Source organism: Microtus oregoni, unplaced genomic scaffold (assembly GCF_018167655.1).
Source record: "Microtus oregoni isolate MIOR12 unplaced genomic scaffold, Mior012 000006F_ref0000085, whole genome shotgun sequence".
Classification (NCBI taxonomy): Eukaryota; Metazoa; Chordata; class Mammalia; order Rodentia; family Cricetidae; genus Microtus; species Microtus oregoni.
The window spans coordinates 12,982,393-13,126,571 of record NW_024543065.1 but is presented as its reverse complement, the minus strand read 5'-3'; the positions used below and the strand labels follow the sequence as shown (position 1 = coordinate 13,126,571).

The 144,179-nt window shown below is 41.0% G+C and overlaps 2 protein-coding genes across 6 annotated transcripts; one reads left to right on the top strand and one right to left on the bottom strand.

Moving 5' to 3' along the window:
• Positions 1–30,251: 30,251 nt before the first annotated feature.
• On the top strand, positions 30,252–143,935 carry Rnf217 (ring finger protein 217). The gene is made up of 6 exons (XM_041653376.1): positions 30,252–31,215; positions 106,402–106,635; positions 122,657–122,821; positions 136,873–137,074; positions 142,111–142,182; positions 143,209–143,935. Exons 1-6 carry the CDS (start codon positions 30,394–30,396, stop codon positions 143,280–143,282), a joined length of 1,569 nt encoding a protein of 522 aa, XP_041509310.1. The 5' UTR covers positions 30,252–30,393; the 3' UTR covers positions 143,283–143,935.
• LOC121449145 (heterogeneous nuclear ribonucleoprotein A3-like) lies at positions 100,739–102,413 on the bottom strand. Of its 5 annotated transcripts, none has more exons than XM_041653381.1 (3): positions 101,783–102,413; positions 101,513–101,599; positions 100,739–101,356 (listed from the first exon to the last, which is right to left on the bottom strand). In XM_041653381.1, the coding sequence occupies exons 1-3, from the start codon at positions 102,408–102,410 to the stop codon at positions 101,115–101,117; spliced, it is 957 nt and encodes a 318-aa protein (XP_041509315.1). In that variant the 5' UTR covers positions 102,411–102,413; the 3' UTR covers positions 100,739–101,114. The 5 variants fall into 5 exon arrangements, with proteins under 5 accessions (XP_041509315.1, XP_041509316.1, XP_041509311.1 ...); XM_041653382.1 differs by having other exon boundaries at positions 100,739–101,305; positions 101,561–101,739; positions 101,854–102,413; XM_041653377.1 differs by having other exon boundaries at positions 100,739–101,392; positions 101,585–102,413.
• Positions 143,936–144,179: the final 244 nt, after the last annotated feature.

Sequence of the window (144,179 nt, the reverse complement as noted above, 5' to 3'; positions counted from 1 at the left end):
TCAAGGTGGCGGTCAAGAGATTGGCATTTGACGTGAGAAAGATAAAGGTTTTTATAGCTCAGGAGTAGGGGCTTTCCAAATGGGGGATTCGGCAGGCAATTAGGAAAAGGTATAGAAGCAGAGTATAAGCATAGCAAGCTAATCATAACAATCTCCTTAAACAAAGTCATGGTTACAAGGTGGTCATAACAACAGGTAGTCATAACAACCTTTAGAAGCAAGGGCATGGTTGCTGTATCATGGCAGAGGGAGTACAGTTCCATTTGTCGTTAAAGATAAAGGTGGGTGCACAGTCCAATTCTTGAGAAGCAGAGATTTAATCATAAATAGAAATGAAACTAGTTTGTTTTTACTCTAAGACGACTTTTAAGCCCAAGATGGAAGGCAAGCTGGTTTATCAAACTTGACAGTCTTTCAACACATCATAGAATTATTTAAGTAAGTTATGTACTATACGTTCTAGGGATTATGCCATTAAGAAGAAATAGAAATGAATAAACAAAACCAAAAAAAAAGGATTCGGGGTATGTATTTGTCTTACATTGATAATCAAATTAGCATTTATTGAAATTTAACTAAACTATGGCTTGAAGATCAGTCCTCTAATAAGCAAAGGAGCTGTGTGGAATAAAGTGAATTTCTTCAGGGTGAAAATGGATGATGTGGAGTCGGGTAATAAAGGTCATTTTATTACAATGAACTTGAAATAAGCATAAGGGATATTCTGAGGGATAATTTTATCTGAAGGTGAAGAAAAAGGTTAATAAACTGGCGATTTAAGCTGTCTGAGTATTTGTATAGATTGATTATCATTAATTGTTCTCTTTAATTATATTCTATTTTACATTATCATGAACATATATATTCTGGTTCATGAAAAGGGTGTTACAATGCTGCTTCTCTAAATGAACTTTTTATAAATGTTCAGTGCTTAATAAAGATACAAGGAAAAAGAAAGAAATCTATGATAACAAGAAAGGCTGTTCTGTTGAGAATTATACATGATCTAATTTAGGTTGTGCAGTGACTTAGTCTTAATTTGTTCCAACATTCACTTGCATATTAGAATGAACAGCTGGCTAATTTAATCCTTTCTGCTGTAATTCACTTGCTTCTTGGTTATAATTTCATCTGCTTGTTTTTATCACATAATACAATGGATATATTCAATTCCTATTTTGAATATAACAAAAAATTTTCAAAATATTTCCTTAGGAAACTGCATCTTCTTCAAATGTGGATTCCTATAAGACTTCTACTCTCAATAAATTAGATCAGTATTTTAGACTTCTTTAAGATCTTCACCAAGTAATATAAATTTGGCAAAGTTGTTCCGTTTTGATTCTGCAGCTCTAGCTCTAAAGTGATGCTCTCACTTTATGTGCCATCTTTGCAGTGGCCTGATCTGTACAAAGCTCAGCAAGTTGCCTAACGAAGTTCACTAGTAACTATTGTCTTTATTCTCTTTTGCTCTTTGTAGATACCTGTTAGAATTGGCAAACTTTAAACTTGAGTTCTTGAAGGCTAAAGTCCTGCATGCTAGGACACACACACACACACACACACACACACACAATACAAAGCATAATAAGACATACATAATCATGTGGAAAGAAGACAGACAATGTGGAAAGAAATCAGGAATCATTTGGTTCATAGACCAGTTTAATGAAGGCATTATGCTTTTGTTTTGTTTTGTTTTGTTTTATGAGACAGGGTTTCTCTGTTAAAGTCCTACCTGTCCTGGAACTTGCTTTGTAGATCAGGCTAACCTTCAACTCACAGACATCTGCCTGCCTCTACCTCCTGTGTACTGTAATTAAAGATGTATGCTACCATACCCAGCTAGTATTATATGTGACTGGAAGTTTCTCTCCCACCCACCAGTTCCCAAATAAATATTTAGAGGCTTGTACTAATTATAAAAATTGGCTAATGGCTCAGGTTTATTATTAAATAGCTCTTACAACTTAAATCAACCCATTTCTTTCTTTTTATATTTTACCACAGGGCTCATGGCTTGTTATCACACATCTTGCTTTCCCAGTGGCTGTTGGCATCTGTAGGCAGAAGCTGCTCATTCATTTCCCAACAGCCCAGACCTAAAATTATCACACAGAAACTATATAATTGCAACACTATTTGGCCAATAGCTTAAGGCATATTTCTAGCTAGCTCTTACATCTTAAATTAGCCCATTTCTATTATTTTATATTTTACCATGAGGCTCATGGTTTACTGGTAGGGTCCTGACTGGTGGCTCATGTTTTTCTCCTTTAGCTGCTGCATGGCATATGTCTGACTCCACCTACTCTCTCTATATATCAGATTTCCCGACTGGTTATATTCTGTTCTGTTATATGTCCAAAACAGCTTCTTTATTAACCAATGCTATTCACAGCATACAAAGGGGAATTCCACATCACCTCCCCTTTTCTGGCTGTTTAACTTGGTTGGTAAAGCATGAGACTCTTAATCTCAGGGTTGTAGGTTTGTGCCCCACGTTGGGTACAATTCTGCAGCCAGAGGCTGTTTGTTCATTTCCCAGCTTCCCAGACCCAAAATAATCACACAAAACACTATTAATTACAATACTGTTTGGCCAATAGCTTAAGCATATTTCTAGCTAGCACTTACATCTTGAATTAACCCATTTTATTTTATTTTATTTTATATTTTATCAAGAGGTTTGTGATTTACCAGTAAAGTTCCTGGGCATACCTGTCTCTACTGATAGCTACATGGCATTCCTTTCCACTCTACCTCTCCTATCTATCTGCTTGGAATTCCTGCCTTATCCTATTCTGCACTGCAAATAGCCCCAAAGCAGATTCTTTATTAACCAATGGTATGCACAGCATTCGGAGGAGAATATCAAATCAGGCATCTCCCTTTTTCTCTCTATATCTCTGCTTAGATTTTCTGCCAGGCTCTATTCTGTCTAGCTATTGACCAAATCAGCTTCTTTATTAACCAATGGTAATAAAACATATTCACAGAATACAGAGGGACATTCTTCTTCAATTATGCTTTACTCTACCTGCCCTATGTTATTGCAGGGAAACTTTGAAAATGATAGCTTATTAGAAATACCAATGATACCATGGACATATTTCCTATGGCTGCTGACATATAGGCTTAGATCTAATTTGCTGCACCAATAAAATCATGGGTGTTCATAAGGAAAAAGTCTAAGTAACAGAAAAATGACAGCTACCCAAACATTTCTTGTTTACAAGTCAAATTGATGTGTCAATAACAGACACTAGGTTAGTGTCTTTATTATACATACTATGATAAGTAGGAAAAGGGCCAAAGTTTATGCTTAGGCAATTAAAGCAGAACTAAAAATAGCGAATAAGCATGTGCTAAAATATTCAATACTGCAAGCAACCAAAAATTGAAGTCTCTTTATAAGAAGAGGACAAAATTAGTACACAGAGAAGCAATTGGCTCTTGTGGGCCCAAACAGAGCAAACGAGCAGTTGTCTGCTGTCATGGCATCCGTGGACATTCTTGCTCCTATTGTCACAGTGTTCACAGTTATTGCTTCAACTATTCTTTCAGGTAAACGGTGAAATTTGGATCTTTAACAATTTAACACGATTAAGAAACAAACTAACTTGAGAATTTTTTATTTGGCACTTACTTAAAAGGTTCTATTAAATATGCCATGAATTTTTATTGTTGGGTAATTAAGAGAAAATATACCTCATATTATCACAACTTTGTATAGAAATTAGCAAAAAATTAAAGAACCTGATATTGTGGAAACTTTTTAAAAATAAAGATTGTTGCTGGAGAGATGGCTCAGAGGTTAAGAGAACTGACTGCTGTTCCGGAGGTCCTGAGTTCAATTCCTAGCAACCACATGATGACTCACACCCATCTACAATGAGACCTGGTGCCCAGAACACTATATACATAATAAATAAATTTAAAAAATAAATAAATAGTATTTAGTTTGCTATATATTTCAAGAGGAAACATAACAGTTTGATTTTTATTAGCATTGTCATTAATTTTATTATAGTTAAACTTTCTTCTTCAAGATATCAAAATATGTTAGGTCTCAATATGATCACAGAGTCCTAGCACCCACAGGATGACCCCCCAACCATCTGTAACTCCAGTTCCAGGGCATCATGTGCCCTCTTGTAGCTCCAGGGACACCAGTCATACACATACACAGTTCACTTACATACATGAGGATAAACACTCATACACATAAAGTAAAAAATACAAATTTTTGTTTGTTTGCTTTTTGAGACACAGCTTCTCTGTGTAACCCTGGTTGTCCTGGAACTCATTGTGCAAACCATGCTGCCCTCCAATTCAGAGATCCACCTACCTACCTCGGCCTCCCAAGTGCTGTGATTAAAGGAGTGTACCACTACTTCCTGGCTAATAAATTTAAAAAAAAAATTTGAAATGAGTAAGAATATTTATATTGTAAATATTTCTTCTATTATAGCTATATGACTGATCCTATCATGCATACATTAGTGGTTTCTTTGCCTTAAAAGAAATTATGCTTTGATGAAGAAGGATGAGCAAATAAATAGTTTCGAGCTGGTGAAATACCTGCAGTGTTAACAGGAAGAGTAGACAGTGCGGGAATATTGGTATAATAACCCCAGGATAGCTTCAAATCACATCAAAGAACACAGGAAACAGAGAAAAGTTTTCATTTGACTAAAGACAATTATTACAATTCACTCAGTTTTTCCTAAAATTAAAAAACATAGTGCAATTGATAAGCACTGATAAACTCTGTAGTGCAATTACAGAAGTTCATTAGAAAATTGGGGGCTGGAGAGATGGCTCAGTGGTTAAGAGCATTGCCTGTTCTTCCAAAGGTTCTGAGTTCAATTCCCAGCAACCACATGGTGGCTCACAACCATCTGTAATGAGGTCTGGTGCCCTCTACTGGCCTGCAGACATACACACAGACAGAATATTGTATACATAATAAATAAATAATAAAAAAAAAAAGAAAATAGGTATTTGGAGAATATATACCCTAAGTCAGACTACCATAGTGAATGTTAGAATTTCCAGTTTAAAACATTTTTTTTTGAAAATACACCATAAGAAAGACCATCTGTCTTACATGTTATGGCTGCTGACACAAAGGATATGTGTCATAAACTTGTTTCATCTGTTTAGTAGATTACTTATTGTTTTGTAGATCAAGGCTAAATATATGATAGTTTGGGGATAGAGATGGAAAATACATTTTCAAAATTGCCATAAAGTTTACACAGGAGGACTGAGAGATGTAGCCGTGGGTAAAGCACAGGCTGTGTGTGTATGAAGATCCTAGTATGGGTCCCCATCACTCACATAAAAAAATGGGACCTGAAGACCAGTGTCTGAATTCCCATTGCTGGTAAGGCAGATTGGAAGCTTCAAAGCTCCCTTGTCAACCAGTCTAACTGAATTGGTAAGCCACAGGTTCAAATAGACCCTGACTCCAAAAACAGGAAGAAGAGTACTTGAGGAAGACATCTGATGCCTCTTTCTAACCTCCATGTGAACCTGCACACATACACACACACACACACACACACACACACACACACACACACAGTGGTGCAATAATTTCCATTTTACGTTTGTATTTTCAGAAGCACAATGCAGGCACTTCTTCATGTTCAGATAGAGCAAAATGTCAACAGACAATTCCTTCAGGGACCCTGCAGTTTCTCTTCACTTGAGAAGCTAACTGGCTGCCTTTCTTCCAGGGCTATATTTAAAAGTTTTCACATCAGGTTAAGTTAGAATTTGTAAACAGAACAATTAGGCCTAGTTTGTACTTCTATTTTGCTTTTATCTGTAAATTACTGATGATTTAAAACTTTTATTTGAATTACCTTTAAGATTCTATAGAATAAGTCAGGCAGTGGTGATGTACGCCTTTAATCCCAGTACTTGGGAGGCAAATTCAAGTGGATCTCTGCATTGGAGGTCAGTCTGGGCTGTGGATTGAGTTCCAGGACAGTCAAGGATACACAGATAAACCTCGTACTGAAAAAACAAACAAACAGATAACCAACAAAACAAAACAGAACAAAAGATTCAATAGAATAAGGTCAAATTGGTATTTTTCCTCAATCTGTGTAAATGCATAGGATAAAATAAAAGACTTTCTAAAAATACTTTTGAGTAAATTCTGTAAGAATTTCAAATACAATCAACAGTTTTAATCACCTCCAAAACATACCTTCCAGTATGGAACTTCCCTGTGCCCCCAAAAAATTATTAAAAATTTGAAACAGAAATTTTAAAAAGAATATAGTAAGCACTGATTTATCTACCACCTGAATTTCTCTATTAGCATATAACAGTGTTTATACCTATCTCCTAATCTATTCATACATCTACTGACATAATATTACATTGTATAAATAAACCATACATTTAAAAATATACTCTGTTCCACTTCTGGTTGGAGCTACTAGGACCAAAATTCTTATAACCACAGTGGTAGTCTTTCTAGTTCATTTGTTTTTGTGGTTAGTTCATTTTGTTTTGTTAGTTACATGGGTAACTAACTAGGATTAAAATTATGAGGTCATAAATATGACCAACAACTCTTAATGCTTAATGTTGTAGCTCTTAGACTTCTTTTTAAAAAGTTATTTATTTTATTTTTAGTTGTGTGTATGTGCGTGCATGCGCATCTGTAAAATCCAGAAGAAGGTGTCCCATCTCCTGGAGCTGTAGCTACAGGATAATGAGAGCTGCCAAATGTGGGTGCTGGGAACAGAGTTCTGATCTTCTTTGAGAGGACTATGGGATTACGATTGAAACTTTGTTGAACTCATAGATCTATTGGAGAAAAATGGTATCTTAATAGCTCTTCACATTTACAAACTTGGTATATCTCTGCATTCACTTTAATTTCTCTACAATGTTTTCTTTTTTTTTTAATAATTTTTTTTATTAAGAAAAGAAGAAAAAAAACATAAACAAAAAACAAGTTTCCACCTCCTCCCATCCTCCCATTTCCCTCCCCCTCCTCCCACCCTTCTCCCCCTCCTCCCACCCTTCTACCCCTCCCCCCACTCCTCTCCCCCTCCCTCTCCAGTCCACAGAGCAGTCCAGGTTCCCTGCCCTGTGGTAAGTCCTAGGTCCTCCCCCCTCCGTCCATATCTAGGAAGGTGAACATCCAAACTGGCTAGGCTTCCACAAAGCCAGCACATTAAGTAGGATCAAAACCCCGTGCCATTGTCCTTGGCCTCTCATCAGCCCTCATTGTTCGCCATGTTCAGAGAGTCCGGTTTTATCCCATGCTTTTTCGGTCACAGTCCAGCTGGCCTTGGTGAGCTCCCAGTAGATCAGCTCCACTGTCTCAGTGGGTGGGTGCAAGCCTCGTGGTCCCGACTTCTTTGCTCATGTTCTCCCTCCTTCTGCTCCTCATTGGGACCTTGGGAGCTCAGTCTCTACAATGTTTTCTAACAACACACATGGAAGTCACTGACATCTTTTGTTAAATGGACTGCTATATGTGTATCATTTACAATCTATTGGAAAGATTTTAATTTCATTTCTTAATGTTGCTAATGTATAAAAATTCAATAAACACACCTAATACGTCTAAAGTATAGATTAGATGTAGATTTTGTAGAATTTTACTTTTAGTAAATGGTTACAGCTTCTGTGAATGAAAAGCAGATGATTTCCTTCCTTTCCTCTTGCATCACACTTTTCTTTCTGTACGAGCCAGGACCTCCATCCAATACATTGCTAAATAGGGATGGTGGAGGTGGATACTCCTGCTTTGTGAGTTAGGACATTTTAAAAGTATGAAAAGAGGCCATTGGTGGCCTTTAATCCCAGCTCTTGGGAGGCAGAAACAGGCAGATCTCTGTGAGTTCAAGGTCAGCCTGGTCTACAGAGGGATTTTCGGACAGCCAGAACTGTTGTTACAGAGAGAAACCCTGTCTTGAAAAGGAAAGAAAAAAAGTTTAAAAAGAACAAAAAAAAAAATGTTACCCAAAAATTAATGTGACAGATGTTTCATTAAATATGCAGTTTAAGGAAATTGAAAAGGAAAAGTGTAGTGAGCCGGACAGGATCGCCATTACAAGATGGCGCCGACATCCTGTCTTGTTGGAAATAAACAACTCCAACAACTCCATATTTGGCTATGCCCTTGAGAGCTGCATGTGTCCCCCCCCCCCACCCCCCCCCCACCCCCCGCTTCCCGCATGCGCGGTGGATGAGGATCCTTGAGCCTATCCCGATGTGGTCTGGTGTCAGCTGTTGGTGGCAGCCAATCACAGGGCGACCCGTGTGCCATTTCCCTATTTAAGCAGCTGCCTAAGAGCCCTTCATCCCTTCGCTTCATGCTGTCTCTCCCCTTAGATCCTTGCCCCTTTGCTCCCTGCCCCTTCCCTTCATGCTCTCCCTGCCCTTCCCTTCCTGCCCCTTGTTTTCCTGCCCCTCTCGTTTCCTGCTCCCCATCAATCAAGGGTACTCCAGTAAAGCGTGATCTGAATGGAATCCTGGTGTGGTGGTTGTTCTTTCTCGCCGATCGAGAGGTCCGCCACAGAAAAGTATTTTAGACTGAAAGCATCCATATTTAATTGGTGTGTGCCCATGCGTATGTGTATGTGGTATGCTCCATTTGTGTATGTTTGTGTGATTGTGCACATATATGAACACGAGAGGTCGGTTCCTGGCTATTCCTCTAATGCTCTCCACATTATTTTTAAAAAACAGAGTCTTCCACTGAAACCAGGGTTCACAACAAGACTAGGTTGCCAGCAGCAGGGACCCTCCAGTCTCCATGTCCCCAGCGCTAAGATTTATAGGAGTATGTTACTATACCAAGCTTCTTATGGGATGCTGGGAATCTAAGTCCTTATGTTTGCACTGCAAGCCTTCGGTGGCTAAGCCATCTCCATATTCCAGATCATACTTTTAATCTTCTTTATTCCCTCACTAGCTAGGATAAGACTGATACTATATTGCTCCATCCCCAAGTTCTGTCTTCACATTGCTTTCCTACTTTCCCCTGAAATGTCTTTATTTCTCCTCTATTCTACAGGGATATTTTTATTTGTCAAGAAACTCTGAATTGATTTTATTTCCTGTCTTGACAGATTGAAGATGTTGTCACAGTATCTTTTTGGCCTCAGAGTTTAACGTGTCAGCAAACAATTGAAGCAGTATTTTCCTACACAATGTTATTTTCCTCTGCCTCACAAACACTACCTTATATTGATTTTTCAGGAACTTGAACACAACCAGCAGAGGCCTTTCCCTGTGTTGACTGTACGTGTAGCTTGCTGAAACATTCGGTCATTAAATTAGGGAAGTTTTATTTCCTTAAAGTATGCTTTTTCTTTTCTTCTTCTTTTTTGTTTGTTTGTTTGTTTGTTGAGACAGGGTTGTACTATAGCTTTGGAACCTGTCCTAGAACTAGCTCTTGCAGACCAGGCTGGCATTGAACTCACAGAGATCCGCCTGCCTCTGCCTCTTGAGTGCTGGGATTCAAGTCATACCCCACCACTGTCCAGCTAAAGTACTTTAAAAAGGCACAATCACTCACTTTCCATTCAGAGATTCCAGTTGTAAACTGATTTCTGTGCTGTGATAAGACATTCTGAACAAAAACAACTTGGGGGGAAAAAGGAGGTTATTTTAGATTATAGGTTACAGCGGGCTATCCAGGGAAGCCAGAGCAGGAGGAACTGAAGCAGAGGTCAAGAAGGAATGCTATTTATTGGCTTGTTCTTCCCTATGCATGCTCAGTAAGGTTTCTTAAGTAGCCCAGGACCACCTTCCAGGGGTGGCAGTGCACACAGTAGGATGGGCAGTCCCACATCTATCTGCAGTCAAGAAAACGACTCACAGGTATGCCACTGGTCAATGCAAGCAAGGCAACCCCTCAACTTTGGTTCCTATTCACAAGTCTAGGCTGCGCCCAGCTGACAGTTAAAGCTAACTGGGCAATGTGCAAGTCAGATATTTTGCTGTTCTTTTAGCAAATGAGGAGTATGCATTTGATGTTTTGCTCTCTTTCAGGTTAAATGATCAGTATTTACCCACCTTCAAGATTTATTGACTCTCTGTCATCTCTCTTTTGCTGTTACACCCACGTAGTGACTTTTAAAGTATGGCATCCTATATTTTTTCCATTAGAATTCTCCTTCAGTTTTCTTTTATGGTGTCTACATTTTTGCTGAAAATTCAAAAGCCCATCAAGAACATTCTATTGCTGGTCCTGAGTAATGTCTTCTGCAAAGGCATAGGCTATAACATCTATGCATTATTTTGTCTTCTAAAAATGGGTTGCCTTTTCCTTTTTGATTATATCAAGTACATTTGGATTAAATCCTGTGAATTGAAAAAAACAGTGTGTTGTAGAAACTCTCAATTCTTTGTATTTCTCAAAAAAAAAAGGTCTTTGTTTTCAACCAATTTACTTTTGACATGATTCAAGCTTCAGAAGCTGTGTCTCTGCAGCAGGGTGCAGCTCAGTTTCACTGTGTTATTACTTGAGATACTCACAACCTGTTAATACACATGTGTTTTAGGGCCAGCCAGAAATTTTGGTAGAATTAACAAATAGGATGTATAGTTTGACTTTTTAGTGTTTCTCTGGATTCCCTCTTCACTTTCTAGTAGTCAAGACTATCTGAACCTCTGTCTTCTGGTTATTCAAGCTTCTGGAATGCTAACTAGGCTTCAGAATGAGATGATGTTCCCTATTGTTCCTTGTCTAGAGGTTTGGGTCTGTACAACAGTAGTTCGGAACCTGTGGGTCGTGACCCATTTGTGGGTCACATATCAGGTATTTATTCACATTACAATGCATAATAGTTGCAAAATGACAGTTATGTAGTAGCAATGAAATAATTTTATGGTCAGGGTGTCACCACAACATGATGAATTTTATTAAAAGGTCGTAACATCAGGAAGGTTGAGAACCACTGTTCTACTACATCACGACCTGTTACTTATTCTACATTTCTATTGAATTCAGTGATATTTTATAATTTTATGAACTATTGAAAATCAAGAAAGGTTATGTGTAATATTTTAGAAGGGCAATCTCAATCATGACACAGATTGAGAAACACAAAATTTTTCATTATCTGTATAGAAAAGCACATTGCAGAGTGTGACTTGGCATAACAGGCATACCTAGCATCAGCAAGATGGCTCAGTAGGTAAGAGCATTTGATCCTAAGCTCAAAGGCCTGAGTTCTATCTGTGGGACCCATACAGTGGAAGGGGAGAACCGACTCCCTTGAGATGTCCTCTCCTCTCCATACACATGCTATGGAATGTACCCCCATATACAATGTATAATAAATTAATTAAACAATACTTTTTAAAACCAATAACTAAAGTACATATCTCACAAATACTGTCATTTTTCCACTTATAATCCTTACTACTAATTGTTCATAATGTCAGAATTAAGGAACACCAAAAGAAAGAATTTCTAGTCTTTTGGGGGGTATCTTCTACTTTATACTTATTATTTTAAGACAGGTTTAAAACCAATGACTTCTACTTCTTCCTTCATCTGTAGCTTTTAATAAGTTTTCCTACATTTTATTTCTTTTCCTTTCTCTCTCTCTCTCTCTCTCTCTCTTTCTTTCTTTTTTGATTTTTCAAGACAGGTTTTCTCTGTATAACAGTTCTGGCTGTCATGAACTCGCTTTGTAGACCAATTGTGCCTCAAACTCATGAAGACCCGCCTGCCTCTGCCTCCAGTGCTGGGATTAAAGGTGTGAACCACCTTGCCTTAACATTTTATTTCAATATTATTTGTGTCAGAGAACAATTTGAGGGAGTCAGTTTTCCCTTTCCACCGTGGGAAGGGGGAGTTCAAATTCAAGTCGTCAAGATTGGCAGAACATGCCTTAACCTGCTGTGCCAACTCACTGTGTCCCATGTGTAGTTACATACTGTTTGCTTATCTGTTGTGGGAGCTCTGTTTGTTTAGCCAATGACTTTTGGGGTGACTTGCCATAGACATGGTTGACTCTGGAAATAAGACCCCCCAAAATGGAGAAGGGTTTCGCAGGCTCTTTTGGGTGGTCGGAGCCAGAGCAAGCCTTGAAGTTGGTCCTCGTCGCCCTTGGATCAGCGGAGGCATCTACTTTGTCCTGTATTTGTGAGTTTGTTTATCCATTTCATCCCTTAATAAATTGTTTAATAGACTTTTGTGGATTCTCCTGTCACTTATCTTCTAACAAAGAGGATATTCTCAATGCAAACTAAGGGCAACTTTGTGAAGTAAATGATAGTAAATATTTCAGATTTGGAAGGCATTTTGTTTTTCATTCTTTTTTGTTGTTGTTCCCTTTTAAAATAATTCTTTAGAGTATATAAAACCATTCTTAATGTGAAAGGCTGTATGAAAACAGGGAGTTCTAGTTTACTCTTTCTGCATTCAACATTCTTACTGCATAGTGTGGCTGAAAAACAGACAACATGATGCATGTGAAAACAGGCTGGAAGTCACTGGAGAAGGGTGAGCTATTATAATAATAGAGAAAATGACCCATTTGTCATTCAGAGGGCTGCACAAAGGTCTGGGGAATTGAGCATAGCCAAATCAAGATTTGGTGGGAGAATGATGTAGGCAAACTCTAGGTCTTATCAGATGAATATGATAAGAAAGTCTATTTTCTGTATAATATGTATAAGCCCCTGTCCTAATTCCATGAGCAAGATTGGGATAAGAAAGTTCAGTATACAGAGCATTTTGAAATTTATTTTTCTAATTTTTATTTTATTTTTTTAAATTTTCAAGACAGGGTTTCTCTGTGTAGCCCTGGCTCTCCTGGAACTCACTCTGTAGACCACCAGGCTGGCCTCAAACCCACAGAGATCTGTTTGCCTCTACCTCTGATTGTTGGGACTAAGGTATGTTTTGCCACCATCTGGCTCATTTTCCAATGTTTCTAAAACCAGGCTTTAGCAAACAAATCTGGTTAGTCTCAGGTTGGAGGGGATATGTTGAGACCGTACCGTACATCTTAATCATCGTCAGCCAGGAACAAGCTATGTTGACTTACCATGACTAGATTCAGACATCCAGGTTGTCAGTGAATGAACTTCTCTCAGAGTTCCTAGCTTTCACTTTTATGTCATAGTTTTTCAACTGATTTTGGTTGGTTAGTTTAACAGTGAATGACCACACCCTGGGAGTCTTCATTGGTGCTTTTCAGTGGAAAAAAAAAAAACCTAAAAGAAGAATCAAGGGCTAGAACAACAACTCAGTAGTTAAGAGTATATGTGACTCTTACAGAGGACCCAAGTTTGGTTTCCAGTACCCATATCAGAGAACTCAAAAAAGCCCATAACTGTAGTACTGTAGTTCCAGGGAATTTGACCTCTCTCTCTCTCTCTCTTCTCTCTCTCTCTCTCTCTCTCTCTCTCTCTCTCTCTCTCTCTCATACACTTAAACATAAAAATAAAATCCTAAAAAGATTAAACCTAAATTTTCAGATGTTTTATTGATTATGATATTTTTAGGAGACATACACAAGCCACCTTTCTCAAAAATCAAGTTCTGTTTAATTCAGATTCACTGACATTGCTGACATCAGAATTTATCCTAATTTAATCCATTAACCCTTTAAATGGAAAGAAAGTATTTTTAAAATAGCACAGCATGGCTTGTGAAGAAGGGACTAAGAGTCTTGTGTATTCATGACTACTTCCAACAATCGGGAGTTTGCCACATCTCTGTATGCTGGCGCAGGTCACACACAGTCAGTACAGCGATGGTGGCACCACCATACTGGCCCAGTACTTAGGTGTAGAAAGCACTGTGACTTTGTAGTTTCATAGTATCTCTTAGTCATGTCTAGAATTGGAAGCAGATGGTTAGATAACGATGTGCATCACAGAGCGTGCTATTTAATCACATTACATGCATTGGCCAAGACTGTAACTTAACCATTGAGCACTGAGTCAACTGAGGAAGTACAGGAAGATTAAGATGAGCGCAAATAAGTATTAGGAGAAGGAAGAAACTGGACACTCTGTAGCCACAGCCCCTGTCATTCAGACATTAATGCAATCTGTCAGTAGAAGATTCAAATTTACTAATCAGAAGGACAATCTTAGGAGTGTGTTTCTCCATCACACAACCTACAGGCAATCTCACAGGAATTGCTAATGCCTATGACTTACATCCATCGGGATTTAAAAAAAAATAATATTTGGAAACTACCATTCAAAATGTAAAATTCAAAAACAAACTAAACCCTTTTAGCAAGTCTTCTTGACAGTCTTATAAGAAAGGCATAAAAAATTACTTGTATGAAATCAGGATTTCCTAAGTGGGCGTGGAACAAGACTGAGGCTCGTTAATTAATTTTTCCTATTCTTTTTCTGTTACTCATAACAATATTATACTATTACCATTTGTTATAGATTCTACTTTGAGTGGTGACTATCAGTTAATAAATATTTATTGTGCTGGGTGAATTTTCATCAACTGCAGACAGAAGAGTACTTTTCTCATGGAATTATAAATACATTATAAAATACATAACTAACAGAAGAATAATAATGTATTAACTCAGGTGGGTGGATCCTTGGGGAATCAAATAAAAGAAGAGAGGCCTGGGATGAAGCGGAGAGAGTGGTGATGGGGGATTGTAGTAATAAGGGCGGCAGGGCTGCGTCCCCAGCACCCTGGCTGCCTGCTCGGCTAGCTTATGCCCCGAAATAACAACACACAAACTGTATTCATTTAAACACTGCTTGGCCCATTCTCTTCTAGGCTAATTCTCACATATTAATTTAGCCCATTTCTAATCATCTGTGTGTAGCACCCCAAGGTGCGCTTACCGGGAAGATTCTAGCCTATGTCCATCCTGGGTCGGAGCTTCATCCCGGGAGCGGGGCATGGCGTCTCTCTCAGGCATCTGCTCCCGAGAGAGCAGAGCTGTGGAGTCTCTGCGCTCACTTCCTCTTCCTACCAGCATTTTGTTCTGTTTACTCCTCCCACCTATCCTCTAACCAATAAAATGGGCCAGGGCAGTTCCTTTATTAGCCAATGACCTTCCTCCATCATTTCCCCTTTTTCGGTTTAAACAAAAAAAAAAGGCTTTAACTTTAACATAGCAAAATTACATATAACAAAACAGTTATCAAGTAAAAGTTACAATAATCTTTATCATAACTAAGGAAAACTATAACTATAACTAACTATTCTTAACTCCATCAAAGACTCCAGAAAGATACAATACTACCTAAGCAAACAAGAAAAAAGCAACTTTTAAAACTCTAGAAATGACAGAGACATCTCGCTGCCTGGACAGTCACCCAAAGTTCCTCTGTATCGTTGGGGCATCCATCTTCAGCCTTCAGGCCCATGGTATCCAGCAGACATTTCCATAAGGCAGGAAAATTCAAAGGCAGTTCAGTCACTATCTACTGTGTCCTGCAGAATGTCTCGCAGACTCTTTCATGAATCAGGAACCCCGAAAGATCATCTCACCTTAGGCAAGTTCAGTAGTCCCCTCTCTGCGGGTTCTCTGTGTCCAGTTTATGCAATAGTCCAGGCAAGAGCAGTTTCTTGCCCAAATGGCTATCAAACTCCATAAGGTGCCTCTTCGATGCCCATCTTCCTCTTGAAGTACATTGGTGCTGCCAGGAGCAGAGTGTCTCATTGTCATGAAAAGTCCTCAGTTATTAAAATATTAAATGTCCTATTCTGTAATCTTTGAAAGACATGAAAAATGTCTATCTAAAATATATCTCTATATATCTAGAAAATCTAACTAACATGACTACAAGCTTTACTATTATCGATGATTATCCATTAACAACCTATATTTCTTAATTATACAGTACATATTTAAATGAACTACACAATCACAATACCTTAATCAAAATCAGAAACACTTATACATATAACAAAATTGACCTTAAATCTCTATCAATAAAGCAAAATCTATACTAATGCGAATTATTCATACCTATATCATATCCCCCTTTAAATGTAAAAGGACGCTTATAAACCATATTTGGGAACATGGGCGCAGTTTTTTTCTCTCCAAACTGCTTCCTGCTGTATGGGGGCGTCGTTAATTAGGTCTTTCATGGTATAACCTGTGTGCTAGTTTCATCTCAGTTGGCAGTTGAGCGAAGCAGTTTTTTGAAGGCGTGCACAGGAACCATTCAGGAGGACGTGGTCCATCATACCAAATCGGAATAGAAGAAATGAACAGCGTCTCATCCTCTGTGAAAACAAAATAAGAAACTCCTTTCCAAAGCATCATGTCCTTAGATCCAAATTTCAAATTCAAGGCATTTTCAAAATATCTATGTTGGATTAGTTCAGCAGCATTTATAAATAAATATCTTTTAGCATCTGTTGCTCCTTCCTCAGCGTTTAAATAATTTAAAGAGAGCATAATAGCATACAGTATCAAGATTCTCTGTGTATTTTCCATCTTTGTACAGCTTTGTTTTAACCTCTATTTCGTTTATTTTTACTTTTAACTCTTTGCTTTTTGAGATAGGTTCTCTGTATCTTTGACCTGAAGTAACTCTGTAGACCAGGCTGTCTTTGAACTCTCAGAGATCCGCCTGTCTCTGCCTCCCAGGCATTCGGGATTAAAGGTGTACACTGCTACACCTTGAACTCACAGAGATCTGTTTGTCTCTGCCTTCTAGGCACTGGGATTAAAGGCGTGTGCTACCACACACAACTCTCTTCCTTTTTTTTGTTTTTTTTTTTACTTTAAGAACTTCAACTTTTAGTCTGCATATATTTTTAACACACTTTAAACCATTCAGAAATTTTCTCTGTCTTTGAATCTCTCTTTACTGTATATCTCTCTTTTTCTGACCACACGAGTCTTTAATTTACCAAGCAATATCAGTAGGATTAAAGGTGTGGCTTTGCCGGCTGGATCCAGCCCATTCCTTAGCTTTCCAGCCTCATGGCTGAGGTACTGGCTGTAGCCAGCAAGCGAGCTTCAGCAGCCTGTGCTTGCAAACCGCACAAACCGCCTGCGTAAGAGTCAGAGTTTGTCCTGGCAGGACAGCCCAGAAAGCCGGCATTTTTAAAGGGCGCAGCTTTCTTCCTGCTATGGCTGAAAACCGAAAAGCATGCGTTCAGCTTTTCGTCAACACCGTTTAAGTGTTTCGTGGCAGGACCTCTTAATGAGCTGCAGGCTTTGCAGCTAAAGCTGAGTCAGGAAGCTTCTCTTAGAAGAAAGCGCATGCTTGCCTCTAACAAGCAGAGCAGACCCGAGAACACAGCGAGTCTAGTTGCCATCAAACAAATCGTAGCACTTTACTCCAAATGCTCTATTCAAAAGCTCTGTCTCCCGCAGGAGCCAGACAGAGATCTCAATGGCGACACAGCCCCAGGAAGTCGTGCTTTAAAATGACACAGCGTTTTTTCTGCTACTGTTGCCGAATCAGGGAATCTCTCTACAGCACGCCACCAACAAAGAGCAAAAATCTGTGTTAAACTCTCTCTCCCTTATTTTTAAGCCTTCTCAGGTTTTTTAAGTGGGTTTAGTCCATCACGTGGGGCGCCATTCTGTAGTAATGAGGGCGGCAGGGCTGCGTCCCCAGCACCCTGGCTGCCTGCTCGGCTAGCTTATGCCCCGAAATAACAACATACAAACTGTATTCATTTAAACACTGCTTGGCCCATTCTCTTCTAGGCTAATTCTCACATATTAATTTAGCCCATTTCTAATCATCTGTGTGTAGCACCCCAAGGTGCGCTTACCGGGAAGATTCTAGCCTATGTCCATCCTGGGTCGGAGCTTCATCCCGGGAGCGGGGCATGGCGTCTCTCTCAGGCATTTGCTCCCGAGAGAGCAGAGCTGTGGAGTCTCTGCGCTCACTTCCTCTTCCTACCAGCATTTTGTTCTGTTTACTCCTCCCACCTATCCTCTAACCAATAAAATGGGCCAGGGCAGTTCCTTTATTAGCCAATGACCTTCCTCCATCAGGGGATGATCTGGAATGGCTTAGGAAGGTGTTTCTAACAAACAGTCTTTTGCACAGAAACCTGAAGAAAGTTGGTCTTTGGGTTTTTTAGTTATGTTTCCCACTTCTGGGAAATGTTGTAGTAGGAGCGGTGGGCTGCGTCCCCGGCACCGGCTGCCTGCACGGCTAGCTTTACCCAAAATAATTACACGGAAACTGTAATTCTTTTAAACACTGCCTGGCCCATTAGTTCCAGTTTCTTATTGGCTAGCTCTTACATATCGATCTAACCCATTTCTAATAATCTGTGTAGCTCCACAAGCTGGTTTACCAGGAAAGATCTTAACCTGCGTCTGTCTGGAGTGGGAGAATCAAATAAAAGAAGAGAGGCCTGGGATGAAGCGGAGAGAGTGGTGATGGGGGATGATCTGGAATGGCTTAGGACTCCCTGACTCGGCTTCTTTCTCCCAGCATTCTGTTCTGTTTACTCCGCCTACCTAATTTTATGTCCTATTAAAGGGCCAAGGCAGTCTCTTTATTTAACCAATGAAATTAACACAAAACAGAAGACTCTCCCCCATCAGAGAAAAATACCTGACCAACGGAATGTCAGGAAGGGAGGGCTTACTTTCATTCATAGTTTGAGACTATAGTTCACCAATACAGCATGAAGGGCAGAGAAAGAGGTTCTTTTCTGTATTCCAGCTCTGAATTTCAGAGTATGGGACAGTGCCACCCACATTTAGGGTAGGTCTTCCTTCCTTAGAAACAGCTCCATCAGAGTCCAAATCCTGCCATGCCTATAGTGAAGATGAAACATCACGAGGTGAGGAGCTAGTGTCAACACACAGGACACAGATTAAAGAACTGAAGATAGAGCAGGATGGGATGCTTGAGGAAGAGGAAGAAGCCGATTAAGGTATGTGCAGTATTACGGAAGAGTAGGACAAAGGTGGTGGGGAAAATGTCTACCACACAAAAGGCAAGAAGACTTTGGATCACACCCTGGGATACAGGAAGCCTTTGACCATTGGTATCCTTTCCCATTTCCTATTCCATCACGACTTAACATAGTCGCAAGAAGTCTTTTCTTCATGGCCCTCTGAGACTCCATTCCCTAACACATATTTGAAGTTGCCAACATATGTAGTTTTCTTAAACCCAGACTGGATCATGATTCTCTGGTTAAAAGCATTCTACAACAAAAGACCTTCGAAATTAAACCCAAATCACTCCAAAGGTAATCAAGCCTACATCATCATAGTCTCTGAAGAATACAGAAGATATAAAGAATGCATTTCAGAGAACTTACAAAGACTGGACAGAGGCAGGTCCTGAGTAAGAGATAATTTGGTACTGTGGGATTAGAAATCATAGAGAGTGGTTTTCTCTTGATGTAAAGTAAGCTGTGTTACTCTAGAAGATCTGTACAGTCCAAGCACTTCAGAAGGTTCTCTTATTGAGGTAGGACGGATGCACATGGAATTATGCAGTAAGGTAGGATCTTAATCCAAACTAACTACCATCCTTATGAGACGAGGGAAAGAGACACTGATAGACAGATGGCCATATGATGCCAAAGACAGAGATGGGAGTAAACCATCCACAAGGCAAGTGCTTAGTCAGTGTTCTGTAAAGAGACAACATGACCACTGAGACTCTTACAAAGAAAAGGATTTAGTTGGGGTTGGCTTACACTTTCCAAGGTTTAGTCCATTATCATGATGAGAAGCATGGCGTCACACAGGCAGACATGGTGCTGGAAAAGAAGCCAAGAGTTCTTCATCTGGATTCGCAAGCAGCAGGAAGAAGATACTGGACCTGGCTTAGACTCTTGAAACTTCAAAGCCTGCCCCTAATGACATACTTTCTCCAAGAAGGCTACAGCTCTTAATCCCTCCCAAGTAGTGCCACTCTCTGGTGACCAAGCATTCAAATGTATGAGCCTATAAGGGACATTCTAATTCAAATGGTCACAATAAAGAATGTCAAGGATCATTAGCACCACCAAAGGCTAGAGGAGGGAAGGGAATATAACCTCCAGTACTTGGGTTTCAGCCAACATTGTGATTCTAGACTTGTAATCTCAGAACCACAGATTTCTAGAACTTTGAGGCCTTTTGTTTACTGCAGCACTTACCTTGGTTACTACTGTGAGAGCCTTGGGAAGGTGTTTTAGATAAAGAGGCAGTAGCTTGGTCTTTGCCAAAAGACATAGCACATACTGACCTGTCAGGTTAGGAACTAGAAACGTAAATACCCCCAGCACTTTCATCACTTGTCAGTCATTTCCCTTGGATAAACTGAAAGAGAGGGGGCTAGGGAAGTTTCTGACCTGTGATGTTGTAGGCCAATATCCAGAAAAACACAGGGTAGACATTAGAAGAAATGGGATCTAGAACAGTCAACACAACTATCCTGCCCAAAGTCTCTAGTGCCATGATATTTTGTTTGTTTTTTAACAAATAGAGCTTGCTTGAAGATCAGAGTGCAGAGCTAAGCCACTAGAGGCCAGGTGATGGTGTGTAGTAAGGAGCGCAGCCCCTTGTTCCATCCTTCCCCGCTAGCTTATACCCAAAATAATCACACAGAAATTGTATTAATTAAATTACTGCCTGGCCCATTGTATCTAGCCTCTTCTTGGCTAACTCTCTCATATTGATTTAACCCATTTCCATTAATGTGTATCGCCACTTGACTGTGGCTTTCCGGTATGAGTCTAACCAGCATCCGTCTGTCTCAGGCAAGAGAATCATGGCATCTACCACACTGCCTTCTTTCTCCCAGAATTCAGTTCTGTCTTTCCTGGCTACCTGAGTTCCACCCTATCAATTAGGCCAAGGCAGTTTCTTTAATAACCCAATGAAAGCAACACAAATACAGAAGGACCTCCTACACCATTTTCCCTTTTCTGTTTAAACAAAAAGAAAGGCTTTAACTTTAGCATAGTAAAATTACATATAACAGAACAGTTATCAAGCAAGAATTACAGTTATAATATTTATATATATTTTATCTTTTATCATAACTAAGAAAAACTATAACTATCTATCTATTCTTCAACTCCATCAAAGACTCCAGAAGGATATAATATTACTGAAGTAAACAGGAAGTACATTGTGAGCAGCTTCTAAAACTCTAGAAATGACAGAGACATCTTGTTGCCTGGACAGTCACCCAAAGTTCTTCTGTACCGTTGGGGCATCCATCTTCAGCCTACAGGCCCATAGTTTACAGCAGACTTTTCCATGAAGCAGGAACTTTCAAAGACAGTTCAGTCACTTTCTTTTGTATCCTGTAGAATGTCCCACAGACTCTTTCATGAATCAGGAACCCCGAAGGATCATCTCACCTTTAGGCAAGTTTAGCAGTCCTCTCTCTGTGGGTTCTTTGTGCCCAGTTTATGCAACAGTCCAGGCAAGAGCAGTTTCCTGCCAAAATGGCTATCAAACTCCATAAGGAGCCTCTTTGATGTCTATCTTCCTCTTGAAGTAGCTGGTGCTGCCAGAAGCAGACATGTCTCATTGTCATAAAAAGCCCTAAGTTATTAAAGTATTTTAAATGCCATATTCTATAGTCTTTGAAAGATATGAAGAATGCCTATCTGAAATATATCTATGCACATCTAGAAAATCTAACATGACTACAAACTTGACTATTATAGATGATTATCTATTAACCTATATTTCTTAATTATACATTAATTAATTATACATTATTAATTATATTTCTTAATTAAATGAGCTACACAATCACAACACTTTAATCAAAATTAGAAGTACATATACATATAACAAGATTGACCTTAAATTTATATTAATAAATCAAGATTTATACCAATGTAAATTATTCATATCTATATCAATAGTGTTCACACTTTTAATGACATTACTTGGGAGTCCTACGCCTTTAATCCCAGCACTAGAGAGGTGGAGACAGGAAAGGATATGGCTGGGAAGAGAGAGGAATATAAGGCAGGAGAAGACAAGAACTCAGTGCAGTCTGAGTTTTGGTGGAGACAATTGGAGTCTGAGGACACAATCTGAGGAGGCAGTCTTAGGACAGGATCACCCCATTTGGTCTGAGAATTTGGTAGAAGTGAAAGGTTTCTCTAGTGGCTGGTTGCATCTGACTCCGGGCTTTATTTAGAACAACTAGATTTTGTGTTATGCTGTAGATACTTTTACGTCATCTGCATGCTTTGCAAACAAACATGATCAGTACCTAGAGCTACTGCTAGCTGCCACTGGAGTCATCTTACTTGCTGTCACTGTGGGCTCATTCATGCAGTCTTATTTTTTAATGATTTGCTGCCTTTCCACCTTCTCCAACATCATACAATTTGCCATGATAGAAGTCACTAAGAACTGATATTCCCACGGGACTGAGTATATAGTTTAATGTTCACACCCACAGAACCTGATGTCTTCATTGCCTTTGTAGCTTTCTCTTCTTAATTGTAAGATTCTTCAGGACTCTGATTGAGTTATCATCACCAAATATGAGCCCTATCTATGCATTAAGACATTATGTACAAAAGACATATGAGCAAGTTGATTGAATAGGAAGTTATGATTCTAGTAATGAGATGAACTCTAGAGCAATTCAGTTAGATTTGCCCATTTTGCAGAAGTGAAAACTGAGGCCTGCAGAGTGCAAGCAAATGGCTAGCTAATAGAAAACAGGACTGGGTTGGAGACAAACCTACTTACCTTGGCAGTTATACCACAGGATAACAGAACCTAAGTGATTCCCCTAAAGTTCACTGGAGCTGCATCAGAGTCATATAAATACCAGAAAATGTAAATGAGTCATGAATGTGTGAATAAAAAGCTGTTTTTGATACTTACATATTGAGAAATTTAAATAAAAGTATTTGAGAAAATATTTTGAGCTATATTGATGCCACAGTATTTGAGAAACAGCTTGTGGCATTTAACATCCCCCAAAGGCAGCTGGGTTTTTCCCATTCCAACTTGGTAGCAGCGTGTTAAAAGATAAATAGATAAAAATTATTTGGCATAAATTTAAAATAAATTTAGCTCGATGGCTTAAGCTGTTGGCTTAAAAACTTCCAGAACCATTTAATTCTCTTGCTAGATTTTTGTCAAGCAAAGGATCATAACTAATTTCAAGTAGCCATTAAACCAGAAATGAAGGAGCTTCTTTCCTAGACCACCTGAGAAAATGACCTTTCCATTGTGACAAGAACCATGTCCCTTCATATTTTACTGTCTTTATCTTGAATTGGCAGGTACCCTATCTTCCCAGGGACCCCTTTCTACTTGGGACAAAAAAAAAGGTAAATGAAAACCTAAAAGGACCAATGAATTTCTGCTTTTCAAAGAATTGTAATTCAGGAGGTTTCCAAGAGAATTTTTGAGATAAAGAATTCTCTAGATGGACACAGAACTTAGCAATGCAGCCTGCTGTCAGCCATGATTTATCACAATGAGGAGAAAATATGGATAAAAAGCATCTGTAATAAAGACAAATAGAGCAGTTGGATTCAGGCAGAGTCACCTACTGTCCTCTGCTGGAGGGATTGGCAGAGACCATGCTCCGATCTTTCAGAATTGATATATAACAATGTGGATAGAACATGGCGAGCCATATGGCCAACTACTCAAGACTTATGAGGCTTGATTAGAATGTGTTTGCACTTAAGTTATTTTCCAAGGTATCCTTGAAGACAAAAGATATTTCTAATAATAATACTCATGACCAAGCAACAGTAGTAGCCTATATGGTGCCCAAAAGATTATATAGCAATTTCTTTAAGAATTTTCAATGCTACATCATGCTCCTGCAAGTTTATTATAGTTCTTCAGGTCCTCTTGTTATACAATTTGGAGACTGCAATTCCACATGATGCTTAAGTCACTATAGACTTTTTGCCATGGCTTCTTTCTAAACGTATGCAGCAGGTTGGGTGCCAGGGTTCCGTATTTAGATAAAACACAATTCAGACAGTTTGGTATTTTCATATTGAACAAAGTCAATAATGAAGGAAAAATTAAAAAGAGGATTATTTTCTTCATTGAACAAATTAGTAAATTTAGTTTCCCAGAGTTGTATAACGAGATGTAGCAGTCGTATCTGCTGAATCATAGTCAAAAAAGCAAAGAAGCAGGCCTGTTTGCCTTCATATGACATGCATGTAAACAGCTATCTTTAATGCCTAGCCCATTTTTTTTTTTTGCTGTTCGTATGGATGAAACTGTTTCACTCTTCCTTAAGAAAAAAAAGTTTCCCCATTGTATACATTATAAATGCAGAAACAGAACTTGTCAGCATGAACTGAAAAATCTTAACTGACTTGAGTTTAGCTGATCAGAATACTATTATGAATAGTTAGGTAAAGAGAAAACTCAGGAAAGTTGAGGAAGGGATACAGTCTTTGATGGTTTGAGTAAGAGTCACTCAGCAATTAAGAGTACTGGCTGCTTTTCTAGAGGTCCTGAGTTCAATTCCCAGCAACTACATGGTAGCTGACACCCATCTATAGTGGGATTGATGCCCTCTTCCTGCATAAAGTTATACATGCAGACAGCACTCACACACACAAAAATAAATCAATAAATAATCTTAACTTGAATGCTCAGTCATCAGGGAGTGGCACTAACTGAGAAAGATTAGGAGGATTAGGGGGCTGGGGGTGAGGCCTTCTTAGAGGAAGTGTGACACTCACCAGGGGAAGGGGTATTAAGTGGGGTTGAGCATTGAGGTTTCAAAAGCCCATGCCAGCCCCCTTCTTCCTTCCTCCCTCCCTCCCTCCTTCCCATTCCCCTCTTTCTCAGCTACTTCTCCAGCACCATAACTGCCTCCCTGCCACCATATTCTCTGACACGACAGTGATGTGGGAGTGTCATATATCAATCTGTTGATTTCATTGGTTAAGTAATAAACAAACTGCTTGGGCTCATAGCTTAGAACATAGGTGGGTGGAGTAAACAGAACAGAATGCTGGGAGGAAGAGGAAGTGAGGTAAGACCCCTCAGACAAGAGACGGACAGCTCTGCTCTCTGGAGCAGAGACACCATGCTCCCGGCTCCTGGGCAGACACATGTGATGAAGCTCCGACCCAGGATGGACGTAGGCTAGAATCTTCCCAGTAAGGGCACCTAGCCGTGCTACATAGAATATTAGAAATGGGCTAGTCCAGGTGCGAGAGTTAGCCTAGAAGAGGCTAGATAGAAATGGGCCAAGCAGTGATTAAAAGAATACAGTGTCCGTGTAATTATTTCGGGGCATAAGCTAGCCAAGCAGCCGGGGTGCTGGGAACGCATCCCCGCTGCTCCTATTACTACACGATGATGATGGACTAAGCCTCTGAAATTGTACACAAGCTCCCAATTAAATGCTTCCTTTCATATGAGCTGCTGTGGTCGTGGTGTCTCTTCAAGGCAATAGAACAGTGACTAAGACACTGTCACGACCCTAACCTCAGGGACAGAAAACCACATCATGAAGATTTAATGATTTATCGCTGGACGGGGCTTGACAGTGAAGGATTTCTTTCTCTTTTCTAATTTAAAAAGCATGCCCCTGAATTTAATTTGTGATGGAAAATAGTAAACAATCTTTAGACCATTTGGAGAAGGAGATTATCTTATACCCACCAGGTCACTCAGAGTATAAGTCCGTGACAAATATTTTTGATAATGTGTGCTAAAAGCCTTCAAAATATATCTACTGTTTTCAGTAGCAATTTTATTCTTAGGAGTTTATGGCATAATTAGAGTAAAAATGCAAATAAAAGCTACACTAAATGTTAGTAAGATATTAATATTACGAACATGATATATTTACTGAGATTATAAATTAGCTATTTTGATACAGTGTAATACATATGACACAGAGTATACACAGAATGATATTAAATGGTCACAGATCATAACAACTTACAAGTACAGAAATGCAAATGTGTACAGGACACATTATTACATAATAAAGGCACAGAAACCAAACAAAAAATAAACAAAACCACACTCTACAAGTTCATATGTATATTATTTTTAATTAAAATATTTATTTATTTAATTATTTTTATATGAATGGATGTTTTGCCTGTATGTATAAATGTGCATCAAATGTATATCCGGTACGAGTCCAGAAGAGGGTGTTGACACCCTGAAATTGAAGTTACAGCAGTCAGGTATGAGCTATCAGGTGGCTGCTGGAAATCGAACCCAGGTCCTCAGCAAGAGTAGCCAGTGCTCTTAACTATCAAGGCATCTCTGTAACCCTGCCCATTTATAGTTTATAAACAAAGACACAAATAAAAGAACAATGCATTCCAGTGTGTTAAAGTTACTGTAGTGGTTATTTGGGGTTGTGATAATTGGTAACCAGCTTCTTCTTCCTCCTACCCTATCCTTCCTCTCTCCTCTTTTCCTCCCCCCTCTCTCCCTTGTCTGCTCTCTTTCTCCCTCTTCTTACCTTCTTCTGTTTTCTAAGAGTGTGGGCATGCATTGTGCTATTTCACATTTTTGTAGAGATGGCAATGTTTGCTTTTCTTGCTAACTTTTTCATAAATTTTCCTCTTTGGAATGTTCGTTTCTCTCTTTTTCTTTTCCTTCTTCTTTGCCTCCTCCTCTTCGTCTTTTTCTTCTTCGTTTTTCCAGACAGGGTTTCTCTATGTAGCCCTGGTTGTCCTGGAACTCCCTTTGTAGACCAGGCTGACCTTGAACTCTGTCAGAGCAAACTAGCTCTGTTTCCTGAATGCTGGGAATAAAGGCAAGTGCCACCACTGCCCGGCTGGATTTTTCTTAAGGTGTTTAGGTGGGAAAAGAAGACAGAGCCCTTTGTATTTCTCTTAAGCATTCAATGTCCCTTTTCTTCATAATTCCAAAGTCTCTTCTGAAGACACTGAGGAAAAGCAGAAAAACAGGCGAGGAGGACCCGGGTCCACCGTGTGGCTGAGAAGTGGATAGAAAGACATTCCCACTCCTTCGGCTGTTTCAGGAACCAAAGTCTAGTTAAATAACTGGTTTCCTCGTGGCTCTTTCAATAGTTAAGGGACTGTTCTGTGGACAGAAAAATCCACTATTTGACATACAATGGTTACAATATCTTTCCACAACAGTTCCGAAGAATCTTATTTTAGCTTTTATATACACAACTAAAGTGATTTAGTTTTTAATTAAGTTATCACGTCTTTTTTTCCAATTAGCTAATTTTGTTTTTACATAGTCTAATATATGACTAAAAGTTTTCAGGAGAGCTCCAAACAAGCCATATTTAAAGGCCAGGAGAAGAAAGGTGCAACAGAAAACATTTAGTAATGACAAAAAATCTCACTGACAACAGCAGTCATAAGGCTCTGGATCAGACCTTGAATTCTGAGCCAGAGTTCAGATCTTAAAGGCAGAGGCTAGTGGGAGCTGCTCAGCTCAGGTTAGGGCATGCTGAAAGTTGAAAGTGGTACAGGGAGACACTAATGACACTTTTGTTGCAATTAACAGCCACATACAATTTGTCTGCTGATGGACTGAGCTGGGACAATATTAACTTCATGGTATGTCTATGGAATTCCCTCCATATAGTAACTATATTTTCTATCGAGATAGTTCCAGGACAGGAACCAAAAAGCTACGGAGAAATCCTGTCTCGAAAAATCAAAAAAAAAAAAAAAAAAAAAAAGAAGAAGAAATTTTATCTCTACAATTATCACTGGCACTTTATGAATTTAGAAGAAACTGAGGGGGATAAAAAAAAACAACAACCCACTTTTATAGCCTCTGTATGTAGCAAGCACTGAGACAGAGTCCAAAACCTAGACCATCAGGAAGCCACATATGACTCCACATTCAGAACTTTTTCTTCCTTCAGTTTTCTCAGGCCCTATGTGTATATTTACAAGCCAATACTGGGCACAATGTCAAACTTTCTTGTAAGACTATGTTTTGGGCAGGTCGGTGGTGGTGGTGTACGCCTTTAAACCCAGTACTCGGGAGGCAGAGGCTGGCGGATCTCTGTGAGTTCAAGGCCAGCCTGGTCTACAAGAGCTAGTTCCAGGACAGGCTCCAAAGCTACAGAGAAACTCTGTCTCGAAAAACAAAACAAAAGACTATGTTTGGATCTCTAGCCCCCAAATGAAACAGAGAGTTATTATTAATTATGAAATCTTGGCCATTAGCTTAGGCTTGTCCCACTAGCTCTTATAACATAAATTAACCCATTTGTATTAATCTATGTTCTGCCACACGGCATTACTTCATCTCTGGACTGTCCATTCTGCTTCCTCCAAGTCTGGCTAGTGACTCTACCTTTCTTCTTCCCAGAGAGAGTTCTCTGTCCCCAGGACTCCTGCCTAACCCTCTTCCTGCCTAGCTATTGGCCAGTCAGCTCTTTATTATTCTGATCACAGCAACACATCTTTATACAGTGTACAACATTGCAGGGTGTCTTGTTTTTATACTGTTGGGGCCCTCTGGGTCTCAGACCAACTCAAGGGGTTCCAGGCCCAGGAGTCAAGCCAGTATGGATTTTCTGATACATGGGTATCAGAAATGCCAGAAGCAGCCAGCAGGAAGAAGACTTGGTGTGCCAATGACGATGGTCAATCTTCAAGAGTTCCAGTAGTATTGGCCTGTCTGGGCTTCACCACTGGCTTTTTACTTTTGAGGTGGGTACTGAGAACTAACGTGAGGTCTCTTTGCTTTACTGAGCTATCTCTCCCCAGGTCACTTGAGTACCACTTCATCTTCAAAAGAAGAATTCTTCAGCCTGTCGGTGATGGCACATGTCTTGAATCCCAGCACTTGGGAGACAGAGGCAGGGGGATCTCTGGGAGTTCGAGGCCAGCCTCGTGTACAGAGCGAGTCCCAGGACATCCAGGGCTATACCAAGACACCCTATCTTGGAAAACCAACTTAACAAACAAACAAACAAACCAAACACCAAAAAACAAAAAGAATTCTTCATTCTTGAAGAGAAGCAACTCAACCTGCCCAGGTATACCTGAGGTGGACTGCACCTGATAGAAATGTATGGGCTTTGGTCCACTGCTTGGCCAGCACTGAATTCTTCATTTGCGTCCGCCTTGGAAAATATTTTAGAGCAACTCAATAACAACTTCAAAATGAAAAAAAAAATCCACACACTTCACAGTTTCTTTCTTTGACAAGAATGTGTAAATTGAATTTCCTCCCAAGTTAAAAAAAAGGGGGGGGGGTTGGCTTCCCAAAAATGTTTTCATTGGCTTTAAAAAATCAAAACGCACCAGTGTTTGGGTGACTAATACTTCCTGTGAAATAAAGATAGGGCAACACATAATTAAGTTCTGGCTCAAATAAAATTGTTGTCTTGGAAACAGTTTTGGGTATGAATATGGTTATGTTAATCTCCCTAATTCCTAACAATGATCCAGTTGATTAATTAGGTCAGGCTACCCCACTTAAAAGGGTTAAGGAACAAACAAACAACTCCCCCTCACTCCACCCGCCCCCGCCCCCCACACCCCGCAAAAACAATCTCCGGAGAGAACACTGAGGGGAGGAAAAGGGATAAATCTCGGATTAGTTATTTGGAAGAGTAGGCGACAAGTGCTTTTTGGATTATTTGTAGTTTTTAAAGATCCGGTCGCACTAGGCAGAAAACAGGGAACTAGGCAGAAAACACAACAGCGTGAGGAATCCCTGCTCTGCTTCTGGGGTGCAACATCCCTGGGTTTTCTCCGTCCGGGGCCCAGTTCCCAGCAGTTTTGAAGGAACTTCTACTTAGAGCACAGCCCTAAGGGGCGCCTGCGGGCGCTTAAGGGGTTTGGCTGGGGCCAAGTGTGAACTCTCGGCGTGCGAGCGCATCTCAGCTCGGCTCACACTCACTCGGCTGTGCGTGCGAGTGTGTGCGCGGGTGCCCGCGCGCGAGTGTACGTGTGGGGAGGGTGCGCCAAAGGGGTGGGGTGAGGGGGAGGGAGCAGGGCCCTAGGTGAAGCACGAGGGGAGGGAGGTCGCCAGCTCCCGCCTCTCCCCCGGGGGCACCAGCCGCTGCCTACGGCTCGGCCACCTCTCGGTGACGCCACAGGCCTCGCGACCCTCGGCTCGCCCGCCGCGCGCCCCACCGCGGGGGCAGGGATGGCGCGGGACTGACGGTCGCCTCTCCCCCCAGGACTCCTCCGCCCCTCCCGGGGCTCGCGGGACCGCGGCACCGCCCCGACCTGCATGCGGGCCGGGCCCTTACAGCCTGAGGCCCTCGGCGTCCCCGAGGCGGTGCCCTGCCGCGCAAGAGGACGACGACGAAGAGGAGGAGGAGGAGCCGGCTGCCCGCGCGCTGCGGCCCGGGAGCACGGGCTCCCCGGAGGGAGCTTGGGGCGTCCCGGCCCCGGAGGAGGGACCCGGAAGCAGAAGCGCAGCCGCGAGTGGAGGCGAGCCGCTGCCCGCGCTGCCCGGCGCCGGCTGGGGGTCCCGGCGGCTGGATGGGCGGCGGCGGCGCGGGCCGCGGGCGGCGATGGGCGAGGAGCAGAGCACGGTGAGCGGCGGCGGTGGGCCCTGGGAGGCGCGGGTCCCTGCCGGGGGCTCAGCGGGTCAGCCCCAGTCCCCCAGGCCGCGAGGGGACCGCGCGGGGGCTCCCGGGCCGCGCGCCGCCGCCGCCACCTCCTCCTTCTCCTCGGAGGCGAGCAGCGGCGGCTGCGGAAGAGACCTGGACTGCGTGGACGCCAGCGCCCGGGATCCTGCGAGCAATCCAGCCACGGCGGGGCAGCCCTCGGGACTGCCACCCACCGGACCCCTGGACCCTCAGAGTTTGGAACTGCAGCTGGAGCGCGAGGCGGAGGGAGCGGGGCCACGGGAGGCGACCTCCGGTCAGCAGCCCCCCGACGGGCTGCTCCTGGACGTGCTTGCCCAGCGACACCCGCCCCCCGCCAAGCCGCAAGTCTTCTGCTCCGTGTACTGCGTGGAGAGCGACCTGCCCGAGGCCCCCACCGCCGAGTCATTGTCGCCGCCAGAGTCCCCACCTCGAGCACCGCCGGGGCCGATTCCCGCCAGCCCGCCGCCCTCCTTCCCCAGTTCTCCGTTGTCACTCCCGGCTGACCCCCTCTCCCCCGACGGCGGCAGCATCGAGCTGGAGTTCTACCTGGCTCCGGAACCCTTCTCCGTGCCTGGCCTATTAGGAGCTCCACCCTACTCGGGCCTGGGCGGGGTAGGGGACCCCTATGCGCCCCTCATGGTGCTGATGTGCCGGGTGTGCCTGGAAGACAAGCCCATCAAGCCCCTGCCCTGCTGCAAGAAGGCGGTGTGCGAGGAGTGCCTCAAAATCTATCTGAGCGCCCAGGTAAAACTCCCATTGCTCTCTGCCCACTTTCAGCCCATTCACCATGCCAGAGGTATGGTGAAGAGGTTCTCTAACCTCCCTCCAAGGGAAGAGGTTACCGGGGCCCGCTTACCCAGGGCCTCTAGCAATTACTACCGTCTTAGCTTGTTATTAAGTGTGTTTTTACCCACACTGGTTTACTGGCTGGTTAATTCTGCCCTGAGCTTCAGGTTTGGGTTGGCATCTGCGGGAGGAATGAGGCGGATTGCCCTCTGATTATTTCTTCTGTAGACTGCGTGCAAGAGCTTGCTCCGAGGAGAGCAGAAAGACTGCCTCACTGGCCTGGCATCCCAGAAACTAACAGACAGTGAGCATAAAATAAATATTGGTGGAGCTGATGAAGAGAAGGGTTGGAATTAGTAAGGCAGGGCTGCGTGATACCTGCGTTCCCTTTGCCTATCGAAAGGTAAATTGAAAATATCAGCTCTTGTCCACTTGTCAGTTTCCACGCTAACGTTAAAGTACGTTTCTCTACAGAAAATTTAAGCCACCACCACAGTACTTTTATTTCCTCAAGAGAGGAACAAAACAGAAAGAGCCAAACAAAGCAAAGAGAGAGCAAGAAGAGAATTTCTCCCAACAGGCAGCCAGCCGGGCAACTTTCCCTCCACCCCCCTCCGGAGAGCTTGTTGGTTTTTTTTTTTTTTTTTTTCTTGGAAAGCTTGAGAAACATAGCAGCCCTCCTTCATGGTTTTCAGTCTGCGGCGGCGTTTCTGCCAGTGTTTTGCACAATCCCTAATGCCCTTTGATCCCATATCTGATTGTACTAGGCCTCTTCATCTTTCAAAACCCTGTCAGTTCAGGCGCCAACGCTGGTGTGACGCTTTCTCTCATCCTCCAGGCCGCTGCGCAGATATTTTTAAAATTCGTCTAGAAATCTCCCCTGCCCTGAAATTGTTTCCCTCCTGCCTGCTTGTCTTTCCAGACTAGATGTCGATTTGTAGTCTGGATGGGGTAGTTTCCCGATGGTAGTGTTGCACGTACCGGCTGAAGTGGATTGAGCAGTGCTCCACACAGTGTGGTTCCTGTGTATTTTGTGGCCACTCTGAGAGTGTGTACTGTGCCCCACTGAAAATGCAAAGAACGACTTAGACAGACTGGAATGTTACACAAACAGGAGTTTGGCCCAAACGGCTGAGATTATCCAAAAGCCCCGGGAGAGATCGTGGTGTCTGTTTTTAGGATTTTTTCCGCCAGTGGAGATTGAGAGCCGAAGGAATGAGGTTGCTTGTTTGTGGTCGTTTCTATGACATCACCCTTGTAGCGATAGTGCTGCCATCCCTGTGCGGAGCCTCCGGGTGGGACTCGGACTCGGACATTCCCAAAATATGGGCCTTGCTCCAGAGAACTCATGGTGAGAGCAAATGTCGCCAAAAAATAGTACACAGTAACATCTAGCGAGATGTAAACAATAATATCAAGTCACATTCGTTCATTCATTCATTCATTATTTGTTTTTATTTATTTATAGGCAGGGTCTTTCTGTGTAGCTCAGTCTGGCCTTGAACTTTGAGTCCGCGGCCTCCACCTCCTTAGTTCTGAGATTAACTTTGTGGTCCTACTGTGCCCAGCTCTAACCGTTACCTACTAAGTGCAAAACCACCAGCTGGTTGTGAAGTTCAAGGATTGGTTCTCCTGGTAGGTTATGCTGCCTAGCAGGTTGATTTTCTTACCCTGGGTCCTTCCGCCAAAGCAGTTTTCTTTTCTTTTTGTCAGCAGAAGTTACTTTTAGGAAGTTGGTGTCTTGAGATGCAATGAGAAGAGAGGAGAAGGGAGTAGTTCTTTCAGCACGTACCAGCCAAAGCCCTGAAGTGACAGCAGGATCTGAACTGGGTCTGCCATCTTTGTGACATCCGTGTCCCTCACCCCCCAAAGCCTTTGGCAGGGCTTTCTACAGCAGGACATTGGTATTATTTCAAATAATCACAGCACAAATTAAGTCCAGACTGCCGGGCATGCTTCCATCTCAGGCCTGTGTACTTGATCCCCACGTCTCGCAGGTTCCCCTCCCGGTTCCTTTCCTTGCTCTCTCTACCACCTGCTCCTTCGGGTCCGTGTTCACACACCATCCTTTGTGGTCTTTGCTGAGCGTCTTTGTATGTGTATGCATGGTTTGTACGTGTATGCATGGTTTTGCACATGTGTGCACTTGCACAGAGGCCAAAGGAGGACGCTGGGTGTCCCGCTCCATCACTGTCTTCCTTTGAAGACTGTATTTTACTGAACCTGAAGCTTGCTGTTTTTCATAGGCCATCTGGCTGAGCTCCTGGAGTCCACCTGTCTCTGCTCTCTGGTATTGGGGTTACAGGCATGCATATCCAAGCCTCACTTGTTTATGTGGATGCTAGGCATTCGAACTCAGGTCCTCAGACTTGTGCAGCAAGCTGTTTTCTACTGAGCCATCTCCCCAGACTTTGACTACCTTTTAAAAGTGAGCTGTATCCCACATTCCCTTTGTCTCTTCCTGGGTTTTAGTTTTTCTACAATAGCATTAATACACTTTCTTGTATCTAAATAGTGAACTTCTGTAAAGACAGGAGTTTCCATATGACTTTGTTAATGTCTGCCTATTTAGCATATAACTGATATTTGCTCAGTAGTTACTGAATTTGTAAAGAACCTGAGGTCACCCTAGAAAGCCTGGGTACCTAATTTCACTCAGAGCATTTTTGGGGGGGGGGGATAGGGCGTGGTTAAAGACAGGGTTTCTCTGTGACTTCTCTGGCCGGCCTGGAACTCCCTTTGTAGATAAGGCTGGCCTTGAACTCAAGAGACCCTCCAGCCTCTGCCTCCAGAGCACTGCGATTTAAGGCTTTGAGCATTTTTTACATTAAAGAGAAAGACTTAAAGCAGATAATAAAATTGGCTATGTTGGCTTTTAGATCGAAAAGAGTTTAAGCAAACTTTCACTTATGCAAATTTAAGTTTTTTTCCATTGAGTAAAATGCAGGATTGTGGTTGTAATATTGCTGAGGTGATCCTGAATTTTAAGATGCGGCTATCTTTATATTCAGAGGTCTTCATTTCACGGTCTTCTGTGCCTGAGTCTTTCTTCCCATTGGTAACATTCAACCGTAGACAGTGATCTGTGGTGAATTCACCAGTGCCTGAGTGACACCAAGTCTAACTGTGGTTGCTGGGGCAAAATGGCATTGCAGCCAGATCTGATAGTACAAATCTGTAATCCCAGCTGCTTGGGAGATTGAGGCAAACAGCACAAGATCTAGACTTGCCAGGACAACTTCGTGAGTTCAAAGCCAGCATGGGCAACTTAGACCCTGTCTCCAGATTTTTAAAAAGATGTTTATTTGTGTGTGTGTGTGTGTGTGTGTTGGGATGTGCTGGAATTGTAACTCACTGGTGGAGTGCTTACTTAGCTTCTGTGTGGCTTTAGGTTTGATCCCCAATACAAAAAACAAAACAACAACAGGAAAGCTAGGCAGAGGAGATGTTGCATGCTTTCTCTTTCTCCTCTGATAAGATTTCTTTTTATTTTATTTTATTCTGTTTTTTTTTTTTTTTGAGACAGGGTTTCTTTGTATAGTGTATGGCTACCCTGGAATTTGCTCTGTAGAATATTCTGGACTCACAGAAATCCACCTGCCTCTGCCTTCCAAGTGCTGGGATCAAAGGCGTGTGCCACCACCGCCCAGCATGATAAGATTCGATCTAAGCAAACACAGCAAGCCTTGACTTCCAGGCTGCTTAGAACCTTTTGATGGGTCGGGGAACGACACGTGTTTAAAGACCTGTTAGTAACGTTTTCACATTTGAGTTTGTGCCATCTGCTTGGTGCATTATTTAACATCATTTAAGAATGTAAGGCAATCAGTATTAAACATTTGATACAAGCATTAAAAATGCATATTAATTGTGAGCTGGACTCCTGCCTGGTTGAGTGAACTCTTCTGAAAGGAGTGGCTGCATTCTTTCACTGAAGACAGGAATTTGGGAGATGGACACGCTTTTAGGCTTGGAGCAGGGAAGAGTCTTTCAGGGATTGAAGATGTGGCCGAGGGGGCGGTGGGGCATGAGTCTGTATCAGCAGTGTTTCAGTACAGGCCTCAGCAGTTAGATAGTGACAGTATCTCTGTGTCGTGATTGGGTAGGAAGTTTTCTTGGGGGGGTGACTTTATGGTGCAGTGGTTACCACACACTTTCTGATTACCATGATGAAGAGGAGACCTGTAAATCCGAACACCAGTCACCGCACAGGGCACTGAGGTTATGGTTCTCTGAGACAAAGAGAGTGGACCTGGCTTACACTGCCTAGGTGTATGTGTGTTTTGTACATACAGTTTCAGAAGTGCGATTCCCAGTGACAAACTTGACTGGCACATAGTTTGTTCCCAGGATGCCTGCGATGTTTCCCAGATTCCCAGGTTCTCCTAAGTGTCTCAGCTTGTTCGGCCTTTGCAGCATTCTCCTTGGAAGAAAGAAGAGCCTGCAGAAACCATTTACAAATATAAAAATGTCTTGTAAATATGAAATAGTAACATTTAGTTAGTGCTTTGGATCACACAAAGGGAGAACTGAGCCTCCTAACAGACTAGCTAAAGGCAGCAGCTGTTGTGGCCTTTAGCACACTGCTCAGAAGTGCAGGAGATTGGCAGATGCACATGACTTGGAGTGTGTACACCTGTCCCATGGGTATTAATAGCAGCAAGAAACACATTTCTTCTACACATTGTGAGAAGAACAACTGCTACAGGGTAATGTCCTAAAATGACTGCTACTGTAGTCACCCTAGGGCCAGTGACCTAGTGGCCAGAAGGCAAATGCTCCCTTAGAAAAATCCAAGTCACCTAGTCTTCATGCGTAAAGGAGTAGAACTTAGTTCTTTTCCTTTAAGTCTTAATATTCTTAGGTTATCTATCCAACATGGAGTTTGACCATCATTGTCTTCATGTGGGTAGATTTACAGATGCTCCCAGGCCAAAAGTGGTCATCTTGACAGTGTGAGGAATGATGCAAGCGTGAGCTCTGCAGACTTTAGTGTATGCGTTTGTGCATGCGTGCGTGAGCACTCTTAGTGCATATTTAGGGGAGGTGTGCTAACGTTTGTTTTTGCACACCTTCCTGACTTGTGTCCTGTTTTCTTCTCTCTCCACAACCGTTTCTCTTTAGCAGTTGCGTCTATTTTTCTTTGACTTTATGAAGGCGCTTTAATTTCTGCAGGGCATTCTCCCATACTGAGATCTGGGGCCGGCAGACCCTGGTCCTCCTGTGGCCGGGCTTTCCCGTGCCTTCCAGCTGGCTGGAAGAGAGGCTCTGTAGATTGTCCTACCCCGAGCTCCACGGGGAAAAGATCTCGAGTAACACTGCCAGTACTTCTGACCCTCCGTATCCTACTGACACCTTTAGATGTGATTTTGTTTTCCTTCCTGAGTGGATGGAGCTCAACGTTTAACACTACGTAGTCTAGGGGTGATTGACCAAAAGGATTGGGATACATTTTGAGTTCTCAGTGTTTTATTAAGAGTTTGTCATGGGCAGTGGAGACAGGCAGCTGGCAGTAGTTTCTTATAATTACCCTGTTTGCTAACTATTGTTCTGTTTTTGCATTAGACCTTTACCAGGAGATACTCTATAGGCATAGTAAGTGCTCTCAAGAAACCATTTAACAGCCTTGCTGGAAGTATTTTTTTGTTTCCAGTTTTATTGATAAAAGCTCTTTGTAAAGCAGTTAGATACTAACCTTTTCCCTTTTTCTTATTCTCTGGGAGCTTCTTTTAAGACCATGCCAGAAACCAGCTAAGCTTTTATTAAATGTATTATTTTTTCTCTTACTATGTTTAATTAAAAATAATAAAGTTGTACATACTTGTTAATGTGTACCTGTATATTTATATATGTACACACACATGCACATGCATGTTTTAGAATGCATTGCAGCTGTTTGTAAATAGAATATCTGTAAGCACCTTCCTCTTTAAAATATTTACTGCATTAACTTTAGGGAAAACATGATTTTTGCTAACTTTGTTTTGGTTCATTCATGACAGTTTGGCTGAGTTTAAAGAAAGAGTGTTTTTTCGTTCCCTGCTGCTGATGGAATGCTGTGTGAAATATGCTTATCACATGGCCGAGCCTCACTCACAAACCCCACGGCCGAAGAAAGTGTTTATCTTGTTCACATTCATTTTGTTAGTATTTTATATACCAAACTAAAATGAAATTTCTTACGTTAGGTTCTTTCCTAGACTGTTAGTTAATTCACCGTCCCTAGGAATGTAGTCTCCTGTATTTACTGTTCCCTGTAGCTTTCCACCATCCCATTTACGCTGTCCCTTGTGGGATAACTGCGCTTGAACTGTGTCCGTACTCACAAATGCTGAGAACAGCCATCGATTCAAAGTCTTTATTCTAATCATTCTCATTCATAGTTTATCATTTGATTTCTGTGTTAGCACCCTCTGTGTTATCGGTACTGTTGTCTGTGTTCAGCAAGGAAAGAAGACAGCGACGTCCCCGGCTTTATGAAGTTTATATGCTCAGCTATGAAGAAGATATACATCTATCATTTAATATATTAGAGGAAATGAGAGCTGTGGAGAAAAAAAAAAGGCAAAGGAACGTTGGAAAATGCAGAAGAGGGGATTGTTACTAGGTTCGTCATTTGGGGGGGGGGGGTTTGTTAGAGATGGTATCTTTTCCAAACTACCTTCTCAGTTAAGACCTTCACAGGCCAGCAATGGAACAGACCATATGCACATCTAATAAAACGGCAGTCGGGTTCCAGCGGCAGAGACTGCTGGGGTGTGTGGGGAGGGCCAGGAGACCCTCGGGGTTGGTACACGGCAGGTTCAGTGGGTGGGCAAGAGGACAGAAGACAGGGATTTAAGGTCCTAGGGAGTTTACCTTTCCTCTGAGTACGATGGGAAACTCCAAGGGTGCTGCCCAGAGAGTAGCCAGCTACGACTGTCCTTCTGAAGGGAGTTACAGTGTCCACGCAGAATGTGCTGTGAAGACTGAGAAGTAAAAAGATCAGTGTGAAGACAAAGGCATTATTCCAAGCAGAAAGCGTATGGTTTATACTAAAGTGATAGAGGTGTATGGTTTGAACTGTTTGAATTTTGAATATTGCAGTTATGTAGATGGCAGAATTTACAGGATTTACTGTTTGGATGTGGTGTGAGAGTAAGTGAATTAAGGATGATTCAAGATTTGAGTCCAGACAGTTAGAAAACTGGGTTTTCCATTCAGTAAAATGAGTAACACAGGAGGAGGACTAGGGTTGGAGAGAACGAGGAGTTCGGAAGACTAAGTGTAAAATGCTGTTGAGATATGTAGGAAGGACTTTTTACAGGTGGTTATTATCTGACATCGGAAGCGAGATCTGAGTAGAAGATATGAATTGGAGTGTTAATGTATGAAACCTGGATAAGAGAGAGAGGGAGGGCTGGGGACCGATGCTGGTCAAAGCAATGTGCACGCATATGCAGCGTGGGTCGTATGAAAGAACCAGCAAAGAGCTTGGCAGGGAGAAGCCAACCCGTCAAGAAGAGAACAGAGATGTGATGCCTCCCAGAAGTTAGTAACCACACCTTTAAAAGGGAAGGAGGGCAGGGGAGGTGGACCAGGGCTGCATGAGTACCTGAGTTTGGAGCCCAGGCACCTACATAAAAGCTGGGCTCTGTGCACACACACTGCTGGGGAGGCAGAGATAGGCAGTTCATCTCTGGTTTATTGACAGAGAGCCTGTTAAAAAAAAAAGGTGGAAGGGACTTGATACAGTTTTCTAGTTTCCACACATTCACATATACAAACAAGTCCATGTGTGTATAACATTGTCCCAAGCACGTGTGTGCACACACACGCACACACAAGTATAAAATAAATGGGGAGGAATAGTCTTCCATCTCATGGGTTTGAGTCTCAGCAGGATGATGACTGAAAATGACTGTCCCCTTTCCCAGCAGGGAGGTGGCTGAATGGATCTGTTTTCATTGGCAGTTGTGCACTTGGCCTTCAGATTACAGTAGGGCCAAGTGAACAAGAACAACTCACTTTATTTCAATTTGTAGACAGTAAATAGTGGTTCCTAATGCTGCAACCCTTTAGTACAGCTCCTCATGGTGTGCTGACCCCAATCATAAAGTTATTTTTGTTGTTGTTTCGTAACTGTAATTTTGCTACTGTTGTGAATTGTAATGTAAATATTTGGTATGCAAGATATCTGATATGTGACTTCTGTGAAAGGGTCATTTGAACCCCCCAAAGGGGTCATACCCCACCAGTTGAGAACACTGAGTGTTAGAGTAAGTCACTGAGCTATGAAATGTTGGAAGTGGGATTTAAATTTTGATTGGTCTGGCTCTGGAGGCTGCAGCCTTTTTTATTGTCTTTACATTTGTTATCTTATCAAAAAGGTGCTGGCAACTGAGGTCGCAGGGAAGCTGGGCTGACTGGGCATAAGACTGTAATTTGCATTTCCTCCAAGTGGGCTGCGTGGTGTAGGGAGCGAGGCATTGTCAGGTATGACCATCCCCTTGGAAACACTTAATGTCTGTGTGGAGAACATATCGTAGGAGCTGAGTGCAAGTAAGAAGCCGCTTATATGAGGAAGGCAGCGTTCCAGAGGGGAAGTGTTTATATCGCACAGAATCAAATCCTCCCGGCTGAAGAAGGAAAAGAAGTGGAAGCTTCTGGTGGGATTTAGCAGGGAAGGCTCCCACTCTAATGTAACCAAGGGACACTCCCGAGAAGCAGTGCTTTGATTTGTTGCTCAGTTTTAGTGGCACGTGGTCCTGCTTCCCTCTTTGAGTCTTTTTTTGACAGCCCCCCCAACTCTAGGGTTTGCTAACATTTACTCGTTTTCATTTACTCCTGGGGTTCAGGTGGCCTCCATATGTTTTTATCTCGGAATACTCATCTGATCCTATTTTTCTTCCTATCTTTTGACTGTAAGGCTTTCTTGGCCAGTTCTAGCAGGACGCCCTACCCATGCCTACCTGTAGACAGTTCATCTTAAATTTTCAAAATGGATTCCTGCTTCTTTTCGTTTCCTTTCCAGAGCTTATTTTCTGCTGTAGGGATTCCTGGTTCCATCAGTCACACCCAATTCAAACACTCAGGCCATTCCTGAGTTCTTTTACCTCCACGCATAGTTCTTTTGGTCCCGCATCCTAAGGCTTTTTTGGTTTCTTTCTGCTATACCTTTCTTCATTTCTTCTCCCATTTCCTTTGCTCCTGCCTCCACCTTTTCCCTCCTGGATCATAACATTTTACTTTTATCTCTGTGTGTGTGTCTGTGAATGTGTGTCACATATACGCAGCTGACTGTGGGGATAGGAAAGGGCCCTGGATTCCCTGGAACTGGCGTGACAGGTCATTGTGAGCCTACCTGGGTCCTGGAAATCTGACTTGGTTCCTCTGGAAAAGCAGGAAGCAGCCTTAACTGGGCAGGCATCTCTTGAGCGCCTCCCTCCTGGACTCTGGTGACTTGATTCCTATGCTTCAATCTTGTCTCCAATCTCTTTTTCCAACACTGAAGCCAGAGGGCTTTTAGAATGCTTGGCCATTTTTGGCTCTCTTGTTTTTAGTTGTGCAGTGGTGGCCTCTTGCTTGTAGAGTAGAATGTGAACTTTGAGTGTACATGTCCCTGAGCGAACTGACTCGGACTCCTGTGTTTCCCAAGCTTTGTTGTCAAGTAGCCCCAAGACTATAGCCATGTTAAACTTTTTGATCCTTTTTTTCAAAAAAAAAAAAATTCCAGACAGTCCTATAAAATTTTTCCAGACAGTCCTAGCTGTTCTGGAATTCATTCTGCAGACAAGGCTGGCCTCAAACTCACAGAGATCCACCTGCCTCTGCCTACCACCACCACCTGGCAAACATTGATCTCTAAAGACCTATGACATGCCTGAGGTTTTTCTTTTAGTAACATGAAATTCTGTCTCAGGAGAGCCCTTGTTCTTCCCTTGCTGGTCCACATCTCTGCTTCTTTCATACACCCTCATTCTTCTTGTCTCAGTTAGATATTCTATGAGGTTTGTTCCTCACCCCCTATATATAGATTAAGCATTTGTTTTATATTCTACTTTTTTATTTGCGGGTATAAAACAATGCAGCAACCCTGTAGGATTCTACTTACTCTATTGTATCTAATAAAACAGTATGCAGATAAAACAGCTTTTAGAAAGCTCCCACTTTCTTAACTACATTTCTTTTCTTTCTTCTACTGGGAGAATTTGATTCTGTGGGATACAAATGTTTCTCCTCTGGAAAGCTGCCTTCCTCATAGTAAGAACTCAGTGCTATTTTGTCTCGGGATTTCTGGGGTATCTATAAAGTGATTGCTGCACAAGTATGAGGGCCTGAGTTAGGATCCCCAGTAACCAGGTAGAAAGCTAGGCATGGCAACATGAAGTAAAACCAGCACTGGCTAAGTGGAGCTGAGACCTTCCTCCCACCCACTCACCCCCACACAAACATGCTCACATGGGATACACACACATACACCATACTTATATACAAAATCATTTCCTTTTGTGTTATAGGCATGGAAGTATTGCATATAAAGTGGGCTTGCGTATTCTATTTATATTTAATACATTTAGGATGGTGTTGTCAGTATATAAAATACTGTACTAGTTAATGCTATAGGTTGAATACTGAATGTCTTCCTAAGGAGCCAGATGTCGAGCGCTTTTTCTTCTGCTTGTGACACTATTGTGAAGTGGTAAAATTCTTAGATGATGGGAGCTAGTGTAAGAAGTCAGGACTTATGGACATGGTTTGGAGGCGATAATGGAACCCTGGCCCTCGCTCTGTCTTCTACTTTCTGGAGCCATGAGCTTGGTAACAGTTACACATTCGCACCGAGAGAGGTACTGTGCTGTTACAGGCCCAATGGAACAGTGCCAGGTGACCAGGAAGTACAGCCTTGCAACTGAGACAAGTGTTTTGTTTCTTCTCTTTCTTTCTTTCTTTCTTTCTTTCTTTCTTTTTTGTTTTGTTTTTTGAGACAGTTTCTCTGTGGAGCCCTCGCCGTCCTGAAAGTCACTTGTAGAGTGGTCTGGCTTCGAACTCACAGATACCTACCTGCCTCTGCCTCCCAAGTGCTGCAGTTACAGGCGTGTGCCACCATCCCTCTGTTTGTATTTTGTTTGTTATTGATAACCTCAGGTATTTGGTCACAATGATGCAAAGCTAAGAGCCACATCAATCCTTTGAAATGACAATTTCAGTATTTCGTCCTCTTGTGTGAAAACCTGCCGAACTTTCCTTCCCTCACCTCGCATAGAGATCCCATTTCCCAGCACCACCGGGAGGATGTGTCGTGCCTTAAGGTTTTCAGCCCTGTCTGACCAAGCTCTTCTCTCAAGGCTTAATGTCCTTTCTGCGGTCAAGTCCCCTCAGCCTTCTGGTCTCTGCCAAGTCTGCATGGACTCCTGCTTGTTGTCGGTGCTCGTAGTCCTTTTGACTGTGTCAGCATGTCCTTGGACCTGTTGTGTTTACTAGCTTGTAGGATGATTGGCGTTTGATTCTGTCTTATTGTGATGCCACCCATAGTGTCTTCGTTACTTTCGCAACTATCACCTTCGGTTGGCGCCCAAGATAGAGTAAGTGCTCAGTTAATATTTATTAGAACCAAAGGGAATGAGAGGAACATGAGGTATGTTTAGATTGGTTGAAAAGTCAATGATGTGAATCTGAACTTTTGGCAAACTGTCCTGTAACATATTTAAATTTGAAGGTAAATACCATGACTAGCTAGAGTCTGTCTTAAATCATCTCCCCAACACTCAAGAGTTTTTTCTTCAGTTCCAGCCCTCGCTCTGGTTACCATGCCTCCTGCTTAACAAATTCTTCCAGAACCTAGGGGCTTAAGATGACCGTTTTATTTTGACCATGACACTGTGGGTTAGGAATTTGGGAGCTGCTCTGACGGCCAGTTCACGCCTGGAGTTTCTCATGTGGTTCTAGTCAGATGTCACACTCACTCAGCTTGCAGCTGTTGCCAGGGAGCTCAGCTGTGGCTGTCTACCAAAGCGCCTGCGTGTCTTGGTCTCTGCTTTAGAGCCCTGCTTTCCCTAGAGCCAGCATCCAGCCAGGTGGATGTTACCTCGTCCTTCCACCCTCATTTGCAAGTCTGTCAGCAGCAGCATCTGGGCAAAGCAAACACAAGCCCCCCCCCCCCCAGACTCAATGGGAAGGGGCGCTCATCCCTATTCCTTTTTGGTTTTTTGAGACAGGGTTTCTCTGTGTAGCCCTGGCTTTCCTAGGACTCTCTCTGTAGACCAGTCTGTCCTCAAACTCACAAAGATCCACCTGCCTCTGCCTCCCCAGTGCTGGGATTAGAGGCATGTGCCACCACCACCTGGCCACCCTATTCTTTTTAAGGTTGTGTCGAAGGACGTTGGAGACATATTTTAATAATGACCACACAATTTCAGGTAAAATGCAGAAACAGTGATAATTTAGGTAGCGAAACTTTTTTAGAGTGTTTTACTCTGCTTTTAATGTTCATGTTTTACCTGCCTTTCTATAGTTCCAATATGTCATTCTATTGGTTAATACAATTTAATGTTGTATTCCTATGCATTGTATTTGAATAATTTTATAAGGGCTCATATGAAAACTGTTCCTTCTCAGAATTATTTCAGATATTATTGTAACTGAAATATTTTGGGGTCAACTTTTAATTATTCTGATTAGTATTGCTTAAGCATTCTCTCTAGTACAACTTCCTTTCCATGATATCAGAATTTTAGTCACAGTGGTAGTTAAAAATCTCCCTTGAAAAATTTAAGCTTTCTGGTTTAACAGATTTTCTTTTCATTGTGTAGGATATTCTATGTGGATGACATTATAAATTAAGGATACTTTAGAGTTACTCCTCCTAGTTAATCCTCATTAGCCCACTGTTGGGGTTTGTTGTTTATGGTAGTCTAGTTTGTATGAATGATTTTTTTTTGTTTGTTTGTTTGCTAAGTGTCTTCTTGAACAGGTAACGGCATTTCCAGAAGCAAGTCTGTTGTACTCAGAAGTTCCTTCTCTGTGCTTGAAGAAGAGGGAATCTATAATAGAGGGCACCTGTACTGGAGGGGGATCTATAATAGAGGGGACCTGTACTGGAGGGGGATCTATAATAGAGGGGACCTGTACTGGAGGGGGATCTATAATAGAGGGGACCTGTACTGGAGGGGGGCGGTATATAATAGAGTTATCTATGGTAGAAGGGTTATATACTTGTGTGATGTGGGCTTTTTCTCCTGGGTCAGGTAACGTAATTCAGGGATTAGTCATTCCCGTGAATGACTAATCCCTTTTAAAGTCTTCCTAATCTATTTGCCTCAATACTATTCTCTACTGTAAAACTTGAAAGCTAATTATAGGCTACCTGGCAAATCACTTCCCTTTTGTGGTGTTCACTCTTGCTGTGTTTCCTTACGTGATCATTGGCTATTCTCAGCGTCCCAGAGGCTGACTAGCTCTGGCTTGTGTGTGGCAAGTACGGTCGCCACAGCCCTTTCTCCTAGTTGCTGAACAATAGAAACAGCAGGGAAATTAGACAGTTGATTATAAACTATTTTTCATAGCGCTTGGAATTTAATTAGTTCGTATCTATCTAAGGACAGCTATCTGGAAAATTTAGAAGTGACTTTGAAGTAGCTGTATTGTCCTTTGCTTTTTGCTTAAATATGTGACCTTGGCAAGAAAGGACAGTTTCATTCCTTGGCCAAAGATGCCCTGGATGGGAAATGATAGGGACGATCCCAAGTGTCCTCATTTAGTCCAACTTCTTCTCCCTGTGTACTGAACTTTTTCTTCTCAAGACTATTTCTGAAAAATGCCTAATGATAGGGTCCTAAAATTTAAGAAAGTAATACAGTGTTGATATATTTATGTTAGAATTGTGTGTGAGTGTATGTGAGTGTGTGTGTGTGTGTGTGTGTGTGTGTGTGAGTGTCTGTCTGCCTGTCAATTTTCAAAGTTAACTTGTGTCACAGGAAGAATATTGACTAATTTTGAAAAATCCAAATGTACTCTTTTTCCAGCTAAGTTTTTGTTTCAAGTGTAGTTTGAATTAAACAAAACAAATAATTCTAATGTTTCCTTTTGTGTTGTCCTGAGTTCTAATGTTACTTTGTGAGGCACTCTTAGTAAGTGGGAAGTCCGTAAGAGGGAATGCTTAGGAGGAAAGGGTAATGATGTTTTCCTTGGCTTTGCTTGTGTTTGTGTCATCTAAAGGAAGATTTTCAGAGATTTTAATCTGACTGTTGAGAGATTTACAATTGTAGTACTGTATGTTTAATTACAAGAATGGTTGGTTATGGTCAGGCAATATAGGCATTTAGCAGTAGCAACTTTCCAATAACCTATAAATGAGATGCAAGAGTGAGTGTAATGATTTAGCAAAAACATAGGAACAATGCAATGTTTTTAATCTGTCCTCAATTTTAGATATTTTCTCAGATAGTCATTGTCAAAGTGTCAAAATGAACAGAATGCAGACTTCAGAAACCCAGAATCACCAACAACTGACCCAGTTTGCAAAAATAAAGAAGGCAGTTCTATAGCCTTGCTTTTATATGGTTAATTAATTCATTAACCATAAGATGTAAATAAAAAGAAACAAACAAACAAAGCCAAATCCCTGGAACTGTGGATTGTTTCATCTCAGTATTGTCTTGGTTTTTTACAATCTAGATGGGCTGGCAAAGCCCTGTTGGTTTGTTCAGCGCAATAGCTAAGGAGGCCAAGGTCAAGTGGGCAGTCTTCTCACAGGCTGGTTTGCAACTTGCTGATCTATGGCCACATCCTTAACCCTGCACAGTCATGGAAGGACCGGCCTGACGCTGATCATAAGACCAGAGCTCTGGCACGGTGGGGGAATAATTAATCTTGTCACCTTTTCTGGATGAACAAATCGCAGGTCAAACAGGCAGCCAAGAGTTCCAGGGCTGGAATCTCACTGTCCAAAGCTTTCTTTTCCTTCATTAGAGCCGAGTGTTGAGAGACCATCCTCCAGTGCAGAGAAAACAGACGAGAAACAATGAAAGCAGAGACTCAAGTGTTCTTATTCTGTTAAAACAATTTCAGAGCACACAGATATGGGCACACACACTCACCATTTGAGGCAGATGGCTCTTTACACAGAAGTTTATGATCAGTTGTCTCAGAAAATCAACAGGTGAGAAATAATTTCTCCAGCAGAAGATTAGGGTGTAATACATGAGACTAAATTGTACGTAACCTGTTGTTGAAGACAGTGGATCTAGGAAGAGAAAGCTGTGCTTTTGTAAGTAGTCAAAGTTGGAACTTGGCTAGTATCTGGAAAGTGGCCGTTGCCGTAGGAGGTGGTAGGATGGGGTGAAGGACTGGATAGTTGTGAGCTAGAGTAAGTGAACACACACACACACAATCAAAACACACTTGTGGAAAAAGAGAGGATGTGTGGGGGACCATGATTGGAGAGGGGGCTGGAACAGAAGAAAAACAGAGACCTCCCCCAGAGTGGAGCCGACCAGGCTTGGCCTTCAGGATCTGAAGGCAGCTGCGTGGCTGCAGCAACTCAGGCAGTGGGAGGCTGTGGAGGGCGCACAGAGGCCACTGTGGGCCAGATTCTAGAGCTCCTCTGTGGAATCGATACTTTATCCAAGTGTAATGAAAAATCACTGGACCGTTGGCATGGTTGTTTAGGGCTCATTAATGTTTTAGAAAGATGCCCCCTTTTGTGTGGGCAGGAACCTGTGTTTAAGGAGAATAGCAGCAAGGAGGTGGCTAGGAGGCAGTTGGCTGTCATGCCGGTGCTGCAGGTAGCTTGTTTCTGCCCTACCCCCTCCTTGCCCTTTGCCTTTCAAAGGTGTTGGGGGGTGTACCGCTGGAGGGCCAGACCCTGCTGGAGAAGCAGACCCTGCCTGTGCCTGCAGCCACTGTTGAGAGGCCCAAGGTTGTGAAACCCTGCGCACCAGCTGCAGGCTTATCTCCCAGGCAGCGTAGCAAATGTCTCCTTAATTTGATTCTCTGTCCAGATTTCACCTGTCTGGGGTGGATTTCTGTTTGTTTGCTTGGTTTTGAGTGGTTTGGAGACACTGGGTAAAAAGTCATTGCCCTAAAATATAGATACCCATGTCTGTAGTTATTTTACTGACCGTCAAACCAGTTCCTTTTTAGAAGAGAAGTTAACCATTTGCTGTTTCCTTTTTTAAAATCTTCCTCCCTCCCTCCCTCCCTCCCTCCCTCCCTCCCTCCCTCCCTCCCTCCCTTCCTGGATAAAAATTCTCTCCTGAATTTGATGCTCAGCAGTTAGCCTTCACCATCGTGTGACATAGGCGAGGGCTCCACCCTCCCCACATAGATAGCAAAGGCTGCAGCCGAAGGGGGTACTTCAAGGTGCTGGTAATTCTAGTTATGCATGGTAATTCTTTGCTGAGTTGGTTAGTAACTGCCCTTTGCTTCTGCTGTTAACTGTGTTTAATCACTCGTATTCTTCCTTCTAAGTCTTGGTTTTGTAACAGGCTTCTGTTCGTAACTGCACTTCCTCCGTCTTCAGCGGCACAGGCTGTGGGGTCACGGCTCCACCAGACACAGGCTGTGCTATTTTGATGTGGCTGTCCAAGCCTTTGTTTTCAGTAAGCATATGGTGATAAAGTGGCTGCTTAAACAAAGGTTTGCTCTGTTGGGTGTGTGCTGAGTAACCGAGCTGCCCCTCCCTCCATACATTGATTTATTTCACTCAGTGCCTGGGGATTTCCTCTGATACAGTCTACGTTTATTATAAAACCAGCAACATTTCAGTTGAGGTTAATGTCAGTGTTATGTTTTTCAGTGTATAACAACCTCAGCATTTTACCTTTCTCCTAGTTCTGTGCCCTTGAATATTTTGCAGGCATTTTAGACAAATATAAAGGTGTACATATGTTTCACCATCAGTTGTTCAGGTACTGTGTGTGACTCTCCACTAGACGAAAAGCAATTTAATGAGTAGTGTGCACTAAACATGGAATCTTTCCAGAGTAGATAGATAGCATGATCAATGACAGGTACTGGCTAGTGTCCAGGAGTACTTCAGTAATTTAAATGGCTATAAAATAGTCTTGGAAACATTAATAGTTTCACTGTATTTATGTTAACAAAACATTGCAGCTCCTTACAGGAACTTGGACTGTTTTTGTCTTATTTTGTCCTCCTTTGTTTTCCCGAATGGTGCCCTTTCTTCGAGGCACAGGCACGTTCCATGCCACGTACTGCATACAGTGCTCGTGAGCAATAAGTGATATCACCTTGTTTTTTAAAAAAGGATTTCTTTGTATTCATGTGTGTGCGTGCGTGTGTGTTGTTTGTGTGTGTGTGTGCCTGTGTGTTGTTTGTGCGTGTGTGCGAGAAAGAGACAGAGAGAGAGAGAGAGATGTTCGCAGGTATGGGTGCTCACAGAGGCTAGAAGGGTCATCAGATGCCCTGGAGCAGGAGTTATGCCATTCCACTCCCGTGCTTGGAACTGAATTTGAGTTATAACAATTATTTTCTAGATTTATTTTATGTGTATGAGTGTTTTGCATGCAATTATGTATGTGTACCACAAATGTGCTCACTGCCCACAGAGACCAGAAGAGAGTGTAAGATCCTCTGGAATTAGAGACGATTGTGAGCTGCCCATATTGGTGCTGAGAATTGAACCTGGGTCCCCTACAAGAGCAACAGACCTCCTTAACTATTGAGGTTTTTCTCCCTTAGCATGCGGTGTTAACCACTGAGCCATTTCTTTAGCCCTTTTACCCTTTGGAAGGGCATATTTTGGCACACACACAATGATGAATTTCATAAACACATTTTTATTTAACTGTATCATGTGTTTTGGCTGTATTTGTCTCCCTGTAGCCATCCTTCACCTTCTTCGAGTGTGCTTACTTACACTTTGATGTCATATATATGAATGAATGTATATATTTATATAAACACATTTTCTTTATCCAGTCATCTGCTGGCTCCATAATTTAAGCTGCTTCTATAATTTAGGTATGTAATTGTGCTATAAAAAACAGCTATGCAATTACTTCTGAAGATGCTGTCTTAAGGTCCTTGGGATATATTTCTAGGAGAGGTGTACCTGAATCATATGATAGCTCTGTTTCTAGTTTTTTTGGGAGAAACTTTCCTGCTGGTGACTATAGTGGCTGCGTTATTTATATGCTTCCCTGCAGTATCCAGAGTTTTTTCCTGCACACCGTCGCCAGCATTTGCTTTAGGATACGGTGGAAGCAGTGTAGTTTTAGCCTGCATTTCTGTGATGGCCGGGATGTTTGAATAGTTCTCATTTACTTATTGCTCATTTGTCCCTTATTTATTGAGAAGTGTGAGGCACTTTTACTTACCCACTTATTTGAAGTGGGGTGTCGTTTTCTCCCATTCTGTATGCCTGATGTCACGCTTGCCATTACCTTGCTTATGAACTTGATAATTTCCTGCCAGGTCTTTTGTCAGATGCTGGACCCCTTTGGATAAAGTCCTTGCTAACGTGTTGTGTCAGTTACTTATTTTGTCGGTATGACCACACCCTGACTGAGCAACCTAGGGGTGAAAGGGTTTCCTTTGGCTCACAGTGGTCAGGGGACAATGGCTGCCGAGCATGAGGCAGCTGTCAGGCTGCACCTGTGCTCAGGAAGCAAGGGGAGTGGATGGAGTATCCAGCTGTCCTTCCTTCAGTCCAGAGCACACCCACAGGATTATGCCAGTGCATAGTAAAGGTGACTCTTTCCCCACATCAGTTAATAAAGATTGCCCTTGTAGGCATGCCCCGAGGCTCCCTTACTGGCCAATTGTAGATCCTTTCAACCTGATCATTTAAACCGTCACCTGCCTGTACCTGAAATGTCTCCTCCACGCTTCCCTCTATGGCTTCAGGGTTCCAGGTCTTAGTGAAGCTCCTTGCTCTATTTTGAGCTGATTTTGTACAAGTGAGAGACAGGGATTTAGTTCTAGTCTTTTACACTTGGAGAACCAGTGTTTCCCATTATCATTAGTTGAAGAGGCCTGTTTTTCTCCAGTGAATATGTTTGGATCTTTGTAGAAACCTTGGTGGCTATTGTGGGGAAAATTTGCATTCTGTTCCAATGATTTAATGACCTATGGAGGTTTTTGTTTTTGTTTTTTTTTTGGTTGTTTTTTTTTCCCCCTGCAGTTAATGTTTTTGAAATTAAGTCTTGTGATGCCCAGCATTGCCCTTTGTGCTTTGTATTGTTTTGACTATTGATTTAAGATCTCTTTTCCTTCTATATTTTGTGAAGATCATCATCAGAATTTTGATGAGGAGTGCATGGAATCAGTAGGCTCCTTTTGGTAATATAGCTATTTTCACAAATTAATTTGGAACAGCTTTTTGTGTCTGTGTAATATGTAAACATACCACTGTTCAGTTCAGTATGAAAAAGTCAAATATTGATGACACTATGATATGTGAAAGCAGTTTATTAAGTTCCTCAGAAGGGGACATGAATTCGTGTCACATGCTGCTTTGATCAGGTTGAAGGATCGTAAAGAGGATTCAGTTCCTTTTTTTGTTTTTGTTATTCTTGTTTTTTTTTTGTTTTTCGAGACAGGGTTTCTCTGTAGTTTTGGAGCCTATCCTGGAACTAGCTCTTGTAGACCAGACTGTCTTTGAACTCACAGAGATCCGCCTGCCTTTGCCTCCCCAGTGCTGGAATTAAAAGCGTGCACCACCACTGCCCGGCTTAGTCACGTTTCTTGAGTTAGCAGCTTTGGGAAGTCAATAAAAACAGAAATGACTATTGTTGTAAAATGTCTTTTATTGACTAATTTGTTTTGATAAAAAGCAAAACATTTGTTAGATAGTCTCTCCTCTGTGGGAGATATAGTCAAAACACCCCAGTCGGGGCCCATGCTGGATGGTGCTGAACACTCTCTGTACCATGCTAAGTGTTTCCTACAGATACATCATACGTATAATAGTTAATAGATTAGGCCCAGTAAGGTTAATAAGACTGGGAGCTTGGTGAGTAATTGGAACAACTGAAGATAATGGCACACTGTAGTAAGAGTACAGTTTCTCGGCACACCTTACTGTGTTTGTTGTGCCGTGCTCACTCATTTTATGATGGTGATACGAGATGATAACCCAGAACCTGTGCGATAAGATGAAGTGGGGATAGTGCCCTACATTCATTTCTGTTGTGGTGATGAAAATACACCAACAAAAGCCAACCTAGGGGAAGGGCGTTTATTTTAGGTGGGGTTACAGTCCATTTCTGTAGAGAAGTCAGGGAGGAACTTGATGCATGTGGTCCCATCCGTGTCCAGAGCAGGAGGAGCATATGTGCACACACACATACCGCTCAGCTCCCTTTCTTGACACTTACGCACTTCAGGACCCAGACCAGCCTGAGTCTTCCCACACCCATTAATCATCAAGCTGGTCCCATTCAGACACGCCCACAGGCCAATTTGATCTTGACAGTCCCTTATTGATACTCTTAGGTTGTTCTAGAAACTGTCATCTTGACAGATAAAGCTAACCATCACAGTGACTTATTGATACTCTTAGGTTGTTCTAGAAACTGTCATCTTGACAGATAAAGCTAACCATCACAGTGAGTGACGTTAGAATTGTCGTGAGGGCTCAGACCTCATGGATGAGACTTGAGCCTAGTGTTTGAGACCATGGAGAAGATGCATATGGCTGTGAAGGACAGAACCTCGCTGGTTTCAGTCTCCTGGCACCTTACTCTTTGTCCACCCCAACTCCAAAACTGAAAAGATGTGCCCTTTGTTGATAAATTAACAGCTGTGGGGTATGTATTTTGTTAAAGCAGCTTAAGAAGACTTTGATGCATACTTTGGTGTTTTCTAAGTTAATTGTAAATACTTGGAGGCATCCTTGTAAAGTCTGATGCGTGAGCAGTGCAGTCTTTGCGATTTGTCTAGCCCTAGTTAGTTTCTGTGGTCATCACCCTGATGATGTATGACACAGTGTATAACAACAGCATGTCACAGCACAGGTGGCTGGATTTAAACTCCCCTTCTCAGGGTGGCTGAACTATACACGACAGTTCATAATTATTTGTCATGCTTTTAATTTAGCATACAAAGCAATGGGTTTCATTGTGGCATTTTCATTGTTTATCCTCTTTTACATTATTGTTTTCTACCTTCATTTCCTCTATATTTTAAAGTAAATTCTGGGTCAGTCACAAGAGTAGAAATTATCATCTTCATTAAGGGAGTACAATTCACATCACACTCCTGTTACTCCCCCTTTTCTTCTGGGTTGACAGGGTTCTTGAACTTCTGTTGTAGGGAGGGCCCTCTTGTTTGTCCCGTCTGCCCAGCTGACTTAGCCCCGAAATAACCACACAGAAACTGTATTCATTAAATCACTGCTTGGCCCATTAGCTCTAACTTCTTATTGGCTAACTCTTCCATTAATTTAACCCATTTCTAGTAATTTGTGTATCGCCACGTGGCAGTGGTTTACCAGGTAAAATTTCCAGTGTCTGTTTTTGGCAGCTCCATGGCGTCTCTCTGATTCTGCTTTCTTTCTCTCAGAATTTAGTTCTGTCTTCTCCACCTACCTAAGTTCTGCCCTATCAGGCCAAGGCAGTTTTTTATTCATTAACCAATACAAGCAACACACAGAGGGGACTCCCACTTCTAACTGTTTTGATGTGCCAAGCCAGCAATCACTGTTCCTGCCAATGCTTTGCCCTCTTCTGTAACCTCTTTTGGGTTAGTTAGTGTCATGCTGACCTTTTCCTCTGTGTTGAGAAAGCTGCAGTTTTATACTGGAGGGAGGACAAGAACTGCCAGACAACAGACCTCCTCTTGCGATAGTGTCATGCACTGATGTGAAATGTGCTCTCCTGTTGTTGTGATTCCCTCTGTGTTGGTCTGTCTTTGACCCCTTACCCCCCCTCCATGCTATGTATTTTCACAACTGCATAGCCTAACTCCATGTTAGTAATTACACTGATCATTGTAAAGTAGACTCATTGTATTTTATGTGTATGAATGTCTTGCCTGTGTGCATTAAGTGTGTCACATGTGTGTCTGGTGCTCACAGATATGAAAATAGGACTTTATAGGTGGTCTTGAGCTGCCATGTGGATGCTGGGAATTGAACCCCGTTTCTTCTGCAAGAATAGCAAGTACTCTTAAGTCGTCTCTTCAAAATCTCAAAGTAGATTTTAAAAATAATTTTAAAAATTAAACCAATTACATCTGCAATAGTTTACCTATTCAAAATAATTCTCTTAACATTTGTCCATTCTTCATCATATATCAAGGGTAGGTTAACACTTTCTATAAAGGGCAAGATTGGAAATATTTTGGGCACCTATTTTAAATGACAAACTAAAATAGTAGTTGTGGAACTACCAAGATATTTAAAATTTATAATGCTTATCTACTAATATAAAAAAAACAACAGTTTGCTTGATGAGACTCGAAAGTTATCACTACTGATTTTGTTAATATTGTTATGTTGTCCTTTATTGAGATTTTGTACATTTTCACTATTGAACATGGTTTTACACGGATCGTACGAAATGCTATGTTAGGCCACTAGCTCGTGTGGATATCCATAATTCGGGAGTTCTTCCTAAGGTTCTCTAGTTGTAGTGTCACTGAAAATAAACAGTACTTTACTGTCTCGGCCATACTTCACTGCACCAGCCTTCAAGCATGGGGCTTGAAGTCTATCTTCTTTCTTCTTTTGGTGCATAGCACTAATAATAATAAAGTGTTATAATAGGGGCTGAAGGAATGACCGTTAAGAACAGTTCCTGATCCCAGTGGTGGTGGTGCACATCTTTAATCCCAGCACCCAGGAGGCAGAGGCAAATGGATCTCTGAGTTCCAGACCAGCCTAGTCTACAGAGTGAGTTCCAGGACAGCAGGGAGGTCACACAAGGAAACCCTTGTCTCAAAAACCCAAAAACAACAACAACAACAAAACCAAAGTAACAAATAAAAATGACTTCTCTTCTAGAAGTCCTGAGTTTGGATACAATCACCCAGGCCTGGTGCTCACAACCTCCTAAAACTTTAGCTTCAGAGAATCCAGCACCCTCTCTTGGCTTTCCTGGACACCTACACACGTCTGACTTATGCTCACAGACATACACGCCCAGCACACACATACACACAAATCTTTAAAAAGTCATTGAAGAAAGAGTTGTAGATGGATGATGGAGGCCCTTCAGAATGCTGTCAGGTTGTAGGGGTCTCTGGCTCAGCTCACAGCCATCTGAGTGGCAGTTAGAGTGTCTGTATCATCTCCCTCACAAAAGAGCTCTCTGTTCTTGTTTCACAGAAGCAGTCACCACAGACAGTGGTAAATCTGGAGCATAACTTGTTCCCAGCAAAGCTTTATTTGTGAGCATGGAAATATGAATGGGATATGATTTTCCTATATTATGGAATAGTCCTGAGTTTTCAACCACTTGGAAAGGTATAAACCATTCTTAGTTCACAGCTCTGTTTAGATCCTGCAACACACTGGATTTGGTTGATTGGCCAAAACTGGTTGACTGAAGTGTGTCCTGTGTTAGTTTTCCCTCTTTCTGGAACTCTCCCATCTGCATAGAAATTAACTGTTACTGCTCTGTTTTAAGGAACAGGGCATTGGTGGGTGGGGCCACTGGCTTTTCCCTTTGTTGTAGCTATCCACTTCTCTCTAAAGTTGGCTATCCTCCCTCCCCTTACCTTGTCATCCGATCCTACATCATCCAAGCCTCAGCTCTGCCTTCCACTGTGAATGTGAGGATCACTGTAGACTTCTGTTGGAGGGAGGTGCCACTTGTTTGTCCCGGCCGCCCAGAACCGAAATAACCACACAGAAATTAGATTAATTAAGTCACTGCTTGGCCCATTAGCTCTAACTTCTTATTGGCTAACTTTTACATCTTAATTTAACCCGTTTCTATTAATCTGTGTATCACCATGAGGTCGTGGCCTACCAGCAAAGTTCCGGCGGCAGATCCATATCATCTCTTTGACTTTGCCTTCTTCCTCCCAGCATTCAGTCCAGTGACTTCCCTTTAACTTGATCCAATGTGCCATTTTTTGTTGTTGCTGTTCTTATATTATTTGATTTCTCAATAGTATTTGAAACAATTGATCCCTTACTCCACTTTGAAACACTTTCTTTGCACAGTTTCAAGGACATTATAATCGCTTGGTTTTCTTCCTTTCATACTAGGTAATTGTTTGTGATTCTTAGTGAATTCATTCCAAATCACTTAATTTTCCTTTGAAATATTGAAACAACCTCAGTCCTTTTTCATTCTTGCTCACAGCTCCTATGACCTGATTGGTTTAGGCTAAATATTCAATGCGTCACTGATACTGTAACTGGTGTCTGTGTATTGTTTGCCCATCTGTATAATATATATGACTCTTGGGTATCTTATATATACTGTATAAGTCAAAGACTCAAGTGTTTAGGATCTTATTTATGGCTGCAACATATGTAAGGTGCTTGGATAAGAAACTTAGAATTGACTTACGTGACTGACTTTTCTCTGTCTTAAAACACACTCCTGGATTTCATTTACTATTGTTTGTCCCACCATTAGCATATAAACAAAATAAAGCAGTTCTTAGTTTCTTGGCTGCTGACACTGTGAACCAAGCCACCATCATATCTCACCAGGAACTAACCATGAAAAACCATGTTCTTCTCCCTGTTTCTGCCATAGTGCTCTTGTAGAGTGACCTTAAGAGTTAAAGCCAGGGGAATGGCTCAAAAGCCTAAATTTCATGTTCCCCTTTTATATCAGCTAATCAGAATAAAGGCCAAGGATTCCTAGTGACCTACACGGTCCTGCATATCAATTCCTTTCCGTTTCTATGGCTCCATATCGCTTCTCCCCTCATATTGTCCTTGAGGACCAGCTCCCTTGGACTCTGCTCTTACTGTGTGCTTCACTCTTGCTCACATGAAGACTGTTTCCGTCACTGCTTGCTCTCCTGATGTGCCCTGGTCCTGTCTGTTCATAGCGTTTGCTTAATTACCGTCTTCTCCTGGCAATCTCCTCTTCGCGCATATGTGGAGGGCCACCAGTCCTCATCTTCAGGCTAGCCTTCTTAATTTGTTCTATTTTCCTATAGCATTATCATCTTCAAACAGGATGCAATTTTATTCTTATTATCTTTCTTTCATTGTAAGACCATAGGCTAGAGGGACACTTTGGTCTCTTCTTTATTGGTGAACTTTGAATGAAGGCTACATTAGTAGGTACTCTAAAGAGAACTTCTACTTCAGTCATTATCACTGTTGCTATTATTATCATCATTATTATTGTTACTACTGCTACTACTAGTTCTTTGGATAAGTGTTTTGGCTGAATGTATGTCTGTATACCACATTCATGCCTGAAGCCTGCAGAAGAAAGAAGAGGAGTCCTAGAACTGGGCCACCGTGTGCATGCTGGGACTTGAATCTGGGTCCTCTACAAGAACAGTCAGTCTTCCAAGTCACCTTTCCAACCGCGAGAATTAGTTTTAAATGTTTTTGTGAATACAGTTTTATAAATCAGTTTTAATTCTCTTATTCTTTCAGGTTTTTGGTTTTGGTTTTGAGACAGGCTTTCTGAAGCCCAGGCTGGCCTTGAACTCTATGTGTGCCAAGTAGAAGGGTGTGTGTATCTGTGCATGTGTGTGTGTGTGCATGTGTGTGTGTGTGCACGTATGTGTGTCTGTCTGTCTGTCTATCTGTGTGTTTGTGATTTTTTCCCCCTTTGATTTTTTGAGACAGGCATGATCTGTAGACCAGGCTGGCTTCATACTCACAGAGATCTGGGATTAAAGGCATTTGTTGCCAACACCTTATGGAGAAAGAGAGGAGAGAAAGAGAGAGAAAGAGAGAGAGAGAGAGAGAGAGAGAGATAGTTTAAAGTTGGTTCACATCCCGGGGCCTCGCAAATGCTAGACAAATACTATACCCTGAACTATTCCCCCTTGAACTATTCCGTTTTTGAGACAGAGTTTTGGTTATGGCTTAGGTTTATGGCCTAGACAAGTTTCCAAAGCCTGAATTCAGTTGACTCTCCCACCCCAGCTTCCTGGGTAGCCAAGCCTACAGGCCTTCAGCACTGTGCCTGGCTGGGATTTTATAGTATAGCCCCTTTATCTATTAATAGTTACTTGGTGCTGTTTATCTATAAATTAAAATAAATCATTATTAAAGGAAGGATATGGCTTTTCAGTCTCAACAGCGACATTGTAAGTGCTCTTGTGAGCAGTGACAACGGTATTTGTCAGCACAGACACAGAACATTTCCATCATTAGAGACAGTGATATTGGACTCACCTGCCCTGGACCCTTGGATTCCTCGATGCCATGCAGACCATGGTCTAAAACCCTGGCGATGCAAACTGCAAAGTAGTGTTTCCCATGTGAGTGCTCTGGAACTCTTGTCAACATTGTTAACATAGCCCTTATATGTGGGGGGGGGGGCAGTAAAGCACATGCAGATAGGAGCACTTCTGGTATGGTTCTTGTTCTTATTGTAAGCCACAGAGAAAATATCCAGAGCAGAGAGAAAGGAAACAAACTGACATTGCCATCAGACTGGACATTGCCAGGGCTGTCTATGAGAGAGCAGAGACTAGCATGGAGGGGGGCAGTGGGGAGAGTAAGAGGATAGCAAGAGGGAATAGTAAGAATAGCAGGGGCAGGGGATCAACTGTGCAGTTATAGAAAGAGAACAAATGGGTATCTAGAGAAGGGAAGCCCAGGGAAGTTAAAACTGCATTGTGATGATGAACTTCTCATGCTTTAGATTAGAGAGTTCTGTGCTTGGCAGCCAGAGACCTACGCAGAACGCTTGTCTCGGGTGCAGCAGGGGCTGCATTATGGTTGGGAATGGATGCTGGGGCAGTGTAGAACAGGAGGGCTATCTGGAGGATGCTGTGACCTCAAGGCCTCAGGTAACAACTGAGGGGAGTTTAGGAGTGAGCCAGGCAAAGAAAGTGCTGAGAAAACAGCTGGCCCAGCCTGAGAGCATGCAAGGCCAGCATGGTTCGCAGCTCCTCCAGGGATTCATATTGATTCCGAAGAAGCAAGGGTTTTGGGAAAAGTAACCCCGAGTGAGAGCTTTCGTTCCATGGCAAGGAGTTTGGCCAAATGGGCGAGTTCCGGTTCAGTGAGAGACCCTGTCTTAAAAAGTAAGATAAATGACTGAGGGAAACACTTGCTAGCAATCACTAAACACCACGTGACTGCACACAGGCACATTCCTGTGTCACATGCACACCTACACATATGTATTCTAATTTCAAACATTTGGGCCATTTTTCTCGTTTGGTGTTGCTTTTACAGACAGGGAATTTTACCTAGGGAAGGTACAACTGCTTTACGAACCTGTGCTTCTTTAATTTGGCTGGGATTGCCTAAGTGTTTCCAAAGAGATTGTGCCAAATGATGTTTGCTCACATCGCCGGTGAAAGTTCCAGCTTTGACGTTACCTCTGAGGTAATCTGTGTATCATATTCAGTTTGGCCAGTGTGCTGTGTTTGAAAAAGAACCTTGGTTCATATAGGTATTTCCCTGGTTTACAGTGAGGTTGAACTTGCCCTTCGCTTTTGCAGATAACAGGTTATTTATGTTTTCTTTGTTGTACTTTATCATGGCTTGAGTCATTTGTCTCGACTTAAGAGTTCAGTTGTATCTAAAATATTAATCCTTTGTTATTATAATGTGCCTCGAAGATCTCCTCCCGGTTGGTGGTTTTCTTTTCTATTTTCAGTTGAACATTCCATGTCTTTTGGTTGGTTTGTTTCCGTGTTTGATTTTGTGGTGCTAGACTTCCCTGCACCTAGGACTTGAGGAGTGCTAAGAGTTACCCTGCTTCCCAGAGCAAAGTGTAAGCTAGTCTCAAAAAGCAGGTTGTAACAGTCCGCACTGCCCTTGAGTTAAAGTGGCTTCAGTGTCAACAGTCGAGATTCATAAGATATTCATAAGATAACACACTCTCATGAAGACTTGTATGTAGCATCTGCACAGGTTTCTGTTCCACAAATGAAATGGCTGTAGATTCTGGTTTGCTTTGTTTTCTCAGCCATTGCTTGCAGAAGGCAGTTTTATGTTCTTTTTTGATGAGATTTCTTTTTAACTGTTAAACTAACAAGAAAACTTTGGTTCTGACCAATCACAGGGTACACTGTTTATTGCTTTGTGCTTGATGATCGGGGAAGGGTTTTCTACATAGGAATTTATGGCTCTATGTCTCATACCTTATCTCTTAGTGTTCGTGCACTTTTAACAAACACAGCCCAGTCAGTGCTGCCCCAGTAAGATATTCCTGGGAGTTGTTCCCATACCAGTGTTCTACCAGTTACTTTACTGTATTCCCCCAGTAACTGGAAGTCATACAGAATCATCCTCCATATTTGAAGTTAACGTATTCTCAACTTAGAGTCTCCTTAGGTAAACCTGAGGAAAGGCCACCTCATTAGGGCCGTGATGACACCAGACACAGGCACAGAGGGAGAACAGAAGGGAGAGAGACTAGGGTCCATTTTAGGGAGTGCAGCTAAAATGTTTCTGCAACAACAGGAGCGTAAATGAGCACATTCCTGGGTCCTGGGAAGACGTCTCTGTGTGTGAGAGCCCTCGGGTCAGCCTGTTCAGCCTGCTGACTGGCCCTCCACACTAGTCCCTCCTTCCCTTCAAAAATCTTTTCCTTCTTGGCCTTATCGCCCTCTCTCCATCACTGGCATTTCCTGATCTTCTCTCCTCAATTAATTTATTAATTTATTTAATTAATATATCTTTTTACTTTCCTTTTCTTCCCTGGTGGAATCTCCTGTCCTCATTGATTCTATTTTTTTTCTGCTCCTCTTATGTGGCTACCGTACCTGACTCGGCACTTTAGCGGGCTCCTTTCCCCAGACATCAGCATCCCTTTCTAGAACGTTTAGGAAAACATTTCCTCTAGACTTTTCTTCACAGCGTCCTCAGAAGCTCGGTCCAGCCCTTGTCATTTCTGTAAACATTAACTCTCACAGCTTCCCCGTCCACTGCGTGCTTCCCGGCTGCTGCCCCTGATCTCCCTTGCCATGACTTGTTTTCTCTGTGCCTTGCGTGTGCCATCTCCCCCAGCTCCGCTCTCCCATTTTACACTGTCGAAGCACAAACTGGTGTGGAGTAAGGACACGACCTATTGAGCTGCCTTTCTTTTTAAGTGCTCCTGAAACAGACAAGTTTACCTAGATCTTCACTCTGCTTCTGTACGCATTGATTTTGCTTTCCTCGTAACCTTACAGAAATGTGGCAGCAGATTTTTAAAAGACTATGAAATTAGGAACTTACATGGATGAGAAATCCCTGTCCTAGTTTTGGTCAGAAGCACGTGGCAGGTAAACTGGATGAGGTCGTTTTGAATAGACTCCTTCAGGGCCACGCTGGTGCCACTTCCTGCCTACTATAGGAGGAACACCCCAGTGGGAAAGCCTCAGAGGGAAAGTGCTCCAAAGTTAAGATCGTTTGAGTGCTGGCCGGCTTATGATGCTGAAATGGTTTCTGCACTATTTCAGATTTTTAGATTGGGTGCTCGACCTTTAAAGTCTGTGCAAATATTTGACAAATATTCGAACACTTGGAACTCCAAAATCAGACCCACGTCCTCCTCCGCCCTTTCAGAAAAGGGAACTATCTTTACTACAGCCTAGAGCCTGCCCTTGCCTCACGGCAGTATTTGACGTCGAGCAAAGTTTCATCCCCAAGGTGACTCTGATTGTCTAAGAAATGTATAAGGAAAAAACATAACCATTTTGAAGAGAACGAGCCAAGCCTGCCGGCTCTTGTCAGCTCTGGTTCTAAGTCTCTTAGTCGAGATCTGAGAGAGGTTGGTCTTGGGATATTTTATTCTAAATTTCCTCCTGTGGGAACATCATTCCACTTTTAGCCTGCTTGTGACATCAGTGGCTAACCGCAGGTGGCCAAGGAACTTGGCACTTGCAGCTGGCAGGAATTCATTTCTCCCTTGCCTGAAAGCCAGCAGGCATCCTCTCAGCTTGGCTATACCTACTGCTGTGTGAATGCCTCTAAGTGTATCTCTTCCCCTTTCCCTCCCCCTTAGTTTTTTTTTCTTTGAGATTAAAGTATGGATACATCCTCTTCTTCCTCCAAACCCTCTTATATACCCCTCCTTGCTCTCTTTTGAATTCATGGGCTCTATTTTCATTAATAGTGTGTGTGTGTGTGTGTGTGTGTGTGTGTGTGTAGTCCTAAATACATAAATACAACCTACTCAGTCTGCATAATGTTGCTTGTATATGTTTTCAGGGCTGACCGTTTGGTATTGGATAACAAGCTGGTGTGATTTGCCTTGGGGAAGACTGTTCTCCAGATCTCACCATTCCTTGGTTGCCTGAGTTCTTTGTCTAGAGTTGAAGCCACATGAACTTTCCCTGCACACGTTAGCGTATGTGTCCGTGCCATCTATGGTCAGTGCATGTTTAGGCATCCATGTTGGTGAGATTTTTGAGTGTAGCTTCTGACATTCGCCGGAGAGACTGTCTCACAGCAAATTCCCTGATTCTGCCCTCTCTTTCAAAATGGCTCTCAAGCCTTAGGCGCAGGAGTTGGGTTGCAGATTTATCAGTTGGGACTGCGCTTCATAACTCTGCATTTTTGTTGATTGTGATTTTCTGTACTGGTCTGCATCTGTCACCTGCCTCTTTTTATATTTAAATAGAGGGGCTGAAGAATGAGATGGCTCAGTGGTTAATAGTGCTCCCGTTCCTGCAGAGGACCCAGGTTTGGTTCAGGGCACCCACATCAGGTGACTCCTAACTATCAGTAACTCTAGTTCTAGGGCATCTAACTCTGATGCCCTCTGTCTTCTGTGAGCACCAGGCATAAGGCATACATGTGGGCCCCCCAAGCTCAGTCTCTGTCTCTCTCTCTCTCTCTCTCTCTCTCTCTCTCTCTCTCTCTCTCTCTCTCACACACACACACACACACAAATAAATAAAAATAAGTAACTTTCTTTAAAGATTTAAAAGAAGAAAGCAGTCATGTTTATCCTTTTTTTAACCTTTAAAATTATAGCTCAAATTGACTTTTCTGTTTAATATGGTCTAACTCTGTACAGATTCATAGCCTACAGTTGTGGCCAGGTGACTGACCTGTGCCACATTTGCCTAATCTTGAAGATGGGGTTGAGCCCCATAGGGCATCATCAGATGAAGGATGAACACTGCTTTGAAAGCAGGGTTGCAACAGTGCTACTTAACACTGGGAAATGTACAGAGCTTGGCATTGCCATGATAGTAGACACAGAACACCCACTGGTACTCTCCCACAGTCTCTGCTTGGCCCTCCTAACACTGTGCAGCAATGAAACAGGAACAGATACGGAAAGCACAGTATCTCAGGTCAAACTAGTGACACCTTCAATTTAATGGATTCAGTAGAGCAATTATGATTTCCCTCCCTACTCCGGCACCTTCTTAAACAGTCAGTGCAGATGCTGTTCTTCTGACTGTGGCGGCTGGTCAAATGATGACTCCCTTCTCTCAGACCTTTTCTCCTCTAAGCATTGAGAAACCTTGGTTTCAGTGCTGAGCTTCATTGTTCAATATATACAGTTTACATTGAGATCTTTCTTCCTTCCTCTTGGTTGATCAGCAGTTCGAACCACAAAACCCTGCATTTACCCTTAACCTCTGAGCTATCTCCCCAACCCCATTTGTTGCCATTACTGTGTCGTTACGTTAGTGTTGTAACGAAAGAGACTGTAAACTAGTCCCCTAAAAAGAAGTTTTGTTTTTAAAATTGGAGCTGGAGAAATGGATATGAATATGGAGAGCTGGCCTCCATATTCACGTTCCCAAACATGCCCCCCGCCACCATACAATTAAGTGTAAATTAAAATTAGCTAAAAACAAAAGTCTGGACCTACCATATATATAGGAGTCTTCTGTGAAAAACACTGGCACATATGTAAGACATCATAATCGATTAAATAATGCATAAATGCAAGGGTATATAGTTAATCTGATGGCACTTGTGACTTATTTTTCTTTTTATATGAATATAAAATTTGTAAAGAAAACTTTAAAAAAATATCGATACTTCATCCTTATATCTATTTCAAGGATTTCTAAGGAAGGTTTGGTCCTGTTATTAAGTATTCTAGGAATACATTTTGCCTTAAAGATTTGATTGTATACTGGAAAAATAGACACAGTGAAACATATTTAATCTAAATACAGTGACTTAAGATACATGAGTATATGCATGCCTGTATCCAAAGGAAGTTCTTCATGTTCTACCTTGAATTGTAGTTCCGCAGCGTTAATGGAAGGACTAGTCCTGAATGAATTATTCTGGCAAAAATGTTTTTATAAAATAGAATAAGCTCAAATCCCTAGACTGCAAGAGTAGCATGCTCATCTCTAGCACCTTTCATCCTTTCTTTTATGTTTTATTCCATAAATTAGTTTTCAAAGTAGTCATATTCATTAGCAGTATGATGTAAGAGAAATATCTTCCCATCATATAACATGAAAACATTTAAAAGTGACCTTGGCAGGCAATTTCAACTTTCTAATCAGCTCAGAGATCATCTCTTAACTTATTGATTTGGCATTTTGCAGAATATTAATTTTTAAATTGTCAGTTTCTTCATTGATTAAATATTCTCCAGCTGCTGATTTAAAAGATTTTTCCCACAAGGAAACAAAAGGAGGCAAAAGCATCCTAAGGGATTGGTGCTGTTAGAGCTGTGCAGGTCTGTGTAAGCGTTCTTGACATCTTAGGTTCCCTTCTTTTCAGTTTACTATTATTATTATTATCATCATTACTATTATTTTTAGACAGGGACTCAGTCTCCAGGGGCCGGCTAGGCAGTTTCTCACCATATAGCCCAAGCCGGCTGCAGCCTCCTGTGTGTTGAGATTGCAGATATGAAGGAGGGGGCTTTTCATATGTTTTTGTCATCTGTTTTCTTTTCTGTGTCTGTTCTCCTTTCTATTCCACCTTGCTACTAAGTATCTTTAGTGCCTAAAGAGAATTTGGCTTTCCGGTTTGTTGAGTTACATCAGAAAATGCTGTAGTAAAGGCTCTAGTGATTAGCATAGGATTGTTAATCCTATGCTAATACTATCGGCTATTACTATTCTGCAACATGGCTGATAAGATGTAATAATATGTTTTGTCAACTAGTAATTAAAATATGACAATAGAAATAAATTAAAATTATTGATTCCTTTCATGATTCTTAGATGTGCATTCTCTTAAATTACAGAGTTGAAATTTGAATCATAATTGTTGAAATTAGGAGTCATTGTCTGTTCAAATTTCATACACTCTGCCTTGTTTTCTAAGTTCCCAATGTTGCATCAAGGATAGGATGTCTCCTGTGTGCAATAGGACTACATTGTGATGGAGTACTCAGTGCCCCACTGCATGGGTTATGTATGATTTGTGCTGAGAGAGAGAAATGATTTTTTTAATGCTGAGTGATATGATTCAAAGCAGTGATAAGTGAAAAATGCCCATTCGCTGAAGCGTAAGCAAGAATGGCCCCATCAGTTATCCCGACAGGGATGAGAAAGTTCTGAGCAGGCCTCTTGAGTTACTGTTTCCATCCAAGTGGGGAGAGGTGGGGCAAACACCAGAATTTTTTCTGCATGTAGATTTGAGCTGCTGTTAGATTCTCAGTGTGAAATAAGATTTAGTTAGAGAAATTTTTATAAACTCCAAGATTCTATGGATGGTCTGCATTGAAGAGAGACCACTGGAGAAACAAATATCACCCACTGTGACTGTCCTCACAGGGTGCCTTTCTCCAGCTGGTAGATGGTAAAGGCCTTTCTTTCAGGCCTGGCACTGAAGGGTAGGGAGCCGGCCTGGGTGCGAGGAGTTAAACTGCCCCTTCCTGAGCTCAAAACAATGTGCTTATGAACCAAGTTCCATCCCTGGGACCCTGCATGAGAGAACCGATTCCTGGGTTCTCCATGTGGCGCCATGTCATGCAAATGTCTGCACATACACACAAATGCTAGATACGAAACGAATAGAGATTTACTGCACACCGTGGTGACAATGTGTCAAATATTTCAAAATCACTTACACTGAAAATATTCTGCCAAATAAACATAAGCAGATGAGGTGATGGATATGTTAATTAGCTTGATTTATTCACTCTAGAATGTATGCTCAGATCTTCATAATCTAAATGATTATTATTTTTAAGAAATAAAGCCAGCAAAATGGTTCAATAGGTAAAAGCACTTTCCATAAAGTTCAGTGCCAGGATCTGTATAGAGGAAGAAAAGAATCAACCATTCAGGTCGTCCTCTATTAGTACGCACTACTGTGTTACACACACAGACACACCACCACACACATACATATACACACCATACACATACATACACATACATAGACACACACATTAAATATTAAACGTTAGAAAATAAAGATATCTTCACCAAAGAAAAAGACAAGTATATGTGCATTTGCATGTGTCTCTTACTGCAGCTCGAACCATGCAGTTTCACTTATGTGGTGCTGTCTTTTGTCTTTAATGTCTGGTGAGGCATATGGTTTCTGGAAGAGAATTTTAGATTCAGGTAAGGTAGGAAAAGCCTGTGATGGAAATCAAAAAGTAGTTGACATCAACATTTATTTATGATCTCACTGTCCATCAGCCGAATAATGTCAAAGCCTGAAAACAATTGTACTTCAAATGCATGTTTTTAAGCTAGATTTCTGAGTTTGATCTTTTCTTATATGATGAGATAAGGTTACCCCCACCCACCCAAATCAGTAGTCAAGGTTACCTTTCTTAGATGTGATTTTGAAAACCGAATCCTGTCAGGAAGTGTTAGTCACCCTCTGGAGCATGCCACTTTGCTCTTTTGTGTCTTTCTGTGGGGCAGTAGTCTACTCCCTACACTGTCCCTGCGGCACAGGTCACATGGAGCCCTGGGGCTGTTGCCGAAATGCTGTCAGACACTTGCTTCTTCCCTCCCAGGCCTGAGTCTAGGAGCCTACTTGTGCCCTTCCCCTTCAGCCATTTCTGCCAACTTACAGCCAGGCCACTTGTCCTGTCCTCAGAATCTTATCCTTAAGAGAGGCCAGCATGGAAGCTGAAGTGAGCTAACCAGAGTAGAGAAGTCCTAGCCATGGGAGTGCCAAATCCAAGACACTAAGAACGGTGGCCTTGAGTCCTTGAGTGCAAGCTCAGAAGCATGCAAAGTCATGATGTCATCCTTAAAAGGCAAGACTCTCAGCTGCTCTCTGGAGGTCTGGACTTTTTAAACTTAGCGAAGCTTTGTGGGAAGAGAGAAACAAAATTATGAATGGATAGATATATACAAACACCAAGGTCCACGGCTCATGTGAATTCTTCCTGTTTCTTAGAAAGCTAGCTACCCTTCTCTACTGCCAAACAAAGTCTTCATTTAAAGTTTGTGAATATATCCTAAGGTCATAGGAAGATGCTTTCTAAAAGCCCTTGTAGGGGATTTATAACCGCAGCAGAAGCGGTAGATTGTGTGAACTCGCTCTCCCCCACGGGGCTTCCTCAGGCCATGCAGGGGATCGTCTGATGCTGCTATCAGCATATTGGGACATCAGAGGATCCGATAAAAAGCCTCCATGTGAACATGTTGACTCTGCAGTTTAAAGACAGACATGTCTTACGTAACATGCGGGTTCAAGGTGATGAGAAAGCAGAAAGAGATTCTGTTTTCAGACAACAGAATAAACTTGCTGTCAGCTGGAAAGCCACAGTAAAGGCAGATTTATCTGGGTTGGGCTTTGGGCCATCCAGCGCTCATCGCCTAAGCGTCCTTAGGAGGAGCAGCTCAGAAGATCCTTGGACAGTCTTTTGCAATATTTTCTTAAGTCTGAATTTTTGAAAGGCTATAAAAAAACACTTTAATTTTTAAAATTCTTGATAAAATACTAGAAATTTATCTACTGTGTTACTAAATATGAAAGCACATGGTAACTCTGTTTGCAGAAACTGTACAGTATGGAGTGTTTGAGTATATAGATTACTTGTTTCCTGTGGAATATGCAATATTCAGTCATAATTAAGAATTATGGGAAATAGGGCTGGAGAGATGACTCAGCGGTTAAGAACACTTATTACTCTTGCAGAGGACCTGGGTTTGAGTTGCAGCACCCATGTGGTATCTCACAACTGTCTATAACTCTAGTTCCAGGGGATCAATGCCCTCTTCTGGCCTCCTTAGACAGTAGGCGTACAAGTGGTGCAAGTATGTCTATACCTGCATGAAAACATTTATCCACATATATTAAAAATAGAAAGGGTTGAGGACATCCCTTTGAAAGAGTTACCTGATGCACATGTCTTGCTCAGTGTTTTATGCTGTGAAAAGACACTGTGACCACAGCAGCTTATTTTTGTTTTGTTTTTTCAAGAAAGAGTTTCTCTGTGTAGCTCTGGTTGTCCTGGAACTCACTCTGTAGACCAGGCCAGCTTCAAACTCACAGATCCACCTGCCTCTGCCTCCAGAGTGCTGGGATTAAAGGTGTGTGCCACCACCACTTGGCCATAAAGGAAATCATTTAATTGGGGCTTGCTTACAGTTTCATAGGTTTAGTCCTTTATTATCATGACAGGAAAGCATGGTGGCAACCAGGCAGACACATTGCTAGAGAAGTAGCTGATGGTTCTACATCTGTATCTGCAGGCAACAGGAAGAGAAGGACACTTGGGCTTTAGAAACCTCAAAGCCCACCTCCAAAGTCATACCTACTCCAACAAGGCCACACTTGCTATTCCTTCTCAAGTAGTGCCACTCCCTGATGACCTAGCATCAAATATATGAGCCTATGGGGGCCATTCTCATTCAAACCTACACAACAGGTAGTTAATAATTCTTAGTTCTTAGCTGCAGATTTACAGGCAGGATTAAAAAAAAAATAGCCCCACCTTTCTAGCAGTCTCTCCTGTCGTTATTTTACCGATAGTTATTTTTTCAATAGCGTGGTATGTAGTTAAAATTATTGAACAGAAAATTTTAGCATGCTTTTTCCCATTTGCTTTGATTTTACATTTCGTCTTCTAATTGCTTCACAAACTTTTTTCTTTTCTTGTTCTTTCTTCCTTTCTTTCTTCCTTTCTTTTTTTTAAGACAGGGTTTCTTTGTAGTGTTGGAACCTGTCCTGGAACTAGCTCTTGTAGACAAGGCTGGCCTCGAACTCATAGAGATCCGCCTGCCTCTGCCTCCTGAGTGCTGGGATTAAAGGCATGCACCCCTACTGCCTGGCATAACAAACTTTGTTTTTAATTTGAATCAAGACATACTGATCCACCCAATGCATATGGAACAGCCTAATACTCTGAATTATTACAATTATTTTTGGTTTTAAATTTTAGCATTAAAATTGACTCAAAAGAACATCTCTACCCATGTAGTTTTGTCAATATTTTGTTTTTTTTAAATAATAAGTGTAACTATTGCATATATGTTCACTTTATATATATTTGGGGGGTGGGGAGTTGAGAAAGGGTTTTTGTGTGTAGCCTTGCCTCTCCTGAAACTCAATTTGTAGATAAGGCTGGCCTCGAACTCAGAGAACCGGCTGCCTCTGCCCCCAAGTACTGTGTTTGAAGGTGTGTATTACCATGACTAGCTTATTTTATATATTTCTAGTCAAGATTGAGTGCAAAGTTCTAGATAATCTTCTGAAACCAAAATTTCAATTCACTAAATTGTCTTCAATTCTTGCCTGACTATAAATCAGTTTGTCAACTGAATTATTTCAATGATTCTCTTTTTATCAAGAAATTTGTTTTATTTTACTTTATTTTTTTCCATGAAGTTTCTTTTCTTTGCTAATAGTTTCTTTTGTTCTCATTGTTTGAACCTTTATGTCCTACATATTTTTTAGTCTCTTTTGTTCCCAGTGCTTGAAAAGTGCTGGTGTCCTATAGTAGTGTTTTTGGTACATGTGGGCATAGGTTTGTATGTGAACGTTCCCTTTTTACAGTTGTCTTGTTTGCTAGATGACAACATTTCTGTTTTCTCTAGATGTCTCATATTCTCTGGCTTATAGAACCATATGGATAGAGACAATGAGTATTAATTACCTCGTCTGACCTGGTCATGTCTTTGCTCTGTTTGGGGTTCTAGTTTGTACTGAGTGACACTCCCATTTGAGGCCTGAAGCACTGGTTCCGAATGGCTCTCCCATCAGCCCCTTGGAGGCCTGCAGAATGGCCTCTTATAGTGACTTTTAATGCTCATTTAGCACAGAGACGATGACCTTTTGCTTTCATTGGGCGTTGGAGTTTGGATCATGAGATCCAAAAGCCAGTACATTATAGGCTTATCTCCTTCCTGTGGCACTGTTAGGAGGTGGTGGGGCCTTAAAGAGACTGGCCTAGTAGGTAGAAATTAATTATATGACCTTGAATGACAGTCTATTTCTTTCTCTCTGCTTCCTGATGGCCATGAGGTAATTAGGCCATTGGAAATCAGTTCAGCTAGTGATCTATTGTGACACCAATGCCCAAAGTAACAGGGCTAACCAACTGTGAATTAAAATTTCTGAAACTATGAGCCAGAATAAGCTTGTTCTGCGATCTTGTAAGGGGATCAGCCCTACGTCCGTGTCTCCAACAGGACTTCCTTTCTCCAACTGTGGTTGTGTCTGTCTCTAACCCCTCCCCACTTCTGATCCTGGACATTTCTTTCATTAGTTCCAAGCGGAATTGATTAATTAGGTAGCAGAAATATTTGTTTTGTTTCATTTTATTTGGTACCATAATGTGCATATGACTTACTTAGGAGATTTTTTTTCCCTATAAGTTCAATTTACTGTATTGAACTAAAGTTTCCAAATTACTTGTCCTAAAACCAGCAATATGTGAGCGTTATTCTCTATCCTGATGTTAGCATGGAGTGTTGCCACTTATTCAGTGGTTTGAAAGTGAATACCCTGTTATGTGTTTTTATATCTCATGGCATTCAGTTTTATATCACTAGTTAGATCTAGACGGAATCCGCTTCCCTGAGTACATGTGGCAATATAGCTGTGAATATAAAGGATTTGTTCTTTGACCTTGTGCTGTGTTTTCCTACCTTCATATTCATGACTCTCTTGCCAGGATCTGGGCTAAGGTTCAGAGTAGGAGTATCAGACCTGTTGTGTAGCAGGAGTATCAGACCTGTTGTGTAGTAGGAGTGTCAGACCTGTTGTGTAGTTTCCTTTCTCATTTACATTCATGAGCCAGTTCCCAAAAGCAATGAAGGTGGATCATATGGAAGACACAGTGGCATAGCGGTAGAGTACTTGCCCTGCATTTGTGAGTACATCGAGTTGAAGATTCCAGGCACTGTAAGAGAAAAATAAAATGCCCTGCCTTGGTGGTACACATCTGTATTGGGAGGCAGAGCAAGGGGGAGCATAGATTTGATACCACTCTTGGCTACATAGGAGGTCCCAGGCCTTCCTGGTCACTATAGTGAGACTGTGTCTCATCTCCCCTATCAAGGAGAGGCACATTTACCAATGTCTTACGAGTCCTTAGATTTCTTCAAACACTTCTCGTCAAGCTGTTTCTGGAACAGCTGTTTGAAGAACTGGAACTTTTGGAGAACTTTTTTCTTTTCGTTTTCCAAGAAGCAGAACTAGTTTTCTGTCAGTTGATACTGTCTCTTCCTGTTAGTAGAATAAGAGAAGGGAGAAAGCAGGAGGTGGGAGGAGGGGTCTAAGAGAATGAGTATTTGCTAGGAAGTTATATCCACAGAGTAAAGTGTGTCTTGGTGCCAACAGTTCTTGGAGGCACAGCAGCTGTTACTCTCCTTTCATGGTGATTAGCTGATGGCTTGTTTTCCCTGTCTTTATTCCCTCTCTCCTCCACTCTTTTTTATTAATGCAGTCCTGAAAAACATGGATACCAGAGTTTTTGTGTCTGTATGTGTGCTGTGTATTAGGTGATCATATGTGTGCATATTTAGAGACTAGATGTCCACATAGGGTAGACATGATCAGTCACTATCTCATTTGCTGACCTTCAGCTCACTGATTGGCTCAGCTGACTAGCCAGCAAGCCCCTGAGATCTGCCTGTCTGCTTGCTCGTTGCTGGGGCTACAGGCCTGTGCCCTCATACTCAGTTCTGTGGATCCAAACTCGGGTTCTTTCACCTTCATGTCCAGGACATTGCTAACTGAGCCATCTTAAGCCTTTGCTTTGGAACTGGCGTCAAAGACACTGCTGAGAAACCACATTCTGTGTCTGTGTAAGATTGGGAAACTGCACAAGCTACCTCTTGCAGTTTTGCTTGAGGTAAATCTTACCCATGTGGTAATATCTTAGACTCCTTAAAACAATTTAGATTCCTATGTGGCTCCAGTTGTTTTTGACCAGTTTTAGGAGCTTTTGGCTTCCTCCTAGTCCTCTTCCCCCCATGTTAATGTCAGGACGAGAGCTCTGCATCCTTTTCTAGATCCTAGGGTCAGACAGATTTTCAGAACAGCAGGGTCAGCTTTCCCAGACAAGGAGGAGATGCCAGTTCCTGGCCACATCCAGGGACCAGCTTTGTCCTCTGCACTCAGGAGAGAAATCAGAATTTTCTTAATCTGCTTTGTAATGTATTTGTTTCAAAGCAGTAAGGAGGGAGTTATCAACTAGTAGAGGCTGTGTTTACTGTGACTAGAAATGGTTACTTCTCAGATAGGACTGCCAGACACAATGATTTGCCATCTGTCTTAGTTAGGGTTTCTATTGCTGTGAAGAGACACCATGACCATTGCAACTTTTATAAAGGAAAAGCATTTAATAGATGCACTTACAGTTCAGAGATTCAGTCCCTTATCATCATAATGGTACCTGGTGGAAAGCAGGCTCTGTCATGGCACCGCCCACTGTGGGCTGGACTCTCCCACAGCAATTGGTAAGCAAGAAAATACCCCACAGACTCTCCTACAGGCCAGTCTTGTGGAAGTCTTTTTTTCCTTCCTCTTCTCATATCTATCCTTTCCTAAGTTGACAAAACCATAACCATCACTGTTCATCTTCCTCACTGTGCTAATATGTGCCTGCAATTACAGCATTCTGCAGGCTGAGGTCGAGAAATAGCAAGATCAAGACTAGCTTCAGCCACATAGTGAAACTGTCTAACCATCTTTAAAAAATCCAACAAATCAAAAAAGAAAGAAGGAAGGGAAAAATGTTATAGCTTTAGAGAGATAGCTTAGCAGTTAAGAATTTGAGTTTGCTTACTACCTACATGGCTGCTAACAACTGACTAACTCCAGTCCACCTTTCTGGCCTGTGTGGGCACTGCATGCACACGGTGCATAGAGGTACATGTTGGCAAAACACCCACACATGTAAAGCAAAAGCCAAATCTCAAAAAGTTATACTGAGAAAAAATTATCTTCATTATTATAATTGTCTCCAAAGTGAGCAGTTTGTGGGAATGCTGACTCTGAAAATTTCTCTGTCTTTACCAATTATTTGTATTCATGTGATGAAAACTGCTTACTAAGATGTCAAGAAAAATTACATGGATACTTTTAGCTTAGGGATATAAATTTTTACTTAGGGATATAAATTTTTTCATTTACATTCTAGGAAATTTGATCATGTAGAATTTATTCAATAAAATGTGTTGGGTATAAGATTAGTGAACCTTGAGAATTTGGGACATGCAGTGTAACTGGTTTGGTTTAGTATATATTGCTTCTTAGACTCAGGCTACTTAATTCTAGTGGCAGAATTCACAGGAAGGCCCCTTGCTTCTTTGTTCCTAAACATCTCATTACTTCACAGTCCTCCCGGGGAGGAACCTGCCCCTTCTCAGGGCCTCAGAGGTTGAAGTGCCTTAGCCCCTTTGGGGTTGCTGGGCCTGTATAGCAGGCCGGAGAGACGGCACTTACTGAGAAGTCCTGGCTCCAGTTTCCAGCCCTCCCTGTCTGCGTGGCTTGGAAAATTCAGTGGTTAATCTCATGGTTTCACTTCACATGTGCTCCCAAATAGACAAGAGGTGAAATTAAGCCATTACTCAGGAGGCCTTTTGAGGGGGTGACTGACACATTAATTAGCCCAGCTTCTTTAGGTTTGTCAAGTCATTTTAGAGGGCAGCAATTTTGAAGGTGGCATGCTAGAGGAACAAAGAATTTCAGAAACGAGAGCGTGTTAAGGAAGCAGAACGCAAAAGATAGTTATTCTTTTATTTTAAAGTCTTGTTTAGGAATGAATACAATTCATTTGTGTGTAATTGACAAATTGAATTTCCAGGGACAGTAGAAGGCCGAGGACAGAGAAAATGCTGAGGGTAACTGGGATATCACCCAGAGCCGTGCAGAGCCATGACCACCGCCACATTCTACATTTAGTGCAGGTTAAGCCATCACTTTCTGGGCCATAATAACTGTGGTTTTTATACCTACCATTGTCTAATTTGAGTGCCCTGGCTTTTATTCATCTTCCTTCAGGATTTTGAGTTTCTTTGTTTCCTATTTCACTCTTGCCAGTAGTTTTTACTAATAAACTCAGAAAACTCTCTGCTTGTCTCAAATATGTGCCAGCATGGCTGTAAATGCATCATTAATCACATTGGCATTAATCACATTTCCTTAAGGTGAACAATTGTTGAGCTCTGAAAAAGTCACCTTTGGTTTTAGCAAACGACTTTTAAAACAAGGTGTTTTCATTTGTAGGTAAGTCCATGCCTGCCAGGAAAAGGCCTTGGATCCTGGGGAGCTGGGGTCACGTGACAGGCTCTAGGCTCTTCAGGTTCTCTGCAAGAGCAGAGGGCCTTAGCCACTGAGCGATCTTTCCAGCCCCTTAAAAATGTGGAGTAGAAACAATAGTGTATTGTTTCTTTAATGATGTTTTAGTTCACTTGTTCTTTCCATTGCAATTTATTTTTTTCCTATCCCTTATTCCTTTTCTTTGTACACTTTTCATTAGTGGTTCTGTGTGAGGGTTTTTGTTTTCTTTTTTTATTTTTAAGATAGAGTCTTTAGTCTAGTCTGTTCTTGAATTCACAGTGATCTTGTTCTTTTAAGCCTCCCAAATTCTGGGACTACAGAAGTGAGCCACCGTGCACAACAGCAAACTCTTTTGGCTAGATTAACTACTGTCTCCCTTTGGGTTCTGAGTTCTTCGCTATTTCTTTGCCTTCATAAGCACCTTAGTGTGAATTCAAAAGGTTATATCAGGAGGTTGGCCAAATACCGTTTGGATATCTCAAGCCACTTTTTAAGGAGACACTGAGTATGTATTGAATTTGATTGAATAGTGTAATCAAAAAAGATAGTCAGAAGTGATTCGATATCTCGTCATTTGAAAGAAAAAATACACTTAGGAGAAAGTAGCAAGAAATTATGAAGGAATAAAGGATCATGGCAGTTTAAATGTTTCAAAGTATTTAAAGTATAGCATATATAATACAATGGAAAGTATTGCCAAGCGGCTCTCTTGGTTGGCTTGACAGAATGAGTTTTGAGTTGAGTGCTTCGCTGAATAGAACTTAGGAAGAATACTGAAAATTAGCATTTATTGACAAATACGAGCAGACTAAAGTGAATGTGACATTTTAATGTACTCCATCATTTCTGCTGTAGTTTTTATATCAGTTACATTAGTGCTGCCTGTAGCCATTATGGTTAATGGTCCAGAAATTTTTATAATGCCTTTGGGATTCTGTGTAAAACATTTTCATAATTACTGTCATTTTATTCAAGTCCTTTTGATAAAGGGGGATTTACAACTAGGGTATAATACATATTCCAAGAGAACATTAGTTTGTGCCTTACAGAAATTTGCTTTGTTCCAAATTCTTTTGAATTTGTTCCTCTTTTCCATTGGTGCCAGAGCATGCTATGGTAGAAGACAGCTTGTTGAAATAAATTTAATTTCGTTTTCATAACATGATTATCCACCAATGTTGGAATAAAGTATGTAAGATTTTGCCTAATTTGCTTTTAATTTTATTGGCAAATCTATAATCATTTTTGAAATATTTATTCATTGCTCTAAGGAGGGATGCTTGTTGTTTCCTGGCTGCTCAGCCCCAAAATAATCACACAGAAACTGTATTATTTAAAACTCAGATTAGCTCTAGCTTTTTATTGACTAACTCTTACATATTTATTTAACCTATTCCTGTTAATCAGTGTATCACCACATGACTGTGGCTTACTGGCTAAAGTCTCTCTTCAGCGGGGGCCACATGGCTTCTCCCTGACTCCATTCTTCTTTCTCCCAGCATTCAGTTTAGTTTTCCCTGCCTACCTAAGTTCTGCCCTATATACAGACCTGGGCAGTTTCTTTATTCACCAATGATATTCACAGCATACAAAAGGGAATCCCACATCAATTCATGAACATTATGTTTGATAATTGTAGCCTTTAAATTGAAAGTATTCTTTCAGTACTAGAAGAAAATGTATTTCTACAGTACATCTTTGTTTTTTTATGTTTGTTTGTTTGTTTGTTTTTTTTTTTTGGTTTTTTGAGACAGGGTTTCTCTGTAGTTTTGGAGCCTGTCCTGGAACTAGCTCTTGTAGACCAGGCTGGTCTCGAACTCACAGAGATCTGCCTGCCTCTGCCTCCCGAGTGCTGGGATTAAAGGCGTGCGCCACCACCGCCCAGCTTACAGTACATCTTTTTAATGAATAGGGTTTTTAATACAGAATATCATATTTACTAAAAACTACTACTACATTTTTCTTAAAGGTTTGTGAAAAGTATTAAAAATATTTGAAATACTGGGTATTTTATTTATTTTTTTATTGAGTCACCATATGTTGATTGAACATTTATGTATGCCACAAATTTTTATTGTTCTCGAGCTATGCTAGTTAACCAAAATTATATAGTTTATATAAACATGAAACAGGATGCAGATAGATTAAGACACAGGTGGGTGCTGTAAGGTGTACGGGGAGTGGTCCATGTCCATGCTCTGTTTTTAAGCATGATTGTAGACGAATTTATAAATTTACAAGATGAGAGCTTTAGTTGTTTTTGAAATGCAGATTTAGCCATTGTGTAGTTCTTGCTCACATGTCTGATAGTAGGAAAAACATCCAAGCCCTTCAAGAGAAACATAGAAAAATAATCCATATTTATTCACCATGTTCTAATGGTTCACTGTGTTACATGACTGAGTTACAACCAGGAAGTGAGTCATAGATTTAGACCTAGCATCAAATCCCCACTTGATCACTCTTTAACTACTGAATAATATTTACCAAGTAAATTAAATATAACAGTATTGTAAATAAAAGGTTCTTATGAATTAATTTGTGAAATGTGTTATCATGAATCCTATATACGTTGTCTTCTTGGCTTTGTGTACAAACGTCACTATCAGTTCATCACTGTTGGCAAAAGTATTTGTTTTAGGTCAGACTTGACTTTTCTATTTGTTTAGTGTGAACACAGCTGCAGAGGACACTGCCTTCCTGGACAGCTCCGGGTATCACCCTTTGTTCTTATTTTTCCTCATGGATCTGGGTTCAGTGGTTGGTCCTAATTAAAATCAGTGATCCAGAATTGACAGAAAACTTTTCTTTACCTTTATCAAAATATCTCTGTGTAGAGTAGGCAGGGAGAAGTTTTGAGTAATGCGGATAGCAGTGACAGTTATTAGGTAGTATTGCTTTTTCATACTGTGCTCTAAGTGCCCTGCTCACTAATCCTTGAAGCAACTCTGTGTGGTACCTACAGATAAGGAAATTAAATATAAAAGAGAAAATCGAATGATAATTGATGTAAACTACGGCTTCCTCATTATTTTATATAATGATTAATCATTTGGTACCCCCATTCAGTCAAGCAGTATGTCTATCTTTCTGATTCAGGAAGTGGGGTATGAATTCATTTCTGTGAGGATTAAATCTAATAGGACAGAAGACTCATCCTCTGGGGATGACAAGGTCTTTTAGCCAATTACAGTCAGAAGCTGTTGAACGTCACACATGAAAGCTAAACTTTTTGTTACCAAAAACTTCGTTCTTCCAGTGACTCATTCATGTATTTGGCGCGCAACTTTCTGAAGAAGCGATTTTCATAATAAAGAGAAATCAGTTTTTAAGTTGAAAATGAATGTTAATTCATGCCAAGGCCATCTCCTGAGTACTTGGTCCTAGTATTGTTGGGGGCTCAGTCAGGTGCTTGGTTGACCTGACCAAATGCAAAGCTGCTTCTTTCCTTCAGAGATGCAGATTCTCTGTCTGTCACTGTCTCTCTCCCTCTCTCGTTTTCTCCTTGCTCTCTCTTTCAGACATAGACATACAGCCTGCATAGAGATTTGGGATATTCTTTCCATATTACCTTTAAATGAGATAACATTTGGAAACAGCCTCCAAGTCTACCAGTAAGATAATAAACTAATAGAATTTTGTATAAAGTGAAACATAATGCAGAACTTTGACTTTTAATAAATATATAATATATGGAGAATCATGTAATTTTCTGAGAATTTCATTTTTCTTGCCCCTTGACTTCACATAGTTTTTTTAGTTGGACAGAAACAGCTATACGCTACGCTGCGCTAATGACCGCATTATGGCAATACTATATTCATGTTTATACACTGTGTATTGTTTTCCATTTGCCTTCACAACTAGAAAGTCTCCAGTTAAGTTGGAGATTAATGGAGTTGTCCTGTAAGGTTTTGTAGTTAAGGTCCTTTGATGAACCTGCAGGTTGTTCACCTACTTCTGTTTACAGTGGGGCCTCTCAATGACAACACGTTTTAAGGTTCTTTTGTGTAATAAGTTAGGCATACAAATAAAGTATCACGTGAATGCCCAAAACAGATAACTTGCTTCACGGGTAAAATAATTTCTTTTCAAGTACTGTTACTACAAGTGGTGCCTATGTTACCATCTTTTTCAGTACTAGGACTATTTGTTGTATAGGCTTTTAAGCCCAAGGGAATGTAACCCCATGTTTAAAATGGAGATTGAATCCTTATTTGTGTATAGTCAAACAACACTGAGTTTTTACTGGGAAGTCACTGAATTGTAACTTCCTTTAGTGTGGGCAACAATCCCTTTAATCCTCCTATTCAAATTGTGTTCAGTGGTTGTTTTGGCACAAGCACGGTATTATAGTGAGTTAACTCATTCAGTGATGAAACATTGAGATAGGACATATATAGTTACACAGCAGTGAGGTTGGAAAGCAGCTGATCACTTCATACAAGAGGCTGCCACGTACATATCTTATTCAGTTTACATAAGAGGTTACTGTATATTTCATTAGCCAGATTTTTCTGAAGCATTTAAATTACTCTGCTTACCCCTGTAACAGCGTAACCTGTTGAATTAGAATTGTCCTGAGGACAAGCACTGGTGGTTTGTAATATTGACTCAGAGCTTGTGAGAAAACAGCATGGAACAATTTAAGAAAGGTTTTGTGTTCATATGGAGACATAGTGTGGGGCCCCATTGGCTTTAGCACAGACTATAGTGTAGAACCACGTATGCTTAGATTTGTATAGCAGTGGCAGATAGTATTAATAATTTCTAGTTAATCCTCCTGCATCACAATGGGAAAATTAAAATTAACTTTTATTTTGATCAAGTCACATGACTTGCTATAAATCCAGAGACCTAAGAGTTAAGGAAATATAAATTATTTACAATCTTTTCTTTTAAAATTGACTTAACTCATATCTCGTTTTCATGGCACAGAATGAACTCCTTGTGTCATTTCAGGGACAGGTGTCCTTCAGCACAGTAATTTTTGCTGAAAACGTCATATCTTGTTTGTTTCTGTAAGAACTTTCCGAACACATTAGCATTCACAAAACTTGAGTTTTAGCTCACTAGAACAGTGAGAACAGCGGGGAAGACCACAGGGGACCAGATCCATACTGACTTTTAAAAGAGAGTTTGTTGGAGGTTAGGTGATTATGGAAGAAATACCAGGAGGGAATATGTTAGTCCGTACCAGTGAATCTCAGAAAATCCTTGGTGTGCATCAATGGTTCTTTTTTTTTTTTTATTTTTTTTATTTTTTTGGTTTTTCGAGACAGGGTTTCTCTGTGGTTTTGGAGCCTGTCCTGGACTAGCTCTTGTAGACCAGGCTGGTCTTGAACTCACAGAGATCCACCTGCCTCTGCCTCCCGAGTGCTGGGATTAAAGGCGTGCGCCACCACCGCCCGGCTACATCAATGGTTCTTAACCAGTGGGTTGAGACCCCTTTGGATGTCAAAAGACACTTTCACAGGGGTCACCTAAGACTATCAGAAAATACAGATATGTGCATTGTGATTCATAATGATATAAAGTAGCAAAATTATAATTATGAAGTAGTGATGACATTAATTTTGTGTTGGGGGTCACCACAACATAACGAACTGTATTGAAGGGCCTCAGCATTAGGAAGTTTGAGGACCACTGGTGTAGATGGTATTTGAATATTTAGAAGATGTGATAAATTATAGCTGTGAAATAGTAGGATTCCTTACAAATCTGAATAAAGACAAGGATTGCGCAGCCTCTTCTCGCCAACCTTGAACAGATAGACAGTTCCTCTCCTTCCAGGGTAATGACTGCAGTCTCAGCCATTGGGCTTGATGCTGTGGATGCGGTAGAAGCACTGGAATGATAATAGGAACACATGGAAAGTACACATAACTGTGCCCATTCCCCAGCAGCTTCTGGCCTCGAATCCCACAACCAGCAGCACCAGGCAAATAGATTCTTTGGAGAAAGTGGACAGCCCAAGGCAGCAAAACCTGGTAACGTGACAGGTGCTGATTTCCCGGCAAAAAGGCGGGTTTGCCAGTGATTGTGATTCACTTTTTACTACTTAATCTTAACTATGGGTTTGATGGTCCGTCTCTGAATATCTTCTTCAACGATATAGGAACCAGGAGGAAAGAGCAGATCTGGCACCTATCTGTGCTGGTCCTGGCCAAGGCTTCAGAATGTGTACGCTAGGCCAGGCATACAAGCTTGTAGCCTGTCTTTTTTTCTTGGACTTTTTTTTGGACCTCCAGCCCACAAATAACAGCATGGATACTTGTTATTAATTATGAAAGCTTGACCTTTAGCTTTGGTGTGTTCTCAACCAACTCTTACAACTTAAATTAACCTGTTTCTATTTATCTGTGTTCTGCCGCATGGCTTTCTACCTTGCCTCCATTCTGTGGGTCCAACTTTCGCAGTGTCTTGCTGCATCTCCTGAGCAGCTAGATTAATCTTTCCTGAGTATCTCTCTCTCTCTGCCCGGAAGTCCTCCTAACCTACCCTGCCTAACTATTGGCCATTCAGCTTTTTATGAAACTAATCAGAAAGTGCCTTTCACATGGTATGATCAAATACCCTGCAATACCAGCTTATGCTTGGAATCCATTGGGGTCTGGGGCTGGAGGACTGTTGTGAGTTCAAGGCTGGTCTGGGTAACCTAATTAGACCCATGCCTCAAAGTAGACAGTAGAAAGAGGGCTGATGGTGTATCTCTATGGTGCGGCATTTGCCAAGTATGCACAGAGCTCCTGGTTCAGTCCCCAGTATTGCGGGGTGTGTGTATGTGTGTGTGTGCACGCGTATATATATTACTGTTTTGTAGAAATCTCCACTTTAGGTTTTCTTTCAGAAGACCATTACCTTGTGTAGTCACTGTATCCAATTGAGTTTTTGGCTTACTGTCATCACTGAATATCTCACATTGACTTCAAAAGTGCATTTTTGTGGTTCTGGTATATCCTGTTGTAATGACTGCTCTTTTGTCCTGTGTGTGGCACAGTTACGGATGTTCATCATGTCTGCTGCTTGCATTCTTAACTAAAAACCCATTTAGTTGGTTAAAAAAAAAGTATGTTTTTACTGCAATATGCAACTGGAAATGCGAAGCTTTAGATAATTGTCGCTCTGGAATTTAGTGCATGATCAATTTGCCTGTCAAAGTCTGTCTCAGAACGCCCCTTACAGCGTTGCTGTGGAAGGCCTTCAGAACACAGAATAGTCTCATATGCGTTTTCTCTATTGTTTTTATCACTAGGGGTCTGCCCTGTATTTGCCAGTTAAGTTTTTATGTTGAATTTCCCTAACTCAAGTAGATTTAGAATGCTTTGGGGCAACATAGTGAAATAAAAATAAAATCTTGTTTATTTCTGTCAAAAAGAAATATGTTTGGAACAGTGAACTAGACAGAGAGGGAAGACCTGGAGTGGGCAGCATGGTGTGCCACAACCGTCTCCAAGTCGAACTCCTCTGCTCTCCTACGTGGAAATTCTCGTGGATTTTCCACATGGTTTTGATTTTTGAATCACATTGTTTTACTTTCCAAAATCAAAATTAAATTAAAAAAAAGAAAATGTTAAAAAGCAAGCATAAACCAGGCCATGGTGGCACACACCTTTAATGCCAGCACTAGGCAGGCAGAGGCAGGCAGATCGAGGCCTGCCTATGCTACAGAGTGAGTCCCAGGCCAGCCAGGACTGTTACACAGAGAAACCCTGTCTCAAGAAAAACAAAAAGAAAGAAAAGAAGGAGGAAAAAGCAAGCCTAAAACTAGAATGAAAAATGAACAAAGGAACTTAATTGTTTAATGATTGATTGCCATCAAGCCGAAGAATTAACTCGGGAAAGTTAGAGGCACCTTGCTGTGACGGTTACTCAGAAATACGCTCTGGTTAGAGGGAAAAAAATGTTAGCACCAGTTTTCCCACTGCAGAAGAGTCGCAGACCCAGGATGAGAATAGAACTGGAGGCGTTAATGTGTAATCCTGTTTAGAATAAGGAAGGGGATGCACAGGCGATGTGGTTGTGGAGCATGGTCTGGAGGAGGTGATGCTTGGAAACAGTGAATAAGGAAGGGGATGCACAGGCGATGTGGTTGTGGAGCATGGTCTGGAGGAGGTGATGCTTGGAAACAGTGAATAAGGAAGGGATGCACAGGCGATGCAGTTGTGGTGCATGGTCTGGAGGAGATGATGCTTGGAAACAGTGAATAAGGAAGGGGATGCACAGGCGATGCAGTTGTGGAGCATGGTCTGGAGGAGGTGATGCTTGGAAACAGTCAATAAGGAAGGGATGCACAGGCGATGCAGTTGTGGTGCATGGTCTGGAGGAGATGATGCTTGGAAACAGTGAATAAGGAAGGGGATGCACAGGCGATGCAGTTGTGGAGCATGGTCTGGAGGAGGTGATGCTTGGAAACAGTGAATAAGGAAGGGATGCACAGGCGATGCAGTTGTGGTGCATGGTCTGGAGGAGGTGATGCTTGGAAACAGTGAATAAGGAAGGGGATGCACAGGCGATGCAGTTGTGGAGCATGGTCTGGAGTAGGTGATGCTTGGAGACAGTGCATCTCTGAAGCCCAGAGCAGGATTAACTCTGCACTCAGAGAAGCAGAGCTCTGGAGAATCTGCTGATTCCAGCTCCAGGACAAGGAATTATCCAAGACTAATGCAGACCTGCCAGAAGATGCTGATGTGATAGGTCTCCACTGGCCAAACTTGGGACAGTTGGAGAGATGGTAATGGATTGTAACATGATAGTTTTCAAAGGAAATGCTGAGTATACAATGTTATTTTAAAAAAGGAAAGAAAGAAAAAAGAGCATGGACAGTACTGTTTTACTCCAAAGAATTCCAGATAATAGATGTAAAAGGAATACAAAAACTAGAGAACGCATTTTGCGACCCCTAGTGCAGCATCTGATTCAGGGAAGATCACCCACAAATGGGAAAGCCACCATGTGAAACATTCTTGGGGACACTTTGGGATGGAGTACAGTTCCATGTCTAAGTACCAGCATATATATTCTGTATTAGTCTCAAAAGGAAGAGGCAGTACCATCATGGAGGGCTCCGGCAGACAAGACTAAGCAAGCCATCAGCATCAGTGGGAGCTGGAACTGTGTGCCTCCTGACGCTGTGTTTGGGAAAACACAGCACCAGAAAAGGTTCGCCTGGGTTTTCTTAGGATGATGTAATTAACACATTTGCTTTGTGAGACAGTCTTCAAAATAACTGACCTGAATTTCTCACATTTTAGTGGCAGTAGCTTCTTAAGATGAAGGGCTGAAACAGCTGATCTACCAGGACAGCTGAACGGACTCTGGTCCTTGGTCAATGTTGACTCATGTTTAAAAACCAGGTGTAAAGATCGTTGGAGGGGGAGTTGAAGAAATGTAAATATGGCATTTATATTAGGAAAAAATACCATATTCTATGCTGTTTTCTCATCACATGGTCGCATTGTGACTAAATAAATGCTTTCAAATGACTAAACCCGGTTCAAAACAGTGTGTGTGAAACTCATGAAATGTTTCAAAATAGAAAACTAGAAATAAATTATTTGTTGGATAGATTATAGTCTTGCACATTTGTTTTTTTAAAAGAAGATGTATTAATAATTTTTTGCCAGTACAGGAATTTGGCATTTTTAAATTTGTAAGCAAGGGAGATTGGAGCAGAAGACAACATTGTATTTTCCTAAATGTGGGTTAGCTCTGAGAAATGTTTTGAAAATAACGGATGACATCATTTTGAGACCATGTAAGTGAAAAGCACTTTCCCTCTAAAAAATCACCTGTGACCATCTGTTTCTTGAGAAAATGAAAAAATGTGCTAAAATTATGTCCATAGAAGTCATATGTTGCCAGTTTTGCGTATGAGATTAAAGTAGCAGCTTGCCTTCTGGGTGGTCGGCTTTGTGGAGGGAGGCACAGCAGATGGGGGTCAAAGCCTCCCACGTCCCGATTTTCCCACCTGCTCTCCTGCTTTATGTGGCTTCTCTGGTGCAGGGGGCTGGAGTGAGTGACTTGTGCCCTACCACAGGACAGAGATGTTTATCTTCTGTCTCTGACTTGGGGACATGTCTGACAAGATTTTGATTATTCCGTTTTAATTTATGTCTGGTTGTGTGTGGGACGGTTCCCGGTGCTATGTCGGATACGGAGATTTTAAAGAAAAAACACGGCATGTGCCTGTGAGAGGAACGTAATCCTGGAAAGAGGGCTCCAGACTGTTTGTCAGCACCTTTTAGGGAGAGCACGGGAGTGGTTTGAAAGCGCACAGACGTTATGCTGTGAGTGCCCTGGCCTTTCTGTACTGTCATATGCCTCCTTCTCAAACTAAAGGCCTGGACCCAACATCCAGATGGTTGGGGCCCTTTACAGAACCATGATTCATGGACCTGAGATCTGGTTGTATATTTTTTAAATTGCCTGCTTTCTGATGCTAATTACCGCAGCTAGGCTGCCAAGTAAACATCTGCTCAGGGCTGGATTCTGGATAAAAGCTCCCCTTTGGCTGGGCTTGCTGGAAACCATTCATGCTTCACATAGAATATTAGATAATCTCCATGAATACTGCATAGTGTGGGAGCAGGAGCAGTCTGGGATAGGCCAGTACCTGGCTAGAAACCACAGAAAGGGGGAAAATGACATTTACTAAAGCTTACAGCCAGCAGCAGACACATACATTAACACTATGAAATTGCTATTTTGCTTGCCAAATTGAAAAGATTATGAGGGGTGTGGTGTGTGTGTGTGCGCGCGCGTGCGCCTATTTTTCTTTTTTTAAGGTGATCATCTTCCATAGAGAAAATGGTAGTAAAACGGTTGATATTATGTATAGTATTAATACAGCCCTGGCAAAGTTTGGCAATATGTTTTAGGAATATTAGAATAATCATTCCCTTTGACCTAGTAATTTCCATTCTGGGAGTCTAGTCTAAGCAAATAACCTCAATACAGAGCACTTTTTGCACTGAGGTCTTCATCCCACATTCGTGAAGTGTGTTAAGCTGGATGTAGTCTCCACATGGAGGTTGACTGTGGCTTCTCACTCAGGGGTTACAGAATGTTCAGAAATGTTCTCTACTTCGTGGATACCGGATACTGATCACAGACAATAATAACATGAAAAAGCGCTCACAGTACCTGGGTATGGAAAGGTAAGATACTAAACTGAGTCACATATAGTCTATGATATAAAAATAGTCTATTTATAGGATATATATTTATAGAGAGAACATTCTCAAGGAAATAAAAAAAACTTACTTAAAATGGTAATGTTTAGACGATAAACCAAAGCCTGTTTTTTCTACATTTCTATTTTCCATATCTCTTTTATGAAATTCTGTATCAGTTATGCAGATATAGGTCATCTCTTTCCCTATACCAGCAATATATAGGAAAATCAGGTATTATATCCTTCAGTAAATAAGACCATTCAGTGGCCACAGCTATCACAAATATTTCCCAGTGCTTTCCAAACCCCCAGTATGGCTTCATCAGAGAAAAGGGAAGAACAGTGACTACAGCTGCCGAGTAAATAAATACAGCTTTTGCAAGTCAGTTTGACAGATGTCTTAAGAGTCTTACAGTAATCCCACACTTTGACCCAATATTACATTCCGTTTTCCTGATTCTTTTACCCAGTGAGACCCAAATTATAGCCTCTTGGTTTAGGGGGCAAAATTAGATATTTTAGATCTCTCTAATGAAATAATGAGATTATTCAACAATTATTTGTAGAGTTCCCTTATGTTTAATAAAAATTAAACAACTTAGTAACTTACTCGGCCAGTGAAAATTTGGTAACTAACATATTAATAAATGTCAGCAACAAATGTTTGTATTATTTAGCTGTGGTCCTAAGTCAAACACCTGAGAAAACCTCAGTGGGGTTCTTCTTGGCTCATAGTTTCAGGGAATTCTCTGGTTGGCTGGATCTGTTGTTTCTGGGCTATGGGATGTGTGGATATTGTGATGGAAAGTTGTTGACTGTATAGTTTCCAGGAAGCTGGGAGAATTGGCAGGATGGGGCCAAGTACAAGGTCCACCTTTCCAGGACACACCCTGCAAGCATGCCCTGCCTTCCTGAATTACATTACCTCCCAAATTTCCATTGAGATTTTAAATGAATCAGTGGAGTAATACATTGATGAAGGCACGGTACTCATGAGCACTTGTATCAGAGATTAAGCCTTTTATATCTGAGACTCTTTGGGGACACTTAATATCCAAACCATAATGTTGCCTTTTCTTCTAAGCTGCCTAGGAACACTTGCAGGAAGCTGGACTGTGAAGAATGGGCAGACATTATCTCCCTTGCTTACATCCCTCCTCCTGTTGTCAGCACTATTGTCTGAGACCATAGCAAGCCAGGAGTCTGGGTGATCTCTTACAAAGTCGGCCTTCCAGCCGGAATGAGTCTGCCCTGGTATTTAGGCCTGGTCATTTTTATTCTCATAACTACTGAGTGAGGCCATTTTGGATGCCTCCTCTCCCTCGTTAAAATAGTCCAGAATACATTGTTTATTCCATAACAGGGTCGTTGTCTCACTTATACCTTATCACCAATGATACCTACCTGATCATTACATAAAAAGCCTCGTGCAAGCTGTATTAACCTCTTTTTTAATTTCAACACACACTGTTTTAGGTACCTACTCTGTCAGGTAATCGGAAGGGTGTAGGAGGTAGAGGAATAAGCAAGACATAGTTCCTTTCATTAGGGAGTTTATTAGATAACAGGACATACATGCAATTATTCTAACAGAGGATAAATAAAATATTTGAACAAACAACATTTGCCATACTGTTTAAGATCACCAGCTGCAGTTTTGTGAAAATAAAAAAAAGTCTTTCAGTAGGATTTCATATCTGTACTAAGATCTGAAGAACTTATATGAGAAAATGTTCATCAAATATGTCCTAAATGATGAAAATGTGCCCTGGTATGTGTAAGAGTTCAGAAAAAGCAAATATGATTGAGATATGACCTGTGATGGGGGAAATAGGAAGCCTCTAAAGTGGCCAAATCAAGAGTAAGTTAGGGCTTTGTTTCCTATGAGTTTACATAAAGAGAAGTTTTTATTTGAATGTAAGACTATTAGATATTTTAATTTATGAAATGTGATGATCATAACTGTCTCTTAAGAAATAACACTTTGGAAAAAAAAATCACCATTATTGGTGATGATGTTAGCCCAGCTGTTCTAGGAAACAGAGTAGAACTATCCTACAACTCAGGGACCCCACTAGTGTATATTTCCCAAAGGAAATGTAATCATTGTGTTGCCTTCCCATTGTAGTCCATTGCCAGCCCCTTGTTTGTAGCTATGATGTGGAAACAGCCCAAATGTCCATCGGTAGATGAGTGGGTAAGTTATGTACAAGTATGCAATGAAATAGCCATAAAACAGAAGGATGCTCTGTCATTTGCTATAACCTAGAGGGCATTGTTTTGATCAGGATAAAGTATGCACAAACCCCAATTACCACACAATTTCACTAAAACAATCAAATCCAAAGGCACCAAATTAATAGTAGTTGTTATTTTTTTAAAAATGCTGCAAGATCCCCAGCGGCAGTAGGCAGCAGAAATGCTGTAGGTCCCCAAATGGTGGTAGAGGACCATGTCGCGGCAGGCAGCAGGCCCGTGGCTGGTCCCAGGGAGACACATGGCCGGCGGGCTGGTCCCAGCGAGCCCAGCGGTGTGAGCAGGCCAGGCGGTGGGTAGGACGCACATGGACAGACATACTGTACAGAATAGAATTTTATATTTATTACTTGTAGGATAGGGAGGTTAGAAGGAGAAGAGGACAGAGAGAGAAAGGGGGGAGGGGAGAAGTGGGGAGAGAGGCAGAAGCGAAGCTGCCTCTCCAAGAGGAAGACGGAAAAAAGAGCTAGCTCAGGCAGGAAGCTGAAGATCAGCCTGCCTCAGCGGATGGGGGAGGGAGTAGCTGTGGCTTGTACGAACAATCATAACATTTCCTAGCTCTTTTTTATAATAAAAAGCGGGAGATTAGATACCATAGGTTAACGGAATTGGGGCGGCTGATTCTCAAGACTGCTTCTGGCTTATTATTTGTAGGCGTCGTCTTTGTGAAGGGGGGAGACTTGAGAAGGCTGGGTGCTGGCCACATGCTGGCATAGCTGGTCTCTTTGCTCCTGTCCGGTGTTTGTGGCATGGAAATGTCTGGTGTCTCTTATACCTGTTTAAGGTATTGGCAGAACAAAGAACAAAGTTAAATTAAGGGAAAAAAAATTTTTAGAACCAGGGAATTGAGAGATGTATCTGACCTGTTTAAGGTGGATCTTTAATTCGGCTCCCTGAAACTCACAAGAATTCTTTGGGTTTGTGAAAACAGAAGTTTTAGACACATACATTGTATAATGACTGTGACATATTTTTATACAATGAAAAGTATCTTTAAGGCAAAACCTCTCAGTATCAAACTGTATCAGACCTTTGAGAAGGATAAGATTTTACTTGAGTTACCGATTAAAAAATGACAGAGAACTTACTTGGTTGGCACCCAGAGCTACTCTTTTTGGGTCCTCCATGGTCGCTGAAGGTTGCATTTGCCTTTTGCTGTTTAGCACAGGGCCTGCCAGACTCTAGAAGATCCTGTGGGCTAAGAAATCTAGGCTGTCGATTCCAGCGATTCTGTCCACGTCAGGAGATCTTTAGCTTAGATGAAAGGCAGTTTTGCCCAAAGGTCCGCACTTGGCAGTTGAAGTGAGCTGCGAATGGACATTGTTGAGTGAAGACCAGAGTGGGATGAGAGGGTCTGGGAAAAGGAGGGACAAAGAACATGCAATGGATGCCGATGATTTCAGTTCTGATGGTGGTACGGCATCCTTAAAACAAAGGAATGTAAGTATTTAAATTCTCCTAAATACGTAATTATAAAAATTGGACAGTAATACATATGTGACACCTCAGTTTTCCTGAAGCCCAAATGCTTGTTTAGTAATTTGTATTTTAAAAGCCCTTTTCGGTAATGCTCTAGGCATTGATGGGAAGAAGGAAACTAGCTTGTCAGAGAACCAGAATAAGTTGTTGACTACTAAAACTTGCTTAGTATCTCATATCACATCCCAATGTGATTCTCAAAGAGGTAAATTGCATTACAGTTATGATTCTTTGCAATAACTAAAGAAAAAGCATTACCCTATAAATTCCTGAGCCTAAGCATTCTACATACCTATTAGGCAAAACTTTATTTTGTAATTAATCATGAAGTGTTCTCTTCTGTTGCCATCTTGTTTGTGTTGCTGCTGCTGGCCCCTGATTTAATGGTCCTCCTTTCTCTGCCTCCAGGGGTCTGGAGTTCCAGGTGTGAGCTGCCACACCTTCTCGCTGCAGCTGTCCAGTGGAGAACTATCTATTAAATGCAAGCATTTCCTTTAGACCCAATAATTATCACCTACGGCATTTATCTGCTTAAGTAATTGTGTACAGTTGAATAATATGTGTAAAATAGTATGCATTCCAGCATTGTTTAATACAGCAAAGTACTAAGAATAATATAAACATCCATATAGGCAGTTTAATTGGTTACAGTAAATGGGATATAGTGCAGGGAGTTAGGAGGAAAACCTACTCATGTCAATATAAAAAGAGCTCCAGGATGTGTTGCCTGGTAAAGAGAGGAAAGTGAAAGTTATTACTGTTGTTGTTGTTGTTCCCTAACATTTATGTTTGGGGAGGATCTTTGCATTTCTCACTCATTCTTGTCCTTTCAAGTTTCTAGAAGGCAATGGGAGAAAGAATGGAAGCAGGGTGTTGCTGAGACCCAGACTTATTTGCTTGCACTTCATATTTCAAGAACCATGAGGATTTATAGCCTTACAACATATTAGCTTAAATGTTTAAATTTACTTAAGTAAATGATTATCAAAATTCCGAGAGTGAAGGGGAAGTGCTTAAATAATACAGGAGGGTGGTTACTGGTTTTGTAAAATCCAATAGCCCATTAATTCTCCAGTTGCTTTAATTATTTAATATTCCCCTCCCCCAGTGCGTACATGCTGTATTGTGTGAGTGTTGTGTCAGTATATGCTGTCATAGTGTGTCAGAGGACAATCAGAGATGGTCTTCAGCTTCTGTCTTATTTGAGATCAAATCTCTCATTTTCTTGCTGAATGTAGTAGGCTGCCTGGCCTATGAACTTCCAGAGATTCTCCCTTCTGCCTCCTATCTGAGCCTAGGAGCACTGGCGGTCCCAATGTGTGCCACTGCTCAGGTGAATTCAAAGGCTAGTCCTTGTGCTTGCATCTTTACCACTAAACCACCCCTCCCCCTCACTGGCCATCTATTCAGTCTTCAAGTGCTTTGAAAGATTTGTTGATTCTCAAGCACCTGCCCTGTGTCTCTCTCTTTTCTGAGAACTTAAGCTGAGCACACTTTGATGTCCTCATTGATCACATGGGCGTCATCTTTTCTGAAACCCTTCTACATCCTTTGACCATTTTTTACTGGGTTGGTAGTCTGTATTTTTCTATAACTTGTATTTTTGGGATATGTAACACTTGTCATTTCTCTTTTGTGAATACTATCTCGTAATTTTGAGATTCCATTCTCCCATTGGTGAGTGTAGTTTAAAAATGACCCATTTTTATAATGAATGTCTTCATGTCACATGTCAGAATCCTTTCAGTTCCGAAAGTGTTCTTGGTCATCTTTAGAAGTATCCTTTTTTCACACTATAAAAAAGAAAAAATATCTTGCATTAGAATCCTTCAACATCTGCATACTGCTTCACACTGTTCTGCAGCAAATACTGTGCATTCTGTATCTGGTCCTGTGTTCCTGTGATGGTAATAATCAGATCTTCAGATTCTTCCAAAGGTTCATCAATTTTGATCGATGCTCCTGGCTCATGACGGATTTGTTTAATCCGCTGACCACCTTTGCCAATAATAGATCCAGCCAAATCTTTGGCAATAGTTACTTGTGTGGTATTTTTAAACTTTTCATGTATGTAACTATAACTCATTTCATGAAAAGCGTGTGTCAGAGACTAATTTTGGTGAATGTTTACAGGGGATCCTGACGAGCTACTGAAAACGCTGGCTGCTGCCCTGCTGTGTGGTGTCAGTACGCCTAGCCTCCCTGGAGGGTGGTTTTTTTTTTTTTTTAAATATTTATTTATTTATTATGTATACAATATTCTGTCTGTGTGTATGTCTGCAGGCCAGAAGAGGGCACCAGACCCCATTACAGATGGTTGTGAGCCACCATGTGGTTGCTGGGAATTGAACTCAGGACCCTTGGAAGAGCAGGCAATGCTCCCAATCTCTGAGCCATCTCTCCAGCCCCTGGAGGGTGGTTTTTGTTCTGTGCTCCGTCCCCTCTGGTCCATGTTGCCATCATTGTCCTTAGGCCAGCCTCACTCTGTTGCAGCTCCTGCAGCACTCTGATTAGTTCAGAATCTTGTAGAGCAAGTTTTACTGCTGTGTTTTTCTAGATGGAGTGTTTACTTAGTCCATTCATGCCTTTATAGCCAAATGCCACACGCTGGGGAGCTTTAGACATCGAAAGCCCCTCAAGGCTTTACGTGTGGGAGGCTGGTTCGCATCCTGGTGCTATCCTGTGGCATGATAGGAAAGTGGGGGTTCCTTTAGAAGGTGGGGGGCTAATGCAAGAAAGGTAGGTCACTGTTGACATGTACTTGAAGGAGGTATGAGAATGTTCCCTTCCTTTGTTCATTACTTCCGTCACTCATTACTGCCACATGCACCATTGTACCACTCACTGAAGGCCCAAAGGGAGCATGAATTGGAGCTTCTGAAACTGAGCCCTGAGACTGCCTGTGTGTGTCTCCTAAACAACTTGTTTCCAGTGTGTCCTCTCAACATGGAAGGAGAGAATCAGATCTCTGGGACCTGTTTCATATGGGAACTATTCTCACTTCATGACGTAATCACCTTCCAAAGGCCCTATGTCCTGATATTTATGCTGATGATTAAATGTCAATATAGGGACTTTGGGGAGCACAAACAGGAGAAAGTGTCATGATTATACACATATGTTTTCAAATTATTTTATACTTTTGAGCCCACTTTTCCTGCAAAATAAAAAAGGAAAACTGCTATAAATTTCACTGAACTTGAATTTGGAACTCCTTATGGGTTGATTGTAATCTGACAGTGTTGAATCTTCCAGTTTAAGAACGCAACATGTCCTTCCATTCATTTGCTGCTTTTCTAACTCCAAAATACTTCACATGTTTCTGCGAGGAGATATTTTGTTACATTTATTTCTGTTGGAAATATTTATATCATCTAAAATATCATTGGCTCTTGAGCATTATTTTTAATTTTTCACACCCAGTCTAGAAGTACACGACATTTGTCTTACTGAGCTATTCAGCATACTTGTTTATGTGGAGCGGAGGGAGTCTTAAATGAATGTGTGTAAGGAGTGGGAGAAGTCTTGAGTGAATGTGTTTTGTTGACATGAGCACAGCTGTGTCAATAACCCTAGTGCCTCAGACCCACGGGAACTGCAAAGCTTGCCTGTGGTGAGGCCCTGAGGAACAGCAAGGCCTTCCTCTGGGCCAAGTGTGAATGTTGACAGCCTATGCAGAAACTCAACCACAGCTTCCTCCTTTCAGATGATTTCGGCCCAAGACAGCGGCCCTGCACAGACCGTGTTCAGCTGTGTATAGTAAACCTTCCTCTGGTCCAGATGCAGAAAATAAACATGCTGAATTTCTGGTTGCTGTTGCTGCTATTGGTGGTGCATCTCCATCAGGCCCCAGCTTTTCTGCACATGTTATGTGTCTGTCATTTTTTTCCCTTCGTGAACTCCTGTCAGGCCAGGTTTCCAGAACCAAGCCATTCAGGATGCTTCTCTTTCTAGATTCCCATTTAATTCTAGGTGTTTTTCTGTTAGAACTTGAATTTTCTGCATGTATGGTCATGAAATCTGCAAGTCATGAGGTATTTGAGTTCTTCATTTCCAATGGTTTCACTCTCATTTCCTCTTTTTATTATCTTACTTTGGTCATGAGTTCTAGTCAGTGGCATTGACTATAATTTGCCCCATGCCTAACTTCAAGAAGAAAAATTCACCACTGTGATGTTTGCTCTGGGTTTCCTTGTAGCTATTCCTCATCACATTAAGGAAATGTCCATGTAACCCTAGTTTGCTAAGATTTTCTCTTGAGTGGATGTTGAGTGTATCAAATATGTTTTCCCGTGTGTGCCAATCAAATGTTTTTTTCTCCTTTATTATGTTTTAAATTTATTTTTCAAAAGTAGGTTTAAAAAAATTTGTCATTATTATACTATTGTATTATATATAACATATACAAGTTTTAATATAATAATATAAATATTTATAATATATTATTTTAAATTTTTATATGTTACATATAATATAATAATGACAAACATTTTTTAAAACTTTTCAACGGACTGCTGCTTCATGTTTGTTAGCACCTGTCTCATTTCCCCACCAGCAGTTGGTCCAGATCTCTTGCCTTCACCATGAAGCTCCAGGATCTTTTTCAGTTCAAACCTTACCTTCTTTAGCATGTCTGCTTTCCTAAGGAAAGCACCCTGAAGAAGTATATAGACTGGCAAGCTGCCCCATGTTTTTCCCAGTGCTGGCCAGAATCAGTGTATTAACCAGTTCTTTCAAGACATCTGTATGTACTCTTGGATCATGATTTCTGTTATCATCTTCCGGGTACGGCAGATGTGTTAGTGCTGAGGTTAGGAGATTTTGCCCACTGGTTGTTGTGTTTTGCAAAACAAACGGTGAAGAGAGGAATCAAATAGCTGTTAATAGGCTTAACATTACCATAATCTGTAATAACAGTCTACCTTTATGTTGTTGTTTGAGAGAGTCATATATGGATGTGTGTTTTGATGGAATCCATCCCATACCACCCTCTACAATTCCATCCCTCTCCCCACAACCATTTCCTTCCTAATTTCATATGCTTGTTTTAAAAGCCTACCGAGTTCCTTTATGTGCCAGGGTGTAGGACTGTCTACTGTAACATAGCCTCTCATGGGGTCTCATCTTTGACCCGACGAAACTGACTCTGCACCACACCAAAAGTCATCAGGTGCCGAAAGGTCCTTAGTTATTGGTGTAACTTAATGAGCTCTCCCCATCCGTGCTGGAGTTTTGGCTGGCTTTGCCTTACACAAGTCTTTTGGATGTAGTCACAGCTGCTATGAGTTCAGATGTGCAATGGCTCTGTCATGGCCTGCAACTATTATTTCACTGCCAACAGTTACTACCTCTGCTTCTTAAATTCTCACTACCCCTTTTTCTGAGGTGATCCTTGAGTCTTGAGAGGAGGGGTGTGATATAGATGTCCCAGCTAGAAGCACTCCATAGTCTCTTAAGCTCTGCATGGTGACCACTTGTAGGTGTCTATATTAACCTCCATCTACTGCAAAAAGACACTTTTCTAATTAGGGTTGAGAAATGCATGGTCTATAAGCATAAAGAAAAGAATTTGTCTGTGTCCATTTGGAAGAATAATAATATTAGGTTCTTCCCAAGGGCCAAATGCCATAACCACATTCAGGTTTTTGGCATACTTAGTGGTACTAGACATGATTTCACCTTAATGTAATGGGCCTTAAACCCAATCAGAAAGTGGTTGATTAATTGCCTAACATTCCTGCCACTGTTGCATTAGTGGGTCTATCTTGTCAGGCTATTCATTATTTGAAAATAGTTTCCAGGGTTCACAACTGGGTAAGACTGGTTATGTTCCTGTCCCAAAGCAATGACAATGGCCTGTAATGTTTAAGAGTGGTCTGTAGGATGTTTACTGACCAACTCCACTTTATGACCATAGAATACATTTTGTTCCAGGTAAGATCCTTTCTGTGGAAATTAATCAGTCTTGCCTCAAACATGGTCAATAGTTAGGTCAAAGCTCCAAAGTCGACCTCATTGATTTGCAGATCAGCTAGGCTCGCCTCACTTCATACACAGCCCCCAGTGCATGGGATACGGTTCTGGTTTCTTGAGTCTGTGATCATTGGTTTCCTATATTTCTAATACTGAACTATCCAGAGGTTTTATACCTGACAGATATTAGAAAATGGCTGACCCAATTTGTGCTTGGCTCCCCTTTACCAGTGATTGTAGGAGGGCCACTTGTTTGTTCCTGGCTGCTCAGCCCTGAAATAATCACACAGAAACCATATTATTTACAATATTGTTTGGCCAATAGCTTAAGCGTATTTCTGGCTAACTCTTAAATTAACCCATCTCCATTAATCTGTGTATTGCCACGTGGCTGTGGCTTACTGGGTAAAGTTCTGGCATCTGTCTCTGACAGGGATACATAGCTTCTTACTGACTCCGCCTTTCTTCTCCCAGCATTCAGTTTACTCTTCCCCGCCTAGCTTTAATCTGCTCTATCAACAGGCCAAAGCAATTTCTTTATTCACCAATGGTATTCACAGCACACAGAGTGGACTCTCTCATCAACCAATTTTTGTCAGTCACTTACTCTTCACAAACACCATGGTGCTGCTCAGAGAGCCAAAAAGGATCCTTTGTACTATTCACATATGAATTACTTCAACTGACAGTCTTGCATTTTTGAAATATAGTCAACCTCATCATGCTATCTCCCATGTATTGATCTGTTTACTTTGCTAATACTTTGTCAGGGTTTTTGCATCAACGTTTATAGAAACGATTGCTGAATATTGGTGTTTTTTTTTTTTGCAACTTCATTTGCAGGTTTGGTTTTCAGGATTATGCTAACTTCATAAACCAGTCACTGCAATGATCTCCTTCTCTCCTCGTTCTTTCCCCTTTTCTCCAAAAATTACTGTGTACTATTAATGTTATTTTATCCTTGGATGCTTAATGAATTTGCCTTTTTCCAAACTTGGCTGAAGCTTTTCCATTTGGTGATATGCCTTATTTTATTTGGTTGAATTTTGTTATTAGTAGTAGTAATAGTAGTGTGTGTGGTGTTTTTGTTTCAGGTCCCTAAATATGATTTTCTTCACACTGATCCTGCTTGTACCTGAGAGAACTCTGGCTTGATGATTTCTCTCATTATGAAAAGAAAAAACTCTTAGCTACCATCACAGGATACTGTGGAAGCTGCTAAGTGTAGGGAAAAAAAAAAACGGGTTTAGATGGCTCAGTAGATAAGTACTTATACACGAATGAGGACAGGAGTTTTAATTCCCAGCACTCCCATAGGAACCCAGCAGGTATGACCCTACCTGTATTCCAGGCACTCAGGAGGGAGAGACAGGGGATCACAGTGCCATGTTGGAACACCAAACTAGCAAGCTTTGGGTTCAGCAGGAGACCCTGCCTCAGTCCATAAAGAAATCAATGAGTGAAAACACCCGTCTGTCCCTAATCTTTGGCCTCCTCACACAGGCATACTCATCCACACACATGTACACATAGGCTTCCACCCCAAAGCATGTGCCCCAGTAGAGCAGATATCTACCTTCCTGTGGTTACAGATGCTGGAAAACAGTGAGCCAGGAAACCACTGGCCCAGTGGTGCTCAGCACCCAATGCATGCAGTAGTTGCTGAAGGTGTCCTGTTGCTCTTCTCAATTTCTCAGGACAGCGATTATATGAGCTCCTTCAGTATCAAGTGAGCAAAAGGCTGTAAACACCCTGTAAAGTCACATGTCTAACACTTAAAACCAAGGTCCAAATCAGACTAAATATTTGACAAGTTGAGTTTGAGGCTCTAGATTGTACTTTTTTCTGTCCTTTTCTTTGGAGACTTTAATTAATTAATCCACCACTGCAGAGGCTCCTCTCACCTTAGCCACTAAATTACTTTTGAGGTCTCTCATGTGGCAAATTAGCTGTCTAGCTCAGGTGTTAAGTGGATAATGACGCTTCCTGCTGACACCTTTGAGATTGTTTTACAGTTAAGTAATTTTTTTTTTTCTTACAAGAATGAACTTGTTCGGGAGAAACAGAGCATATTTTTCAGCGATGTAAGTAGTGGTTTTAACATTGAGTACAACAAAAATGCAAAATAAGTTTATGTATATTCAGAACTTTAATGTACTGTAAACAGAAGTTAGCTGACATTTTGAAAACATTGATTTGGTATTTAATAGACATGTGGGAAAATGTTGGAATCATGGTTATAGTTGCAAAGGAACTTCTTAATTCTTGGAGACAAATGAAAATGTTTATGAAAGAAACAGCGTGGTATTCGATAATTTGCTTCAAAGTAAGATGCAAGAACTAAATGAATCAAATCATCAAAGAAACAGGGTTGGTCATTAGTTGACAACTGTTTCAATAGGAGAATGAATCCTTGAGGATTCATCATGCCTATCTAGCATTTTCATCATATGTTTGTAATTATTCCTAATGAAAGTTTTATAAAACATTGGATAGATTTTATGAAGTGGTACCATCATACCCAAGACTGCCAGCACTAACTGATGTTGTCAAGGCCGTGAGGGATGTTTTCACTGATTAATCTACTTTATATGCCTATTATTTTTGTTCCTACCACTATAAAAATAGTACTACAAAATGTAAAAAGGATAAATGCTGGAGAAAAGAGAATGTGGGGGAAAGGGAGCACTTGGGTGCTAGTGATGGGAATGTTAAGTTTCTGTCACCGGGCTGGTGGGATGTTCAGTGGGTAAGTGTGCTTGCTGGTAGGCTTGAACATCTGAGTTGAATCCCAGGAGCCGTGTGGCAGAGAGAGAGAAGTGACTCCTGCACAGTGCCCTCTGACCTCCACATGTGCTGCATGTGCTGATCCCTAAAGTTAATTTTAAAATAAATAAAATAAGTTACACAGCCATTTTGTACAATGAAAGGATGGCTCCCCTCAAATTAACCTCCACGAAGTCACTTATCACAAAATGTATGTCCATATATTTTGCTCATACATATATGCAAAATAATTAAATATATATGCACAAAGTTAATGTAAAAGAGATATCTCCACTCCCATGTTTATTGCATCATTGTTCACAAGAGCTAAGATGTAGAATCAACCTAATTATCTATTAGTAGATGAAGACAATAAACTTCATATAAGGGGCTCTCAAATTTCCTAATTCCGTAACCCTTTAATCCAGTTCATGCCGTGGTGACCCCAACCATAAAATTATTTTCATTGCTACTTCATAACTGTAATCTTACTTTTATGAATCATAATTTAAGTATTTTTTAAGATAGAGGTTTGCCAAAGGATTTGAGAACCACTGCTTTATATTGTCATATTTATAAATGTACATACACAAACATTAGAGTATTTTTTTTAGTTTATAAAAAGAGGAAATCCTGTCATTTGTGGCAGTATTACAAATTTTGAGTAACATGTTGAGTGAAGTAGGCAGACACAGAAAGAAAAATGCGAGATGATCTTAGTTTATTTAGAACCTGAAAAGGATGAACTCAGAGAAGCTAAAATAGCTCCAGTTATTCAGAGCTGGCTTGTGGCAGCGGTGGGAAAGATATATATATATATATATATATATATATATATATATATATATATCCTCAAGCTCTATTATAGAGCTTGGTATAAAAACATGTATCTGAAGCTTGGCATGAAAACAGCTGTATGAGCTTGGTATGAAAACAGCTACTGTAGAGCTTGTAATGAAAACAGCTTGGTATTGGCACAAAAAAAGACAGGTGGACCAATGGAATTGAATCGAAGACCCTGATATAAATTCACACACCTATGAAGACCTGCTTTTTGACAAAGAAACTCAAACTATAAAGTGGGAAAAAAAAAAGCATCTTTAACAAGTGGTGCTGGCATAACTGGATCTCGACATGTAGAGAAATACAAATAGATCCATAACTATTGCCATGCATAAAACACAAGTTCAAATGTATCAAAGACCTCAACATAAAGCCAACCACACTGAATCTCATAGAAGAGAAAATGGGAAGTAGCCTTGAATGCATGGGCACAGGAGACCACTTCGTACATATAACACCAGTAGCACAGACACTGACAGCAACAATTATAGGATCTCCTGAAACTGGGAAGCTACTGTAAAGCAAAGAACAGGATCAACAAAAGAAAACGGCAGCCTATGGAATGGGAAAAGACCAATCCCACATCTGACAGAGGATTGATCTCCAAATTATACAAAGAACCCAAGAAATTTGACATCAAAAGACCAAATAATCCAATAAACAAAATGGAGTACAGATCTAAACAGAGGAATCTCAAATGGCCAAAAGACCTTAAAGGAAATGTTCAACATCCTTTGCCATCAGAAAAATGCAAATCAAAACAACTCTGAGATACCATCTCACACCTGTCAGAATGGCTAAGATCAAAAACCCTAATGACAGCTTATGCTGAAGAGGATGTGGGAGAAGGTGAACGAACACTCCTTCATTGCTGGTGGAAGTGCAAACTTGTACAGACACTTTCGAAAGCAGTATGGTGTTTTCTCAGAAAATTAGGAGTCAGTCTACCTCAAGACCCAGAGGTACCACTCTTGGATGTATACCCAAAGGATGCACACTCACACCACAAAGAACGTTTGTTCAACTCTGTTCATAGCAACATTATTTGTAATAGCCAGAACCTGGAAACAACCTAGATGCCCTCAACTGAAGAATGGATAAAGAAAGTGTGGCACATTTACACATTAGAGTACTACTCAGCAGTAAAAAACAATGACATCTTGAAATTTGCAGGCAAATGAGTAGAACTCATCCTGAGTGAGGTAACCTAGACCCAGAAAGACAAATATAATATGTACTCACTCATTTGTAGATGATAGACATAAAGTAAAGGATAACCACAACCCCAGAGAATCTAGGTAACAAAGTGGACCCTACGAGAGACATACATAGATCTGCCTAACAAGGGGAAAAAAGATCTCCTAAGTAAATTGGGAGCATCGAGAGTGGGGGAGGGAGGAGGGTAAAAAGGAAATGGGTAAAAATGTATAGCACATTCCTATCCAAACAATTAAAATGAGAAGGATTTGATAAAAAAAAAATTAAAAAATTAAATAAAAGAAAGATATATGGGCTATTTGGCAAATGTTGGTCAAAGGATACAAAATTTCAATTAGAAGGACTACATTCAAGGGAACTATTGTCCATATGGTGCCTCTAATTAATAATGATAAGCTTGAAGGTTGATAAGAAAATAAGATTTAAATGTTCCCACTCCAAAGTAATAAATATTGGAACCAGATGTAGCCAGTCTACAGTGTATCTGTATTTTAAAGCATCATGTGTAGCATAAACACAGATAATTTTTAATCAATTTAAAAAAGACCCCATTGGTCTCACTTCCGTAATTCATACTGGCTGTCCCTTAGTTATCCAAATTCAGTCACCAGCTGCCTGCTCAATGGACATCTGGTAGAGCCAGGCTTCAGCTGAGGGCTGCTACTGCCTTAGCTTGCGTTTTGACTTCTATATGGTACATTCTCTAAGAAGATCTTGAATGTTTGGTTTTTGTTTGTATCTTTGTTTGTTTTGGTTTTTTTTTTTTTTTTTTTTTGAGACAGGATTTCTTTGTGTAACAGTCCTAGCTATCCTGGAACTTGTTTTGTAGATCAAGCTGGCCTCAAACTCACAGAGATCCACCTGACTCTGCCTCCCAAAGTGCTGGGATTAAAGGCGTGCGGCACCACCACCCAGCTGTTTGTTTTTAATGTGACAAATTACTCCTTTTCAAATCTGGAAATGATTCATATTGAATTTACAGTTTAATCTAGAATTCTTAATATGATCAACAAGGCCTATATATGATCATATCCCACCTAAGATTCCAGCCTGATTTCTGTCCTAGCGTGGCAAATTTTTTTTTTGAAAAGTTAAAAATTCCTTAATTTTTTATTCCTGGTACCACTACCACAATTTATAGGGCAATATACCTGATGTAATGAAAAGAAAAAGAAAAACAAAGCTACAACAGATAAAAGACCTCAGGAATGTACATCTAATTGACACTACATTGCATTAATCAATAGCTGCACTTTTGCAGACTGTGGCTCTGACAGTCCTGAACAAGAAGGGCCTCCTGTTTAAGCTGCGGTAACTTTTCTGACTGTGGATCATCGCTCCTTCTGTGGCAGATTTTTACAGTTCCTCTAATGCATTTAGGACGACCGTCTCAAAGTAACCTGCAGCTTTCCTGACAACTCCTCGCTCTCTCTCCTGCTAAGAACTGTAGCCCTTTTCTGCTGGTTTTTAAAACCTTCTGCTACCATATCCACCACTTCCACCACCTGATCCATAGCCACCACCATAGGGACTGCCTGAGTTTCTTCCACCAAAACTGCCCCCTCTCACGGGTCCATAATTTGATTGCTGTTGTCCACTATAATTTCCAAAGTCATTATATTTCCCACCACCATAGTTACCTCCACCAAAATTTCCTCCTTCATTGTAACCGTCATATCCTCCTCCTCCACCACCACCACATCCACCACCTTGGTTTCCATAGCCTGGCCCACCACCACCATAGCCTCCTCTACTGCTGTAACCAGGACCACCACCATAGCCTCCTCTACTGCTGTAACCAGGACCACCACCATAGTTGCCACCATCACCACCTCCATAACTACCTCTGCTGCCATCACCTCCACCACCATAGCCTCCTCTACTGCTGTAACCAGGACCACCACCATAGTTGCCACCATCACCACCTCCATAACTACCTCTGCTGCCACCACCTCCACCACCATAGCCTCCTCTACTGCTGTAACCAGGACCACCACCATAGTTGCCACCATCACCTCCAAATCCATTATATCCACCATCACCACCTCCATAACTACCTCTGCTGCCACCACCTCCACCACCGCAGCCTCCTCTTCCACCAAAGTTTCCACCACGACCAAAATTACCTCCACCACCTCCAAAGTTCCCTCCACGACCCATAAAATTGCCAGATCCACCTCCACGGCCTCTCTGTGATCCAGCAGACTGCATCTCTTGTTTAGAAAGGGCCTTTTTCAGTTCACAATTATGCCCATTAATAGTGTGGTATTTCTGAACAACAATTTTATCAACTGTGTCGTGGTCATCAAAAGTCACAAAAGCAAATCCTCTCTTTTTCCCACTCTGCCTGTCTTCCATAACTTCTATGGTTTCAATCTTACCATACTTTCCAAAGTAGTCTCCCAGGTTATACTCTTCTGTGTCCTCTTTCCTACCACCAACAAAGATTTTCTTCACTGTTAAATGGGCACCAGGCTTTACAGAATCCTCTCTAGAAACGGCTCTCTTTGGTTCCACCACCCGCCCATCAACTTTGTGTGGCCGAGCACACATTGCAGCATCCACCTCTTCAACACAAGAGTAGGTCACAAAACCAAAGCCCCTGCAACGTTTTGTTTGGGGATCTCTCATTACCACACAGTCTGTAAGTGTGCCCCATTTCTCAAAATGTTCTCTTAAGCTATCATCTGTGGTTTCAAAGCTCAGACCACCAATAAACAGTTTCCTCAACTGTTCTGGTTCCTTTGGATCATGGCCCTCCATTTTGAGACCAGACTCGCCTCTTCCAACTCGAGTTCAATATGGGACCGAGAGCCTAGCGTGGCAAACTTTATCTGCTGGCCTGGGTTCTGTAACATAGGCACATCAGGTTCCTCCTGTCTGGGAGCCACGGTCCTCGGTTCTTTTGTTTGTGGAAAGTTTCTCTGTATCACAAAAGAAAAGCTGCCCTTCTTCATCATGGCAAATATTGTAATCCGCATTTTTTTTTTCCTCCAACAAGGCCAACATAGCCATCCCCTTCTATCTCTCTAGGAGTCTGTCAGGTTGTCTACCCTATGAAGCCCCACAGTTTGCTGCAATCCAACAGATGCTGTTATGCCATGTACCACCCAGCAAGACTTAATGCTTAACAACTATTGCTTGAAGGACAATTTTTACTTTTTTGGTGTCAAAGGAGTTTTTCCCCCTTTAATTAATAGAATGTATATTGCTGGATAAAGAAATGAGTATACATTGCTTACTTGTCAAGATGCTTGTCTAATAATCTTTTGAGAAAACCACTCTGAAAACGATACACATGCCAAGAGTCAGATAGGTCATTAGTCACACTGTGCATGAGAAGGGGGTGTTGTTCTTAGGAGGAAACATGAGTAATTGAAAGGCTTGAGTCATTGTTCCAACTGCCAATTATTGGCTTCCTGAATATAATTCAAATTCTGAATGTTGTAGGTCTAGAGTAGGCCAGGAAACTTCAACTCTCAAAAGACTTTTCCAGGATCTTTTGTGCAGTTGTTCTAGAAGCTAATTATGTTTTATACCAAAGGAAGCCAGAAGAGAGGGCCAGATGGAGAGACTGATGAAATTGCTAGTGGGCGATTGGATCAGAGGAGGTGCACCATGACTCCCTGTGATCAATAAAATACTTCATGAGGTCAGTGACTCAGTGTTGTGGGGTAAGGATTTGAGAACTTGGAGAAAGGATAGAGACTATGAAAACTACAGGAAATAAGGTATCCATGGAAATGGAATAGCTTTGCAGAAAAAGCCAAGAATCATTGAAATAGAAGAGCAGGTGCCTGGCTGGATGCTGGATGGCATCCCAGCGTGGTCAGGTAATAAACACCCTCTGCTCCAAGAGAAACCAGATAGCCTCGTCCTTGGGATGCCTGGGATGGTTCTACTCTCCAAACTTCATGGCATTGCCATAAGACCTGACTGTCCCAGTTAGCTGTAAAAGTGCTGCATCCATCACTACCACTGATCTGGTTAAAATACAAAGTACAAAAAGAGAGAAAAGTCAAATTCAAGCATCAAGCTGGGAGCATTCTGTAGCCTGGGTTCTTAAGCACAAAAGTGGGCTGCCCCCCAATAATGTACTAAGAACTAAGTATTTGTTTTTATAGGGAAAAAAGTCCAGGGTCCTCAGATATACTAATGCTCTGCCCTTGTGGTCTGACCCAAGTTCATGTTTACAGCCTCTTCTGTACTCATTATTTTGGGATCCAATCTTATTTTTCCACCCCCTTTGAAGGGTATAATCTTAAGTTCACTTGAATGTTTGTTCTGTAGGTCAGTACAGTAGAGGTGAATAGAACACAGTACCCCTGCCCTAGAGATCTCTGCATTTGCGCCAGGCCTTCTACCCTGTTGGTTCTTTTGGCTCGCGGGAGCTGCTTTGTTCTTACTGACTAAGTCCCATGAATCTTAGGCTCTCATCTGGCTTCACTCAAAGAAGTTTAGTCTGCGGCTCCCAGGTCTGAAGAGACCAAGCCACCCCCATCTTTTGGTGGCATTGTGGAGCACCCTGTCAGGCTGACACTGTCATCATCACTCAGGTCCCGACTGTTCCTGCCTCGTTCCTGGTAGGCACCTGTCTAGCTTCAGCACTGAAGTCAGGGCCCCATTTTCAGCGGGGCTTCACAGATAATAAATACAGGATATTAAAAGAAGGAACATCTTATCATTTTAAAATACCTGTTGCAGTCTTCATAAACCCAAACTTTTATTGTTCCGTGGGTATTTTTGTCTCTATGAAGAGCTTATGAGGACTTCTTTCATGAAGTGTAGCTTAAAGTAATTTGTTATAAAACATAGATGGGAAGCGGAATGTGGAGGCACAGCTAGCACTCAAGTGGCTGAGCAGGGAAGACTACAATTGGAGGCCAACCTGGGCTATAAATGGAGATGTCTGAATTTCTGGTTTACTCCAGAGACAGTACGATATTAGTTTATCCAGAAGACCACAGAGCTAGCGCGGGAGAGAAGAACATTACTGTTAGCATTTGGAATGGGAACTAGATACCGCTCACAATAAATATGACAGAAGATGGCCAAAACAAAAAATTCCAACACAACTCATCTTTAAGAGATGAAGAAAGTAAAGCTTGAATAAAGAGGAACTGGGAAGGTTTCAAAAGTAGTGAAGGGTGACTCTAGCCACAGCACTAGACTCTCTTTTGCCCCCAGCCCCACAGTGTGACAGAGGGTGGCACTGGAAACTCACATGACAAACAACTCTCTGATTTTGACATGCCGCTACTCTGACACACCCACACTCACACACAGGAGAAAAGAAGGCAGGAAGGCTAAGGCACGAATGGGAGAAAGCCACATGGTCTCCCCATTCCCGTGGAAAAAAAGCATGGCAGAAAGGAACAACTAAAAATAAATGTCTTAAATTCACACCCCCTTTCGACTTTGCTGTGCATCACATACAATCTTGAGAGAAAGTAGGTAAGAAGTTAAAGGCGGAAGAAGCTGGGAAGGACATGGCAATGCCAGGAAAAGGCATGAGCTAGCCTGACAATAACGTGCAAGAGTCTGGCTGCCGTTAATAAATTCCCTTACCAGTATAATGAATGAAATTTATGTCCTGGCAATGCTGAAGCATGCATGGGAGCTCATATTTGCAGTTCTGCTGAAATTGTCTATATTGGGTTTCATGGTCTAAGTTGATGAGGATGACTGACCAGGTCTCTTCCTCAAGAGGGCACCAGATCTCATTACATCATGTGGTTGCTGGGAATTGAACTCAGGACCTTTGGAAGAGCAGGCAGTGCTCTTAACTGCTGTGTTAAAGTATAAATTACCCTCTAATTTTACATTAAAGGTGTATAAAATGTGTCAACAAACAAGTTTTTAAAAAATATCTTCATAATATTTATTTGTTGATATTTATTTGTTGATAAGTGTGCTCATAGTTACAACCAGATTTTGCCATTGTACTTACAATGACATAATACCACCAATGTATTTTTACCTGTTTTATATTTATTCACTTGATGTTTGTGTAGGGAAGGGGACTAGCTTTTGCCAGAGTGTGCATATGGAGTAGGAGGACAACTTTTGGAAGTTGGTCCTCTTCTGTTATGTGGGTCTGGGGGTTGAACTCATGTCGTTAGATTGAGTTGGCAAGTGCCTATACCTGCTGAGCCATCTCAGCAAGTCAGGATTTTCTTGTTTTTCTTTTCTTACTTCTAAGGTTGTGATAACATCAAAGCTGTTTATGTGCTTGTCAGGGAAGTACCCAAGAAAACATTAACTTTGGGTCATTATTTTTACAAACTGGTAGCTACTAAACATAAAAGCTTCATAAAACATCACTTTCTAAAGATGCTCCCACAGCAGAGTGCTGAAGCTGTGTATGTACTAAGGCTGACATCTCTGCAGTGCCTTTGGTTGGCGGGTCCTAGGATGCTGACCCATCCGGTGACTGAGAGCTGGCTCGCTGTCTGCGTGCTCTCTCACCCTGCAAAAAAGTAGAATGGTCATTTGCTTCCTTAATGAACCTGTGGATCATCAAATAAGTTCACAAACATAGTTATCAGAGAGCATGTAAGCATCCTACGGATCACCATTAGATTTTGGTACTCAATGTAGGTTTCAAAATGACTAGCATTCGTTATGCGATCTGGAAAAATGGCTGATAACTTTTCTCGAAAGCATAAGATAATTAGCGCTGTATGCAGAAACAAGCAACAGAGAACCTTAGTAACCAGTGGGCTTTCCCTTTTCCTTCTGTCCTTTCCCTTAGGTACAGCTTGGCCAAGTAGAAATCAAATGCCCAATCACGGAGTGTTTCGAATTCCTGGAGGAAACTACTGTCGTCTACAACTTGACCCATGAAGACTCCATCAAGTATAAGTACTTCTTGGAACTTGGCCGAATTGACTCCAGCACCAAGCCGTGTCCTCAGTGCAAACACTTCACAACCTTTAAGAAAAAAGGACATATCCCCACACCTTCCAGATCAGAAAGCAGATACAAAGTAAGCACACTCTCCAGAGCGGTTAATGGTCACAGGATGGGAGCAGGCCTGGTGGGCAGACTGCTGGTGGGCTGGGCGTGTGTGGCCTGGGGTTTCTTCTCCTATCCCCTTATCTAGAGCCCGAGGTAGGCAGATGTAGCCTGGGATTCTAGTCTGTAGTCTGGGAAGACTAATGCTGAGAGATCACTCTGAAGGATTTAGCCGAAGTTTTCTCTTTGACTCTAATATGTTGAAAATCCTTTGACTAACCCAATGGAAGGCTAAGCTTTAGAGTGACAGTCGTCAATGTTACCAAGTGCTAGTAAATGCTAGCGCTCCCCTCTCCCTTATTTTTAAATAATGAGCTTGACTTTTTCAGTGGTCTCAATTTCATTTCCCCGGCCTTTCTCTATAATGAGCAAAACTTGTATAAAACATTATTCATTTACTGTTTACCAAAAAACCAGAATGTCGCTGTGTGCTTGGCATTCACTTGTATTAGGTGACAAATGGGACCCTCCCTGCCTCAAATCAGTCTCATAAAGGTGTGTTGGCCAGTTTTCTGTTACTGTAACCAATTCCTGTGATTATCAACTCATAGAGGGAAAGGTTTGTGCTGTCTGTTGGCCAGTTTGAGACATTTTTGTCCAGGGAATTTAGCATGGTCATTTTGGGCCTACGTAAGAAAGCCAGCTGAGCAGAACTACTTACTCATCTTGTGGTTGTACAGCAAGAGGCGGGGGTGGAGGGTGGGGGTTGGCGTTCCAGGGTCCCCTTCATAGGCATAGCCCCAGTGATCCGAAGCTTGCCATTAGGCCTTGCCTGCTAAAGCTCAAACACCTCTCACTGGTCCCACCCTGGGAACAAGCCTTTATTTATCATGTAGACATCTGGGGGCAGTGCTTCAGATACAATCTGTTGCAGGAGGGACATATGTAATATGCATATGTAAGTGGAGTGCTTGGTTAGCGCCAGCTAGGATGGTAAGAATGGCTTCATGGAGAAGGATTGTTCTGGCTGACACAGGGGAAAGCATTTCAGAGAAAGCATGAGTCAGTGCTTAGGCCCAGAGGCTGAGGCTGGGTGAGTTGGAAACAGGTGGGGAAAGAAGGGAGAGGCAGCTGAGAAGATGGGTAAGTGCAGGTCAGGCTGAGTCTTGTACCGTGCGTTCACAAGCTGGAATTTAATCTTGTAGGCATCAGAGAGAAATCAGACTGGCAGCATTCAGAGACTGCAGCAGAGGGCAACACCAAGGATAGGAACCATAGGCTGAGCGGTGGGATGCAGCCTAAGGAGCTGCTGAGACGCAAGAGTACATCAGCCCTGCCCAGAACAAACATCTTGCAATGTGTCGCACCTCCTTGGGAGGCTGACCTGCAGCAGCGTGGAGCATTTTCAGCGGAGGCTGCTGCAGTAGTGCCCTTCTTCACCTTCGCAGCCTCTCTGTTTAGGGACAGTTCCTGCCCGTGTGCTGTGTCTTGGAAGCAGGGGCCACTCCATTATTCATCCTGTAGCCTCAAGGAGACTGTGGTTTAGCGAGTATTTTCCTCCTCTCCACTGTGACGGTGGGGAGCTAGAGTCCTGAGTGGTTAGTCAAAGTCTCTTCATGACTAATTGGCCTTTGGGGCTACTCAGCTCTCATCGCTAGAGAATTTTATTTGTGGTTTTGTTGGGCACTCTGGTTTCTTTAAGGCATAACTGTCAGAAGAAAAAAAAAACCTTTTGTTAAGGCCTGCCGTCTTTAGATTATAATATTGTGTAACTGAGACAATGCTCTACAGAGAGGCTGGATCTTAATAGACTATTTTTATTCCATGCTTTATATTCTTAGGAGGAGCGACTCCAGTTACTTTTCTATTAATGTTATCAAGGAATGTTTAGTTTTAGGAAGACTTGTCTTTCCCTAACTTAGAATATTTTATTTTTTTCTAAATAATTTTTAAAATTAGACATATGTATAAATTGATTCGCTGTTTTGGAATTTGTGATACTCAAAACATGAATGCATAGTTGAATCAAAGTGAAAATAATTTGAGTAATTTAAACTGTAATGTCATTACTAAATGGGCAACAAGTGCTATAATTTGAGGTACAATTATTGTAAGAATAGAATATTATGTCTTGTCTCATCAAAAATGTGTTAGGATAAGCATAGTTTATCATCTTGCATATATATTTAGCTATGTTTGGTCTGAGTGAAGAAAAGGTATTTGGATAATAGGCAGTTGCCAGTGTCTGTCAGCTGCTGTAGTTAAGCAAAGGAACAAGGGACAAATGGACCAGAAGAAAAGTTGCTTTGAGGAGAGTAGACATTTAGTAGGAAACAAATGTTGCTCAGAATGAAGTACTTTAAATCTTCAGAGATTGAGAAAGGATGGAAAGCCAAGTAAGTATGTGTTAGCCGACTTTATGTCACTGTGAAAAATGCCGTAGATACTCAGTTCACAAGGACAAAGATTGCCTTCTGGCTTCGGTCCATGACGGGTTATCCTCATTGTGTTGAGCCTGTGGTGAGTAGCAGGAGCGTGTAGAGTGGCAGAGGAAGCAAAAAGAGGAGGGCTGGGTTGCATCTTAATCTTTAGGGACGTACCCACAGTGACCTAACTTCATCTCCTAAACCCCGCCCCCTAAAGGGTTCCTATCAACCAGCAGCATTGTAGGTAGCAGCCCAAAGCTCACCAGATCCAAACTGCAGCACTACTGAAAGCAGAGCTGTTACGCAGATTTCAACAACAGCCAGGCTCCCACCGAATGTGGGTATGGCCAGGTTTGTTGCCCCTGGTTTTTCTTTCAGAGGAGAAAAATCACAACAGCCCAGAGACATAGAATCTCTCAGTTCCATGCTGTCCATAGGCATGAGTCTAGTAATTCCTGAAGCCGTGCTTCTTACTGCTTTAGTGTAATAGTCACATAGCATCTCTCATCAGCACTACTTGATTTGCATGCTCAAAATTATCTCCATACTGAGGCAAGGAGGGCATTGACATAGTCATTCCAGCAAACCCCAGGGCATACATGCTTGCAGGGTAGGGTTGGAAATGGCACTGAGGGCTTGATGCGTGAGGTGAGCAAATGGACTTTTTTTCTTTCATTTTGATGTATTTTAGTCATGTATCTCAATAACCAAATCCATTTCCCATTTGATATAGTATAGTACTCAATTAAACTATGACATAAGTTAACAACTAAAAAAGGTTGCCAGTAATCCATTATGTCTCTGGGTAATTTAATATCTCTTTATGATATTACTTAGATTCCTAAGCTGATCTTTTTTTTTTTACCTATCAACAGGTCCTTTATCGTGTTTATTTATTTCAGTAGTACTGTTTTTGAATCATTGGGTTGCAGTATCTTATTCGAAGATGTCACTCTGAGCATTTATTATGGTTTGGCTATCAGGTCAGAAGCACTTAAGGTAGCAGGTTAAAAATTGATTGAAAATATCACAGTCATTTTCTAGCTGAATGAATGCTTCTCCACATGAAGCTAAGACAGAAAATGCCATATCTGAGCCTTTCATTTGGATAGGGTTTTTTTTGTTTGTTTGTTTTGTGTAGGGGTAGCCCCAGCCAATCACCTTGCTTGTAGGGCGGGGTCGCCTGAGGATATTTTTTACTAATAAATATTGCTGGTGTGCTCTCTCCCTTCCCTTCTTCTTTCCTGTTCTCCACTGGAACCTCGGGTTCTGTAAATCTTTTCCCAATTAAAGCTGAATATGTTATTATAATTTCTGTCTGCCTCCATTTATGCCGCTACAGTAGTGTTTTGTTTTTGTTTTTTTAATTTATTTATTTATTAAAAATTTCTGTCTCTCTTCCCCGCCACCGCCTCCCATTTCCCTCCCCCTCCCCCAGTTAAGTCCCCCTCCCTCATCAGCCCAAAGAGCAATCAGGGTTCCCTGCCCTGTGGGAAGTCCAAGGAACCCCCACCTCCATCCAGGTCTAGTGAGTTGAGCATCCAAACTGCGTTTTGGCTTTTTTTTGTTTGTTTGTTTTTTGTAAAGACCATTTGTTAAATGTTTGAATTAAACAGATGGCAATGGGACAGATAGAAGATAGCACCAGTAATCAGAAGTCTGGGTGCTCATTTGTCTTTCCAGGCCCCCAGTTAACAGTTTGTATAATTTGAGTAAAGTGTGCTGTGCTATCAACACCATTGTATTCATATAAAATTGAAAAAGTGCTTTCTTGAGTTGAGAAACTTACACTGAGACAACCTTGTCAAATCAGTTTTACTTTTTTCCTTCAAAATACATCATAATCACCCTATAATGTCAAAAATTTGTACAATTCCTTTTCTATAACATTAACTTCAATTTCTGATTGAAAATACAATTTCTAAATAGTCCCTGTAATGTCTTGCCTATCAAGTTGCAAGCAGGTTCACACTGAGAAAATCAATGTGGCTTACATGTACTTACATGACACCTAGAGACAAATGCATCACCCACTCCTGAAGTTCTTCTCCATAGAGATTATCGTTTAGGATTTTATGGTACATTTGTGTAGTTGTTTGGTTAGAGCCTCGCCTTCCAAGTGGTCTCTAGGAGGCTGGTCCAGGCTGACTTCATTCTCTGCTGATAAGCAACCGTATGACCTTGAGAGTATGCTTATGAAATCTACTTGCTAAGGGAACTAATAAAAGATCGATATGTAAATAATAATAAATATGCTCTGCAGTGGGTGGAAAGTGCTGGGAGTGTTGAAAGAGTAAGAACATTTAGCTTTTAAATGTTGAATTTACCAAAGTAGGTCAGTCGGAACACTGGCTTTAAGCTTAAATTATATTCTCAGCTAGTCACACTTTCTCCAATCCCACGAGTGTAGTTTACACATCTCTAGCTGGGGGTAGTAATAGCATCTCTGCCCTAAGAGTGTGATGAGAATTGAATGAAATCACTCATGTAAAGGCCTAACATGACTAACACATAGTACATGTTCAGCATAAACCAGAAACCACAATGGTCATTATTGTTAGGCAAGGAGAGCAAAGTCAACAGCCCTGAGTATTTAGAAAGGGCACAGAGTCAAAAAGAATAATAATGGAGTCAATGATAGGGCAGGAAATGGATGTAGGAACAGAGGAGGGATGACATTGACTGTCTGAAGAAGAGAAACAGGGTATGTTGTTAGGCCATAGAAGACCACTTCAGTTAGAAATATGTTAATGGTACAAAGTGTAAAGACCCTTTGGAACATCAGAGAGGTGCCAATGAACTATGGGTCAGAAGTGATTTATACAGGTCATCAGTATTAGGAAGTTGGGGAGGAGATTTGTAACTTTATTGAGGGTTCTCTAGACTCTAGAGGAACAGAACTGATAGTTAGCTGTCTATCATCTGTGTCATCTATCAGTCAATATGTATAAGGGGGAGAGATGGATAAGATCTATCTGTCTATATAGACAGATATTGATAGATGATAGATATATTACAGTGGCTTACAGATAGATAGCTGTCCATCACCTAAGTCATCTGTCCATCGGTGTATATATATAGAGAGACAGAGGAGAGATGGATAAGATCTATCTGTCTATAGGGACAGATGTGGATAGATAGATAATAGATTTATTAGAGTGGCTTGCAGATTATGGCCCACCTAGTCCCACAGTAGCTGTCTCCCAACAGAAAGTCCAAGAATCCAGCAATTGTTCAGCCTACGAGGGTGGATGTCTCAGCTGCTCATCAGTATAAGCCAGAATCCCAAAGAAGTAAGCTCTGATATCAGTGAGTTGGGTGTGAGGGCAAGCAGGTAAAGAACAAAAGCTTTCTTCGTCCACGACATTTATATAAGCTGCCACCAGAAGATGTGGCCCAGATTAAAGGTGTGTCTTCCCACTTAAAGTGATTTAATTAAGGAAAATCCCTTACAGCTGTACCCAGTCACTTGGGTTTTAATTAATTCCAGATGTAGTTAAGTCGATGACCAAGAATAGCCATCACAGTAACTAAATTTAGAAGAAGAAGAAGAAGAAGAAGAAGAAGAAGAAGAAGAAGAAGAAGAAGAAGAAGAAGAAGAAGAAGAAAAGGGTTGCTTCTGGGAAGAAAAGTGAGTCATTCTAGGGAAAGGAGAGAAGCTGGTTACCTCTGAGGGTCAGACAGCGTAGCTTCTTGTCATTTACTGAGGTCCTTCGATTCTAAGGTCCCCTCTCCTTCCAAGTGTAAACTAAGATAGACTAAGAATGAGCCACCTTTTCATTCTTACTCAGAGTTGAAAGGCATACATAATCAACACAGCGAACCTGTCCAAAGCGCCTTTGTGATTCCTGAAGGCAAAACTAATAACAGCCCTTCCCTGCTCGCAAGTGTTAGGCAGAACTGCGATGATTGTGCAAGGCTGCTGTGACTCACTTCAGCTAGAAGGAAAGTCCTGGAGAAATGGCCTTACAGCTTTCACACCTTCTGGAATGATCGCAGCCCTCTGGGTAATCATATTCTATAAAGCTTCACAATTATGCTGTTTCTTTGTGCGGCAAAGTAGTTTTTTTAGGACTTTCAGAAGGCTAAGGAGTCGGTAGGTGTTGCAAAGTGTACTTTACCTTTCTTCTTCTGACAAAAAAGACAGGAGAATTTCTTTCTCTATGTACAAACTGCTTCAGCCTTCCCCATGAATGTGAAATTAGTACGCTTTGCACTTCTTTCTATGCCCTCCCCTGCTCCCAACACCCGCCCCCATCACTTCAAGCTGCCTGGTTACAAATGAGAAGTGCAGCCAGTCAACAGTCAGGTTAACTCCTAACACACTCTATTTCTCATGGGAGTGATGTATCATCATCCATGTCAGCGGCCGACAGAAAACAAATGTAGTTTCTCAGATGTCGTTGCACAAGAGAGATAAAAATGAAGTCGTCCAGCCAGATTTAAAGAAACCAGCTAAACAAAGGGTGTGTTGCATATGTTAGGCTTGAAGCGTTTATGAATGCTCAGCTATGGTGCAAGCCTAGATTTTATGAATACATTTCTTTCTTTCTTTGTTTATGGGGTGCCTTGCCAAAGATGCCTTCTTTTTTCTTTTTTGATTTCATAAAATAACCATAATATTTTTAGTTTTTTTCCTGCCTTCAACTTCTAACAGCCAATTATTGAAATTCAACTGTTTTATCCTTACAATCTATCCCAACAACTCCCTAAATAATAATTATTATGTTGACCTGTAGTCAACATAAATTGACCTTGCAGTGGTGTTTGGAACAGATTTTGTTTGTTTTTCTTTATCACTTTGTTTCTTGAGTCCTTAGAACAAAAGACAACAGAGAATCATTTCTGGTGTTGACCAGCCAGGAGATGGTAGAAGTGAGCCAAGTCTGATGCTGGTGAGCAACCAACAGAAAATGTCCAGGGACAAGAAGAGTTGGGATTCTGTATTCTTCTCTTTCATCCTCGGTACACCTGCCTTTTCTCACTCTCCCCCATCTGTCCAAACCCAGGGAGGTGCCACAATGACCCGGGGATGAGGCAGCTCAAGGCAGAATTTCCCAGTTCCTCCCCTTTTTACATCAGTGAAAAAGTGGGTCCCTAGAGAAGCTGTAATAGCCTCACACACTCTAGGCCTTGAGGGACAGTCTATAGTAATTTCCAGGTGGGCTGGTATGTAATGGTGATCCCAGGTGAGGAGACAGGAGCTCCTTGGAAGCAGTCCTCTTCTGCAGCTTCCGACACACTGCCTGAGGAAAACATGCCTCCAGTGTGAAAATCTTTTTTAAAGTTTGGAGATGAATTTATTGTGCAATGACTGCATATGAAATATGTAAAAATAGCCACAAAGTTGGTAGTATGGGAGGTTGGTAGGGTCACATCTTTGGAAGCTTCATATCTTGATACACCTGTTCCTGCCCTGCATGACTCTTCACAGGTTTTCTGTTCATTTGGTTCCCAGTCTTGTGGATTTTCTCTTTTCTTTTTAGCCTGGTTTCATCCCTGCTGGGTGTGACCAGCAGGCAAGGCTCATTTGGCCACATCCAGGCTCTGTTAAGGGACCTTGCCTCATGAAGCCTGTGGGTTCCTGTACTTCTAGAAGAGCCCCCAGTAGACAGTGAAATCTTGAAGAATAGGCTTGTGCAAGGCTACCATGAGACTGTCTGGCTACTGCTGCTACTCTGACTATAGGACTGGATGGTAAAAAGGATCAAATAGTGCCTCTCGGAGGTGTTTGGAGCTGCATAGCACGTTCTTTTACTCCTCTCTGTAACACCCGCACACTTTCACATTCCTTCTCTACAAAACAAATCAATAAATGAAGAGAGAGAAAGAAAAGGATTTTCCGTTCTTAAAGAAAAAAAAACACTTATACTCTGATAATTTATACTCTGATAATTTATTATATTGGTTAGATTCTTTATTAGATGATTCATGTAAGAGGTATCTGAACGATTATACATCTTAGTGCATATCCCAGGGTTGTCGGGATTTATAGACTGTTTAGTGGATAAGTGAGCAAGGCTCAGGGTGAGCTGGCTGAAGTGCTGTCTCAGTTCATGTTGTTAGAGTACCATGTTTCTCTGTGTGCTCTCAGGGCCCTCTCAAGTACTCCCGTAGTCTCTGCCTGACAGAGGGTCTTACCACATGTTATAGCAACATTCTGTCTTTGTGCAAGACCACAGTCCCTCTGAGAATTTACCTTCCAGCCTTCCCTGAAACATCTTTCTTAGAACAATGATTTGTTCAAGCTTCTACCCTGGCTGGCAGTTACTACGCGATCTTATAGCTGCCTGGCTTTGTGTCTGTCTGCTCCTAATAAGTTCCTTACAGACAAGATACTTTCATTCTTTTCTGTGTGAAAAACAAAACAGAGTATGGTCATTACCTGCCAGTCAGGTGCTGTATAAATCTCTGTTATGAATGAATGAATGAATGAATGACTGTGTTTCATTATTGCAAATCTGTTTAACCTGATATTCTAATAAGGGAAATTCCTCTTAGAAAACTGGGGGAGCTCTTATCGTCACAATGCTTCAGTTATGCATGGATGTTGTCTCACATTGAGCATAATAGGTAATGATGTTGTGATTTTTTTTTTTAAATGAAAGGGCTGGGCATTGGCTCTGTTGGTGAGCTCCAAGTTCAGTGAGAAACCCTGTCTCAAAAATAAGAGAAAGAGCAATCGTGGAAAACTTTGTGTAGGATATGGAAATTGAGTGAAAATTACCTACAGTTTTCTTTGTTTTGGCTTTATTGTCTTGAGTGTTTACTTAGCATGGTGAATTTGCAGGCAGCCGAGTTTGAGTCTTAGCACCCGGGAGTTAAGATGACAGTGGTGCCTGAGAAAACCGATGTGCTTCTAGCGTCAGATGTGCTGTACGGTTCTCGTCCGTGTCTTCCTTCATGCAGAAGAATTTGCACCTCAGTCCTGATGACCAGTAAATGTCATGAAGACAAAACAGTAAATATCACCTGGTGATGTGGTCGTACCATGCCGGCTACAGTAATTCAGAGAACTGAATGACTGACTCTTCTTCTTAGCAGTTTAGAGAATACAGGAAGAACGAGACAGATGAAGTCTTTGCCCTCAGTGAATTTGTAGACTCTGGGAGAGCTTGGATGTCTGCATACATAACATAAATTTTCTGGTAAAGGTACTAAATGCAGCAGGGAAGTATAGGGAAGACATTTTGAAGATAGGAGCCTTCTAAAGATATGTCAACAGACAGATAGTGTTAATTAGACCCTTTTGTTGTCAGGGTTTCTGTCCTGCCCCGGTTCCTGCAGTCAAGTCCCGAAGAAACCACACAGAGGTCTACATTAATCATAAACTGATTGGCCCATTAGCTCAGGCTTCTTATTAACTCTTATAACTTATATTAGCCCATTATTCTAGTATATGTTAGCCACATGGCTCGGTACCTTTTTCAGTGGGGCAGGCCACATCTTCCTTCTTCAGGACTGCAGAGGGAGCTTCCCTCTTACCAGAATTCTTCTGTTCTCATTGTCCTGCCTCTACTTCTTGTCTGGTTGTCCCGCCTATACTTCCTGCCTGGCTACTGGCCAATCAGCATTTATTTAAAACATAATTGACAGAATATAGAATTGTCCCACAGTAGATAGGTGATCTTTCTCAGCCCATCGCAATGAGGTTTGCAAAGTATGCCCCGTTCTACCCACCCTTCCTCTCGGAAGTGAGAAGGAATAAAGCAGGCCTCAGGGAGAACCAGACACTTCTGGTAACATAAGAATACAAGTCCATACCAGTTCTCTTCTCCAGAGAGCTGTACCTGCTCTTGTCTTTACCTCCAAGGTAAAGGCTAAATGTATGTGTATCCCCATTTTGCATCTGAGGAGAGAAGACAGATTTTTGCTTCTCATCACTGAAGAGTGGGTAACCTCTGCTGCCAAAACATCAGCTATTTTTTGTCAGTCTTTTTTATTTTATTTTTTTAAAAAACAGAAAACAATTACTTTTTTTTTCATTTTACATATCAGTCCCAGTTCCCACTCCCTCCCCTCCTCCCATTCCCTCCACCTATCCCACCACTCTTCATCCACTCCTCAGAGCAGGTAAGGCACATTGCTTTGGGGAAGGTCCAAGACCCTCCCTACTATACTATATCTAGACTGAGCAAGTTATCCATCCAAATAGAATGGGTTTCAAAAAGCCAGTACAAACAGCAGGAATAAATCCTGGGGCCACTGCTAGTGGCCTCACAGTCTGCCCCAGCCCACAAACTAGAGGAACTAGTTTGGACCTATGCTGGTTCCTTCTCTGTCCGGATGGAGTTGGTGAGCTCCCATTAGCTCAGGTAGACTGTTTCAGTGGGTGTCCCTATCATGGTCTTGACCTCTTTGCTCATATTCTCACTCCTCCCACTTTTCAGCTGGACTTTGGGAGCTCAGCCCAGTGCTCCACTGCGGGTCTCTGCCTCTGTTTCCATCAGTTGCTGGATGAAGGTTCTATGGTGACATTTAAAATAGTCATCAGTCTGACTACAGGGCAAGGCCAGTTCAGGCACCCTCTCCTCTATTGCTTAGCGTCTTCATCTGCTACTTCTTTGGCAGCTTGGCAGCTGTGTCAACTGGTAGCTACATGTATTTGGAAGAATCTGTGGTCAAAGACAGGGAGTTGGAAGGCGTAGGTTACGAACCATCTGAAGACAATTTGGTAAAGAGGTAAACTCTTAATTCCTTGTGTATGGGTTTTCATGAGTCCTGTGTTGCCAACAAGCTCCCAGCTGCTGCTGCTGCTGCTACTGCTGTTCTCCAACTTAACTTTGAATAGTGTCTAAGTGGCCTTTCTCGTTGTGACAAAATGTCCAGCAAGAAGCAGTGAATGTGAGTCGTTTGGATCTACAATTCAGGAGGATGCCATCCATTCTGCTAGGGAGCGTGTGGTAGGAAGAGGGGGGCAGCTGGCCACATGGTCAGAAAGCAGAAGAGTAGACAGGAAGTGGGGCAGGGATCTAAGGCTTCAGCAATTGCCCCAGTGACCTACTTCCCTCCAGTAAGGCTTAGCTCCTAAAGGATCCACAGCCTTCCCCAACACTGCCCCCAGCTGGAGACCAGGTGCCTGCAGACTGGTTTATTCAGAAGGCAGACTTTCTGTGTGGCAGCCCTGTGGTGTGGACTAGCATTTCCTGAGGGCAGTAACTGACCTGGGAATGGAGGAAGACACAGTGTTGATATCTATGTTTGTAGAAGGCCAATTTTGAATATGGTTAAGGTCATAATGAGTAAGGAAGGTGTGGCATCTTCAGACAAAAACTGGTACTGTGACAATTTGGGTATACTCTCTGAGTACCAAAGCTGCTTTTATTGTTTATTATTTTAGTCCAAAGTATGGTAAGCAGTTGAGTGAGCTACTTCAAATCTTTTTTTTTCTTTTTTTTTTCTTATAGTTTTTTATTAATTTATTTGTTTATTAAAGATTTCTGCCTCCTCCCCGCCACCACCTCCAATTTCCCTCCTCCTCCCCCAATAAATCCCCCTCCCTCATCAGCCCAAAGAGCAGTGAGGGTTCCCTGCCCTGTGGGAAGTCCAAGGACCTCTCACCTCCTTCCAGATCTAGTAAGGTGAGCATCCAAACTGCCTAGGCTCCCACAAAGCCGGTACGTGCAGTAGGATCAAAATCCAGTGCCATTGTTCTTGACTTCTCAGCAGTCCTCATTGTCCGCTATGTTCAGCGAGTACGGTTTTATCCCATGCTTTTTCAGACCCAGTCCAGCTGGCCTTGGTGAGTTCCCGATAGAACATCCCCATTGTCTCAGTGTGTGGGTGCACCCCTCGCAGTCCTGAGTTCTTTACTCGTGCTCTCTCTCCTTCTGCTCCTGATTTGGACCTTGGATTGTAGTCCGGTGCTCCAATGTGGGACTCTGTCACTGTCTCCTTTCATCGTGTGAAGGTTAATATCCAGGAGGATGACTATGTGTTTTTCTTTGGGTTCACCTTCTTATTTAGCTTCTCTAGGATCACGAATTATAGGCTCAATGTCCTTTATTTATGGCTAGAAACCAAATATGAGTGAGTACATCCCATGTTCCTCTTTTTGGGTCTGGCTTTCCTCACTCAGGATAGTGTTTTCTATTTCCGTCCATTGCATGCAAAATTCAAGAAGTCATTGTTTTTTACTACTGAGTAGTACTTTAATATGTATATATTCCATACTTTCTTCATCCATTCTTCCGTTGAAGGGCATCTAGGTTGTTTCCAGGTTCTGGCTATTACCAACAATGCTGCTATGAACATAGTTGAGCATATATTTTTGTAGTATGATAGGGCATCTCTTGGATATATTCCCAAGAGTGGTATTGTTTGTCTGTACATCTGTGTTGATGAGAATTAGTAGTAGAACTTATTTTTGACAGGTACCATGTTCTCTGGTTCACACACCAGCTACCAGGCTCCTTCATTGTGTTACAAACATGAACAGCCTCCATGCCTGACTTTTGTTAAATGTGAGTTCTGTGGAATGAACTCAGATCTGCAGGCTTGTTTTATTTATTTCATAATGGGCCTTACAATTTTTCAGTATTCACAAGTCTAATAGGAGTCTACTGAGTTAAGTGCTCAAGCTTTCTGACATCTGCAAGATGAGTGATGGAAGTTCTTCACTTCTCTCCCATCCCATCTGTATGCAAAAGGAAAGGCCCTGTTTATAATATTGTATACATGTTTATAGTCTCTTCTGCATTGTTGAATGACCTAAGAGAAAAACATAACTTCTTTTGCTTTATTTCTAAAGCTTACCCATATCATCTCTTTATTTTTACTTTAAAAATGACTTACTTAGTCCAGTGAAGCAAAGGTAATTCCAGCACTTGAGAGATGGAGGTGGTGGAAAGATCAAGAGATAAAGAGCATCCTTTGCTACATAGTAAGTTGGAAGCCATCTTGGCTACATGAAACCCGTTCTATAAAAAAAACAAAGTTCAAGGCCATCTTGGTCTACAGGACAGGCTCCAAAAGCTACAGAGAAACCCTGTCTCAAAACAAACAAACAAAAAAAACAAGACAAGACAAAATAATGTTAGTGTATAGACACTTATTGTTGGGATACCTAGCCCATAATTTGTAAGCCAATCTAGTGAACTCCCTTTTATTATTTTAAAAGGGCAATTTAAATTTTAATATACCGAAAAGACAAATTATATATATATATATATATATATATATATATATATATATATATATGCTGAATAGTAATAACCTTCCCCCACAAGCCAAGGAGTCTCCCTCTTTATATTAGTGGATTGGGAACCCTGTAGAATGGTGGCTAGTTGAGTAGTTTAACCACCATGACCTTTGCGGGCATAGTTTTAAGTTTTCACGTATCAAGGAAGGAACACTACTGAGTATGATCGAGTGTTTTGATTCAGGAAAGACTATTTTGGTCATTTAGCCACACAAATTTAGGTTCAAGTACCACCTTAATCCTCCTCCTCCTCCTTCTTCTTTCTTCATTTTGTTAATTTAAATTTTTTTCATTTTACATCCCAACCCCAGTTCCCTCCTCCTTCTTCCATCCCCCTCACCTCCCCACCCCCCGTGCCACCTGACATCTACTCCTTTAAGGGGCAAAGCCTCCCTTGGGGAGCCAACAAAGTCTGGCATACCAAGTTGAAGGAGCAGGCCTCTGCCCCCTGCATCAAAGCTGACCAAGGTATCCCTCCAGAGAGAATAGGCTCCAAAGAGCCAGTTCACGAATGCAAGATAAGTCCTGATCCCACTGCTAGAGGCCCCACAAACAGACCAAGTCTCACAACCTTCACCCACATTCAGAGGTCCTAGTCCATGCAGACTCTCCAGCTGTCAGTCCATAATCCGTGATCTCCCACCAGCTCGGGTTCACTGTCTGTGAGTTTTCCCATCACGATTCTGACCACTCCCCTGCTCATATGATCCCTCCTCCCTCTCTTCAACTGAACCCTAGGAGCTCAACCTCAAGTACCTTCTTAATACCTATGTTACTTTGGGTGGGTTACTTAATATCTGTCATCATCTGTAATATACACTTATGAAAACCATATGTATTTTGTAGCATTATTTTGATAATAAGAAAAATAAGACACATTGTTCCCATTTAAATAGAATTTTGAAATTAAAGAATATAAAGTTGAAATCAAAATTGTATCACTTCATACTTGCATAGAAAGAATATTACTTATTCCTGCTTTCCTTTTTTGAGACCCGGTCTCTTTATAGTTCACAGTAGCCTCCAGTCTTCTTCCCAAGTGTCCATACTGAAGTGTGCACCAGCGTGCCTGGGTTTTTAATTCTTGACAAGAGTGAGAACTAGAGTCTTCTGACTTAGAGGCAAAAAGAGTCGTGATTGTAACTGCTTCTTAGTAAATGTACCAATGCAGCCTCATGGTCAGAAAAGCATCAGTAGCCAACAGTCTAAGCGACAGTACTAACTACAGTATTAGGTCCAGTTCCTGTTCTTCAGGATGTCTGTAAATTCAGTCTGACTGCTGTGATGCAATGTGCAGAAGCACAAAGAATAGGAGAGATCTCAGAAGATCATTCGCGGTGAGGAATTTTATTTCAGTCCATTTTAATCATGTGGATGTGGGACCATGTATTTGTGACTATATACCTTTAAGGCCTGAATGGGCACTACTATGTGTAAACGTAACACTTCACTGCCATTCACAACAAAGGAAGGCGAAACAGATATCCCGCACGTTAGACAACAAATTCATAGTCGCGAAGAAGGCTCCTTTCTGGTGGCTTCTTAGGTGTCATCAGCGGGATCGACACTCCGATACCTTTCTCACAGGATCCTCGGTGGTGAGTATTGATTCAGCAGTGTAGCGTTGAAGGTGTGCTTGCCCTTTGCGGAGGCGTTGTAAAGTTAAGCTAGCCTTTGGTAAGAAAATTGTTTTTCTTACCGAAGAACTGGAAAGCTGCCTGAACTGACAGCAGTCAAAGTGTTTGGATTTAGCGTCTTCGAGATTTACTCTGTGCTTCAACATGGGAGATTTTCATAAAACTAAATTCATTTTCAACACGTCCCACTTGTTTATGAATGCCTGAGTAGTCTCTAGACAGCAAACCGTCCTTGGCTATGCAGTTCTCTTCTCTTTTAGAGACTCATATTTTACTGAGGTCTGGTCTTGTTTGTTCTTGGAGAAAGTATTTCAAATAATAACCTTAGTTGGTTTCCCAAAGCACTGACATTCTTATCCTTTTAGACACTATGCTGGTTAATTTTTTGGTCATCTTGACATAGGTTTAGGTCTTCTGTGGAGAAGGAACCTCAGTTGAGAAAATTGCTCATCAGATTTACTGTAGAGCATTGCCTTAAATTGATGTGAGTGGGCCCAGCCTCCTGTGGGCAGTGTTAGTCCTGGGCAGGTGGTCCTGGGCTGTATAGGCGAGCAGGCTGAGCAAGCCATGAGAAGCAAGCCAGTAAACAGTGTTCCTACGTGGCCTCTGCATCAAGTCTGCTGCCAGATTCCCTCATTGAGTCCCTGGCCTTATTTCCCTTTATGGTGGGCTGTGGTTGAGTTATGTGAGCCAAGTAACTCCTTTCCTCCCCAGGCTCCTTCCTTTTGGTCATGGTGTTTACCACAGCAACAGAAAACATAATGGCCTAATGCTGTTTTTCTTGCACAGATCCAGTGTCCCACTTGCCAATTCATCTGGTGTTTTAAGTGCCACGCTCCTTGGCATGAAGGTGTTAACTGCAAGGAGTACAAAAAAGGAGACAAGTTATTGCGTCACTGGGCCAGCGAAATTGAGCACGGGCAGAGAAATGCCCAGAAGTGTCCAAAGTGCAAGGTGAGATAATCCTTAGCAGAAAAGTAAAAGAAATTGACCCTGCATGTGGCTGAGCAACACTGACAGTGTGAAAGTGTAGTGTACTCACAATTGCCTACTCAGGTACGAAGAAAGCTTCGCTGTTTCGTTTTTCAAGACTAATGATATTGTATGTCAAACTGAACGTGTGTGTGCACATAATGTCTATTACTGTCATTAGCATTTTAGTTCAAATCTTATGAAAGCTACTAACAAATATTGGTCTAAAACACAGAGACCCTTATTTTTCGCTTTTTTGGTAAGACGCATGCGCATGTAGATGCCGCTATGAAGACAATAGAAAAGTTTATTTCACTTGCTGACATACCTGCAGTCCCTGTACCGGGTGCAGACTGAGAACCCTGGTCCTGTGCACTTCTCCTGCTGCTGTGCCTGTCACTACTTTACATGCCTGTCATAACTTCATGTTGACCTCTTTGTCTTTTTTGTAAATCTGTCAAGGACAAAGCTAGTACGAATGTCAGGAATTGGGGATTTCTGAGTCCTGTTTTTCCATTTTCTCTTGACAATCATTCATGCCTTCAAGAGTTAGCATGCCTTTGAGCTGGGACCTAGATGTTGAAAACCAGCTCTGCAGTAATCAAGAAAGATTGTCCTCTAGAGAGGTCAGCAAATCTTTCTAATTTGAAAATAGACTGGATGCTATATGATTCACATCTGTTGGAATCTAACATTTTTATTTTGAGGTTTACTTTAGAAAGGTGTGTGTGTGTGTGTGTGTATAAGTATTTGTACTTCTGCCATGCATGGCTTATATATTTAGAAAGGTGTGTGTGTGTGTGTGTGTGTGTGTGTGTGTGTGTATAAGTATTTGTACTTCTGCCATGCATGGCTTATATATTTAGAAAGGTGTGTGTGTGTGTGTGTGTGTGTGTGTGTGTGTAAGTATTTGTACTTCTGCCATGCATGGCTTATATATTTGAACAAATTTACTTTGGACAACCATATTGGGTCCAATTTTTTTTCTTTAAGAATAATTTTACAGTTGCTTTCTTGAGACCTAGAACTAAATAAATGAAGTTTAAATTATTGGAAAAAAATTTAAAATTAATAATGGTGAACCCAAATTATAGTAAAAGTGTTTTATAAGTTAATGTATTAGTGAGCATGTCATAGTTTGCTGTACTACATTCACATTTTATTTTCTGCATAAAGAAAGTAAATAGTATCGTGTGAAATTGGTGCTGAATTCTCAGTGACCAGAAGACGGTTGTGAGAAAATTTCTTTCTGTGGTATTCAGGCTGGCCTGGAACTCCTGGCCTTGAGATCCTCATGCCTCAACATCCTCAGTAGCTGTACCTACAGGTCAGCTTGACCTTATTCTTGGAAGTGGTCCTTGGTGATTTGTTAAGGTATTTGTACTTTTCCCTGCCCTGGAGAACAGAACAGTTTTACCTCTGTGCTGCACCGATTGCTCTGTGCACGTAGTCTGTGTCCCACTGTAGAGCAAGCAAATGATGAGGTAGTTGGCCTTTCTCCCACCTGCCACTTCATTCTGAACTACTTCTCAGTTTCAAACCCAATCCAGGCCAGCCGGAGTTAGGGAGTGTTGTTAACTCTTTCTACTGAACACTGTCCTGAAGAGTACACTTCACATCTCTCTAAATGGCTGTAAAAACAATTTCCATTTAGTCTGGTTCTAAAACTATGCCCTGGATGAGTGGCCATGCAATATTATGTAGTGGGGGATTTCTCGATGAACTGCTTCTGCAGTTCAGAAAAATCCTGCTTTTATGACATCAGTGTCTTAACCTAACATTAAATGGAAGTTAAAAGAAAAAGCAGCCAGTGTGTTTATGGAGGGCCCTAATAGCTTCGGTAGTTTCTACAAATACAGATAAATAGCTAAGAGAAAGTCTAAGTGCTGGCAGCCCATTTAGGGTAGCAGGTAAAAGGTAAAGAGCCTTTCAAAAGAGTTACCCTATTAGTAGCCCAAAAGAAAGAGCCATAGAACCGTCCACATGACTGCATTAGAGCAATCATTTGCAGGTGCAGTCCACATCCATAAAATGTAAGTCATGTTTTATGGCTTGTTTGGATTGCACGAATTCATTTTCTTCCAGGCATGACTTTAAAGCTTTACATTTCTGATCTTTTTCTGTCTTTGAAGTAACTTATTCTTTCCCGTGCAAGGAAACTGAGAAGGCAGATTCAGTGAGTTAGTATTGTGCATGCTAAGACTTCTTTTCACAAATCATGCATGAAAATTACAGATACAAAAAAGGGAGATTGAAGTTTCCAAAATTTTTGAAGATTTCCACACACAATGCTTCCAAGTGCACAATTGTTAATTTATTTGCATGTAAATACTATAAATATTTGTAACAAAATACATTGGAATTTTGTTTTGACCAAACTTATTTATATTTTGCGTTCTCTTATTGTGTTTTAAGTTAATTTCATAGTATTAATCATAGTTATACTATGTATACTATGTATCCTTAAATGTTTGTTTATAAGTGCATAAGACTTGATAGAAATTTGGGAAGAGCAGGAAAGCACTTACCCAGCATCCCACAGTACTACCACATTCACTGTTAATATATCCCTGTTTCTCTGAAGCCTGTACCCTTCTTAAATTACGTTTATAAAGGTTTTAAGGGTAGTATCGTGACTACTTCATGTCATTAGTTTTTCTATTTAACCACTCAAATGACGCCGATGTTACATAATTATTTTCTCAACATTTCTGTTAACTGTGTCATCTTTGTTTAAATGTCCTTCTGCTGATGTTTGGTTTAGTTTACTCTTTCACTGTTTTTCAGACACATTTGCTTCTAAGCTTAAAAGCATCACTTACCATCCAGAAGTTTGATGTAAAAATTTAATATGTCTATTTTCTTCCTTACCTTGAACCTTTTAATGTATCAATATTTTTACCTTTTCAGCTTAATCCAACCATAATTTATTTAGTGTTTATTATGAGTTAGATACTTAAAATGATTTCTCTCCCACTTTTCTCTCCAAACATCTTTGCTCAATTGTATTTATTTAATAATTCTGCCCTATCAATTAATTTGTAATTCTTACTAAGCAAATGTTAAATCATAATACTTAGTAGAGTCTTTCTTGGGGTCTCCATTCTTGTTGCTAAGTTGCTAGAAAAATTCTATAATAAAACTGGTGAGTTTCAAATGGTTGTGCCTAAGTAAAATGCATCATTCAGGAAGCCTTAGCATGTGGTCACCCTTGTGTGCACTAGTGTTTTAACTAAAACAGCTCATTCCTCCCCTTCATTTACCAGTGGCTCTTCTCCACAGTGAGATGCCTTTGCCTCATGAGGAAAGCGCAGTTTCATACATGGCATGGTACTGTAAGAAAATCTGACTTATGTAAGCAAATGAAAACTAGTATTTATAATTGAATTTTGGGGCCAGCAAGATGGCTCAGTGAGTAAATGAACTGGCCGCCGAAACTGACCACCTGAGTTCAGTCTCTAAAACACACATGGTAGAAGGAAAAATCCGACTTCCACATATTTTGGTTCAGCCTCTGTAAATGTGCTATGGCATGTATGTAGACATGGCATGCATACATACATAGCCATACACAAATAAATAAAATATAAGAAAAAATATAATCGAATTTGACAGGTATTAAAAATAGTGTTTAAAGCTCTTTACTATCATTTATGATCACAATGTTTACTCATAAGTGCAATTATTTTGTGTTGAAGTAAACACAGAAAAACAATTCCAGATATTGAGTTATTTTTATGAAACTATAATAACACCTTATTGAGATGGATTTTGTTTAGCCAATTTGATGAATATTATTGCCTCTTTTGATTAATTTATTTTTATGTATCTATGTGAGTACATTCATGAATTTATGTACACCAAATACAAACAGGAGTCAAACAGGTCTTTCACTTGTTTGATTAGAGTTATGTCAAAATACTTTATGTGATTTGTGGCTATTGTAAATGGTGATGTTTCTCTGATTTCTCTTTCAGCTCATTTACCATTTGTATATAAGAAGGCTCACTGATTTTTTGAGTTAATATTGTATCTACATACTAAAGATGCTTATGAGTTTTAGGAGTTCCCTGGTAGAATTTTTGGAGTCACTTATGTATACTATCAGCAAATAGAGAAAGTTTGACTTCTTCTCCTATTTGCACCCCCTTAATCTCCCTTTGTTGTCTTATTACTCTAGCTAGAACTTTAAGTACTATATTGAATAGACACGAAGAGAGGGAACAGTCTTGTCTTATTACTGATTTCAGTGGGATCACTTTGCAGTTTTCTCCATTTAGTTTAATGTTGGCTGTTGGCTTACTGTATATTGCCTTTATTATGTTAAGGTGTGTTTCTTATATTCCTGGTCTCTCCAAGACCTTTATAATGAAGAAGTGTTCAATTCTGTCAAAGGCTTTTTCAGCATCTAATGAGATGATCATGTGTTGTTTTTTCTTTCAGTCTGTTTATATGGTATATAAACATTGACAGATTTTCGTATGCTGAGCCATCCTTGCTTCTCTGGGATGAATCCAACTTGGTCATGGTGGATGATTTTTCTGATGTTTTTTGGATTTGGTTTGCCAGTAACTTTGCATCGAAGTTCATGAGGGAGATTGATCTATAATTCTCTATCTTAGTTATAGCTTTTTTTGGTTTGGGTGTCGGGTAACTGTAGCCTTATAAAAAAAAAGTTTGGCAATGTTCCTTTTGTTTTGATTTTGTGGAACAATTTGAGGAGTATTGGTATTAGCTCTTCTTTGAAGTTCTGGCAGAATTTTGCCCTGAAATCGACTGGCCCTGAACTTTTTTGATTTGGAGGCTTTTGATGACTGTTTCTATTTCCATCGGTGATATATTTCTATTCAGTTTGTTTATTTGGTCTTGTTTAGTTTTGATATGTGGTACTTATCTAGAAAATTGTCCATTTACTTTAAATTTTCCAATTTTGTGGAGTACAGGTTTTTGAAGTATGACCTGATGATTCTCTGGATTTCCTCAGTGTCTGTTGTTATGGCCGCCCTTTTTGGCAGTAGTTTGTTAATTTGGATATTCTCTCTCTGCCTTTTGGTTAAGTGGGATAAAGGTTTGTCTATCTTGTTGATTTTCTTGAAGAACCAACTCTTTGTCTCATTAATTCCTTGTAGCACACACAGGCATGCACAAATAAGCCAAAATACTAATGGATCATGCTAAATTCTAGTTTGCAGTCTTTACTTCTTCTTTTATGCTGTTACTGCATTAATGATCATAGCAGTACAGTCTAACATATGCTGATATTGACTGCTGCATACCAGCCCCTGATGTAGTTAACTCACAGTCATCTCACAGCAGCCTGTCAAGTGCTGAGATTATGGGCATGTGCCATCATACCCAACCGGGACTGTATTTTTATGACAAAAAATAAATAAATAAACAAAAACACATAGTTACACTTTGGAGATTAAATATATAATGCAAATATACAGTGTATTTATTTCTTAATTGTTAGGTTGCTCTAATTATAAAATAGAAACAAGTGACACTATTTTTAATGTAATAACTTACACTTTTAGTATGTAAATATATATTATAACATTAAAAGGAATTATAAGTAAATGTATATACATATTAATATTTATGAAGTTTAAAATTAAAATATTATCAATATCTGTCCTTTATATTTAACAGTTTTAAATGAAGGCAAAAAAGTGTTTGAATATGTCTAAACATGTTTATGTGTGTAATGCATACGTGTGGATGTATAATCAATTTCCTCAGTTGTGCAATGGTAGTGTAAGTTAAAAAAATATGCTATAGGAAAACTATATAAATGTCTTTGTGTTCCTACATAAAATAGTTAGAGTTTAAGTTCAGATATTATGAATAGATTTCATTTCTGTGAATATCTAATGCATTTGAAAATTATATGCCAAGAGTCTAGTTCTTCCAGGAGAGCCCAAGGCAGCATCAACCTCATTTGTCATAGCCAGAAATCTCCCGCCAAATGAAACAAGAATTCTGAACTTTCTAAAAGGGGATGAAAGGGCCTATTGAGAGTCACATATAGATTATGGCACTTCTGGAAAGGGTGGAGTCTCAGATCCATTTAGGCAGAGCTGTGTGAGTACAATGATAGAGGCCCAACCTTTATTTGAATACTGATGCAGCCATTTTTCCTAAAGGATCTAGAACTCTCAGATAGCTCAGTTTTAAGCCTTCCTTTCTGTTTCTGTGGCAACTTCAACTCAGAATTTAAAATAAAATGGAACATGTAGTTCAGTGAGATAACATGTACTCAACATGTGTGAGCCTCAGGCCCCATCTCCAGCACCAAGAAAAAAAGATGGAAGGCTAAGTTAGAAGAAAGGAGGGAAGAGGAAGAAAGGGAGGGGGTGACTTGTACTTTAATAGGATTTTACAGAATGTTGTAGCCTGGTTCATGGTGAGAAGACACCTCCTGGGGGAACATATGCAAAGTAGCTGAGAACTTTTATAGATGGAGCTGCAGGCCGCATTCCTGCCACCTGGCTCCCGGCCGCCTGGCTAGCTTATGCCCCAAAATAATTACACAGAAACTGTAGTCTTTTAAACACTGCTTGGCCTGTTAGCTCTAGCCTCTTACTGGCTAACTCTCACATCTTGATTAACCCATTTCTATTAATGTGTGTAGCACACAAGGTGGTGGCTTACCAGGAAGGATCTTAAACTGCGTCCATCTTGGAGAGGAGAGCTATAGCGTCTACCTCACTGCCTTCTTCCGAGCATTCTGTTCTGTCTTTCCTGCCTACCTATGTACTGACCTGTCAGGCCAAGCAGTTTCCTTTATTAATTAACCAATGAAAGCAACAGATAGACAAATGACCTTCCTCCATCAAACTTTTACTGTGTGAAGGGTTTCCAAGAGAGAGTGTGACCTCAGTGCAGAGACAGAAGATGTTCCCTGTGGGAGCCACAAACACTTGGTAGTTCCTTTAGTGTAAACCTCTGAAAGTGGTGGCAAGATGGTGCTGGGGAAGTGAACAAGTACACAGACTTTGCATACCACATTAAATGGATTGGAGCAAGAGTTAAGTGGTATCAGGTTTATATTTTAGATTGTTGTTGTCATCTTGAAAGGAGGTGTAAATAGTTATAAAGAGATGATGCTATAAGCTTAGGATAGTTGTCAAAAGGCTGAGAACACAAGATCAGACTGATTAGCAGGAGCTATATCACTATGACCTTGATGATTAGTTCCATGCAGGAAGTTTGGAAGAGGCTAATCAAGCTGCTCAGTAGACATTTAGCTGTGTGCCTAGCAAGATGAGGATGCTATAAACTTAGTTGTATATTGGAGACAAGATACAGTTTTATCTTATTATTGCTAGAATAAAGCACTCAAGAACGAAGGTGACTTGAGTTCTGCTTATTTGGCTTGAAATGACTAAAAGGCTTTTGTGTATTACTGATGAATAGTTGTGTGGTTCTAAAGGCTGAAGGCCAGGCCCACAGATAAGATAAAGAAACCATTATAGTGGAAGAAAATTAAAACCAATGCTTTATATGTGGAGGAAGTCACCCAAAGAAAATGTATGAAGTATTGGAAGTACGAATGGAGTTAGGCCTCGTTGAAGAAGTAGCAACCTAAGACAGATCAGAGGAGAGTGGAAAATAGAGGTCATTGAAAGAAAGAAGAGTACATCAAAGGTCAGGGAGGAGGTACTGATCAGCTGATGGAATGACGCCAGGTGATACAAGAAGAAAGCCATTTTTAAACAAGTTCATTGGGCTTGACAATTGAGTGATCGTGGATAGCACCCATTTGTCTTTTTCAAGTCCTTGTTGAGAACATGTTTGAGGAAATGTACAGCCCTTTAATAAAAATAATGAAAAGTTATACAGAAAGCTGTAGAGGCAGCTCAACAATTGCTTGCAATCCCATGGACGAGAGTTCACATCTCAACAACCTTGTAACAGTACCACACATTTCTGTCACTCCAGCACTCTATTACAGATTGCTGAAGCTAGCTGGCTTCCAGCTTAGCCATGAAAATGAAAGCTGTGGGATCAGGCAGAGACCCTGACTCCAAGGAACTGGTAGACAATAGAAGAGGACACAGATCTGCCCTCTGGGCTCATTTACAGAAATGTATGCCTTGCAGACACAATACAAATACAATAAATACATGAATAAATAGATAAATAGAAATATGTATATGATCTGAACCAATGCAGACATTATTACTGCATGCCTAAGCAGACAGGTGCAGATAATTTGCGTTTCCAGATACAGAGTAGCAGTGCTGTGCCAAGGCATTCAGAGATCCAGTGCTGTGAGCTCTGCACGTCCCTGGAACTCCACTTAGCTAGTAAACTGCTGCCTGCCTTCCATTTCTTAGATTAAATGTCACTTCACACACACCTCTTCCTACCCTTTCCACCAGATCAAGCTCCTCCATTAAGTGTTCTTCCCATCCATGCTTCATCTGCTTCATAGAATTTTTTTACAGTTTAAGAGATATATTTTTGTACAGTTGATTAACATCTATCTGTACTTTACATTATACACTCCTTTCTAGCAGGAGCCACGTAAGATCTTTATCAGCAAACAAGTTATTATCTATTGGACAAAGAAATAAGTAAAAGACAACTGGATGTTTCTGGAACATGGGTCATGGTTAGCGAGAAAGAGTTAACTGTGGTTGAAGAAAAATTACAGGAGGTACATGTGGAATGGTGAATAAAAATCTTAATTGCATTCTAGTCATATTGCCTTCCAGAATTTCTCCTACAGGAATTTTAATGCAGAAGGAAGATATTATTTAGAATGGATCTTTTTACCTCATAAACCAAGTAAAATATTAAAAACATGTGAAAAATGTCTCTGGATTAACTATAAAAGGAAAATTGAAACTTGGTCAACTAGCAGGAATAGACCCAGCAGAGATTATAGTGCCTTTTACTACTAATGAAATTAAAAAATTATAAAAAGACAATGAACATTGGCAAAGAACTTGTGCTAATTTTTTAGGAGGAGCGATTAATAGCAGTTATCCCCAAAGCAATAGAATTAACCTTAAAAAGATAACTACTTGGATCCTTCTCTGCATTGTACATGACACATGAATAACTGAAGCCGTACATTCTATACTGATGCAAATAAATCAGGAAAGGCAGGTTACAAATCAAAAGATGTAAGTAAGGTAGAACAAAGCCCATTATATGCTATTCTTATGTTATGAAGGGATTTTAAAGAGCCTCTCAATATAGTTACAGTTTTGCAATATGCAAAAGAGTTGTTTTGCATATTGAAACCGCTGAATTTATACCAGATAATATAGAATTGACTTCATTATTCACTCAGGTTCAATATATAATCAGGAATAAGCTTTGTCCCATATACATAACACACATCTGATCTCATACGGGTCTACCCGGTCATTTAGCACAAGGTAATGCAGAAATTGATTATTGACTAGAAATGTGCTGAATACCTCAGAATTTCATAAAGAACATCATGTCAGTAGCAAAGGTTTAAAGAAAGTTTTCTATTTCATGGCAACAAACTAAGGAGATTTTAAAGAGATGCCCTACTTGCTCTTTGTAGCCAAATACCACTACCTGCAGGGAGTAACCCAAAGGGTACTCAAAGGAATAAGATCCGGCAGATGTATATGTTCTACTTTGCAGAATTTGAAAATTAAAAGTGTATACCACACTATTGACACTTATTCAGGTTTTCAGTGCCAACTGCTTTGAGTTCAGAAAAGGCTGATTCAGTAATCACATGTTTATTAAAAGTTATGGCCATCATGGATATATCTGCACAAATAAAGACATAATCATTCATCATATGTCTGTAAGAAAATAAAACAGTTTTTGCTTATTATAATATATAACATATTACAGGTATACCAAATAATCCTACAGGTCAGGCAGTTATAGAAAGAGCAAACCTAACTATGAAAGATATGTTAAACAAACTGAAAGGGATGGAAAATAACCCCAGAACTATATAGTATAATGCTTTATTAACCTTCAGTTTTCTAAATGCTAATGAGAAAGGAATAACAGCAGCAAAAAGACATTGGATAATAAAGAAAACTTCTGAATCGAAGATGTGTTGACTTCACAATGGAAATTAGGAGATGTGCTATGTTGGTGAAGGGGTTTACCTCTTGTTTCCACAGGAGATGAAAAGGTATGGATACCATCAAAATTAATAAAGGTTTTATTTGAAAAAGAGAAACCTATTTATAAAAAGAATTGGCAGTTCATCCACAGATGTGACAATCATACAGGTGGCGAGGAAATCTCATAAGGGTTGGGACAGGGATCTCTTCTTGTCTTTCAGGAAAATACTCATCTTCAAAAAGTCAAGAGACCCTGGACATTTAGATGCCTAAAGAAGAAGAGATAAGTATCCAGAGAGGATCACCAAGCAAAGAGAAATATGACTTATGAGGACAGGTCATCTGCAGGGTAAAATTTCATTACCTGAACATGAATATATCACTACTTAAAAATCAAAGCTGGCTTTGAAGTTGGACAATGGCTATCCTTCTCTAAATCCAAGCATGTTATTTAAGGAAAAATTCACAGTCTCTGTCTCATGTCAGGAGCCATCTGGTATGGAACAGAAAGAAGAAAGAATTTAGGAAAAATTTTACTTATCTCCATACCTATGTTAGTCTCTGTCATATTTTTATTGAATATATGTTTATATGAATAATGTTTAAGTTTTCCATAATGAACAATAAATTTTCCTGCAGTAATCTTTGAAGTTTCCAGGAAGAAGATGGGGCCCCACAACAATGATTCCACGTGGTTGATATGACATCATGATGCTGAAGCACTACTTTAAGATTGGTTTTGGCTACCAGCTGCTCAAAATGATTCCAACTTGTTAGCTGAAATGGTACACCTTCTGACAAAGTTTTGGCCAGAACTTCAAATAAGAACTTTAAAAAAACCCTACGGAATATTCATAAACTATTTGCAATTATATCAGACAGTAATCTTGAAACTTAACCATCATGTAGTTTTGCAGGATCCCATAGTAAAAATATCACCCCCATGACAGCTGGAAGCAATTCTAGAAGATGACATCCCCTCTCCCAACAACGTTTATCCTCAGGTTTAGGGACATCAATTAGGGACTGATTATAACTAGTATAGAGTTGGGAGTTGAGGTGGAAATTATGTAGGCTCGGAGATCTTTGAAAAGGGGAGGGGGAATTGGATGAGATAATAGGTAGATTAGTGTGTGCATACTCACATTAATAATAATAGTGAATAATAGAGTGAATACTTGTGAGCTATTATTTATAGACAATTTACATTGATATAGATTCTTATTGATACAAATTCAAATTATATTTATTATATTGAATGTGCTCCTATTTCTGTTTATAATATTTGTACACCCAGGCACAGTTATTCTGTCATTGTATGCATGCATGCTTTTACCTCTGCATAAGAAATTTTGTATATTGATACAATTTTTAGATTTATTTATCATATTGCACTATAATTTATACCTCTGATCAATATACATATACATTGTTTACATTTTGAGGTCATTGACCTCATTTGCTGCACAGTTGTTTAAAGATTGTTTAATATTCTAATATGAGGTCTTCCTCTTTAAGCTTTAATAAGGTAGTAAGAACTATAGGTCAATAGTCATACATGTTTGTCACACTTATAGTTAAACTAATCAAGTTCTTTAAATACATAGAGATTGTATTTTGTATAGATAAGTAATCTTCAACCACTTCAAAGAACTTTAGAACATGGCATTTAAATAACTTAGGTTTCTGTTGATATGAGACACAATTGCTCCTGGCAGTACGCATCTATTCCTGAGAAAATGTTGGGCACCGAAGACACTCTATTTGTAGCATGTTTTCTTCTTGGCAAAACAGACCTTTGGGCAAAGAACTGCCCATGCCTCAACCACTGACAAAAGACTGTCAAACCTTGCCAAGACAGGGTAAGACAGTTCTGAAAATTTTCCTTACTCTGAAAATCGTCTGTCAGTTACTCTAGGCCTTAGCCAAAGTTGGTTGCTCCAACGTTGTAAATGAGAATTTGTGTGATTACCTAGGTAGCCAGTATTGTTACACTAACTGTTGGCAGAGGCTTCTTTTTCATTTCCTAGCCTCCCAGACCCAAAATAACCACACAGAAACTGTATTAATTAAAACATTGCTTGGCCAATCACTTAAGCGTATTGCTAGCTAGCTCTTATATCTTAAATTAACCTGTTTCTATTATTTTATATTTTACCACGAGGCTCGTGGTTTACCAGTACCAGTGGCGCAGGCATCTTTCTCCTATGGCAGCTACATGGTGTCTGCCTGACTGTATTTTGCCCTGCTATAGGCCCAAAGCAGATTCTTTATTAACCAGTGGTATTTACAACATATAACCGGGTTTTCATGATAAATTATAGCCATCTGAGTGGCTAGTTTGTTTTTAGGAGAGCTATAGCAGTATGTATGTATGTATGTATGTATATATATATATATATATATATATATATATTTATGTCAATATAATACTAACCTCTATCTTAAAGTTTTATGTTTTTAAAATAAAAATAACATCTTTATCAAACTATACCGTGTAAATATATTTTCTCCAGGACTTTACTTAGCATGTTGGTTTAGTATTACCTTGGATGTGAGGAGTTCAGAATTCCAAGTTTCTTATTAGCAAATGTTCATTATGAATGCCTCCTGCTGACATGAGGCTGCAATGTATTGCTTGTTTATTTCTAGAGTTACAAAATAATAAAATGTTTTATATGATTGCATTTGTCACTTTTTACATCAATGGGGTCAAAATAGCTGATAGAAACTTTCATAATTTGTTTCCGTTCATGCCTGTAGAGTTCAGTTTGTCGTAGTTGGGAGGCATGGCAGAGTGGCTTCATTCACAGCAGCAGAAGCAGGAGGCCAAGACTATTCACACCAGTGCTATTCATGCCAGGAAGCAGAGAGTGGACGGGAACCAATGTTTGGAGTGTAACCATCAAAGGCCTTGCCCTAGTGACCTACCTCCTCCAGCTAGGCTCCACATCCCCAACATTCTGTAGTCGAAATACCTTTCAGAGGTCAGGTCATGAGTGAGAGTGATGGTCCCACAGGACAGATAGAAGACTCAGGTGAAGCAGTCTTTGTACTGTGCTTGGAGCACAGCAGTTGTAAAGAAATCCGGTCCTCTCCTTTTGTGGGTCACCCCTGCCATCACTGTGTTCTCTGAAAAAGCATGAACTGTTAACCTCCATTTCTGTGCAGCTTAGAGGCCAAAAGCTGCCAGTAGATGTCAAGTTTATGAGGCCCATGTGCTGAATCTAAGGCTATGTACTATATTCCCACCCCTGGTCTGAGTTATTTCTTAGTGCCACCTGCAGGCCACATTGCTGTGATCCCATAAGTACTGGCAAATAGGCCCCAAAAGAGGGTTCCCTGGACCAGGGGCTGAGTTACTAGCATAGCCCTCTCTTAGGCCTTTTATCCCAGTTTTATTTACAGTTTGCATTTGTTCTTAAAGCCCCTGAGATAACTGATGAGTGCACAAAGCCTGTGTCCACTGCTATGGAGCAAGCAGCCTATGTAAAGAGATAAGCAGCTAGCTGTAAAAGGGTCGGGCGGCCAGTAGCAGTATTCAACAACTCTGGTGATTTAGTAGTGACCCTGGAACATAATGTGTCCTTGACTGCGTACTAACTCTGTACCTAAGGAAAAGGAGTAGCAAGTGAAATACTGAAAACTGTAGGCTGTGGTCATGACTTACCTAATGTCAAACAACAATCCTGGCAGGTTTGACTCTTATGTTAACTATGAAGTTCCTAAGTATGTTAAAATAGTCACCAGCACACAAGTCCCAAAACAACATTACAAGCTTATAATGGTAAAAATAATATCGGGAATATTGTAAATATAAATATGATTATAAACAAATTGAAGACTTCAGGAATGCCACAGAAGACTTTTCATTTGGTCCAAGTGGTTCCGTAATATTTGGCATTTTACTTTTTAAAGACATTAATTCCATTTTCTTCTCTTCATCCCTTTATCCAGATCCATATCCAGAGAACGGAAGGATGTGACCATATGACTTGTTCACAGTGTAACACTAATTTCTGTTATCGATGTGGAGAGAGATACCGCCAGCTCCGGTTTTTTGGAGACCACACATCAAACCTCAGTATATTTGGATGCAAATATCGCTACCTCCCAGAGAGACCTCATTTAAGAAGATTAGTTCGAGGGTCAGTCTGTGGTGAGTAGTGTCACACACACTTGCTCTTGGGTATCTTCCTTAGGACATAAGGAGCGGGGGTAGAAGTGTCCCAGCCTTGAGAATTCTCAGTGCTTGATGTGTGCCAAGGATTTTAGTAGGGCCTTTACCAAAAGCTGGGAAGAGATTCACTCTTTTTGTGATTAAAATTGAAAAGTTAAGTTCCTAATATGACACTTTTTCGTGACCAGCACTTCTGAAACACTGAATGAGAGCCAATAGGTGACAAGGGGAATGTCATATTTATTTTTATATGGACATTAACAGGTGTCTTAAACACATGGATGCTCAATTGATTCATTAAATAAGCACAATACAGCACAAAACAGGGAACAATGATGAAAAAGTATACACACATCCCAGAGTCTAATGACACCCATAGAAATGATATTGTCATGTATCTTTGTTGTTAGTAATCAACAACTAATCAGATAATGGCATGAGTATGAAGGCTCCCATAAGCCCAAGTCTAGGTACCCAGGTGTAACTGCTTTTTGAATAGTCTTTAACCCTCTCTTCATTAAACACACAGCCCTGTGCTCACACACATGCACAATGCAAATAGAAGCAGAAGTGTTGTTCGTAGCAAATCACCCTGGCTCCATGCCCTGCCTTGGTTTATACAGTTCTCTCCTCATTTGACTTCTTGCATTAGCTCCCGACCCCTGAGCCATGTGTCCACTGTGAGACTTTTTCTTCTTCCAACTGCACGGTTCTTAGCGGTTCTTTCTCTGACAGGCTTTCTCGTGTGTACCCAGCACTTTTTAATCATCTAAACATTTCCCTTCTTGGCTACCTCCTTTGCCTAGTTCATGAGAAGCGTCTGTGACTCTCCTCAGCCGCTTCACCATATAACTCACCTCACTCTCTGGAGTCGTGATGGCTGATTCAAGAAAAGTTGGTCGTTATAATAGCTGCAGACTCTTCATTTTTAAGTATACTTGAATATGTGGAACCCAGCATCACCACTTCTTAAAACCATGCATGATCACTGTAAAACAACAACAACAAAAGTATCTCAACTAAATTTTAATTAAACACACTTTTTCACAGTCACTGGTTTTAATAATATCCAGTATTTTCTGTCCCTTTATTTGCTTGTTCAGTGAAAATTACAATTATGAAACTAGGAGTTGCTTGCTGCTTCTATGGACTTTGAAGATAACTAAGCAATGTAGACAGGATTTGTAAGAGTTATCCCATGAGAGAAAATTACGAAGTTGGGAGTTGTGTAGTGTCTGTAAATCTGTATACACAGAAAATGACCCCAGACAGAAAGCTAGTCTCTTCTTTGGCTCTTTTCTTTTCCTGTTTCAGCACCATCTTGGATTGTTTTGGTTTGGTGTGTGTGTGTGTTGCCTATCTTGTATTCAGATGCACACAACCACACATCATACATGTGCATTCAATTAAGCCAGGATAAATCTGACACTATAAGGAGCAGCTGGCTTAAAATAAGTTTCCCTCCCACACATTTTCCAGCCACCAAACACAGCTCTCTCTAATTGGTTACAATGGTTAGTACAGTTGTCAACTTGACACAAGCCAGACACCACACCCCATTGGAGGGGTCCTACCCCTCTTATCCAACTAAAACAGGAAAATAGATTACTCAGTAGCTCACAATTACTTATGACAGGATATGGACATTATAGCTCAGCCCTCACATCTATCACCCAGTCTGTATTAGAGCCTTTAAGTGCCCTTGGCCAGAGGCATAGCAAGTGCCTGCTTGTCCATCCAGCTAAGGGTGGAAAACTTGGTCTCCACTGCTGTGATCACATGCAGTAGAGCTCTTCAGGACGATGAGCAGCAAATGGGAAACAGCAGATTATTCAAGGAGTGCTACATTGAGTGCTTCTCAAAATTCTTCATTGCATGTGTTTATTTACTCTGTATATGTACTCACTGCCATTCATGTGTATATGCCAAGGCATGCGGAGCCCACGTGTGCAAATTGGTTTGCTCTTTCTACCATGAGGGTTGCAGGAATCAAATGCAGGTTGTTATGATGGCAGTAAGCCCCTTACCACCTGATCCATCCTGTGGGCCTCCAGAATTTGAAGTTTCAAATTATATAATTTTTAAAGATAATTCTTTAACTTATCTCCTCAAAGCAAACAATTAGTATGAGCAAGAACAGTGAAGTTGTCTCCAAAAGTTCTTTTGAAAAATACTCAGTTTAAATAAAAGAAAGAGATAGATAGATGACTCAGCAGTTAACAGCTTCTTCAGAGACTCTGGGCTCAGCTCACAGCACCCACAGACCTGGGTTGAACTAGACCTGTCTGTAATTCCAGCTCCAAAGCCTCCTATTTCTTTAAAAGGAAAGAAACCGTAGCAAGCTGATGTAATCCCAGCACAGTGGAGATGGAGGAGGCAGGATGACCAAGAGTTCAAGGCCTGATTGGACTACATAGAGAATTAGAGGCCAGTATGAGCTATGTAGCAAGACTGTCTCAATTATTTTTTAAGCAGACAGAAAGAAACTGAAAACAGGAGTAAAGCGTTCACATTAAAAATATTCACTGTCTAGGGCTGGAGCAATGGCTCAGAGGTTAAGAACACTGGCTCCTCTTCCAGAGGTCCTGAGTTCAATTCCCAGCAACCACATGGTAGCTCACAACCATCTATGAGATCTGGTTCCCTCTTCTGGCTAGCAGGCATAAATGCAGACAGAACATTGTATACATAATAAATAATTTTTTTTAAAAAAATTTACTGTCAGAAAAATGATATTATAAAATGAGTTACTTTGAATAATTGATTAGTATACAATTGTCATTAATATCCAGTGTTGAACTTTTGTAGCCTACAAAATGCATTGAAAATTTACAACAGTTATTAAATATATATATATATGTATATATATATATATGTGTGTATATATATATATATATATATCATGGTATGATAATGCACACAGAGAAATCTAGCATTCTGGAAGCTGAAGCTGAAGGGACCATGAGTTCAACCAACCTGATCTATATAACCAGACCTTGTTTGAAAAGAATAGGTAGACCACTGGGCGGTGGTGGCACACATCTTTAATCCCAGCCCTCAAGAGGCAGAGGCAGGTGGATGTCTGTGAGTTTGAGGCCATCCTGGTCTACAGAGTGAGGTCTAGGATAGCCAGAACTACACAGAGAAATCCTGTCTTGAAAAACTGGGGAGGGCGTGGTAAGGAGTGAAAGAGGAAGGGAAGGAAGTTAATAGGATAGTGATGTGGACATTTCCAAACAGTAGGTAAAACTGTGTAGTGAAGCCTGATCTCAGGAGGTTAAGGCATAGAGATTGAAAGTTCAAGTACAATAAAAACTACTATTTCAAAGGCCCTATCTCAAAAGAATAAACAAACAAACCAGTAAATCTAGGTAGACAATCAATGGTTACTGTGATAACATAAAATTGATAACATTTTAAATTAAAAATATTTAAACAAAATATAATTATGGATGTGAAAGAATTTATTTGACTATTGAAAATCATTTTTTTAAGGCAATTGTCATTGACCCTGGAATAAGAGAAAGTGTGCTTACTCCAGTCAAGGCAAGCTAACATGCAAACTTAACTGTGTCCTACACTGTCAAGTTATTCCTCCTAAAGGGCAGGTGCAGCATGCCTGCTTGGATTCAGCCATGTTGGGGAGGGAAAAGGCATTGCTGTTACTTGACAGTCGGCTCTGTTGCTAAGATGAAAATGTTTTGGTTACTCAGAGGAATTACGACTAAAAAGACTGAGCCGTGTGTAGGGGTTTGGGAAAGAAAAGCAGTCTCTTAAAGTAACCTGGATACTGAATTCTACAGTCTTTGACACAGCCCTGCGGGTGGACAGGCAGTTGGCCAGTGACATTTAGTACTGCTTAACTAGCTTTGTCCCTGGTACAGAGTAAAAGAAAAGCTCCAGACTGGGCATTGTGTTAAACTGTTAAATATAAAAAGATTTATATATAAATTTACTAGATCGTAAACGGTATTCAGTAAAGCATATTCTTAAATTTGATATTTAAAATTGTGTTTTCCCATATCTAGTCATCTAATTCCAAAAACTATTTTCAATGAATTAAAAAGTTAATTTTTTTCTTGCCAAACTCCCGACAAGTGACAGTTGATCTTTTCTCATGTACTGATTGCTCACTACACATGACTTCTAGAAGGCGTCGCTGTGTGAGTCTCCAGTAGCTCTGCAGTTCTACTGCAGTCTTCCGTTCCTCTCACATTCATTGTGGCAGTTAGTCTGTAGAGTTGTATCACATGTTCAAAGGCTGCAGCCTGGTGACAAGACATAAGTAACCGTGCTGGTTTTGTCCATCTCAGTGTCTTTCAAAGTCAGAGGGATTCCACTGGTGCCTTCTGGACTGCAGTGACATGTGACAATAGTGGTGATTATCACAGATCAGTTATTCATTCCGAAGAGCAGTCCGCTGGTGCTGCCAAGTGTGGCCTCCCTCCCAGCACCCAGCCTCCCTTACAAGTGCTTCCTTTCAGAATTCGTTACAATGATTCACTTGAGAGACTTCCAACACAGCTTTTATTCAATGGTTGTTTTCTCTAGCACTTGTCTGGAGGTATCCCATTTAGAGGTCACTCTATTCGATGGACTTAGGATTTCCCCTTTTACTCAACAAGTAAACAAAGCATCTTTCTTAGACATGGGCCCGGGCAGACACCATCTCTGTTCCCTATCAGCTCTCCAACGCTGTGAGCTCAATAGGTTGTCCACTGCGTGCTAGACTATGTTACTCCTTCCTTAAGCTTTCAACATTTTGAACATTGAAGGTAGAAGAAATCTACAGGAAAAGTGTGCCAGTATAAAGGATTGTAATCGTTTTGGCTGTAAAGACTAAATGACTTGTAGATATTTGGCATATGCGCAAGGCTTTGTAGTACTGCGTGCTTAAACTTCAATGATGGATTACGTGTGTCATTAATTGTTAATGCACTTCTTTACAGAATTACTGTAAATGCTTGGGAAATGAGATTCGAGACTCTTTAAGTTATTTTGCTTTTGTTTTCCAGCTGGAAAGCTCTTCATTGCGCCTCTCCTCCTGGTTTTGGGATTGGCACTAGGGGCCATAGCAGTTGTAATCGGTAAGAAACACGCAACATATCTGAGATTAGACTTCTCCCGCGGCAGTGGAGGCAATATGAGCGTGTGTATAATGCTGTGAGTCTGTGAGTGAGCATCGTCTCTTCTCTGCCTTGCTTTAAACGGCCATGCAGCATGGTGTGTGTAAGGTGGGAGGGACATGTTTCCAACAGGACGTGTTTGTCAGAATCTTTAATAGATGAACACTCGTGTTTAAGGAGTAGTTCTCTGGCTCCGCATGACATAGACTAGCCTGGAGAGCTGATGAAAACACACACTGCTAGATCCTACCCTCAGTTTCTAACACAGTGGTGACTAGGCCCCTGGATTTATGTTTCTAAAAGGCTCTCAGATGCTGCTGATGCTGTTTGCCCAAAGGCTACACTTTGGGTAGCAATGCCTTAGAAATTTCAACTTAAATGTTCTGGATGAAAGCTATTTTGATTATTATTCACTGTATAAAGTGGAATGCCTTTGCTGAACTAAATGGTTTTTCACAGGTAAACTTTTTTTATAGGTAATGAATATGTGGAAGAGGTAGAATTATGAAGTGTTTCACGTTCCAGCCATCATAGTCAGTCAGGACTTTATACACCAGGTGTCACAATCAAGCAGAGAAAATCAAATCTCATTAGGATCTCAAAGTTGTTAGAGCGGGAACCACATGTATGTTCTTGGATAAAATGTTACACTGACCAACGATGAAATGTGACTAACACAGTGTGCAAACGACAGGGCTGACTGTGACAATAAAGACATCAGCATAAAGCTTGCTAGGAAATACCGTTTCTTACCGGAACTGCCATGACTGAGGGTGACAAAGGGGACAGAGAACTACAGAGATAGAACGAAGCCTTATAAAAACACATCCCACAGCATTTTTATGTTTGTGAAATTTTAATAATGTCTGTTGTAAATAGTTTGCATGTGAGTAAAACTGGGAAATTTCACATATACCTCCCCACACATACACACATTCGCCCCTCAGAGTTTACTCCCTAATTACCTTTATCCTTTTTAATCCCTAGGTTTATTTGTATTTCCTATATATTGCCTTTGTAAAAAACAGAGAAAGCGATCACGGACAGGTATGCACTGGTAATCCGCAGAGGATTTCACATGACATCAGCCGGTACCAGGGGGAGCTGTGCAGGATGGTCCACCGTTTGTGAGTCAGATCCTTGAAAACACCTAGAGGAACTTCTGCCATCTTGTCTCCTGTGGTTCTCAGCAGGCCACAGTGCCTCTAGCTACGGTGCACTCCCAACATGGTATCCTGTCCTTTCCCTAAACAAATTGCTGCTTTTTAAAAAATGGTCACTTTCGTTAATTATAAACATTTGTATAGTAACTCTGACCTTTGTGGTTCTTGAAAGAAGATATTTTGAGAACAGGGTATCCTCAGATGTGTTTTGAGGGCCCCTCACAGGAGTGTGATTTGGACTGTCTGAACCCTGTGCTTCCCTCCAGGCTGTCTGTGAGACTTGGTTTGCATAGCTTGAAGTCCTGTCTGTCTCAACAAACAAAGCCACTTTGCAGAAGATAAATCACCAAGTGCACCTGTTGTCATCTGTAACCCAAGTGGTACCATTCTTTCGTTCTTTGGATACTGTATTTGCTTTAAAAAAAAAAAATCTCGGTACCCAGAAGGGACTTAATGAAACTAAATTAATGAGAAGAACCATGAGTTACTGGTGCGTATGTGTAAGGATGTGAATGTGTGTATATAAACACGTATTAAACCAGGCTCCATAACTGTGTGCTTGTCCATTTTCATGTGTATGTTCAGAGAACCATTCAGCTATGATGGTTCCTATTGTGGGCCTAACTTGGTAGTGTACTGAATTAAAGCCAATGTCAACAACAGGTGATTTCCATGGTAGCCCTGTCTGTTTCTTGCTCTTCCTGTGGTCACACACAGAGCCTTGTGCAATGTCACTCCAAGATGTACCAAACTTTGTAAACTGACAACACTGAAGGGGTGGTTTTAGAAAGTCCC

What these genes read in the sequence shown, in the direction of transcription:
- Rnf217 (XM_041653376.1), top strand. Translation starts at nt 30,394, where the DNA reads ATGGGCGAGGAGCAGAGCACGGTGAGCGGCGGCGGTGGGCCCTGGGAG. An exon ending in AAATCTATCTGAGCGCCCAG is followed by an intron (nt 31,216 to 106,401) that starts GTAAAACTCCCA and finishes CCTTTCCCTTAG; the next exon opens with GTACAGCTTGGCCAAGTAGA. An exon ending in GGCCATAGCAGTTGTAATCG is followed by an intron (nt 142,183 to 143,208) that starts GTAAGAAACACG and finishes TTTAATCCCTAG; the next exon opens with GTTTATTTGTATTTCCTATA.
- LOC121449145 (XM_041653377.1), bottom strand. Translation starts at nt 102,410, where the DNA reads ATGGAGGGCCATGATCCAAAGGAACCAGAACAGTTGAGGAAACTGTTT. An exon ending in TGGAGGTGGTGGCAGCAGAG is followed by an intron (nt 101,393 to 101,584) that starts GTAGTTATGGAG and finishes GCAGTAGAGGAG; the next exon opens with GCTATGGTGGTGGTGGGCCA.